General features: G+C 49.1%; 1 protein-coding gene across 1 annotated transcript; it reads right to left on the bottom strand.

The window, feature by feature from the left end:
* Nucleotides 1-7,914: 7,914 nt before the first annotated feature.
* On the bottom strand, nt 7,915-120,297 carry Ankrd11 (ankyrin repeat domain 11; the record flags this gene model as incomplete). The annotated part of the gene is given in 12 exon segments (XM_005411033.2): nt 7,915-8,905; nt 13,436-13,528; nt 15,015-15,158; nt 15,229-15,327; nt 17,572-24,050; nt 24,350-24,497; nt 26,017-26,159; nt 27,770-27,973; nt 28,119-28,289; nt 38,173-38,311; nt 47,987-48,133; nt 120,234-120,297. Coding segments are annotated over 11 exon segments (7,893 nt in total). The 3' UTR covers nt 7,915-8,719.
* Nucleotides 120,298-123,678: the final 3,381 nt, after the last annotated feature.

The raw sequence follows: 123,678 nt of genomic DNA on the forward strand, positions 1-123,678 counted from the left end.
CAAGTGTTTGACTGATTGTTCTATTTTCTTGGGAGCAACCATACACTTTAAGGCAAAAAACAAACAAACTAGCTAGCAGAGGGCAGGGAAGCAAGGACTAGGGTAAGCGGAATCTTCCCTGAAAAGAGCAAACAATTTTTTGGAACTCTGGGATGTTGAGTCCAGGTCAGTTGACTTTTCAGTCCAGAACTGGGGTCTTTCTATTTAAAGGTGAAGAGGATCTGGCTAGCAGGAGCAAACTGAAAGTAGAAGAAGGCATTCTTAGGTCCAGGCAGGTGTACCAGCAGGCTGCGGGTGGCAGAAGACTGAGGCAACGTATACGGAGGGCAATCATGGTGGCACTGGCAGCTCAGAGATGAACCGGCTTGACAGGCAGGAGAGCTGTACTGTTTGATGCAGCCGAGTTGGCATTCAGTCACCAAAGGGGCATAATTGCTAGAAAGACCCAGGGGTGAGTCCTTTGTCCATACTTCTGGAAACGAGTCTCTCAAACTTTCAGGGTTATGATTATCAGGCATTTCAGGGTGATGTAGGTGTTATTCTTCTTCCTGGGATACAGTCAGGGTCAATATCAAGTCCAGGACACTGGACCCAAGTGTGAGGGAGGCCAGTCATGTCCCAGGAGAGGTGTAGGGCACTCAAACATGTACAGGAATTCATGTTTGATAAAGTGTCCATCCATCTCACAGGATCTGATTTGGCAAAATTTCTTCTCAGTGGGGGCTCAAGTGGGTAACTTCAGTAACTTTAGACATGTTTATTGGCGTATTGCCAAAAACCTCTTTGCAGTCTCCCAGGATAGTAGTGTGGTACTGATCTAAGGCTTTATGGCCTTCTGTCACATTACAGTCCCAGTTTGGACAAGCTCAGGGGAGGGCTGTGTTCACCCAAGTGTCAGGCCCATCGACAGCGGCAGGGACTTTTGACTTTAGCCAGGCTTGGTTCCCATGTAAAATACAGCAGCGTTCTTCAGTATTAAACAGACTCAGAAGGAGTTGCTGGCAGTGGAGAAAGAGGCTGTGGTGCAGGAGACAGATCTGGGGTAGCATCGCAGCTAGCTGAGCAGCTTGGGGCTGATGAATGTAAGGAGGCAGGTCAGACTTGGGGTCCTCACGCAGAACAGGATAAAGCTGTCTGGCTCAGATGGTCTTGTTGGTTTGTTTTGATGACACAGGTACGGGGCCAAGGTGGGACAGTTTTTAACCCCTTAGGCAATTGAGTCCACATGAGCTGGCCTTTATCTCAGGACTCTCCCAGTTGAAGGGGCACCTGGGAGAAACTGCAGATGCGAGGTGATGGCTGTGTTGTTGGTGGCAGGGAGATCTTGCCCGCCGTGATTAACAGTGTGTCAGGCTGATGTGTGGCTGGAGGCCTGTTTGTGTTTCCCGTGACATCTGACAACAATGGGTGGCAGTGAGGTGCCTGGTCTGAAGGCGAGTCTTTAGTTTGTATCTCTGGGAGGAGAGTTTTTAGGATATTGGGACTGCAGTTATCTGTCTCGGGCAGGCGTAGGCATCATTTGTCTCAGGGACGGTCAGAGTTGCAAGTGCAGGGCTAAAAGAGAGGGAGGCTGACTGGCTTGGGGCAAAGATGTCCTCCCAGGCTGGCAGAAGAGGCAAGATGCAAATCCCGGTTGCCCCAGTGATGGTAGCTTTTTGACAGAGGGAACATTTGAAGGTAGAGAGTTCGGTTCTATTGTCTAACCAGGAAAGTCACCGCTTTGCCCCTGATTTTTGCAAAGACCATGGGCTTGTGGGGGCCCAATTTGATAGAGCTCAGTCTGTCCTATCTATTCAGGCCCCACAGGGCACCACTCCTTTGTCAGGGTGGACAATCCAATTTTTCCTCAGTCAAAATGTGGAACTCAGAAGGCATTGCTGACAGTCACCTCGCGTGGGTGTTAGATGACACCATCTGACCAGCACAGGTGTGTAAGCAGAAGGCTCTGGAGGGAGGACCCCTGTGGGTGAGTGCAGGCAATGGCTGGCTGGAACCAGTTCAGCTGGCTGGAAGGAGATGGGTCAGGAGTGAGGAGTGAAGCTGTGGGTGTTGGCAGCAGCTGTGACGGCTGCTGGGACCTGGGATTCTCAGGAAGAATGAGTGTCTTTTTCCTTTTTTTCTTTGTGATGCAGGGAGTAACTGGGTGTCATTTTTAACTCTGTAAAAGCCCTTTTTCCTTCGGTCAGGGACTGTGGGTTTTAACTAATTACCTCCCATTCTATTTCCCTACATGTGTGTTGTGTACCCTTGAACGATGGTGCAACAGATAAAGGGTGGGTGCCCCTCAGAGAGACCATTCCGATACCTGCCTGGCCACACCCTTCTCGGGGACTGAGGGGCAGCTTAGCTAAGGAGGGGCAGGGCCTCCGCTGCGCCATGCGTCCGTCGCCATGGAACCGCAGGTGAGGCCCAGTCACCCACAGAGACCAGGGCTTCCCAGGCTCGGTGCACGGACGGAGCAGCCTATTGCTTACACCGTCCGGTCCACTCACACAGTCACTCAGCAGCACTCGGAGGTTCAACATTCCAACCCACCCTAACTAACAAGGGTTAACCAAGCTCTTCTGCTCCAACTGAGCAGGACTGACAAATTGCATCCTCCTCCCTTTGGGGTCCGATGTGAGCCGCTCGACCAAGGAATCCTCCTCCTGTCCTCCAAGGAGACTCAAGAAATCCCAGTGCTCACCTTCCCGTTTGGACCTGGAGAGGTCCTTGCTCCATGAGGACCATGACCAGTGACCAAAGAGGTCAGCACAGTCAGTCTCCCTGGCAGCACACTAGATGCAATGGCAAGCAGAAACACCGAGAAGACACCCAGGATTTGGAGGCAGATTTATTTACATCAATAGGCACTGATCAGGATCACTTCCAAAGTATCAGACCCCAATTTCTGGTGGTCCAGGGCTTACACGGGATAAGCAGGCAGGAAGTACGGAGGCAGAAGGGCTTGTCAGCTGGATGTTGGTTTATGCAGTGTGCATCGCAGTGACCAGCCATTTCTAGGAGACAGAAGCAACTGGAACTGGAACTGTTACCTGGGCAACTAAGAAACTGAAGTACACTGGCTGGAGGCACCTTCTGTTATGGAATGAGGTTAGGGAGACGTGGGGAACTGCAGTTTTGCAGAAAAGCACTATCCAAATAAGGCTGTAGCAGTGCAACTGTTGAATTGTTTAACGACAGTCACATTTCTGCAAAACTCTCAAAAGGAGGCTAAAGCAAGTGACAGTGGGCTGGTCCCTCGTTAGGGCTGCACGGGAAGGAAGACCCCCATTGAGCCGATGGAGAGCAGCGATTCACGAGTGACAGTGACAGTCGTCCCACACAGTGACCCTCCTCTCCGTTGTCTCCCACACACCAGCCTTGAAGGTGTTCAGAGGCCAGTGCAGGTGAATCTATTTTTCTTTATATTTTGTATCATATCACACTATTGTAACCCTTTTTATGAGTATTTTTGGGATGGGAACCAATCATCTGCATTTCCATTCTTTCTTTTTTTGTCTCTTTGAGACAGGGTCTCACTATGCAGTTCAGGCTGGCCTTGAGCTCACTTTGTAGCCCAGGCTGGTCTCAAACTCGCAATGATCCTCCTGCCTCAGCCTCCCAACTACTGGGAACAGGTGTGTGCCACCACGCCCGGCTCTGTTATTTCTTATGGGGAAATTTGCTTTGTTACACAAGTACTCTGGATTATAAGCATGTTTCCAGAAAGAATGATACTCGAAACCAAGGTTTTACCATATGGCTGCTTTGACAATACTGGTTCTGCCTGTGCACGAACAGGGGATGTCTGTCCACGTTCTGATGTCCTCTTCAACCTCCTTTCTCAGGGTACTGTCATTTTTGTTGTAGAAAGCTTTCATTTCCTTGGTCACACTGGTAGAGCTTAATGTTTTTCATTAAATTTGGGCAACTTTTGACCATAATTACTTCAAATCCTGTCTGTGCCCCCGCTTCCCAGGCCCCACCAGCACCCTGGGGCTCTGCTCCTTCTCCTGGTCTGTCCTTTTGGTCTTCAAATCCGATGGTTAGAAATTAACTTTTAGTTTGCTGATTCTTCTACCAACTCAAGCTCATTATTTTACACAACAAATTTGTCATTTTGTTCTTTAAAATCACTTCTCGTTATTCCATGTGGTGAGACACTACTTTCATGTTGTCAGTTTAAAGAAGAGTGGTTTTCTTTTGGTGCTGGGGATTGAACCCAGGCCTCTCACATTGTACATGTGAACTACAACCCTAGGGCCTTTTGTTGTTATTTTGTTTTTTGGAGACGGGGGTCTTGCTACGTAGTTCAGGCTGCCTTTGTAGCCCAGGTTGGCCTTGAACTCACAGAGACTACAACCATGTAGCCCAGGTTGGCCTTGAACTCACAGAGACCCTCCTGCCTCAGCCTCCCAAAGGCTGGGATTACAGGTATGCACCACCACACCCAGACTGTTTGTTTTTTACATTTTTGAGACACACTCCTGCTAGGTTGCCCAGGCTAGATCTTCCTGCCTCAGCCACCTGAGTAGCTGCACTAATAGGCATGCTCCACCATGCTCAGCTTGTCATTTAATTCTGCAGACAGGTGTTGGAAGCCCCTGAAGCTGGAAAATGATTACATGTGCAGGATGAAGCCAGCTGAGAACACAGGAGCTCCTCGGAGTAACAAGCCCCTTGGAGTAAACAGCCTTTTAACTTGTTAACTGGTTGCTGGCCCCCTTGGAGTAAACAGCCTTTTAACTTGTTAACTGGTTGCTGGGCCCCTTGGAGTAAACAGCCTTTTAACTTGTTAACTGGTTGCTGGGCAGCGAGACAAAAATTAACCAACCTCTCCAGGGTATAAATAAACGCTCTACTGTTTTGGGGAAGCCCTCCTGCTCATCAGGCAAGAGGTAACTCCACCTGACCCCAGCTATCCTCTCTTTTCTTTATTTTCTAAATCTTCTCGCTGTTTTCTCCCGGGGACCACCAAGAGACCACCGAGAGACCACCGAGAGACCACCGAGAGACCACCGAGTCCCACAGACAGGCGTGGTAGCAGCCGGCTTTGAGTCACACCTGGTGAGCTCACACCTGTGCTGCCTTGGTGCTGCGCCTGCTGGGGCCTGTCCCGGCTTGCAGGTCCCCACAGTTCTGCTCGTTTGGTTCTGGCTCAGAGCGACACACGAGCACCACATACGGAGGCCAGCAGGGCTGGGCTCATCGCTGCTGCTGGCAGGGTTCTCCTGGGCTCATGAGCCGCGTTTGCCTTCCCTCTGGCAGGCAACAGGTGGCCTGGCGCTGGGCGCAGGCTGAATAGCTCACTTAGAGGCCCTGCCCTGCGGCCGTCTCTCTGCTCCTGGCACAGCCTCGAGGCTCCGCTGGCATCCAGCCTTTTGCTGGGCCCAAGGAGCAAGCTAGAGCATCTCATTACCTCCCGGGCACAGTTTCCCGGGAGGGTGCTGTGGTCCATGGAGGCGTCTTGTCCCGAGCTGCCTGCTGCATCTTGATTCGCCTCCTGACTGGCACCTTGGGCTGGAAGCCCTGATGTCCAGCAGTTGCTGCTGGCCATCCCTGGCCATTGCCATGGGAAAGCCCTTTCCCGGGAGCTGCAAGGTCTGATGGTGGCTGCCACGCAGGCAGCACCTGGTTCTCCAGGTGCCAGGGTGGACAGCAGAGGGTGGAGATGCAGCCACCTGTTGGCCTGGGCCTCACTGGTCATCTTGCACGGAGGCGGCCAAGGCGATCACCTCCTGTGGCCTGGATGGGTAGGGGAGTTTCTGGAGCTCTGCACTCCGCTGTTCTCAAGTCCTCCATTTCCTAATAAATAATGTGCTCCACAGTAGCTCCTCAGAGGTTTTATCTGTGGCAGAATCATTGTCTCAACTAGGGCTACTTTGAATTTGTTATTTACATCCTGTTTCTCTGTTTTGGGGACTTGAACAGGTACACACTGGCTGTCACTCTAAGTTGGAGACTGCATTAAGGTGTGAATCTTTCTGAAAAAATGGAAAACGTCTCCCACTTTTCTAAACAATAGGAACAGGGCTTTGATAACCGAAATGTAACACAAAGGAACATGAGTACATCTACTTCCTGTGTGGTCACAGGCCCAGGTCAGGGCACAGCAGTGCAGCTCTGCAGCGGCTGAGGCTCCTCCTCTTCACATGCTGCAGGCGCCACCCATGACTGGCGCGGCTGGGCCCTGCATGTGCTCCTTGCAGGGTCAGCAGCTCAGACAGGCGCTGTCCCACCTTGTGGGGCCGGCAGGTGGCTCTGCCCCAGTGACAGCACCTGGGGCTGGAAACCCTGTGGCGCTGGGCTGCAACCTCCTCCTGACACCCCCCCCCCGTCTGTGTTTCATCTGGCTCTCCAGCCTCCCCAGCCGTGCCTGTGGCTGCTCTGGTGCCAGGTGGTGACACAGGTGTGTCTCAGCCTGCACAGGTCTGGTCTCCCTGCTGGGTCCTCTGGCTGAAAGGTCACAGCCCTCGCCCAGGCCTGTCACCACCTGGACAGAAATCCTGGATGGACACACCACTGAACTGGATCCGGAAAGTTCTCTGCCATCCCACCTTCAGCATCCAGCTTTTCTTGAAAGCACTCTGCCTCCTTCAGGTTCTCTGCAGCTGGGAGACACTCATCCTTGCTGAGCCAAGGCCTCCACTAGAGCAGAGGTCCCCAGTGGCTTCCCCAAGGGCCATGTGTCACCCTTCTGCTGTCTCCTGCCTCTGTGCCTCATGGGGGCTGTGACACTGGTGAGGCGCTGAGCCTCTGAAGGCCTCAAGTCCTAGGGCGAGGCCAGCAGACAGGACAGCAGCAGGTCTGGCACCTCGGTGTCCTCACAGCCTGTGTGAGTAGGCTCAGGGCATGTGTTCTGGGTCTATGTGCACACGTGTCCAGCGGCAGTGGTGCTGTCATCTGTCTAGTGTAGCAGGCCAGTGCAGAGCTATGTGGGACCACACACACGGGTCAGAAGGCTATAACTTTTGCCATCACGGGCCCTATGCAGCTGGGCCCAGGAACCCTCCTCTGGTGTTGAAAAATTCAGGCAATGTTTGTTTTTTTTTTTCTTTTTGAGATAGCGTCTTGCTATACAGTTCAAGCTGGCCTTGAGCTCACTTTGTAGCCCAGGCTGGCCTTGAACTCTCAACGCTCCTCCTGCCTCAGCCTCCCGAGTGCTGGGATTACAGCCCGTGCCTCCACGCCCACCCAGGCAATTTTAAAAGAAGAAACTGGGCTTAAAAGCAGCGTTTGGGATGCAGTTCTGTAGCTCAGGGAAAAACTACAACTGAGGTTTAGAAAAGGACACAGGAGAGGTATAGGCTCCCACCCCGCCGTTGGGCTGAACCGAAGGGCTGCAGGGCCAGAATGAGCGTCGGTGCCCTGTGCTGGAGGAGGGGCAGCCCTGGCCAGCAAGGGGCTGGGAGGGAGCCTTGGACCTGCTTTCCCAAGGGGCCGTCTCTGAAACCCCTCCTCTCCAAAGATAAGCAAGAGAAGCAGTGAGGGTCAATGCCAGCCTGTGGCAGGCTCCTCCTGGGGCTGAGCACTGGGAAGGGCCCCACCCTGCTGCTCCCCTGCGGCCACCTGGGGACCCCCGGGGCTGGGGCCCTGTGCTCCTGGATGGTGGGCGGGCAGCCCTGGCCTCCGGGCTTGCAGCACACCACCAGCATGGGGACTGGCCTCACTGTCCTTGGGTATCCAAGGAAGCACCATTCCAGCCTTATGGAGAGAGGTTATGGTTTTTGGAAGGAAAAGTATCATTTGTTCCAAAATTAAAAGGTAACAAGTTGGAAGGAAAAAAATGGTTAAGATAGGGTTAGACACCTGCCTGGCAAGCGCAAGGTCGTGAGTTTGATTTCTGGTACCAGAAGAAAAACAAAACAAAACCAAACAAAGACAGGGTTAGAGCCTCCTGAGAGGGAGGTGCTGGCCACTGAGCTGTGCGTCTATATACAAAGAGCATTTTAATTAATTTATTTATTTCTTTACACATAACTGAAGGTGATGTTACAGTACATAAGTTATTTACAACTGTGCAGTAATGTGTTGCAAAATAAATTATCTAGAAGGCAGCAAAGTACATTGTGAAGGTGTATAAAACTGTACAGCGTCCGCGGATACACTCTGTATAGGGTTATTGGCTCTGTAGTGTTTCAAGTTACGTTCTCAGAAAGAGAAACAAAATGCCCAAGATTAAAGGAAAAAATATACAAACCACGTGGATTTGACTCCATTAAAAACACTGCTGGAGAGTCCTGGCTGCATCCCTCTGTGGCCAGGCAGGTGGCAGCCGGGCCCTCACCACACCAGGGTCCCGGCATCCCCATCGGCCCTGAGGACGGGCCAAGGTGGCGCAATCCTGCCTCTGACCTGGAGATCACTGCTGAGGGGTGACGCCTTGGTTCACGTCCTGCAGGTGATCAGAATGAACGAGGAATCTGAAGCGCTCTGTCCTGCGGCTCCTCCTGGGCGCTGTTCTCCAAGACAGAGCTGCCGTCCCCTCGCACCGCGTTCTCCTCCTCCTGCCAGGGGGCAGGGCTCTGTAGCCCGGCCTGGGGATCCCACAGCAGCTGGTAAAGAGACGGGCTCCGCCTCCCTAGCATCCGGCCAGTCTGGAAGGGGAGGCATGGGCCAGGTGCAGTCTCTCCTCCTCCCACCTGGCGGTGCGGTCCTCCCTCCTTCACTGCTGGGACTCATGGGCAGCACTGGCGGCTGAGTGGCCCTCGCCGGTCCTACGGCCTTCCTGTGGGTGTCACGCTGGCAGCAGCACAAAATCGTCGTTAACGTCAACCATGGGCACATAGAAGGAGGGCACCTCATTCACACACAGGGTCTTGTGTCCGGCAGGGTCTAGCTCCTGTGCCTTCAGCTGCCACTCCATCCTCTGCACGGCATTGAGGGCCGCCGCCTCGTGCTGCTGCCGCATCAGGAGACACGTCTGTGGGACAGAAGGGGGTGAGGAGGGTGACCTAGGCCTGGCCCACCCTGCTTCCTGGGGCCGGCAGGCTGCAGCTGGCTGGCCCAACTCCTCCACTCACCCACCCTGGTGCGGCCAGGCCCTCTGGAGCCCACAGCTGCCTGTCTGTGGCCTGGACGGCTGGGGGCTGTGTTGGGCCCATGGCCCACCTGTCACATGGCGGAGCAGGAGGCCTGGCCCCACAGGGCTCTGCAGTGCCGCCCTGGCGTCTGACTAGGATCTGACAGCACTGTGCTCTCACTGCTGCTATTCTCAGTGGTGTGTTGCTCTCTCTTTATTGCCAGGAGAAGTGCCACCACCTAGGCGTGCACACAGGTGGGGGGGGCATGCTGAGCACGGAGGGGCAGCCTCACGCAGGCACAGTCCCGCCACGTGGTGCCTGCGCCCGAGCCTCTGAGCTCAGGAAGGGCAGCCTCCTGACTCCAGCTGCTGGGTTTCCTGGTGAACATCTGTGCGCCCATCTCTGTTTTCAGTTACTAAGAAGAAAGTGCTGGGCTGGAAGGTGAAGTCAGTTTGCTGAACAAGGTTCCACTGACATTTCTTCCATCATGTAGGCCAATCACTGCCACTCTAGCCAGCACCAGTCCTTCAAATGGGACTTCGTAATAATTGCTGGTTCTGAAGCTAATCACCACACTCAACATGTTTTCATCAGCACTTGGCCATTTTCCAATCTCTTTAATGAACACAGACACCAAAAACCCTGAACAAGATACTGGCACACAGAATGCAACAAATCAAGAAGATCACACCCCATGACCAAGGGACACAATGGCCCAGCACATGCAATTCACACACAAGCGGGAAGGAAGGACAAAAATCACACGATCTCCACAACAGATGCAGAAAAAGCCTTTGACAAAATCCAACATCTATTTATGATAAAAACTCTGAAGAAAAATCTGATAAAAACTATGATAAAGCTCCTGCCACCATCATGTTAAATGGGGGAAACCTGATAGCTTTCCTCTAGAATCAGGAAGGAGACCAGGATGTCCAGGACTATATACTACTGTCGCTCGGAACACTGACCAGAGCGATGAGGCAAGACTTACTAGTTTCTAAGCGTTCTTTTCACATAATGCAATATCGTACATGGCTTTTTAAATGTATAAACTCATTATTTTAACATGCTCAGCTGGGCATGGTGGTGCACATCTATAATCCCAGCACTTGGGAGACTGAGGCAGGAGGATTGTTGTGAGTTCAAGACTCGTCTGGGTGACAAACTGAGCTCAAGGCCAGCCTGAACGGCAAGACCCTGTCTCCAAAACAAAAACAAAGCACCTCATTAAGAGAAATAAAAAGGTTACATATAAGAAGGGACGAAGTTAAAGTATCACTTGCAGCTGACATTATCATCTACATAGAAAGCCCAAAAAATTCCACCCAGACTTCTAGAATAACCAAATTCAGTAATGTAGCAGGATACAAAATCAACATGCGAAGAATCAATAGCATTACCATACACCAAAAATGAACTCACCAAAAGAGAAACTAGGAAAACAACACTATTCACAATAGCATCAAGAGGCAGGCTTGGTGGCGCATGCCTGTAATTCCAGCACTTAGGAGGCTGAGGCAAGAGGATAGCCAAGAGTTTGAGGCCAGCCTGCATTACAAAGTGAGACCCTGTCTCACAAAATACAAAAACAAAACAAAACCCAATAGCATCAAGAAAAATTAAATACTTAGGAAGTAACCTAGCCAAGGAAGTGAAAGCCATCGAAAAAAATCATAGTGTAGTAACTCCCTGACTTATGAACAAGTTCCATTCTGGCAGAACTTTTCCTAAGGTGGGTTCATCTGCAAGACAACAAGGAGTCTTACAGTACACTTATGAAAGTTCCAATGCAAATACTCTTCAGTCTAGGACCCACTTTACTCTGAAAAAGGCCAAAGAAGATCTCAGGAAATGGAAAGACACCCCATGTTCTTGGGTAGGCAGAACTAATATAATCAAATAGTGATACTTCCAAAATTGGTAAGACAGATTTAAGGCAATCCCAATGTACCAACTGCATTCTGCACAGAACTAGAGAAAACAAGCCTAAAAGTCATATGAAACTGGAAGAGACCCAGAATAACAAAAAGCAATCATGGCAACAAGAGCAAAGCAGGAGGCGTCACAATCCTGGACTGTAAATTATACTACGAGGGTGCAGGGAGAAAAAAGGTGTGGTCCTGGCACAAAAGCAGACATGTGGGTTAACGCAACAGGACAGAGTACACAGAAACAACCCCAAACACGTTCAGCCACCAGCTTTTGACAAAGGGGCCACAAAGATCCACTGGAGGAAGATGGCCTCTTTAGTAACAGAGCTGGTTCACTGGCTTTCCACATGCTGAAGATTAAATCTAGACTCTGACATTTCACCATGCACCAAACAAAATCAAAGTGGATTAAAGTCTCAAGGTTAACACAGCAATACTTTTACCCACAGGAAGGTAAAGCAGGTAAAACTCTTGAAGACACAGGTGTGGAGAAGACTTCCCGAACAGAACCCTAGTGGCACAAGACACAGCGCCAGAACCAACAGATTGGACAAGCTCCTGAAGAGACCACCTAGAGAAGAGGAAAGCCCTGCCAGCTGTCCCTCTGGACTAAGATCTAGAACATATAAGGAGCTCATTAGATACCCTGACACAATAAAAGACCCCGTCAAAAAATGGATCACTGGGGGCTGGGGATTTAGCTCAGAGGCAAAGCGCTTGCCTGGCAAGCACAAGGTCGTGAGTCCGGTTCCCGGTACCGGAGAAAAACCAAAAAAAAAAAACAAACAAAAAACAAAAAACAAAAAATGGGCCACTGAAATGAACAGACCCTGCTCAGAAGACAAATAGCCAGTAAATGTGTGAGAAATGCTCAGCTCCGCCAGCCATTATGGAAACGCAGATGAAAACAACACTGAGATTCTGTCTTACTCCAGAAAGAATGGCCATCATCAAGGAATCAAGTAATAAATGCTGGCGAGGTTAGGCTGCGGCTGGGAACACAGGTTAGTACAATCACTATGGAAATCAGTATGTAGATGCCTCAAAAAACTACAAAATAAAATTCCATTCAACCCAGCTATTCCCTCTCCAGGTACCTTCCCTGAAGAGTCAACATATCCTGTTACAGTGATACGTGTATAACCATGTACATAGCAAAAAATTCATTGTAACTAATTCTTGGGAACAGACTGTATTGTATGTCCATCGACAGATAAATAGATAAAAAAAGTGTGGTACTACACACAAAGGAGCACTACTCTGCCATAAAGAAGGATAAATATGCATCATCTGTAGGAAAATGGATGCAGCTTAAGACCACAATGTTAAGTGAAATAAATCTGACACGTAAGCTTAAATATTGCATGGTTTCTTTCACATGAGAAACCCAAAGTACAAATACAGAGCAAAATAAAAGATGGATAATAAGAAACAGGAAGACTGGTGTTTTGCAAAAGAGGAGACCAAGAGATGGAAGGAGGGGAGGAAGAGGAGGGAGGGACATGAAAAAATTAAACTGTGTCTTGTGCACGCACCAGCGCCCCGTGCGGAGTGTAATCTCAGGTATGCAACACGGGCTAATAAAATATAAAAATTTAAAAAAGAGATTTGACCATTTATTTCTTTTGTCCTAGAACGACCCTTTGTATACTTTTTTGGGGTCTACCTTTTTTCTTTCTTTCTTCCTTCTTTTTTTTTTTCGTCTTTCTGAGACAGGGTCTCACTATGCAGTTCAGGCTGGCCTTGAGCTCACTTTGTAGCCCAGGCTGGTCTCGAACTCACAACGATCCTGCCTCAGCCTCCTGAGTGCTGGGATGACAGGCGTGCGCCACCACACCGGCCCCTTTTTCTTATTTCTAAGCGTCCCTTTCACATAATGCGATACTGTACAGGGCCTTTAAATGTATAAAAGCATCATTTAACGTGCTCTTTAACGAAGCTTGCTCATCTGGTAGTCTTCCCTGGGTCTTTCACTTGGGACAGGTGCCTGGGGAGGCCCGAGGGGAGCTGCCCCTCCACAGACGCCTGGGTACTCCTCTTGCATCTTCAGGGCCACACCAGCACGTGCGCAGCGTGTGTGCTAACCGCCGGCAGCTTTGTTTAGCTGGCAGCTGTGGAGCTCGGGTGGGACCTGGACTCTGGCCGCCCCCCTCTCGAGGGGAGGAACAGCAGGCACAGGGTGACTGTGTAAGAGGAGAGACACGCTGTGTCCTTGTACCTGGCCAGCCAGTGCTTTCAGTGTCTCAGATCTTGCAGGCATCCAGGTACGCAGCCCCGGCAGCTGCGAGTGGAGCGGCTGCTTTCCTGCTGTCCTCCCCTCCTCCCCCGCCGCCCTGGCAGCACGTCCATGAAGAACAGCGCGGCTTGCTGTGACCTCTGAGGAGGGCCCAGGTCCTGTTCAACTGGCGACAGGAGCTGCACACCAGGGAAGGCACTGCAAGGAGGCAACAGGGACGGGGTGGGGTCCCTGGGTCCCGGAAAGCACACATCTCTCACCTTCATGCGGTCGTATTTGTCGTCTACGTCCTGCAGCCAGGAGATGAACTGGCGGGCATTGAAGCGATCTCGCACCGATTTGTTCTCGTCCCCCTGTGTAAAGAGCCACGAGACTGACGAGGCATGGGGCCAGGCAGAGGAAAGCAGCACACTGTCCTCTCCGGGGAGTACAGAAGCCAGGATGTCACCCCAGGAGCCATTGAGTGTAACCCCAAGGCTGAGGGGAAGGCCCTCCCCTCCACCACCCACATCAGGAGGCTGCTCCTGGCACAGGGATGGCTGAGCAATGCCCAGGAGCCCCGTCTCCTTGTCTGCAGGCTCCCACTGGCTCCTAATGGCAATTTCAATCCCTTCCCTTTTCGCAAACTGAAAATAACTACTGTTCTTTGAAAAGGGTGTGTGAGAGACCGAAGATCAGCTGCCCTGGCTGCCCTCAGCCTACAATGCCCATTTCCTTAAGCAATCTTGTCCTCACTGAGCCAGCCTGGGTGGAGACGGGGGCTGGGCTGCACGGAGTCTCCTGGAACATGCGGAGCTCAGAGCTGAAAACTGGCTACCGAGGGCTCTCGAGCTGGGGGTCACCCTGACACACCCCTGGCAGAGCGTGAACCCTGAGCCTTGACCTCAGGGGGTGCAGTGCCCAGGCCAACCCCAGAGTGCTTACAGAAGAGGCTTTGGCCTGAGATGCTCTCGTCACTGACCTTCAAAGGCAATCCAGGAAATTACTGACAACTCGTGATTTTCTTTCTCTTGGATGGAAAAAGCAAAACTTCCCAACAGCTAACCCTTAAAATAACATCTGGTGACAAATGCTTTGCTTTACTGAAAACCTGCCGTCAGGTATAGAATGTGAGACAGGCAAGTGTCCAGTCCTTTAGGGTAGAGGTCTTTACAGCAAACCCCACAACCCCAAGGCTCAGAGAACAGAAGACGACCAGAGCCACACCATGCAGAGCTGCAGATATGGGCGTGCCAAGAGGTCCTGGAAGAGCTCCTGAGGCCAGACATCCCTGGCACAAGGCGCACACGCAGGCACGGCCTGCTGGGCACGTTGCATGGACTGCAGCCTCAGGTGTCTGGGTCTTGTGGCTCTACCCTGCCACAGACCTACCCTGGTTCCTTCCCACAGGGGAGAAACCTCAGTCCACCTAGATCATGTGATCCCCTGCCCAGAAGCCACAGGCCTTGTAGCTGCTGCCACCTGCTGCCCAGGGCCACTAGTGTGCCAGCCCCACTGCTCCTCAGGAAATTTAAATAGAAAACGTAGTTGCACCTTCCCTGTGAGGCGAAGGAAGGGCAGCTGTGCTTCTCTCGGTGTGCACATGGCCCACCCTTAACCTCCACTACTCTGGCCCTTTCTGTGGCTACAGGCAGACAGACGACCCTCAGGGATGCAGTGTGTTGTGCACAGCAGTGCTGAGCCGGCTGTCACGGCTCCGGGCACAGGGTACGCAGGGATGCGGATGTGTGCGTGGGTGGCTGCTTCCTGCTGCACTGCCTGGTATGTGAGGCCTCTGGCTCTTCTTAGGAGGGAGGTCCTGGGTGAAGATGAGTGAGTGTCCCTGAGAAGGCCACCCACCTGGCTTTCCAGAGGCATGTTGTAGACCTCAGAGTCCAGCAGCATCGTGCAGGCGCTGAAGGGTACTGCCTGGTTGGCAATGGTCCGGGCTGCCCGGCAGTGGACCCGCAAGATCTCCTGCTCACAGGACACGATGAGCTTCTCCTGGGGGCAGAGGCACAGGGTGAGGGTGGGTACGCAGTGCCAGGCTCCTTGTGCCCGGGCCTTGTCTTACCCGCTCAATGCTGTGCTGCAGACGCAGCTTTCCCCGAACAGCCTCCTGCTGCTTGAAAAGCTCCTTCAGGGGCTCCGCCAGAGAGGGTGGGGGTGCAATCTGCAGGCCAAGAGGAGAGGGGTCAGCAGGGCTATGGGGTGCACCTACCCCAGGAGTCTCCAGGGACACACTTTGTTCCCAGGCTCCAAGATGGTGGTGTGAAGGGAGCAGGAGGGAACAGAGTACCTGTTTGTGGCCCCTTGTCCAGGAGAGGAGACCTGCCTGCCAAAGCAGGGTACCTGCACCACGGCAACAGCCCAGTGGGCCACTGCAGGCTCATGCACCCGAAGGGCACACAGCCAGCACCTGGGCCAGCAACCTGATGCAGGGAGGGCGACAGCCTGCCACGACCCACAGGACCTCTGGGGCTGGATAATGGCACCACCACACTCCAGTGGTGGGAGGTCGCTCTCAGGTGAGCAGGAACATCACAGGTTGGGGAGGCGGCAGGGAGATGTACCAGGTCTGCAACTGCCCTGAAGGACCCATGAGGTGATGGCAGGGCCAACCGCGGGCAGCCTGTACCCTAAACAGCAACAGAGCAGCTGGAGGGGCGGCTCCTGCTGAAGGTAGAGCTCGACGAGTCAGTGTGCAGAGAAGCACAGTGGACCCCCCATGGATGCTGCCTTTGCAGGGCACGGGTTGGAGGCACTGGGGAGGGGGGCAGTCGTATACGGGACTCGGAGTGTCTTCCCCAAGATCTGGCGAGCTGCAGTCATTTCCCTCAGAGCTGCCTGTCAGTTTCCAGGAACCACCATCTGACCTGATGTGCCCAGGACCCCATGTGGTGAGACTGGGATTCTGAACAACAGTGTGAGCCTCAGCCCCCGTGGTGCAATGCCCCGAGGCACCCCGGGAAGGGAGTGCCCACTACAGACCCTGCCCATAACGGACTCTCAACCTGCCCTGCCACCTATGGGCCCTGGGAGCCCCTACAAACTAAACTGCTGGCTCTGTACTTTGAACACTTCGGTTACTCTAAACCCAGTTCAAAATGAAAGCTCTGGCAACACGTCCAGTCTGCAAAACCCATCCACCCCAGCCGTGGTGGCAGCAGTGGTGCTGTGTGTCCCCAGCATTATGCTCCCTGAGGAAGTGTGACCTCCCAGGCTAGGGAGGTCTCTGGGTGAAGGACTTGGTGCAGGTGCATCCCACCTTCCACCAGCCCTGCAGGAGAGAAAGCATGGGGCCTGGTGCCACCACAGCCCAGGAGAAAACGTTGTGAAGCTCCTGTGCTCTCCAGCCTGCCCAGGAGGCTGGCAGTGGCTCGGGGGCCCGATGCACCAGCCTGGTCCTGCCCGTTTCACCTGTGTGTGACATGAGCACACTCGCAAGGGCTAGCTATGTGCTAAGGGTTCAGTGATTGTCTTCTCTATTTTGACAATGAGACTTTAGATAAGAGAAAGCAACAGGAAGTACAGACAGTCTTCCAGAATAGAAGTCTTAGCCAGGTTGTAAGTGCACTGGTCAAGCACATGGACCACCTGCTGGGCTCAAGCTGGGCACACTCTGGGACTTCCCATGGGGCCCATGGGAAAAGCCCACCCTCTTGTGGGTAGGGTGTCGTGGAGCTGCACTACCTGCTTAGGGAGGTACAAGCCCAGAACACCCCTCAGAAGGGACAGGGGGCAGGAGGCAGAGCAGATGCTGTAGCACCGCCCTCTTCACCCACACTCTCTACCATGTAGCCAGCAGGCAGAGGGCCCAGGCTGCCAGGTGGAACAGCCTGTTCTACTAGGCAAACTGCTGGGCAACAGGACTGAAGGCCTGCCAAGAAGCTTTGCTTCCCTTTAGGGCTGAGTCACACGTGAGCTGAGGGAAGGAGAACTCTCCCTCTGCCGGGGGCAAGGAGGAAGCTGCCTGTGGGAGAGGGCTAAGCAGGGCCTGCTGGTGGGGAATGTGATGTTGGTCAGAAGGGAATGGAGACCCACAGCAGCATCGCCAGGCTGGGTGGAGGGCAATGGCTATCCCCCTAAAAGCCCAAGGAGGGAGGCAGAAGGAGAGACTCAGGAATGCGGGCAGACCATGCTGGCCCTGGTGAAGCTGGAGGTGGGGAGCAAGCCTGCTGTAGCCCTTTGCCACAAGGGGAGTCTGGTAAGAGAGGGGGTAGTATGCAGGGGCCCTCAGGGGAGTAGTCCCAGAAACAGTCCCAAGGGGCCAGGTGTGTGGCACCAAGGGACGCGCTGCCTGGCGAGCATGCAGGTGTGACCCTGACCAATGACAGCAGAATGCCAGGGCTCCAGGGTTCTGCATTTGTCACTCAGAGTGTTCTCTTGTCCACCGACGCGAGGGGATGGCACTCACCACAGGGATGTGGAGCTTGCTGAGTGGCTTGCCGTCTAGGAGGTAGGACCCCGTGTAGGTGACGTACTCAGCATAGCACTGAGGTGCCTGTGGTGTGATGTAGCAGAGGATCTTGCGCTTCTCTTCGATCTTCTTTCTGATCTGAAGGTACTCGAAGTACGGATTGGACCTGTCGCTGTGGTAAGGTTCGATGTCGTCCAGCTTGATGGCGTCCACGATGGCAGCCAGGGTCTGTTGGATGACCTCCCGCGTCTGCTGTGTGGACGTGTGCAGCTGCTGCTGCAGCTGCTGACTGGAGCGCTGGAAGCGGCGCTTGCGTGGATGTTGAGCCTGGGCATCTTCCTCCTCGGGGACACGGGCCTTGGCACGGGAGGCTGGTGTAGGCGTGGGCTCCTTCTCTGCAGGTGGCGTGCCCTGCTTGCTCTGACTGGCCAGCATCTGGGCCCGGTTCCTGGTCATGCGCTGAGGGACTTCCTCCACCCGGGGAGCCTTGGGGGCTTCAGCTGCGGGTCGAGGCTCTGGCTCTGCAGCTTCTGGCTGCACACTGCCGGGAGGGCCCTCAGCTGGGGTGGCAGCAGGGGTGGCCTCTGAACCATCCTGGGCCTGTGGAGGGGCATCCTGGGTAGGGCCATCAGGGGCCCAGTTGGGAGCAGCTGAGGGGTCTTCAGCCTCGATCTCGTCTCCACCCTCCAGGGGACGCTGTTCTGGGGGGCCAGGCACAGGCGCTGAGCTGGAGTCCAGACCCTCAGGGCTCTGTTCCTCCACCGCTTCTGCTTCTACAGTGGCTTCCAGAACTACATCCAGCTTTGGCTCCTCTGAGGGCTCAAGCTCGGCGGGAAGTCGGGGTGTGGTCTGCTCGGTAGGTGGTGCTGGCTGATCCTCGGCCACAGCCACAGAGCCATCCCCACTGCTACTGACCCCAGGGGTAACAGGGACGGCCTCTCCTGGAGGAACAGGGCTCTCTTCTGTAGGGTCAGTTTCAACATCTGGGGCATCCTTGGGCTGGAGAGGGAGGTCCGGCAGTGAGAAGGGCCCCAGGTCCAGGTCATCCTCGGCACTGGTGAAGGCGTCATGCCAGGGCACAGGCTCCACTTGGCCAAGGGCAGCCAGGCTGTGACCACTGTCCAGGAAGCTGCTCTCTAGGGCCCCGAGGGCCTCCACCTGAGCCACCGTGGAGACACACGTGGGCTCCGGTGCCTGGTCAAGGGGCGTGTCTGGGAGTGGCTTGCAGCTGCCGAAGAAGGACTCAAGCCTGGCAGGGGCGGTATAAGGTGTGGCTCCTTCGGGGGCGACAGGGAGGGCTCCTACCCCATCATCTTTGACTTCTTCCAGGCCTGGCTCAGCAGCTGGCAGAGGGTAGGAGACAGGAGAGACAGGGTACGGGGGCTCTGCGGTGCTAAAGGGCCCTGGGGTGGCAGTGTGGAGGGCGTCCGCAGGGCAGTAATGTTTTGGGGACTCTGGGAACCTCTGAGGGGACTTCAGCAGGAGGTCGGCACCCACAGGCCAGCTGACGGGGTTTTCGGAGGCACCAGTGACCAAGGAGGAAGAAAGAGCCTGCTCAGCAGCGGGGTGCGCCCACTCCACAGGCTCCTCAGTAATGACAGTGCTGAAGGGGCCCTCATCCAAGGGCTCCAAGTAGCTGGGCTCGGGGGGGATGATGGCAGCTGTGGCCTGCTGGTCCTCTGTGGCATCCAGAGGGAGGCCCAGGTCCGGGGGAAGGGCTCCCTCTACAGCTGGGGCTAACAGCTCACCTCTGGGAGAAGAGGCTTTTGCTGGTAAACCAGAGAAGATGCCCTCAGGGGAGGGCGTGGTGCTAACGGTAGAGGCAGGGGGGCAGTGCAGAGAATCCACCTTGGGTGAGGGGATGCCGTAGTCTGGGGAGTAGTACCCTGGGGACAGGCAGGCAAACTTCTCCGTGGGGACCGATGGGAGTGGAGCCTTGTCTTCCAGCAAGTGCTGCACAGGGGAGTCGAAGCTGGAGGCCGCAGGGACACTCTGCTGCCTGAACAGCTTGTCCCCAACACTGAACTCCTCCTCGGGGGTCCTCCTGATGTCCACAGAGATAGAGCGGTAGAGGTTGGTGGAGATAGGCCTTGTGGGTGTCTGGCCCGAGTTTTCAGAAACGCCGCTGGAGGCCACAGAGAACCTGTCAAAAAACGGCGGTGAGCAGGCGCTGGCGGATGTGGCAGAGACGGGCATTGAGTGCTGGGAGTCTGCACAGTCAAACACCAGGTCAGGGTAGTCGTCGGCGCTGCAGGACGGTGTCCTGGGCGTGTGCATCACCTCCTCGTAGCTGGGGCACGACACCACCGAGGTAGGAGTGGGCACCCCAGTGGGCCTGCTCTGCTCAGGCCGGGGCGAGGCAGGCAAGACCTCCTTGAAGGGTGGCCCTGCCAACCAGTCTTTGCACTCTGCCCCGGGCCCTGGCTTGCTCTCTGTGGTGGGTGGCATGGGAGTGGAGTCCTTGAGCTTCTTCTCCTTCAAGGGAGGCTCTGGCCCCAGGGGTTTCTTAGGAGGAACGTCCAGGCTCTTCTTTCGCCCATCGTCCACGGGCTTTGTCTTGTCTTTGAGCTTGGGGTCCCCAGACCTGTGTCTCATCTTCTCCATCTGCTTCATACGCTCCTTGTGACGCTTGTGGCGCTCCTCGATCTCCAGGTCCTTCTGGGACAGCATCCTCTCAAAGCTCGTCATCATCAGGTCACCGTCTCCCAGGAGCTTCTCACGGGGCCGGGTGTCCTTCTTTCCCAGGTCTCTGGCCAGTGGTAGCTTGTCATTCCCATTGCTGATCTTCACTGAGTCGACCTTTTCTCTCTCTGTGTTCTCCTTGAACTTCTCTTTCAGCTTGGCCTCGCTGAGTTTCAGGCTCTCGTCCCTGGACTTCTCCTTGAAGGAGTTGGGAGGGTTGTCCTTGTCTTTGGCTGCGGGCTTTGGCTCATCCTTGTGGTGTTTGAGGAAGCCATCTGTGTGCTTCTCCCGGTGTTTCTCCTTCTCCTCTCTCCACTTCTCCCGGTGCTTCTCTCGCTTCTTCTTCTCCTTCAGGGTGCTGATGGTGCTAGATCCGTAAGGCTTTAGTTCCTTCTCTATTTTCTTGGAAGGTTCTCTCTCAGGATCATTTCTTTCTTTCTTTTCAGAGGAAAATATTTCAATGGTCTTATCCAACTCATCGTCAATGTCCGCCTTCACGGTGTAGGTGGCCCCATAGGCCTCTGCCTCCAGGAAGTCCTTCTCGTACTGGCTGGAGTCCTTCCTGCCGCCCCCGTCCTTGTAGTCCTCGCCTTTCTCCTTCTTCTCGGCCTTCTCCTTCTTGGCTCTCTCCCGGTCGTGGCTCTTCTTAGAGGAGGATGAAGAGTGCCTATGCCGCTCCTTCTCCCTCAGCTTCTCTGCCAGGCAGCTCTCTCTGGCTTTGTCGTCAGGCGGCTCCGAGAAGGACACCTCCAGCAGGGTGCTCAGGCCGGGCTCCTGGCCACGGTCTGTGAAGCTGTCTGACGAGACCTCGCTGACTTTGTCATTGGAGTCCTCCCGGTACTCGTGCAGTGCCTCCTCCTCCAGCTTCTCCAGCAGGCTCTTCTCCGCCTCGGCACCCCGTGAGCCCTTTCTCTCTTTGGAGTGCTCCTTCTCCGGTTTCTCCTTGTGCTTACTCTTGGTCTTGTCCTCAGTGGAGTGCTTCTTCTCCACCTTCTCAGGGAGCTTCTGTTTGCTCTTTTTTTCTTGGGCGGAGTCGACGGAAGTCCTGTCTTTCCTGTCCTTGTATCTCTCTGCACACTCTCTGTCTTTTTTCTCTCGATGCTTCTCAAAGATCTTGTCTTTTTTGTCCCGCCCGCCTTCAGGGGCAGCTCGGTCCTTCTTCTTTTCTTTGGGCTCTTTATCTCTGGGCTTCTCTAAGTGCTGCCGGTCGGAGGAGGACTTCCGGTGTCTCTCTGAGAGATGAGGCTCGCGCCCATCTTCCTTGTCCTGGAGGCCATCCCCTCTCTGTGTGTCCCCAGCTTCCCCGACCTTGAACCCGCTGGCCATGTAGTCGTCCTTCTCATCCTCACTTTCGTCTGTGAATATGTCTGCAATGTACCAGCTCTTCTCCTTCCCTTTCTTGTCGTCTTTCTTTTCGGAGAAGTCTTCCGAAAGAAGTCCAGGGAACATCTTCTCCTTCTTTTCTCTCGCTTGGTCAAGAGGTGCTTTTCTGTCTTTGCTGTGGGCCTCTTTATGCTTCTCCTTGCCATCTTTCTTTTCTTTGAAACATTTGTCAAATTCTTTGTCTTTCTGACATTTCTCAAGGAGTGATTTCTCGCTCTTGTCCCTGTCCAGAGACTTGTCTTTGTATTTTTCCGCCCGCATCTTCTCCTTCCTCTCCTTCTCCCGGGCGACATGGTGGCGTTCCCAAGGCTCCAGGCCCTTAGCCAGGTCACAGTCTGGCTTCTCCCTGAAAGCACTCTCACAGCCACAGTCCTTCAAGTCCTCGCGATGTGCCTCTTCGGGCCGGAGGCGGGCGTCCTTGCGCTCCCGGGAGCCGTCCAGGCCGTCCCTCCGCTCCCGCGCGGCCTCAACACACTCCCTCCTCCGCTTGTCTTTCTCAGAGAGGTAGCTGGAGATGCCTTTATGCTTCTCCATCTGGTCTCTTCTCTTCTCAGAGTTCTTGTCCAGATAGTCCCTGTCTTTCTTGCGGAAGAAGGAATCTCTAAAGTCCCGCTTCTCCCGGGCTCTGCTGTCTCGCTTCTTCTCCTTACTGTCCTCCTTCACTGTCTCTAAGATGAGCTTGGCCACAGAGTCACTCTTGATGTCCCTGTAGTCTGTCACCGGGGAGTCCCAGCTGTCCTCCCCTTTGAAATCAAAGGAGGAATCAGACAGGTCCGAAAACCACCTCTCCTGCTGATCATCAGAAAGGCTGAACTTGGTGTCCTCGTTCTCTAGAAACTGGGCTTTGCTGCAGTACTCGTCAAATGCAGAGTCATCCCTGTAGCCCTTTTCCTTTCTGAGCTTCTCCTTCTCCTTGCAAGTCCTGTCCTCTTTCCCGTCGTTCTTCTTCTCTAGCTTTGAGGGCCGGTCTTTGGACTTTTTTTTCCGCTCCTCTTTGTACAGCCTCAGCTTTTCCTCTTTGGGGGACTTTTCCTTCATGGTCTTCTCCCTCTCTGCTTTGCTGGAACGGTCTTTCTCTTCCCGGAAAGACCTGCCGATATCTTTGGCCCTCTTCAGCAACTTCTCATCTTTTGAGACCTTGAGCATCTCTTCTTTGAAGATCCACTCTTTGTCTTCTGACTTTAGCTTGCTGAGTTTCTCTTCTTTCTTAAAATGGTCTCGGTCATGCTTCAGCACTTTCAGCTTATTTTCTGTGGAAATGTCACTGTCTAAGAGGACGGCCTTATCTGACTTTTGCTTGGAGTCCTCGTACTCATATGTAAAGCTTTTCAGTTTAATTTCCTGGCTCACCGAACATTGCCCCTTCTCCTTGTTTTTGTGTTTGTGTTTCGTCTTGTGTTTTTTAACAACTTTTCCCTCCTTGTCCAGCTTGGGGACGGCACCATCTGTACTGGGGTGGCAGGCGCCCCTTTTCTCTGGTGGGCCACTCGGCAGACTGCCCCTCTTACGGAGCTCCTGCTTCCTCCGGGCAGGCTTCAGAGACTCCACACTGGAGCCTTCGGAAGGGCAGTCAGACTCACTCGTCAGTCCCGTGCGTGAGGAGTCTGACAGGGAGCTGACCTCGGACCAGGCCGGAGAGGAGATGGCTTTCCAGTTGTCCGTGCGCCAGTGCTTTGTGTGCTGGTCACTGTGGTTGGCGCCATGCTTTGGGGCCGCAGTGCTGCCATGGGAGGAGGTGGAGGAGGCGGACAGCGAGCTGAACAGGGAGGGGTCCTTCAGCACCAGCGGGGACCCCTTGAGGCAGCCCGTGCTCCCCACAGAGTCCCCATCGTCCTCCTCGCTCTCTGAGGACTCGCTCTCTGACTCAGAGGAGCAGAATTTGTCGCTCCTCTTCCCAAACCGGACTTCTTTGCTTTTTGCTTCTTTCTTTCGCTTTTTCTTTACTTTGCTTTTTTCTTTTTGCTGCCTGGAGTTGGTTGGCTCCCGTACCTTGCTGCTGGGCAGCATGGAGTGTGCAGACAGCCGCAGCTTCTCTCCGGTGCCGACGGTGAGGCTGGTGTCCTCCTCATCGGAAGTGTCTGACAGGATGCGATGGGCTGCTTTCTTTGGTGCAATTGCGTTGTTCTTACTGTAACTCTTCACTTCCATTTTGGGTATTGAAATGAAACTGTTGGACTTTGTCTCTTTCCTGTAATCCTTCTTCAGCAAGTGCTTGTCGTCCACCGGAGGGACCCTGTCCTGCTCATCATCCTCATCAAACTCATACTCGTCCTTGACAGGGGCAGCAGTCTTCTGCGGCTCTGGATTCTTGGCCTTGAGCTTCAGGCCTTTCTCAAACTCAGAGTCCGTGTTATTGCCATCGACTGAGCTAGACGGCGCGAATGATGGGGCGTCCTCCTCCTCAGAACTCTCTGTTGGGACAGGAAGGAAGAGGTCAGGTGGGTGCAGAATGCTCCCCCAGAAGGGGCAGGGACCTCTGCAGCTGTGGGTCCTCAGGCAGACGGGCTGGCAGCCACTGCTTCTGGAGAAGCGCTCCTCTTGACCTGGTGCCATCTGAGGCCAACTTCAGGTGGAAGGAGTCCAGAGAGGCCTAGCAAAGATGGGGCCAAGTCCCTGACAGTGCCAGGCCCCCCCAAAAAAGCTGCAGACCCTGTGGAGCCGTAGGGCTGCCATGCAGCTGTGGAGAAAACACCCACCGCACACCACTTACCAGTGGAGCTCTCCTCACTGGATGTGTAAGTGCCCTTGCCTAACAGCAGGTTCACCATGGTGGGGGAACTGGCCACTTTCAACGGGGTCTCGCCTTTCCGGTTGCTCTGCTGAGGGTTCCCTCCATACCGTAACAACAGCTTCACCACCTACAAGACATTGAGGGCCACATCAGGGAGCTGAGGAGTACAATCACTCTGCCTTCCCATACAGACGGCAGCCCAGGACCAAGGTGGGAGCAGGCCGAGCCCGCTGCTGGGGCACTCTGCCTCTCCTTGTGCAGCCCAGGAGTGTTCTCACAAAGCCCTGTGCAGTGTGGATCCTGTGAGTGGCTGTGCAGATTCTGGAAGCTTAGGGGGAGCTTTTATTGGGGGACAGCAGGGTACAGAATAGAGCAAACAAAGACCAAGTTTCTGTAAGCTGGTTTATTTATTTTCATTTACATCAGAAAAGACGGCGATCTCTTCCTTGCTTAATTTTACACTACAGGAGTCCCAAACACCCAGGTGACATTTCCGTAGCTCTGTTCAATTGCTTATAGTCAGTAACTTGTGTTTCACATGCCCAGGACAGCAACTTGCTACACAAATGTAAATACAAAGTCTCCTCGACTCCAATCCCACCTGAGAGGGGGCCTCCTGCGAATGGGCCCCTCTTCTGCTTCCCTCACAGAACCATGCTGACTGGTCACCAGCACACAGTTGTGCGTGTCTGCATCTCTGCTGCTATGACATAGTCCCATCCTAGTCCTCTGATTCTAAAGGATTCCTTATTGTTGACCAGGACCCGCTTCCCTCATCCTGTGGCTGTGAGTGAAACGTGGCTCCTCCTGTGGTAGGACCAAGGTCCCTGCTCCTTGCTGTGAGGTCACAGCCTCCCAGGTCTGTGGCCATTCCTAAGGCTAGCTATGCAGGCCATGCCCTCTCAGGCCTCAAGGCCCTTTAAAGAGCAAACAAAACCAAACCATTACGTCCATGACCTTCCCTAAACACAGAATAACCCTACCAAGTATGTACCTGGCGTTTCAGCCATCTGTCTAGTGGTCTCAGAAATCCTCCCACTCCGAGGGGCCACAAGCGAGCCCTGCTCCCTGCTGTGCTGTCAGGTCTCGGACACCTTCCCAACATGGGGGAAGCCGTGGAGGGTGCTCTGAGTGGGCAGAGGGCATCCTCACCATGCAGACTGCTTGGCCTGTGGCTGCTCAAAGGGACCGTGATGCCATGTCCTGCTCTTCAGCAGTACGAGATGGAGGGTGTGGCCTGTGTGTCTCTGCTTCTGAACTGGAGGCAGCCCTCCCTCAGGGGGCTGAGCACGAACGTGCCATGTTGTGTGCTGCCTGTGCCTCCTTCAAGGCCAGACAGGGACAGTAACAGGGACCTGGCAGTATGTGTGCAGCTGCCCTTCCTCTTGGGCACAATCATTTCCCTGCTAAGTCAAGCCAGACGCCCATGGCCGAAGGGGGACCTTGATGTGTTATAGTGGAGGTCGTCCAGGTGCCACTCAGGTGAAAGCTGGGAGCACAAGTGGTTGGCAGGGCCCTCGAGGAAAGGGAGACAAGCACTCCTCAATACTAGATTTTCGTGGAAGCCTACCAGGACAGAGAAACACAAAGGTGCGGGATGGTCCTGGCCAGAGGGCAGACCAGGCTTGGGGTGTGGAGATGCCAACCTTGTAGTGGCCGTTGTTGGCAGCATCGTGCAAGGGCGTATCATCATCCAGGCCCTTGGTGTTCACCTCCGCACCTGCGGCCAGCAGTTGCTTGGCGACATCATAGTAGCCCCGGTTACACGCCTCATGCAGCGCCGTCCAGCCTGGAAACAGACACTTAGGACATACGTTACTTAGTCCTTGAGAGCCTCACTCCTGAGGATGAGCTCCATGACAAAGACTGGGGGCAAGGGTGGCGCCTCACACCGAGGGGCATCCCCGGCAGTGCTGGAGTGCAGACAAGGCCTGTGCTGCGTGACCCCTGCTGTGGTGGCGTGTCTACACAACCAATGCCTGCAGGCCAACAACCTGCACCAACCACCCTCCAAGTGCAAGAAGCCCATGCCTGCAACCCTGCCTCACCCAGCTCACCAGCCAATCCATGCATGGCAGAGGCCTTACACTCACAACAGGGAAACCCCAGGACCTCATAGGTGCCAGGCAAGTGCTCTATCACTCAGCTGCACCCCTAGCCCTTTTTATTTTTTAATTAAAGCCTCACTAACTTGCCCATCCTGGTCTGAACATGCAATCTTCCTGCCGCAGCCTCCCGAGTGACTGGGATTGCAAGTGTGTACCACTCTGCTCTACCTGAGAACCCCTTTGCAGATTGCGCGGCTTTTAGACACGCTAGGTTCAGGCCTGGGAAGCTGGAGTACAGGGCCAGGCAGTGAGGTCCCTGCAAGAAGTTGTCAGTGCTTCGGCAAAGCCCCGTTTAGAATAACATAGGGCTGAGGGTGTGTGGAGAGACTGGAGAAAGAACTAGAGCCTTCTTATGCTCTGAACTATAGCATAAGCCTTTTTGACAAATAAAAAAGTTGTTTTTTTTTTTTTGCCCCCGAGGAATTGAACCCATGACCTCACACCTGCAAGGCAGGCACTGTGCCACTGAGCTATATCCCCAGCCCTATTTTTTCAAACAGGATTTTGCTAGGTCACTAAACTACCCAGGCTGGGCTGGAGCTTTGATCCTCCTACCTCAGCCTTCCAGAGCAAGGGTACTAGAGGTACATGCAATGGTACCTGGCTGGAAAAACTGCTTTAAAATAAAGCAGACAACTACCAGCTCGAGCAGTTTCTGTGCCTCCATCCCCACTCACTGTGAGCAGCTCGGTATGCCATGCGGTGCAATGGTGCGTATCATGTCCAAGGCAGCACGGACTCTACCCAGAGTCCCTAAAGCCAAAGTCTGGCCCATACTGATCCTGATCTGCGGACACCCCCACATCTGTCACAGCTTAAAGGGTGACACATCATTTAACTGTGCCTCCCAGAGGGGCCCTGGAGCAAGTCCTATGAGGAGTATGTGTGGGGGTCCTGCCTCCACGCAGCTGCAGGATGAAGACCCAGCTGGGCTCAGCACAGTAGTGCCCTCTGCTTGGCAAGTGCTTCTTCCTAAGCACACACAAGACCCTGCCAAGGGCCTGGGACTGCTGACACATGAAACAGCAGTGTAAATACTTACAATCCCTCACTTTTCCTAAAATTAGCAACAAAGAAAATGATTCTATTTCAGAATACATCCCCAGACTCTCTCCTCCCTTGCAGAAGCAGCTGGTAACCCCACAACACAGAGTGCCACACAGGGCACACAGGCCCCAGGGCCTTGGGAGTGGAGGGTGTAGCCCTGAGCCTGGCACCTCTGGCTGCAGCACTGTGCACAAGATCCTACACAGAAGTGGAGGCACAATCTGCTCGGGTGGCTGGTGCTTACCTGCAAAGTCCTTGACATTGACATCCGCGCCCTCGTTTATGAGCTCCTTGATACGCCGGGCGTCCCCTCGGATAGCGGCCCGGTGCAGGCGGGTCTCCCCCCGCTCGTTCCTCTTGTTCACTTTGTCTTTGGTTTTTGAGGCAGAGTTGGGCGTCCCCTTCTGACACACTGTAGACTGGGAGGGGTGCTTTGGTGTTGTGTCTACTGTGGGCCAAGGAAGGGACAGGCGGGCATTGGAGGTGGGGCTGCCTACTGGAGGCCTCCGGAACCTGCCTGTTTTCACGAGGTGGGTGAGGGGATCAAGCAGAGCCAGATCTCCACCCCCAGGGACCACCCTGTCCCTGCTTACCTGGGCTGTTGGCAGACTCCTCGGCCGTCATCTGCATGAGGAGAGCCACCTGCTGGCGCTCAGAGAGCGGGTAGCCGGCCCGGATCCCAGACAGCCCCATGCCGAAGAGCAGCCCTGATTTCCGGGCCACGGGCTCCTTCTTGATCCTCTTCCGCTCGGGACCCTGCTTCTCTGTGTGGCAGGTGAAGGACAGGGAGGGGACACTCGACACCAAGTTCTCAGGACCCAGGCCGTGCCTAGCATCACAGAGCCCCTGCATGCACTCCATAGCTCACACAGCAATGGGCAGGCCATGCAAGGGTGGGCAGGCGGCAGGCAGCAGACAGGCTGCCCAGGAGACACTGTCCAACACTGCGGGGCAGCCACTCCAACCTAACCACGCTTGCTGCGGAACCCTCCCGAGTGTCGCCTGTGCTGCACACAGTGCTGGGAGTGTGGAGGCCAGCTGAACTACTCCGACCTTAATGACATGGACAGGGTGCTGTGAGCACACCCGTGTGCATGTGACATCACCTTCCCAGCCCACTTCCAAACAGTGCAGACACGGTGTAGAAATACACACATAAATCAAGACAAACTTATTAGCTCTGTGCCTTTTTTCTCCATTCTAGGAGCCTCCACTGCACGCCCCGGTCCTTAGAGGGGAGCAACACAACACGGACTGAGCTGGAGACATCTAAAGGCATCAACACAGAGCACTAACAGATCCAGGCAACAGATTACTGTCTCCAGCTCAGTGTCTCCTGGCACTTCCACGAAGCCCCACGCAGATGGGCTGAGCTCATAGCCCTGCTGGCCTCTGTCAGAAACACTGCGCTGCTTCTCTTCTGAGAGAACACAGCTTGTGTTCCCCCTGCCTGGGCTGCAGATGCACACTGAGGGAGCAGGCAGTGGCAAGAAGGCCTTCTGTGGCATCTGCTTCCTCTTCACCCCACAGGTTCACGAAGCCCTCTGCAGAGTGGGATGTGCACTTGGTGGGCACCTGAGACTAGCGAGGAAGGTAAATGGCCCATGAGGGTCGTGTCTGTACCCCTCAGGAGGTTACTATCAGTGATTTCCTCACCCAGCTTAGGGTGGACACCCCTCTCTCCACCACTGTCCAGTCAAGGCCTTACCAGAGTTCCTATTAGACAACCAGTAACTCTGGTGAAGTACTTTAACTGCCTAAGTTGATGAGCTGCTGAGGACACTGACTTGGGTGTTTGGAGACAAGCCTATATAGATGGGCAAGCACTGAGTAACATCTCCCTGTTTTTCCCAATTTGCAGCAAGACTCCCTAAACAGCTGCCACCAACTAGTTTTTACACGAATCACACAGGTCTGAGAGAAAGAGAACTCCACAAAGAACATGAACTCTGCTCCTGGCCAGGCACACACCTCACACTTCGCCCCTGTCCCCTGTGGACTCACCAGCTGAGCCAACGGTGCCCCTTCTATACATGTTCTAGGGTGCTGTCTCTTGTGACAATGTCTGTGCAACAGCAGAAACCAGGCCAGGGGACCCCAGACCACCCTCCGCCTCCTCCTGAACCTGTCCACAATCTCATGTCCTGGACCTAGGGTGACCTAGTGTAGTGTGGGGCTGGGTGCCCACACCAAGAGGGGCCAGCACACTCAGGAGGTTCAGGACCCCCTTAACCACCAGGGGAGTTGCCTGCCCTGTCAACACATGAGCAGTGGAAGCTGATGTATGGGAGGTGGGAGGCCTGCTGAAAGCCATCCAACTTGCACACAAAGTGGCAAAGTCCGACCTTTGGAGACATATGCTAATTCCACCTCACCAGTCCAGGGGTCACCCCTGCTTCTGTGCTGTGTATGGACGGTGGGCTGTCCATCCAGCTGTCCAGAGACCCTAAGGTACAGATTATTATTAGGGTCTTGCTCTGTTGTGCAAGCTCTCTTCAAACTCCTGAGCTCAATCAATCCTCCTGCCTCAGCCTCCCAAGTAGGTGTTTTTTTAAGATACCAAAGTATATCAGGCAGAAAGAGCCTGACATACTCTGCAGAAGATCATCTAGGATAGTCAGCTGAGCCCACCCCTCTCCTTGGAGGACAGCTAAGAGTGGCTGGCAGGCAGGGACACAAGGCCTGGACATTCACCCCTGCAATGTTGCTGGCCAGCACTTCCACGAAGCCCCATGCAGATGGGCTGAGCTCACTGCTTCTGCTCAGCCAAAGGTGTGCTTGGTGACTGAGACCCATTCCTATCTCAGCCCCCTGGGGAGGGGCTTGTGCCCAGCCCCTGCATGCTTCTCACACAGCTAGCCCTGCCCTCCAACTAGATGCTTACTGTCCCAGCCCAAACCCAGCCTGGAACTGGACCCTGGCTATCTGCTCCAGGGTAGTGTTCTCTAGCACCTGCAGCACCTGCTCTGACACTATACCCACAGGCCGAGATGCTGTCTACTGGAGCTTTTGGGTGAGGGCAGGCAGCACAGAAAGCTTCCTTCTGGTCCTGGCCATGCACACAACCTACATTTCACCCCTGTCAAAGAGGGAGACCCTGAGTGCAGCTGCATCTCAGCATGTGCGACCCAACTGTGTGTGTTGCAGGCATGGTTCCCCCAGGGAAGCCAGGCCCAGAGAAGGAGGACTGTTGAGGAGGGACACTACCAAGCCTGCCCTCAACTCACCCTGCCTGTCATGTCTGTGGGAAGGAAAGCGGGTGAGGGAGTGGCAGGAACTGCCAGCCATGGCTGGGGACAACCAGTGAGTTTCCCTGGTAGCTCACTAATTTTCTGTTATTCAAAGGGAAGCAAAGTAGAATTTGTATAAATTCCAAGTGGTACCTGCTGTGAGAAACAGCGAGTCAAGTAAGTGACCCAGTGTGCACCACATGGAGTCTGAGGTGCACCCACAGGTCCCACCCATGACCAGAACCGTGGAAAGAACTGAATTCATGAACTGAGGTATGAACCCAAGGTCTTCACACTGAGCTGCACCCACAGGTCCCACCCATGACCAGAACTGTGGAAAGAACTGAATTCATGAACCGAGGTATGAACCCAAGGTTTTCACATTGAGCCATACCCCTAGCCCTTTAAAAACTTTTTAAAGTTCTAAGGCTCTTGCCAAGTTGCCCAGGCTGCTCTCCAACTTGTAAGCCTCTTGCCTCAGTCTCCTAGAATACTGGGACTGCAGGTGTGTGCCACCATGACCAGCTTCTGCGCTACTTTTTTTCACGCACACTCCCTGCCCCTGCCCAGCACTGCTGGTTGTCATCCTTGGCCTGTCCTGAGTGACTCTTGTACTCAGGAGTGTGCTTCCTGCCAGGGCATCCATTGGCGAGAAGGCCTTGCCAGGATGCAGGTGCTCTGCGCAACCCAGGGATGCACTCTGGGGTGGAGTGGGCACCTCCTGCATCCAGCTGCTGCCAGCACCTTCTCTGTGGTGTCTGGGCACTCACAAATGCAGTGCTGGGCCCTGCTCCTGGCCTCCCTCCTCGGCAGCACTCACCAGACCTAGAAACCCCCATTCTCCCCATTACCTCTCTCAGGTACTTCCTACCTTGGTTTGTCCTGTGCTGCTGTCTGGGTAATTTCTTCAGTCATAACTTCTAATTCACTAATTCCTTTTTATGTTGTATCTAATAAGCTACAGAGTCTGGCCACTGAATTTTAAATTTTAGTGATTACTATTTTCATTTTCAGATGTTTCATTTGCTACTCAAAATCTGCATGACCCTTCTGATAGCTTATTTTTTTGTTGTTTTTTTCTGGTACCAGGAACCGAACTCACGACCTTGCGCGTGCCACGCAGGCGCTGTGCTGCTGAGCTAAATCCCCAGCTCCCTGATAGCTTATTTCTCACTCCTGCTTTTAACTCACTCCTATTACATTCTGCCCATTTTCACTGGGTGCCTAACAGTTCCAGATGGCGTTCCTGAGCTAGCCCTGCACAGCCTCTTGGGATGCTTTCTGTCCATAACTCTGTGCAGGTGCCTGTACCCAGCTATGCTCTGCACGCAAAGAGGCTGTCTCTCTGGTCAGGGGCTGTGGGGAGCTCAAGGCAGCAAAACCCAAACACAGCCCTGCCCACAAAGGCAGATAGGGACGGAAGCCTCTCATCTCTCTGACACTTGCTGGAAGAGACGGAGGGTCTGAACTGGGAACACTGACTTCTATGAAAGTGTGTGCACCTCAGCTCATTTCAAAGCACTGTTCTGCATTTAGTATCTCTCATTTTAGGCTTTTCTAGCCAAAGTGTTTAGGAGACACAGTCCACCATATTGCCTAGACGGGAACATCTGTAACTGCTCTGTGCTGCTGTCACCAAGTCTGGAAGCATCAGCAGCCCCCAGATTCTGCTCTGGTAAGGAGGTTTTCAAGGCGGTGCTTTGAAATAACAGGAAGCTCTCTGCACATGTCAGGAACAGTTTCCCTGCTGTTATGCCAAGTGATAAGGAGAAGCAATAGTGCCATGAATGCTTCCTTTCTGTTTTGCTTGGCCTCTAAAGCACATCTCTGCCACATGCTTGGAGCCACGAGGAGGGTCTTCTGACCGCTGGGCCTCCATCACAGCAGTCCGCACGCTCACTGGGGCAGAAGCTGCTGAGAAGGACCATTGTTCACCTAGCCTGGACTCCTCTCTGGCACAGCCAGCCAGGGGTCAACAGAATGTGTCCTCAGCCCAGCCTGCAGTGCCACGTCACACCTGTGACAGCAGCAGTCACAGCTATCCTCCCAAATTTGTGATTTTTGTTAATTTCTATTTCTTTTTTTCTTTCATTACCATCACCAAGCATTCAGAGAAAGCCAGGACTCCGCACCTGTGTGCTGTGGCCCTAGAGGCCCCTCCCTGGCCCTCAGCTCTAACAGTAGTACAGTGAGGGTCACACATGTGCAGCCTGGCCTCCTGTCTCCAGACTGAGGGTGACAGGCCCTGACTCCGCACAGCCCCAGCCTCCTGTGAGGAGCACCCACAGGAGGTAGAAGCAGCACTGGCACAAGGGTTCGGCCACTGCCCCGACCACTGCCACCACCCCTCCCTGCACCGAGGTAGGCTAAGAACAGAAGAAACAAGCCACGGTCCAGACACACACCTGGGGCTCGCAGGCCCCAGCGCTGCCTGGCAACCCGACTCACTACATCACAGCTGAGCAGGCAAGACCATCCCATATCCACGGCGCAGAACCAGACACATGGGCTGCTTCCTGCCCTGTGCCAGCTGCCCTTCCACTGGCCCGGTGGGAGCACTGCTGCGACCACTCCCTCTCCCGAGGCTGACTGTACACCCTGCTGCACAAGTCTGAGGAAGTCCTGAACCATGGTGTGCAGCAGACCCACCCTGGCTGGTAGTGTTCAGGCCCGCTGTGAGACAAAGTCCTCTGGAGTTTGGGGAACACGCAGCTCTAAGCAGAAAGCGTTCCTTTGCTTGTCCATGCACTCCTTCATCTAGGAAGGAGCTCTTCCAGTCTGGAGAGGAAAGTGGATGAGAGATAGCAGGACCACAGACTGGCTGCAGCTCGGTCATGTAAAATGTTTTGTATGGAGGTTCTTTCTCACGAGTGACACAAGGTTCTCAGACCAAGCCCAGAACTGGCAACACACAACTCGGGCCAGCCCCCCTCCCCTGCCTCCTGGCTCGGCAGCTGGCTGCTCCTCTACAAGACTTCCAGGAGGAAGATGGCTCCCAGTGCCACTCAACGTGCGCCCTCACAGCCAGTCTCCCTCGGTGGCCCTGGCCCAGCCATGAGGAGTAAGGAAAAGCCTATCTGCCAAGGTTTCTGGGACAACAGAAGACACGGTTCTCCCTGCATGCCCAGGAGGAGCCCTGGGCATAGCCAGGCCTGGTCCCACAGACAGTGCACTCCAGAGGAACAATCCACATGTGCCAGGGATCGTGTCAGGACCCCTTCCACAGGCTGCATGTGTATGTGGGTGCCCTTCCTAGCCAGAGATCTGTCAGGTTGTAAGGCAGCATCTCCCTGACTGCACTCTCAGCCAGCAGGCCCAAAGCCTCTTCCCCTGAGCTGCCCATGGCGATGCCCATCTGGTGAGCAAGGGGGTGGAGCCTCCTCACCACCACACAAGTCACCTCTTGTCCCTAGGGAGGCAAGTACTGGGTGCCAGGACTTCTTAGAAGGCTGGAGAGGGGGTAGGGACTCCGAACAGCCCTTCCCCAAGTGGCTACGATCATACGAAACAAACACCTGGCACTGAATGTGTGGTGTCAACATGCCGAGGAAACCACACAGCGACCAGAGGTGAGAAGAAAGCAATGGAAGAAAATTTTAATTTTCTGCTTGCTCCTAAGAAGTATCTTGGTCTTGAGAATGGAAGAGGCAGCTACCCACTCTGACAGTCCCACAGGGCAGCTGTTGGAAGCTGCCTGGGGTTCTGGGAAGGAGGTTTCTATGAACCCTAGCAATACTGTCGTTTCTCTTCAGATCGTATCAATCTTTTTGCCTTTTTCTATGAACCATAGTGAGGTGAAGTGATGGTTCGACAACTCATACTTATCAATTGTATTTAATTTACTTTTCTGAGACAAGGTCGTGCTGTGTAGTACATGCTGGCCTTGAACTCACTATGTAGCCAGGTTGGTCTGAAACTCACAACCATCCTCCTGCCTCAGCTTCCCCAGTGCCAGAATTATAGATGTGCACCACGACATACTGCACTTACAGATGTTAAAAGTTAGGGGGAAATTTTTAAAAGTACATATGGAGTGGGCAGAATAGTATCATTTGAGGCAAATCCAAGACTTCATATAATTTCATCAGACCAGATCCCATTGCAAGGGACAAGGAAGCCAGGAGGATGAGGGGAGGCCAGTCCCACATGCTGTCCTGGCCTGGCTGTTCTCCTACTGCCACCCTGGCCAAAGCACTGCAAGCACCAGCCGGCCTCCAGGCAGCTGGGAACATGCCTGCCTGCCCTCTTCCTCTGCCCGAAGTCTGAGCCCATTGCCCATTTTCTGAAGAGCACAGAGACAGTCATGTCCCACACTCAGGGGTAACCCAGATGACCACAGCCTGCCCTCTGCAGGCATCCCATGGATATACAACCTCAGGGGCCTGGCTTGGTCAGGCTGTGACTCAACAGCACGACGCTGCTCTTGGCAGGCTGCCCCCAGCCCTGACTAAGCAGTGGGAGGCTGCACCTCTGTGGGCCCGGCTGAGCACACCAGGGCTGGGAAACAGCAAGCCACCCCTGCAGCAGCTTGGTGGTCTCTGAAAAGCTTGTGCCACTCGGGCACAGCGGAGATACGATCCGTCACTTGGAACCCCGACCGGAAGGCTGGTTCCCAGTGACCCCTGCACTCCTGGGATAAGCTACTTCCTCTTTGGCAGAGGATACTGGGCAGCAACTTCTCAGCAGAGGGCACTAGAGGGACAGTATGGGAAGGGGCTGGCCGACAGGACCTTGGGGGCTGGGCCTTGATCTTGAGACAGGGTTTGCTGGGTGTGGCTAAGCCACATCTCCCTCAGCCCAGAGAACCAGGAAGAGTATGTTTCACTCCTTCTTATACCAGGAGTAAAAGTCCTGCAGATGCTAGCACTTTCCCAGCTCCCAGAACTGTGATCCAAGATAAACCTCTTTTCTTTATAAATTAAAAAAAACTTTATTGCACAAATCTCCCTGCCTTGCCCACTGTGTGGCTTCTCCCTCCTGACAGAGGCAGCTAGAGGCTAGCCCAGAGCACCCTCAAGGCCAAATTTATGCCTCTTCCCAATTCTGTCCCGTTTCTGCTTTCTGGCAAGGGTGGAATTGGTGCCCAGCTCAGGGGCCCAGCACTCCAAGTGCAGAAGAAGGAATCAGGAATCAGGGACCAGGTAAGTTTGGGAGGAAGGCACTGGCAGAAGACAAAGAGGCACTTTGAGAAGATGGTGGTTAAAAATTTAGTCTTCCAAAAGAAAACTAGAAGGAGAGCACTGGCCTAACATGCTCAAAGCCCTGATTTGGTCCTCAGCACCTCAATCAATCAATCAATCAATCAAACCAAGGACAGGGAGGGCTGTACCCTGAGGTCTAGTTTCACTACATTAACAAAGCAGATTAAAAAAAAAAAAAAAAAGCAAATATATGACAAAGTTATATATCAAAATTACCTCCCCAGAGGATAGTGTATTTCGGAGCAAAAATACTACATTTCCTATGTATTCCCACAATATTAGTCATGTGTAGAAAAAAACTGTTATCAAATGTTTGTCCAGGGGCTGGGGATTTAGCTCAGCGGCAAAAGCGCTTGCCTGGCAAGCGCAAGGTCGTGAGTTCGGTTCCTGGTACCGGAGAAAAACCAAAAAAAAAAAAAAAAAAAAAAAAAACAAATGTTTGTCCAAGGAGAAAAGGGAAAAGGAAAAAGAAAATAAATAAATAAAAAATAAAAAAAAAAAAATATATATATATATATGCCTGCACACACAAAATAGTTAAAATAGTTATACTACTAATTTCTCTTAGTTCATTGAAAAGAAAGGTTTGTGCTAATATTGTTTGGACAATTAAATGCCTATATTTTGTCCTCTGAGTAACTAAAGGTAACAAGACGCACTGTTACTCTCCTACTACCTTGTTTTGAAAATTTTTTTTTATTTTTATAATTTAAAAAATTTGTCCTTCCTTCCTTCCTTCCCTCCCTCCCTTTCTTTTCTCTTTTTAAAACAATCATCCTTGATACTGGCAGATTCTTTTCTAGCAAAGGCATGTATCAGTTAATCTTTAAAAAAAAAGTTTGTCCTCTTTCCTGACATGACAGTGAGTCTTCCCAGTGCTGGCTGGGCGTTGCCTGCCAGAGAAAGGAAGAGGTGTGAACACAACTCAGTCTCGGACACCACAAGGACGCCAGGGTGAGCCTCACAGATGCTCACCAAGGACAGACAGGAACCCCTGGGAGATCCTTTCCTCACCATCATGACAAAATGGGCACTGCTGGGACAATGAACCCCTAGTTTGCAGGACTGGGCCATGCAGGGGCACAGGTTCAAGCACTGTCTTCCACAAGCTGTGCTTCTGCCACAAAGCGCAAGCAGCAGCACCTATATCAAGATTGCCTGCAGCAGCATGACCTGCCAAGAACTCGGTCCTTTCCAGTCTTCATACAACCACTACCAAAGCTACAGCTAACTGCAAATGCTCTACCCTGCTACAACAAAATCAGGATGATGCTGAAAACAGGAGCAAAGATCTTTAGGCCTACTGTTACCTTACGTGCAGTGCACCCCCAGGGAGCCACACCAGCCACCTCATTCAGGAAGAGATGAGGGGAAGGGCTGCAGGGCTCTTTCCCTCTACCTAACCACTCTTTTTCCCTGTAATGCAGGGAAGAACACCCACCCTGCCACCTTCCAGCACACTGCTGGATAACAGGAGTAGTGTGCACCACTGCTCACTACACTTCCCTTGCATGCCAGCTAGCAGGCCAGCCCTTCCTGCCAGCCTCCAGGTAACCCAGTCTTTGGCCTGCTCCTGGGAGCACACGCCCAGAGAGGCAGGAGAAGTACTTTGGCGGCCCTGCCCCACTCCCCTAGGTACATGCAGGTGCCTATTCACCCTCACATGCTCACCTCATCCCAGCATCCTCAGCCCCTGCCCTCCCATCCCGGATACACTATACTCCTGGAGTCTGAGGTTGCAGGGACAAAGCCCAAGGCCTGCAGCAACCTGTTCCATGCCACAGTGGTGCTCTGCTTCCCTGCCCCCTGCCAGGGTTGCAAAACAGAGACCAGCAGAGTGGGGCAGCCCTGGGCCTCCACTGGGACAATGGGTGCAGCCAGGGTTCCCCACCTGACAGCTCGGGAACAATCACCCTAGGGACGCACCTGCACATGCACTCCTGCGCTGCACCCTGAGGGCCACCCCACTGGCTGCCCCTCACTTGCAGGGTTCCCTCCATCCGCGCCTTTGCTCCATGTGATCCTGCAGGAGCACCATGGTGGAGGGCACTGAGGCTGAGGCCTCCTATGGGCTTCAAGCTGGCCCAATGTAGGAGAGGAGGCAATGCCCAGAGGCCAGTCTCCACCCTGCTGTGCACCCAGGGATGCTCTGGACAGGCTCCTCAGCAAGCTCAGTGAGAACCAGGACATGGCTGGGGGTAGCCTTGGGCTGGTACCTGTGTCCGAGTCCTTCTGCTCTCCATTGGCCCCCACGGTGAAGGGCAGCTTCCGCTTGGTAGTGCGCTCTCTCACCTCCTTCCCTCCATCACTGCGATCCAGCTTTGGGGTCTTGGTTAGAGAAACTTTATCTTTATCCTAAAAAAGAAAGCACTGCTTTCAGACACTCTTCCCAGATTAAATCCCAAACCAGCTCCATTTCATTTCCCAGTGTCACGAAAAATTACTCTCTCACAAGGTACTTAGTGGTCCCTCCAGGAAGGCCAAGTCCTATCCACAGCCCCACGGTGCTGCAGCACATGCTGCCTCCGAGGAGCTCTCAGAAAAGGCCACCTTTCCGGGGAGATGTGCAGCAATGAGGAAAAGCAACAGCTAGGCCTCAGGAGGAATCCACCCTCTATCCTGAGCTCACTGGAGGCCTCTGCAGGCTGCATGGACACCTGCTCTGAGCACCTGACCCCCTGGGTGACTCCAGCCATCATAGCCACCAACCTGGCCAGCATCAATTCTCTCCTTTTGCCCTTACCCTGGGCTTGCCCACCTGACTGCAGGGTAAGGATCCAAGAGGCCTGACACTAGCTAGTGACATCTGGGCAAGCCTTGAGTTTCTGCCTGCTTCAGTGGCACAACCACAGAGGAGGATGGTGCTCACTGAATGTGCACGCGCGCGCGCGCGCGCACACACACACACACACACACACACACACACACACACACAGAGTTTCCTGTGACTTCTGCAGTTTCCTGGAATGTGCTGCACTGGGGGTAGGGGTGTATACCTGAAGCTCAGAGGTCCCTAGATGCACAGAGATGGGGTAGAAGGTGGTCCATGGAGGGAGACGGGGAGGAACTGCCATAACAGAAGTGGGGGCATGGCCTTCTCCCCCACGCTGAGAAGGGAAACTCGTCCTGCCAAGCAAAGGGGAGCTCTGTGGCTACTGCAGCTGCACTGTGGAGGGACCCAGCCCTGGCTGACCTGGGCGGGGCCATGCAGTGAGGATGGTTTCCATGACACCATGGATGGATCACACACCACACAGCCAGCCTGCGGTTGATGCCAACTCCCACCCCAGCCGGGTGTCTCCCAGGGAGACATTAGCATATGCCTGTCATCTCACACGGAAAGGCACAGGGGCTAGAAACACTGACCCAACCCCTGACCCCATACCAGCTTGCTTTCTGGAATTTCCTTGACGAGCTCATGGCAAGAACTGGGCAGCCACCTGCAGGAGTTTCTGGCAGGCACAGCCCCTGGGAGACCCCTGAGCACAGTCTCAGCAGCCCCATCACCATGGATGCACATCCCGTGACCTGCTATTTCCTCTAGTGCAAGTGGGGAACCTCTGCATGACCAAGTCTGGCAGCCTAGAAGATACATTCTGCAAGTGACTGGAGGGCCCTGCCAGACACGCTGCCAGCACTATGCCAGGGCAATATGCTAGGGGACAGGGCCATGTGGGTGCACAACTCTCCTCCGGCAGTGCCACCCTCCTGTCTCTGCAGACAGAAGACATGGCCCGCCCCAGAGGAAAACCCTGCTGGGAAGGAAGGGGTGTCGCGTCCTGACACTGCATGACCCCAACGCTAGAAAGAACCAATGCATGGGGCAGGAATCCCAAGCTGCACAAACCACTTCCTACAAAGAGAACACACAGCCCAGTGCATAGATCTTACCTGTCTTTTAAGGAGAAATACTACAACTCTTATACAAATTCTTCTTGGGGACAGAGAAAGAAGAAACATTCCCAACTCATCTCGAAGGCCGCCATGGCCCTACCTCCAGAAACTGATGAAGGGCATTCCCTGAAAAGATAACTATGAACTGACAGTCCTTATGAACACAGACAGGGAAACCCTGAACAGATACCAAGAAATGTACTCCAGGTACAGAAGGAAGATCACACAAATGATAGAAATACCAATGCAAGAAATTCAAGAATGCAAGAAATTAAAAAATGGATGTGATTTATACTTTCAAAACTAAAGGAAAAAAAATAACACAATCATCTCAAGAGCTACTAAACAGCCTGTGGCAGAGTCCAGCCCTGCTCGGGGACAAGCCTGCAGCTCATCCTTAGCTGGGAGGGAGAGGGGACACCAGCCCTGCCCCCAAAGGTCCTGAGAACCTGGAAGCTGGGCTCTGGAGAAAGCAGAGGTGTGGTGTTCTCCCTAGGATGGGCCTGAAGGCAGAATGCCTACACTCATATCTACACAGGAAAAAGAAAGAAAAGCAGTATATCTAATGAGTAGAGGTCTGAAGAGGCACTTTAAAGAAGAAAATGCCACCCTTCATACCCAAAATTCATCTACAACAGTGGGGCACAGAGGTATATACCTGTCATCCCAGCCTAGCAGCTGGGAGGCTGAGATAACAGGATCTCAAGTTTGAGCCCAGGCTAGGCTACCTAGGGAGACCTGTCTACACATATGTATCAAAACATAAGCAGATGGATAGATAGGTCTGGGAACATCCTGGGAGCTCCCTGGGTTCAATCTCCAGCATCTTGGGAAAAAAAAAGGCCCCAAACCTTTCTCTGGTGACAGAGGCTGCTTCTGACACAGGGAGGTCCTGGTTAGGGACAGCACAGCAAAGCTCAGGACGTGAGGTCCCTGGGTGTCTGCCACTCAACGGTGACTGTCGTTGGAAGTGAAATACGTGCTACAACTGTGCACAATATGTCTTACACTCCAGGTCCTGGTCTAGGTAACAGATGGCCAGGACGAGACTCCCAGCCAGTAGGGGCAGCAGTGTGTCCGACCTCTCTGCACCTCCTCACGAGCAACAAAGGAGCAACTGGGCATGTCACAGTGCTGTCCTTCCCAAATGCCCCTGCTTTCAACTTCCAACTAGCCGTTACCAAGTACCACTTGCCAGCCCTGAGGCACCTGTGAAATGGCCACAGTGGCAGCAGCTGTGGCACATGGGCCACCATGGCCATCCAGGCGCTGGACCCAGTTTCTTCTCACCCCCACTCCATCCATGACTTGCCTACTGGAAGCTCAGAGAAGAAGAAGTAAGTGGCGATTGTTTGAAAAGGGGTCACAATCCGCACGACTTTTACCCCGGAAACTACCTAACGGTGGTCAGTTTCATCTATGAGTGGCCAACAGCGAAAGAATGCAGACTGATAGGAAGCCCACCGTCTATCAGCAGCACCGGTCCTCAGTCCAGCAGCTGCCTGCCCACGTGGAGAGGCTCAGCAGTGTGTGTGGGCACAAGTGCAGATGCTCTGCTTGCCAGGGTGTCTATCCTTACCAGAGCCAACCCTGGGAGCCGGGAGCAGAGAGCATATGCCTTCCAGCTGTGTTCTGCAGTTTCAAAATGGTTCTGGCTACTCCCAGTCCTTTGAATTTCCATATCAATTTCTACCAAACAGCCCGCTGGGACCCTGACTGCATTTTATTATCTATCCCTCTGCTTGGGCAGGCAACATGCCGAAATGTTTGACCAAGGAACATAGCGTAACTCCCCACTTATTTATGTCTCCTAATTTCTCTCAGCCGTTTTTGTAGCTCTCACAGTACAGGTCTTGCAGCACATCTTTCATCAGCCTTATTCTAAGATAACCCACATTACTGATGTGAATGTGCCATTAAACTCCAGTCCCCAACTGTGCTCTCACTGTGCTTAGAAACATGACTTTGTATCATGAACTCTTGCTAAACCAAGTATCATGGCTTCTGTGTAGAGCTTTTAGGCTTCGCCCCACAGATGTCTATGAATAGACGGTCTTACTCTTTCTGTCCCAACTTGTGTGTCTTTTGCTTCTTCTGTTCACTGGTGTGCTGGCCAGAACCAGTGGTGGGGTGCTGACAGCAGCAGTGGCAGGGAGTGTCCTTCTCTGACCCTGAGCCTCTGGACAAGGTGTACAGCCCTTCGCCGCTACAGCTACAGGCCCATGAACACTGCACATCAGGCCCAGGGAACCAACCCCTTACCCTCACTTCCCCAAATGGCTCTGTAATCAACGGGTGATGCCCTTTGCATCAACTGATACAATCACGTGGGTTTGTTAACACAATGAATCAAGGCTACTGATTCTGGATGTTAAATAAACCTTGAATTCTTGGTATAAACCCTGCTGAGCCAAGGTAGACATCTTTTTTACATACTGAGGAATTCCACTTGCTGAAATTCTTTTTAAAATCTCACGTTTATGTTCACGAGTGCTACTGGCCTGTTCTTTTCCTGCAGTATCTTTGGTTTTGGTTTTGGGTTTGGTGTAACATTGATGGAACAAGTGGGTATCTGTGAACTTCTACTTTACTTTTTACCTTGTACAAAACTAGAAATGGATTAAAGACCTACATCTAATAATTAAAGTGATAAACAGAGAAGAAAATACAGGGATATACTTTGTGATTTTGCCTTTGCCTACAATGGGGGACATTGAGAAAGAGAAAGGCGGGTGCAGTAGTGCACACCTATAATCCCAGTTTCTTGGGAGGCTGAAGCAGGAAAATTCTAAATGTGAGGCCAGGCTGGGTAACTCAGCAACACAGTATCTCAAAATAAGGGGTAGGGAAGAGCATCTACTCAGTGGTAGAGAATTTGTCTACAGGTTCTATCTCTCGTCCCACACCAAAAAATAATTTTTAAAATTCTGGAAGAAAAAATAAATTGACTAGATTTCCACAGAAGCCAGGGATAGCAGGTAGCCAGAGCTTCATGCTGTGTGAGGAGTCAGGCCACCAGAGGAGGACCAGATTCCAGGGAGTTCTGAGCCTGTTTTCTTCTCAAAGCAGAGGGTTCGCCTTCATATGACTAAACGTCAGGGAGAGGGAACAGAGAGTAAGCAGGGCAGGACACGACTTCCACTCCACAATCCCACAGCTTCCTGCAGGTCACACTGTCACAGAGGAGGGGACATCAGGCAGTGGGTCCCCTTTGGAGTGGCCCTTCAGCAGAGAAGACCACAGAACAGCTAGCGGAGAGCTGGAGGGTGGGGCACAGATCAGTGCAAGGGAATGGGTGGGGAAGCCACGCCAACAAGGGAACAGGAGCAGGAGCCCATGGAATTCTCATTGCCTGCCAGGCACCTGGGTCGTGTCCTCTATCAGGATTGGTGTGGGGAGGGAAGCCCAGGCTTGAAAATGTGGTCCTCTTCCCTCCTCGGCCCTTGTAACAAGGGCAGACAGATGCAACTCTCCAGAATCCTACCTGGGAACCCAAGGTCTGGTCTCTGCTACGGCCACCACCAAGACTAGCTTGGAGCTGAGGTGAGCTGGAGCCTAGAACAGGGAGCAGGCGCCACGCTCAGCCCTGTGTGGGGCCTCCTGCTCTTCCTGGGCAGGGTGGGGCTGTGCTCAGAGCTCTAGTCACGCACAGACGTCATTGAGATGTGCACGCAGACACAGCACGACACAGCATGGACTGAGCCACCTCACCGCACAGCGACCCTGGCACACCCACTTCTACAGAGGGGTTTTGCCCCAGAAAGTGCTGTTCTTGGCTTCCTGCCCAGTGAGTCTACAGCTGTGGCAGAGCAGCCCGGGACTCCACAACGCTTCCGCAGCATGGCGGCAGGGACTACAGGGTATTTATTACACCATGCGCAGTCCATGCCACAAGGACAGCTCTCAAGCTAGAGCAATCACTGCCCTCAAGGGGCTCAACAGATTGCAGAGCAGTGTCTCCCCTCACAGCCTCTTGCTCACTGGTCTGTGGGAGGTGGATCCCCCAAAGTCTGGTCTCAATACTCCGATCTCTGTGGTACTGCGGATGAAACCCAAGGACCCGCACCTGCTAGACAAGGGCTCTACCTCTGAGCTAGCCGCAGCCCCTAGAACATGTTTTGGGAATGCTGAGGTCTCCTCTAAGCCGCATGTGCTGAGCACCGTGACCAAGGTCGATGGGCTGCCTACACGGCAGCCCTGGACGTGGTCAGGAACTTTTCTCTGGGCAGCCCTCTAGCTTCTCTGGACTAGAACAACTGCCACAATGTAGGGGTTTCCTGGCTTCTAGCAGACTCCTAGTTCAGACACTCCAGGGAGCTCTTACTTAGCACTGAGCACGTCCTTCTCCAGTATACCTGCCCATGCTGCTGCAGGACCACATGGCCTATCCCTGTCACCCAGAATGCTTCCTTGCCTTTGATAACACACAACTGTATCTGAGATTGAGACTATGGTCAGAACAAGCAGAAGCCAGTCCAGGCCCCATCACAGCAAAACCTCCTCCAGTGGCCGTGTTTTGTCATTCCCGAGGAGCGGGCACAAGCACAATGCTGCCAGCACTGTGCCTTCTCAGGCCTCCACCATGTACCTCCAGGAGAGCTCCACCAGCACCAAGCACACCGAGGGACGGGACGGGACAGGACATGCATCTTCAGGTTACAGCCGTCTATCCCCAGAGGGAGACAGTCTGGCTTCATCTTGAGTAGTTAGAAACCAATAACAAAAGTAGGACAGAGCTACTTTACTGAGGAAAACTCCAAAGTCTGCACACATCTTTTCAAGGTCCAAATGTAGACACAGCAGGCACTGTAGGCACAGGACTGGCCCAGTCCCAGTGTTCTCCTCGGGTAAAAGACAACAACGCAAGCCAGCCCAGGCCTGTGGCAGCTGCTAAAGAGGAACCCTGCAAGGTGGATGTGGCCTGCAGCTCAGCAGCTTCTGTCCTGCCCTTCTGCAGCTTGGCCTTTACAGTGTGGCCCCTGCCTGAAACATTACCATCCTTCCATACCTGGCTCTTTGCATGTCAGACACCTTCAACACGGCCTCCCGCACACTGCCGAGACCTGAGCTGGGACAGCAGTCATTCTCTCCACCACCCAGTCAGCTCTGTCAGACCTGCAATCAAAGCTAACGTGGCACCGACTGTAGTGCACACCTGTAATCTGGCAACTCAGAAGGCTGAGGGAGGAGGATCACAAGTTCAAGGCTAGCCTAGGCAACTTAGACTCTATCTCAAAATTTAAAGGGATGTGTGTGTGTGCTGGGAGTGCAGCTCAGTGGTAGCACACTCCTGCATTTGGCCACCAATACCACAAAAGACAAAAACCAAAGAGAACAAAACCAAGTATGACACAGATGCCTCCCTGCTGAGGGCTGCTGTGCCACCCCTGACAGACCAGCAGAGGCCCTGCTCTCTGATATCTTATGGAAGGATGTTTCGGGGTTCCGGGGCTCCCACCTGTGTTAACCATGTGGACAAGAGATACTATGGGCCCAAAGCAGGCAGCGCAGCTCCCATCTCAGCAGGGGCTGGCCTGCTCTCTCAAGGTAAACGCACATCACACCCTCCTATTTGGGGGGCAACTCCAACACTCTCTGGGGAGTTTTCAACAGATAAAAGCAACAGTTACCCAAGATGAAGACCAGGAAAACCTGAAGCTCAAGGGCAGTGATGGGAGCCGCAGAAACAGGAAGAGAGCCCTGAGCTGCTGCATGGCTGAGCAGCCCCACACATGGTGCCCTACCTTTCAGTGCGAGGCTGTGTGTAGGGAACATAATCCCATCTGAATCCCAGGACACAGCCCAGGGAGGTAAAGGAGGTGGAGTTGGTGGTGCTCCAAACTGGGTCACTCCTCAGCTCCACAGCAGCCCACGGGAGCAGGGAAGTTGGCTCATGTGAGCGACTCAGGCCCTGAGCTGTGTGCATGCTGGGAGTAGCTGGAGCTAGAAACTGGTTGTATGTGTGGAGGTAAGACAAGGCCAAAGTGCAAGCTACCTTAGTCTTGACAAAAGCACCCTGCCTGGATGATTCAGTCATCAGTTGCTAGGCAACCTTTGTGTCTTATGATACTAACTTTGCAAAGGTACAAATACTTGCCCCTGCTGTTGTTGTTCAGGTCCTCTTACCCACTTGGGAGAGAGACCTCCACCTGACCCAGCTCTTGTCTCTTGTCTATCTTTTCCTCATTCCCACTGCTGTCCCTCCCCGGGGTACACCGGAGTACACCAAGAGACCGAGTTCCTACATGTGCACTTCGGGGCCAGACTCACAAAGCCCTCCAGCTTGGCAGTGCAGAGAAGGTAGGGAGCCATCTTCTGCCCTTCAGCTCCACAAGGGAGACCTGAAATCACAACTCTGACCAAGGTTGGCTTGACCTACTCAGTGTGAAATGGTTCCAAGCTTTGGGCTCTCAACTACTGGAACTGCCACTGCCAAGGTCCCACCTGCCCTAGGGCAGGCATACACTTCCCCTCAACAGCTCCGTCCTCTCATGATCTTGGACACCCCCACCATCAAAGCCATGTGGGAGCCTAAGGATCTGCAGGCATGTGCAGCACCCACCACTGCCTGCCTAGAAGCATACAGTGCTGGCTGAAAACAAGCCTATTCTAGCACTGTAGGACTCACCACTCCCGTGCAGGGTATAAGGTGCTCCAGATGAGCACGAGGGGAAGACAGTGGGCATGTTGCCCAGGCACCCAAAGGTCTCAAGGCTCCTCTAGTTTTTCTGTCTACATAGCATGAAGCACACCTATGTTCACACACTGCTTCACATTTACCAAAACAAAGTGAATACAGGACTCGGTTCATTAATTTTCATATGTGCAATTTCTGCTAACCTTATTATACTCTAAGACCCAAGTATTACCAGAGAGCCTGAGCTGCAGCAGGGCTGGGCAGGGCAGGAGTTCAGGCAGAAGTAAGGGGCAGCAGCCTGTGCACACTCTTTCACAGCCCAAGCACCAGCAGGAAGAGAGGAGGAAGCAGCTCAAACCAGCTGGCAACTAGGAACTGCAAAAGGTAGGTGACACAATCTGCCAGGGTGAGTGTGGATGGCCTAGCATACAGGCAGCCAAGGAGAAGCACCAAAGACAAGTCAGGATGCATGACCACAACCTGCTTTCTGTGGGCTTGTGGGGTCCCCTGCTCCAACACAGAAAGCAGGAACCTGTAACGCAGTGCAGCCAGGACTTGGTGATGGCCACAGAATAACACACTGCAAAGCCTGAGGCTGAGCCCATTTGGTCAGACTCTAAGTTCATGCTCAGAGTACCACCCTGCATTGCAGGAGCGGAAATACACACCCGACTGTCACCCCCAACTGGTACTGCAGGACAGGAAGTGCACACTCCAGAGCTGTCATTCCCCTACTCTTTAGCACTGCAGAACAGGAAGTATGCACTCTAGAACTGTGTCATCCCCTGACCCACTAGCACTGCAGGACAGAAAGTGTACAACCCAGAAATGTCACCCCTCCTCCACTCCTGACAGAAGCATGCATCCCATAACCATGTCATGCAGCATCCCCCTCCCTCCATATTCCCTGGCACTGCGGGCAGGTGTAGAACCTGGTATTAAAAACACATGATAAAAGCTGGGCTTACTGCTGTATACCTGTGATCCCAGCACTCTGGTAGGCTGAGGCAGGAGGACTGTGAGTGACTCTCACCTAGAACAACTTATACTTTTTTGAAAATCAGTCAGTCACTCTGACTGGGTATGTGGCTCAGTACAAAGGCCCTGTGCTCAATCCCTAATACTTAAAACAACAAAAGTAAGCATATAGGAAAAAATTGTAATTTAGATTTACAATCTGTCTTCCTATTCACATTCAGAAAAAACAAAACTTAAATGTGACATTCTCAGCAGCGTTTATAGGCAGGATAACTGTAAATATTATAATAGAAATCTGAAGGCCCAGGGACAGAAACAGGCAGCCAAGGCAAGACCACCTCAGAGAGCAGCCTATACCCAAACGTACTAGGAGAAGAATGGCCTCGGCAGGCATGGCTCTGCAAACACCCACCCCATGCCTACAGGACAGGCTCCCCCAGGTACTGCCAGACTGCGCATATGCGGTACCTCCAGCCCTGTCTGGGACAGGCAGGCAGGGACAGAGAGGAGCCAGGAGTTACCTTTTTCCCGGTTTGTTTCTCCACCATGTCGTTGCTGAGAGGAAAGTCTTCTTGCTGTGGTGTTTTAGAACACCCACTCTTGGGCATCGTTCTGCTTCCTCACCTGATCTTCATTTACACCGCCATCGCCTCATCGTCAACCGTCTGCTTCAAGAGAGAAGAGACATGGTCAGACACCGGGGGACACAGAGGCCACTCAACACCTGGCAACCCTCCCATGGACCCCGGTGGACAGACCACAGAGGGCACAGCAGCTCAGCACAGGGCTAGCAGCAGTCCTTCCACATGAGGGTACCCAGGCTCCAGGAAACAGCCCAGGAAATACCCCAGGAGCTGCAGGCAGGAGCAGTGGCAGGAACAAGGTGGGCAGAAAGGGCCTGTAGAATACTGGCTGCTCTGGGTGGCAGGTGCAGATGCTTCACAGCTTGGGCCCCTTTAGCACAGGCCTTGACCCAGACAGGGGTGCTGAGCAGGCCCAGGGATTCTGCCCCTGCTCAGTGCTGTGAGGAGACAGATGGAGGCCCTCTCTTCTTCCCACAGCCAAGGTCACAACACCCAGAGCAAGGGCCTGCTCTCAGGCCTGGCAGATCTCCTCTCACAGGCTCAGCTTCTACCACCCACTCACCAGCTGGACCCAGCCTTGTCCCTCACACCCCAAGCAGAAGGCTGGAGGAGAATCCCTGCTTTTCATAAAGTGCTGAGCTCAGGGGGCTAATTCCACACTTCTTTTTTTCCAGATAAAACAATCTGGCTACACGTGCAGGCATGTGACAGCTCTGACAGAGTCATGGGCTTGCCCCTTCATCTGGGCCTGAGGCTCCAGCCAGTTTCCAAAAAACTTATGGTATGTGCTATACAGAACAGGTACTTCATTTTCTGTATGTTATAACATTTCAGTGTCTTAACAGGCTTAGTGGCCAGGGACCAACGCCTAGAGAGAGCAAGGGCTGCAAGCCACTGGAGGTCTCGATATAGTACAAAGAAAGCCTGCAAGGGGTATTTAGAGTAGCAGGTCCTAAATGACCTACTCTGCTATGACTCCCCTTGCTCCTGTCCCGCTTCCTGGCCACCAACAGGTACCTTGCTCCTGTCTCCTCTGTGGACACGGCCCTCTGGTCTCTCATGGGCGGGCCATGCCTCACCTTCTGTCATGTAAGAGGGAGAGGGAGAGGTCTCCCCACACATGTGCTCTCCGCCATTGGATAGAGACCAGTTTGTGCCAACCACAAACTGGAATGTGCCTTGGTGCCATGCTGAGGTATGTTGGATGGTGACAGACCTGCTGGGTCTGCAGCCTCTATCATAGAGTGTGGCCCTGCTCCTTGGCTCTTCCTAGCTGTCATCAATCCCACACTGGCTGTTTCTGAGGTCATACTTCTTCTATATCAAATCTCAAGATCCTGCCCTTTTTTCCCTAATAACTGATAAAAGCTCACAAACTACCCTCTTGCTGTTTAACCAACCTAAGAACACATCCAGAGACCTGGCCTCCACTGCAACCCAGGACAGCGGCTATGTGGCTATGTGGCCAAGGCCTGAGATAATTTCTCAGTGGGGAACTGTGAATTCTATATTTTTCAATTTCCAACATAAAACTGGGGGCACAGTCTGCTGAAACTGTATTTTAAGCACCTGATGTAGGGACCACTAGTAGAACTTGTGGCTGTCTGTATACTCAGCAGCAATATGCAAGTAGAACTTTAAAGACCATCCAAATGTTGAGTTTTAAGAGGTCCTGCTTGCCTGTCCTCAGGAGGGCACAACCAAGCACAGCTGTCATGGGATCGCCCCACTGCAGTGAATATGCAGACACCATGCCCTGACACCCCAGCGGCTTGCAGCCAAAGAAAGTGTTGGAGCCATCCCCTCTCCAGTTCTTCACTGTTTTGCTTGATGTGCCTGGTAGAGCTCTGCCTGGTGATTGCTAGGTGAGAAGAAGTTGCTGTCTAAAGCCAGAAAGCAGGCCTCGCGGGACAGGAGTGTGCTACATCTCGCTCTTGGACACCCAATCCAGGATGTTTGACAGTCCTGCTTTTACTGCTGATAAGCGCCAGGGCCATGAGCTTTGGTGGCACCACACTGAACAGACTGGGACCCTCTTCTGCACCAGAGATGCTCCCAGAACCCAGCACTGCCCAATGCTTCTCCTTCTACCACTCCTCAGGGCAATTCTCACAGTGCTGGGGGTAAACCTAGGGTTCCTACAATTAAGGCTTTGTGGCAAATTTTTCAAACCAACCTGCTGATACACCTGGGAAGAAAGCCTGGGTGATGCCATACCCAAGAGCTATACACAGCCAACAGCCTGGTGCCCTATGACATCCATGTACACCACCAGCCAAGGATGCCCACTAGCCAGCCAGGGTACTTCATGCAACTAAGCAGTATCAAGAGAAAGGAGCAGATTTTCCTTCCCAACAGGAGGAAAATCAACTGAACAACCATATGAGGTCAGAACACAGCACAGAGACATCAGGACTTCAAGCCCCCATGACTCTGCTCAGATGCTCAGGAAGGCATGGACCAGACAAGAAGAGGGGCCACAGCCAAGCAGGACCCAGAGACAACTCCTTGTTCTTCTAGTGGACTCCAGAGAACTTCAATGAGAAAACAGAAGATTCGGACGCTGACAAATGGAAAAAAAAAAAGAAGAGTACTCGAGAGCCAACCTCTAGAAAGTTCACTGTCACAGAGAGGCAAAGACTGATGAAAGAACCAAATATCACAGGATAGCCTTCCTCCAACAGGTTGACAGGGGGATGGACATCACAGGGTGCCCCTCCTCTGATGGCTGACCAGGGGCCAGATGCCCAAGTAGGCCAACACTTTGCCTGTCCTCAGCCCACATGCTGGGAAGGGCAGAAGCAGCCAGGTCCTTGTCAGCGAGAGATCAGATCACCAGAGATACTTGTCACCAGGAATGCTAGTGACAACAGAGCTAATCAGAACAAGACTTTTCAGACTGAAATTCTCTGTTTGGCCGCATCACCACCAGCACAGGAGCAATTAAGGTGGCTTTAAGCATACAGAAGTCAGTGCAACCCTTCCAGTGCCTTTCCTAAGGAAATCAGGGGAGGCTACACTGGTTCTGGCAGATCTAGCCTGTCAGGGCCAAGCGCTAAGGATGGATTTAAAATTTAATGCTCAAGGGAATTTAAAATATCAGAAGAAGGCTAGTATTTTGTGACATCTAAAACGTATGGAATTAGCATCTCAGTGTCCATAAATAAAGCTCTACTGGGATATAGCCCAGCCATCTGAGATCCTTGCCATGGCAGCACTGGGGATAGAACCCAAGGCCTCAGGCACACAGAGCACACCCTTCCCAGACCCTCCCAGCCCACCTAGATTCTTGTGGCCTGCCTTCCCTGCAAGGGCTGTGGGGTCTCCTGCAGGTCATCTCAGGCCCTGGTGTGGGGGTTCTCGCAAGTGTTCGTGAGGTTGGGGTATTTTTATGATAGTACTAAGACGCCATGTGCCCTTCCCATAGTGTTGGTGCAAGCACTGGCAGGTGACAAGGAACAGAGATGAGGTCTTCTCAGTCACACAGGGTCACAGTCACATGACTGCAGCAGAACCTATATCATGCACAGCTATGCTTAATAAAGCAGTAAATACTGCAAATTTTATAAGATTGCAAACCTTGAGTCTTTGCCCTTCCAATATTCTGTGGCAAACAGAAAAATGCATGAAGTACTTCTGGTGGGTGTCACAGTGCACCCTGAGTCGTGAAGAAAACCATCTGTGAGTGTGAGCTGCCATTTAAACTGGCTGTGTTTTATTTTTTTAATTTTAAAGAGAGTAGTACATGAGACACAAACGAACAAAAAAATAGAACAGTAGCAGCATACCAGTATCACAAACATAAACAAATCAAAGCAAGAACATTCAAAGTGATACAGGGTCTCAAGACAAATTAATATAAATCAGCAGTGATTGTTACATTGCATATCGCTATCCTCAACTACACTGCTCAGATTATCAGATGTAAGAATGAAAGATTGCTCGAACCATTAAAGAGAATAAGAAAACAATTCTTCAATAAAACCTCAGAGATAATACAGAGTTTCACTAGACAAGATGGTAGGTAGGGGTTCACCACTGTAATTACACTGCATATTGTTACCTTCAAATCAGTGGCTCAGACCACCACACACAAGCATGCACAGTCGCTCAGAACATAAAAAATTGTGAGCATTAACTGTTCATTTCAATACACCATCAGACAACAGCAACACAATCATTGCAGCTATTCATATATATATTTATGTTTTGCCTTCCTTCTTTCTTTACCTTCTTTCCCTCATCCCAGTTGTTCCTTCCTTTGAGCAATTTCTTTCCCTTTCCTATCATCTATTGTACATTTTGAGTTTTACCTAGTCTTTCAGGTTCCTACACCAAGGAGACAATATGATGTTTACACATGTGGGTCCGATTTATTTCACTGATGAGTACGGTCTCTAGTTGCATCCATTTACCTAAAAAAGCCTCAAGGTTATCTTTTTTAATAGCTGAGTAATACTCCATTGTATAGAAATATCACAACTTTTTTATCCATTCCTCAGTGGATGGGCATCTGGGTTGTTTCCAAGATTTAGCTGTAACAAATTGTGCTGCTATAAACATGGGTGCATATATATCGCTGTGGTATGATGTCTTTAATTCTTCTGGGAAAATACCCAGAAGGGTAATAGCTGGGTTAAAGGGAACTTCTAGTCCTAGTTTTGTGAGGAATCTCCAAATTGATTTCCACAGTGGTTTCACCAATCTACACTCCCACCAGCAGTAGAGTAGGGTTTCTTTCTCCCCACAGCCTCTCCAGCATTTGTTATTGGTTGATTCCTTGATGATATAAACTGGCTGTGTTTTAATGGAACACAAGTTTTTTATTTTATTTTATTTTTGTTTTGTTTTTCTTTCTGGAACCAGGAAACAAACTCATGACCTCGCACTTGCCAGGCAGGTGCTGTGCCGCTGAGCTAAATCCCCAGCTCTGGAACACAAGTTTTAATGAAAGACCATCTCTGCAGTCCACAGATGAGTACTAAGGACTGGGAGCCTGGTAGTCACAGCCACTTCTCAGTGTCCACAGGGGCCGCTGTCCTTACATGAAATGGCATGGTGTTTGCACAAACCCACACACATCCACCTGTGCCAGACCTAGGGCAACCTAAATTATGTGTGAATAGCTGTTATAGGGGCTGGAAATTTAGCTCAGCAGCACAGTGCCTGCCTGGCAAGTGCAAGGTCGTGAGTTGGATTCCCGGTACCAGAAAAAAAAAAAAAAAAAAATAGCTGTTATACTGTATCATTCAGCTGGCTGAGTCTGCAGCCATAGAACTCACACAGATGGCCAACTGTATGTTCTCAAAGTGAATAAAGTGAGCTTACCACTTCAGGAAAACTGACAGGAGTTACTGCCAATAAAGAGCCTGAGCTTCCACAGTGAAGGGAACCCTAACTTTAGAAAACGTACAGTCACATTACCACAGCATGACGGTTCTGCACTACTTAGTGGCAGTTTAATGTGATCACTGAGTGATACACCGAAAAGGCTATGTTAATAATGTATAATGTATAATGAAACATCTGTCTCACTCCATGAACCAGTGTCACCACAGTAACTGATGTTGGGTTAAAAGCCACAAGCAATGAGAGAGGACGGGGCCGAGGTGGCAGAGCATGCAGGTGACTGGACGGTTTCAACTCCCTACAGACCAACTGAGGGAGGGAGGTCAGCCTACTCCATGTGGCCCAGCAGTGCCCACGCCCCAAGACAGTGGGGTGCAGAGCAGGTGCACGTGCCCGCCCTGTCGCCACCACCTGTAAACAATGCTCTTGTTGAGATTCTTGTTATTGGTTTCCTTTGTAAAATGGTTGTTTTTCAATAGAAATCTATTATATTAATATGAATTACTTTATTATTTTCAAATGAACTAAATATTTATAAATCTTCTCAGCCATACATTTTACACAGTAATTTAACAGAAACATCCACATCAACAAACAAAAAACTCCACAGGCCCAGAGCCCCTCGTCTATGTAAAGGAATCACAGCCCACACCCCTGAGCCTCCTTCCCAGACACAGGGAAGGGAGCCAAGCATAGAGAAGACACGCTGCCGCAAACGCCAGCAGAAGACTAAGAAGGGAAAGCGGGCGCCATCTAGGAAAAACAAACACTCACGCAGACAGTTAAAAGAAAGAAAGCCAAATACATAAATACTAATTTAAAAATTAAAATCTGTTATAAGCCGGAAGTAACAATAAAAGCAGCATGGTCCTACATGGGACCGAGAGCAGAGCAGGCAGGAAGCGCATGCCAAGCAACGCTTCCCCATGGCAGAAAAGACAGTCTGTCCCCTGAGCCACAGTACCACTGCACATCCACTTGGAAAGGGCGTAACCCAGCTCCTGCCTTCTTCTACACACAAGATCCACCCAGACAGGCTGCAGATCTACACATCAAGGGCACAGCCAGTACCAAGTGAGGATGGCACCAAAGATACCTTCCCAACATCAAAACAACTCAGCCCACATATAAGAAGTATCAATCATGAAAGACATATGAAAAATCTGAAACATCAAGACTTCTGATCACTGAAGATCACCTTCCTAACAGGAAAAAAGAATGTAACTGACAAGCTCTCCCAGAATATATATAGACCTTCTGCAAAACAATAAACATACAGACCAATACAAAAACAGACACACATTTGTTGTTTTTTTTTTTTCCCGGTACCGGGAATCGAACTCACGACCTTGCGCTTGCCAGGTAGGCGCTGTGCCGCTGAGCTAAATCCCCAGCCTGAGACACACATTTAAAGGAGCACTTCAAAAGGAGGAAATCAAGAAGGTCATTAAGTAGAAAGGCTCGCAATTTCATTGGTAATCAAGGAAAGGCAAACTGAAACAAAAATAATACCTCCAGCACTGGGGAAGATGTGGAGCAAAGGAAGATGGTTCATTCCGATGGAAGTGTAAATTGACAGGACAAATCTGGCATTATCTACCCAAACTGAACATAAGCATGAACTACAATCCAGCAATTTTATTCTGGGAATGCATGCAAATCAAGAGGGTGTATACCATGTTTACAGTAGCAGTGTCTATAACAGGCCCAGGCTCCACATAATAGGAGTGTCCAATCTGCAGTCCGTGAGCTGTTTGTGGCCCTGGACAGCTAGTACAGTGACCCCATAAGACTACAAACTTTCAAGCACACTTAAATTCTTTTTAGGGGTAGTTTTCATGACTTGATTATGTGGTGCTCGAGCACACATGGGAAAAGGCAGTCGAACTCCACCTCCTGCAACAGTCACACGCAGCCAGTCTATAGACCTGTGTGTATCAGACACTGCACACACCTGTGCAACTTGGAGCAAACACAGCACTGACAATAAACAGTACCTCAGCCTCCCTACATGTATGTGTGCCATGAAGACAGGTCTTTACTGTTACTAAGAGACATGTTAGTTTTCTTATTTAATTATCAAACTTGGACTTGTGGTTTATTTTAATGTTACAATAAAATGTTACAGAATAAAAGAAGTTTGTTACTTATATACAGTATATATATAACTATATTCTACATTTTGTATGTGGTCCAAGACAATTTCCCTTTATTCAGTGCGGCCCAGGCAAACCAAAAGGTTGGACATCCAATGACACAAATGAATTTGCAAGTAATTATCAAGGGAAAAAAAGCATACAATTTTGAGGGAGGGGGGCGGTCAGGTTCTTGCTGTAGTTCAGCCAGGCTTGGAAGTTACTTCGTAGCACAGGTTGGCCTCAAACTCATGGCAATCCCCCTGCCTCAGCATCCTGAGTACTGAGATGTGTGCCACCATGCCCGGTGCATGCAATATGTTAACATAAATTTTTGAAAACACTCAACAGCAGTGCTGAGACACGCATACTTAGGAGGTGACAAAATGTGCCTGAGCAATGGGGTCTTGAGGTGCAATGCGCGCTGGGACTGCGAGGTTAAATGGAGCTTCTGAGTGAAGGGATAGAAATGTTTGCTTTGGACTTTTGGGTGTTGTTAATTTTTACAACAAATACCATTTAAAAAGCTGAACAAGTAATATTCAAAACATGAGCCATGCTACACCCTGGCAGGGCTTCAAAAAGTGGAAGGCACTATAGTGACCTTGCCACAGGTCCTGTCCCTCTTCCAGTAGCCCTGGGTGTCATCCTACCTGTGCTGCTGAGAACAGCAGCTACACGGACAGGACGTGGGGGAGCTCCAGGCTGCTGACATTCACAGTGAACTGTATTTTCAGGAATAGCACACAGTCAGCCACTGTAACCGCAGGAGAGAACAGGAAACTTTAAACCCTGGCTAAGGCAGAGATCCAGCTCTGAAAAGACGGAGATAAAAGGAGCTGAATGCAGTATAGGAAACTACCTGTCATATACAACAAAGGCATTAAGATGCAGACTCAATGTGATGAAGAGCACAGGAATGCAGGCACGTGTTCAAGGCAGAGCAAGAGACTAAAACAGTCACTGCGGTGGAGCACCAAAAGCAGAGTGAGGGCAGCGAGTCAGCAGACATCCTCCTAGCTTAGTAGTGTAGAAACAAAGACACAGAACCGCCCAGGGAAGGCAGAAGGCTAGTGTAGGCTGCTCACACATTGCTGCAGGAACAGAAAGGCCAGCCTGTGGCCTCACAGCCCAGCCATCCATCCATCCTAGGGTTAATGTGCCCAATGCATAGAGAAGAGGACAGGACAAGATGTGCACAGAGTAGCTCACTGCAGTGCTGTCGAAAGCAGGCACCAGGGCGCAAAGCCCAGCCACTGCGGGGCTACAAATGACACTGACACTGAGCTGTGGAGCTCCAACCAGACAAATGGGAAGGAAGGCGCAAGCAGAGAAAGGCACATGTATTACAGAATCATCTCAGGCATGTGAAGGAGCACTTACATCAACAAGTAACAGAAAATAAAAGGCTGGCTTAACACTAGAAAGCCAACCAATGTAATCCACCCAGTTAAAGAAGAAAAATCACATAACCATAACAATTAGCAGAGAAAAACCATCTGACAGAGTCCAACACTCTTGATAAAATCTCTCAGCAAAGCAGGAGTAGAGGGAAACATCTCTGACACAATAAGCAGCAGCCAAAGGGCCAGAACTAGCACCTTCATGGTGAAAGTCAAGCGTGTTTCCCAAGAGCAGCAAGTCCCTGATGTCCCTGTAACCACTGCTACAGGAAGTTCTGGCCAGCACAGAAATGAAAGGAAAAGAAGTCAAAAGCATATAGATCAAAAGATGACGTGTCTACCTACAAAACCACAGGAATCTAAAATTCCTAGAAATAAGAATTTAGAAAGTCTGTAGAACACAAGATCCACACACAGAAACCCTTTGTGTTTCCACAAATGTGCCAGTATTGAACCTATGCAAACAGAAATACAGACACAATACCATTTGGACTTTCTCCAACTAAAAATGAAACAGATTCAAATCCAACAAAACTGGAAGAGCCTATAAAATTTTATGAAAAAAGGGGGAAATCTTTAGCAACTAAGGCTAGACAGAGTTCTTAGACATGGTAACAAAAGCAGAATCCTTAAAAGAAAAAAACTGATAAGCTATCAATGAAATTAATAACTTTTACTCTGTGAAAGACTGAGGTTAAAGGGTGAAAAGACAAACTACAGGCAAGGAGAATACATTTAGAAATCACAAGTCAGACAATGAACAGGTGTGCAGAATAAAACAGAACAATCAACAGTAAAAAACGGACAAAACACACAGACATTTCACTAAACAGCGGTACAGATGATAAACACAGATGTGGAGAGATGCTGGAGGGTCTTAGCCATTAGGGACTGCCAAATCAAACCACAGTAAGGGCACGCAGGGAGACGCCTGTGATCCCAGCACTCAGGAGGCTGAGACAGGACAACTGCCAAGACCCAGACCACAAAGTAAGACCCTCTCATTTTCTTAACAAAAGAAAACAGAACAGCACAATGAGCTGATAATGGTACACACCTACTAGAACAGCTACAACAAACAGGACAGTGCTGAGGGCACAGAAAAACTAGGTCTCTCCAAACTCTGGTGGGGTAGACATAAAAACAGCACATAAAAGTGAACATAAAAGTTTGAAAATAGCAAGAGCACCAACCCCAACTGTACTCCTGGGCATTTACCCCGGAACTTGAACCCTGTGTCCACACAAAGATCTCAGTGTGAGCGGTTGTGACAGAAAAGCCCTCAACAGATGACCAGACAATGCCCTTCGGCCTGTGCTCCATCCCTAACACGGCATCTGTTATTACTAGTGTGTACAAAGGGCAACATGGTCAACCTCTGGAGAATTCTGCTGGGACCAAAACCCCAGCCTCCCATGGTCACATCCTGTACGACCAAAGTTGCCAGAGCCCAGGATGTGACAGGGCAGTCAGAGCGGCTTGTGAGGACGGCATGTGATCCCTTCCACACCACACTGGCTGTGGCACCACACAGGCATGGGGGAGCGGGGAGGGGGTGTCTGTGTCCACAGTTGACTGAGCACATTAGTCTGCAGCGGGATCTCCCAGGGGCCTCAAAGAGTACCTGCATCACAGCTGCCCCCAGGGAGGCGCTAGGGGAGCTACTAGGGCTGCTACTATTTTTGTAACTTCCTGAACAGCTATAATTATTTCAAAATAAAGGGTTTTTTTTTGAAAGGAGAATACAGAGATGAAGAAAACCTCTAGGTATGTTGGCAATTCTCTGTATTCTGACTGTGGTACTAGTTTATCTTTCAACATTTTCCAAAACCCACAGAACCACGCATTTTAAATGGGTAAATTATGTGTCAATTATAATTGTTAAAAACTGTTAAAAATAATTGGTAACAAAAAATTTCAGGGGCTGGGGATTTAGCTCAGCGGCACAGAGTCTGCTTGGCAAGCACAAGGTCATGAGTTCGATTCCTGAGACCTGAAACCCCCCCCAAAAAATTTCAATTTCTAGCCACATGTGGTACCACATGCCTATAATCTCAGCATTTGGGAGGCTGAGGCAGGAGAACTACCATGTGTTCAGGCTACATAGCAAGAGCCTGTCTCAAAAAAATTTTTTTAACTTTTATGATTTTGGAGTTATGTTTATACAATTTAAAACATTAAATATAAGAAAGCAATCTCTAAAGTTGAAAAGGACAGGGAATAAACTTAGCTAGCCAGGTATCTGTTCTGTGGCAGAACACAGGAAAAGCAATCATTATTAACCAATGTGCAACAAGTGACTTCCCCAAGCATCCCGGGACCATACACAGTTCTTTTTTTTTTTTGGGGGGGGGGGGTCTTTTTGAGATAGGATCTCGCGATGCAGTTCAGGCTGGCCTTGAGCTCACTTTGTAGCCCAGGCTGGCCTTGAGCTCACTTTGTAGCCCAGACTGGCCTTGAACTCCCAACCATCCTTCTGAGTGCTGGGATTATAGGCATGCGCACCATCACGCCCAGCTCTAAAATTTTTTGTTTGTTTATGTGTGGGTTCTGGAGATTGAATCAGGGCTTTTGCCAGGAGCTACATCCTCAGCCCCCTTACTGGTGTGTTTGTTTGTTTTGTGGTGCTGGGGACTGAACCCAGGGCCTTATGCATGCAAGGCAAGAGCTCTTCCACTGAGCCACATCCCCAGCACCCCTGACCCAAGTTCTGAGGCAATGCCATGGGGCTCTCTGAATCATGCTTTTCAGATAGCTGCTCACGCACCTGGCCACGGTCAGGTTCTGGACAGGCCAAGCTCTTCCGTACGTGGCTGTGCAGTACCCTCCCCTCCTCCTGCTAATGCGTGTCCTCACAACTAGCGGTTTCCCCTAGTGGACCCTAAGTGACCACGCCTCTCTGAAAGTCCCTTTGTCTCCAGTGCAAAAGGCGGGTAATTTCTAAGCTGCTTTTTAGAATTATCTTCCACCCAGGAATATTCTTCAAAAGTAAAAAATCAAGGAGGCAGAGTCTACTAGGAGAATTACTACTGGTTCTACTCAATGTAGTTTACTGCTTCCTGAATAGTTTACAGGATAGTTTCAAAAATGAAAGCCACACTGAGTGTGGTGGCGCACGCCTGTTGTCCCAGCACTTGGGGGGTGGGGTGGCTGACTCAAGAGTTGAAGGCCTATTTCAGCTATAGTGAGTTGAAGGTTGGCCTGAACTGCATAGCAAGACCCATCTTTTAAAACAAAACAAAAACAGGCAGGAATGACATAAAAAATATATGAGAAAAGGCTTACTATGTTTAAGACAGAAATAAAATAATTCCAACTGCTGAAGGTTGGTTAGGCCCTTCACACAAGTGGCAGAAACCAGTCAGGACAGCAAAAAGCAAGCCCATGTTCCCAGATGCCAACATGGTAAATCTGTTATGCTCTCACTGGCATAAATCTGTTATGCTCTCACTGCTCAGAAATGGACATTAACGAAAACCCATTTTGCTTCATTAGTTATAGGAAACTCACACCATGTTTTTACTATCACCTTCCCAAAAAGTGCCCCCCATGAAATCAAAACCTGTTTCTTGATATCCTACTATGACAGCAACAAAGACAGGTGACAGCTTCACCCTCCTCAGCTTGTGTTTGCACCCCAGGATGCCTCTGGCCCACTGAGTCATGAGCTCCATCTCTTTCACCTGGCACAGATCCTAGACTGGCCTAGGCATCCCCGATTTTTTGAGACAGGGTCTCACTATGTAGCCTAGGCTGGCTGCCATCCACACATGCAGCACGCACCCCACACGCTGTGAAGTCCGTGGAGGAAGTGGCCAGGGCGTGGGTCAAGGTGAGAACAGTTCTGCACAGGACCGGCCCACGTTCACTGTAGGAGGCTGCTGCTGCCCTCCAAGGCTGCATCCCATTCACACTGACTCATACACAACAGCCTCAAGTTGCAAAAGGCCCAGAAGTCAGCTGGCAAGAGGAGGGACAAGTGTGGTGGTAGCCCAGAGGCAGATGCTCACCATAGCATGCTGGGCTTGAAAAACAAGACACAAACAAACCAGTGTGTTTGCGGTGGGCTTCCGAGGGTCTCAGGACCCCTGAGTCAGGTGGATGTGACCGGAGGAGGCTCTGTGTCCTCGGGGACTGGCTGCACAGGTGTGTGTGACAAAAGTCACCAAGGTGTACAGCTAAAGCACATGCATTTCCTGTGTGGATGTCACACCTCCATGAACATCAAGAATAACATCAGCTTCTACATTTCCAACAACTACTGCCCAAGATACAACCTGACACCTGGTTTGCAGCCTGTAGAGCCAACAGCTGGGATAAATGAGTTTGGCTCATGCCTGTCCCTTTGCACCAGGTCACTCTATGCGGGGTCATGGATGCAGCCTCATCTGTCCCTGTCATCATTCCCAGGAGCAAAGCAGGCTGCAGGAGGCTGCTACAGGGCTGCAAGGGCTCCAGTTCCTCCCAGCCCAGGACCAAACTTACACCAGGGCATCAACAAGCCCTGCAGCTCACAGTGAGGCGGGAGGGACTGGAAACCATTATTGCACCACCTTTGAGCTCCAGACAGTCACGTTTCACCTGCGCACAGTGGGAGTGACAACTACACCACACCAGCCCCTCACCACCCTACACAGGCTACGCAACCAACCAGAAGTCTGCCTGCGCAGCCTCGCACTGCAGGGCAGAACAGCACAGGGTACTGTGCTGGGGAAAAGCCCGCCGCTCACACAGACTTCAAACTGAAGCTAGGAGTCTGGGCCTCAAGGAAGACGAAGGGCCAGGCCACTTGGAGCCCAAAGGCCTGCAGAGCAGCACCAGGCTGCTGGTGGTGGGAGGGCATGGAGCCACTCCTCAACTCTGGGTTACTGTTTGGTTCTGAAAACACTTTTGTGCTTCCCCATGGACACGTGGACAGCTGGCTGGCTGGACATTAGCCTTTGCTGACACAGCCACTGCAAACAGGACCACACAACAGACTCAGAGTTTCCCCATGACACTCTCAGACGGACCTCTGACTAGAGGTTCTAAGTTAAGGAGTGAAGGACGACATGCCAGGAAACTTGACCTAGACACATTCCTGCCAGGCAGCTGAAACAAGCTCTACCTGTTCACTGGCTGGTGTGCTTTACAGTCACTCAGCTTCCCACCACATAGCCAACACCACCCAGGCCTCTGGCCACAATGTCAGCACATCTGGGGAACTCAGAGCTACACTGCCAGCACCTGAATGAAAGCTGCCTGGCTGAGGTCAGTGCTGAGATGCTCAGTGAACACACCCCTGGGCATGTGCACACGCACACCTTCACGACCGAAGCCCAGGATCACACCCCAGATGCCAGTGTTCTCCCAGGCACCTCCAACGTTAGGATCACTACTGCTGCCTCCTCAGCTCTGGTGGGAACCAGAGCTGAAAGAGACAAGGGGCTCGAGAGATGCCTTATGGGGAGGGAGGGAGGCCACCCGCCAGGCACCACCCACTGCTGGCCCTCCCTGACAGGAGGCCCAGGTAGGTACCCAGCCTGTCCTGTTACTCTGGGCATGACTAATGTCCCAACAAGTCATCCCCTCTTAGGATGTGTCTGTCCTAGGGGTCTGACTATATGATAGGACTACACACAGCAGAAATGATAAAAGGGTTTAATACAAGTATAACGCCTTAAATATAAAGGAACTTCTATTAGAAAATGACTTCAACTTCAAATGCTAAAACAAGCAGATACATGGAGGAAGGTATTATGCAGGACACTCACTATGAAATGTCAGAAAGCAGGAGACTGCTCCTGACCCAGACTCCTCATCGCCATGTGACCACAGCACACGGCCCTGGAGCTCAGAAGGTTGCCGCAGTTTTTCCAATTCCAACGCAACAGGCAATGGATATACACACCCCTCCTCAGTGTGGTGGCAACACAGAATCACCTCAGCCAGAGCCGCACAGTGGTACCTGAGTCAGCTGAACCCAGTGATCTCTACGCCTTGTTCTCTGATGACCAACAGCACACCCTGACCTGCACATCTGCTGTGCTCGACAGTCCTGCTCTCCCTGGCTCACAGCCATAAGGAGGACATCATAGCTCTATCCATCTCCTGCTCTGCCCTCAGTACCACCACCATGGTGTCCCAACATACTAGCCCAATGATACTCTGCCACTTGGAAGCCATACTAAGTGCCATAACTATGGCCATTGCAGGATGCCAGGCCTGGCTGGCTCCAAATATACTGCCTCAAGCACTCCTGCAGTGGCTGCCACCGCCCAGGCTGTCTCTGAGGGAGGGTCCATGCACTGCAGCAGAACCACACTGAGGTGTCCCCGGCCGAAGACTCCTGCCAGCCCCTCCCCTGCAGGGACCAGGCAGCCACCTGCTTACTGGGTGAGTGACAAAGGTCAACCCCTGCAAATTCAAAACATGGGTTTGGAAAAGGCCCATCTATAGCAGTGATTCTGTTCTGGTACACGTGCTCTGTTCTTCTAAAGCAGAAGCACACTATGGGCAAAGCCAGAAATTACCTTCTTTGTTCTTCTCCCATGTGGTGAATCAGCCGAGCAATACAATAGCTTTCTCTTATTTGCAGTTTACCAAGTGGATGGATGGAGCTACACAAGTCTCATCTGTTAACAACCAAATGTCCACAAAGAGACCATGAGCACATCCTTCCCCTCAGGCTCCCATCAAGTGGGCTGTAGGTCCCTGTGTCTCACCTGATCTGAGACTCAAGCAAAGATGATATATCCATCTGCTCATACTGCTGGCCCAAAGAGAACCAGAAACTGCTCTAAACATTGCAACAGTCATTTTTTTAAAAACTCACAAATCACAGAGATGGTGACTAAGCAAAACACCTTCCTAAAGACCTGCCAGGCTCTTGCCCAAAGTCTCCACAGTTGGAAGAGCATGGAATGAGCTCACACTGTGAGAGCAGGCAAGGTAGGCTCAGAGGGAACATGCTGGCAACACTGCCAGAGGTGCGCCCTGTGCCTTCCAAGAACTAAGTACAGCATGAGCTTAAGCTTAGCATCAAGACACAGAGGCTGACAAAATGAGTAAGTACAGAACCCACTGACAGCAATGGGCAGGTGGGTGGCAAGAGGTGTGTGCGCGCACATGCAGCCGCTCCCATTAAGAAGCCTGGCCCCCTCTTCCAGTTGTGACCAACTCTTGCAATGAGGAGATGCCAAGGGCAGCAATCCACCTTCTCACGCCTTTCTGGAGTCTCTAGCACCCTCAACTCAAGTAGTAAAAGCATACTGTCTATGGCTCTGCATCATAAAAACCTGAATTCCTTATTTCATAAGATAAACAGAATGGAAAGTGTTGTAGGAAGACTGGGGCTCACAGAGCTGTGCCACAGAAGGTGCACCCAAAAACCCAACCCCTCAAACCCTCAACCACTGCGGGGACCAAGTCAGGTAGCAGCAAAACACTGGGGCCCATACAGGAGGCTTATGGGCCCAATGTGAAGGTCCAGCCTCAGTGACCTTTACCAGGGACGTCCATGAAACCCCAGGGTCTGGAACCCAGGCTTCCCTGATCACCCATGTCCAGAATCCAGGCCTACTCAGCTTTGAAGACCAAATTAAAGTCTGCAAGGAGGCAGCAAAGCATACGAAAAATTAAAAGTTATAGTTTCCTTATGAAGGAGCATTAAAGTCAAGTGTGGTAGTGCACGCTTGTAAACTCAGTACTCTAGAAGGCTGAGAGGCAAGATAGCCAAAAGTTTCAGCCCAGCCTGGGCAATTGAGCAGCTTTGCAAGACTGTCTTCAAAAATAAAACAAGGGCTGAAGATGTAGCTCAGCATGAAGGTCCTCAGTTCAATCCCCAGTCCTGCCAAAATGAGAGAGAATTAACTGAGAAAGTAAACGTTCCTCAACTTACAATGAGGTTACATTTCAATAAACCCAATACGGGCTTTCAAAAATCCTGGGAAATGTATTTAATATGCTTAAATACCAACTATCAGAGCGTAGTAGTATGGTGCACTATCCTTTGTTTTTTGGGGTTTTTTTTTGGTTTTTTTCTGGTACCAGGAATTGAACTCACGACCTCGTGCTTGCCAGACAGGCGCTGTGCTGCTGAGCTAAATCCCCAGCCCCGGTGCACTGTCCTTTGTGACAGCAGGCTGCCCAGGAGTTGCAGCTTGCTGTCACTACCCAGCATGTCACTAGCAGAGGAAAAGATCAAAACTCCGAATCCAAACTATGACACCTACTGAATGTGTATCACTTCACACCATTGTAAAGGTGAACAACTGTATGTTGGGGACGTTCTGGATACTGAAATGCCATTTACCCAATACCGAAGTTTCTAGTAGAAAAGAGCAAAGCAGCTTTACTCCTAACTGCCATAAGCTACACACGACCCCAATGCTCACTGACAGATGAAAGCAGGGATGAATACACAGTGGTCACACTGCAGAAGACAACTTAGCATTGAGGAAGAGGAAAACATTATGCTAGTGGGATGGGTCTGAGGCAAGTGGACGATGCTGTGGTCTGCAAATGGTGTAACGCTGTTCATGCAAAGGCCTGGAACAGGCAATGCTACACTGGAGAGATGAGAATGCTGGGACAGGGCACACTGGAGAAGGTCTGTGGCCCAAACAGCAAATGTGGCCTTATTTGGAAAGAGTCTGTGCAAATATTAAATTAAAGATCTCAGGATAAGCCACTGTGGATTATCTGGGCAGACCCCAAGCCCAGTGACAAGCATTCTTACAAGAGAAAGGCAGAAGGAGACTAGGCAGGGAAGAGCAGGCCATGGAACTGCAGATGGGGCCACCTGAGGAAAGGCTCTGCCTGGAGCCCTGGTGGGCATGCAGTTGCCAGCACCTCCCTTTCAGACTTCGCCTCCACTATGCAAGGAGACACTCCGGCTTTTTAAGCTACGAAGCTTGTGGCTTATATGAAGCTTAATTGAAAGATATGGTGAATGTTTAAATTTTTTAAAAATTTTATTATAGTAAAGACATTGCCATTAATTCTCCTCAATCCTCCCTCCCCAGTCTCAAACACACTTATCTTGTTGTTCCTGCTGTGCTCTGAAGCAGTTCGGGAAGTCCTCCTTCCTGAGTGTTTTTAGTTGCACTGTTGCAGTCGCCTCAATGTCCTGACTCAATTTAAAATGCTGACCTTTTGTGGAAATTTTGACTCTGAGGAAGAGCCAGAAGTTAAACAGTGCCAGATCCAGTAAGTAAGGTGGATGAGAACACAATGCCATGATTTTACACAGCTGATTTTCTGTTGGATAGGTATTCCCTGTATTTTTGATCACACCTCTTAAAGACTCTTTTTTTTTAAAAAAAGACTCTTAAGGATGGGTGGGAGGGACCAGGACAGCTGACCAGCATGCCATGCCACAGTGCTGGAAAGAGACGTGTTCTCTCTCTCTCTCCCCAACACACAGCTGGCAAGTTGGTATTAGAGAACTGTGTATCTTTCTAAGTGCTGTCAGCACCTTTGTAACATTCTCACCTTGGCTTTGCACACTCTGAAATGCAGACAGAACAAGTCTCAGTGGAAACAGAGAAGGCTTGTGGAAATAGCTCCAAAATATACTTAAACAGAGATTGACATCATGAGGAAAAAGCAGGTTACATATTAGCATATAAGTAAGCAGAACCTAGAAATGTGACTTGCACGGGAAACAGGGTCCTGAAACCACCAACACTGGTGACGGTGGTGCGTGAGTGAGGTTTTTAGAAAGCTGCTTATTTTCATTCTGTAATTCCCCACCACAGACATATTCTCCTTAGGGTGTGATTACTGAAAATAAGCATTAGATAGAATCTCAAAATGCATTAACAATACCTTACTTGTACAAAACTTACACATACTAATCATTTTACCTACATGATCTGGCAGACATGTACTTCCCAGGGGAAGAATTAAGAGATTCCTGTGGGGAAGACAAGCATGCCCAGGGCCAGCAAGCGGGATGTGTGCAGAGCCAGGCTGGAACCTGCAGCCCTGGAAACTGCATCCAAGGTTGCTTATCAGAAGGTCCTTTTCAGTCCATGCCTTCATAAAAGGTAAATTCTATCTAGGCACAAGATGCATATTCAGTAATAAAAGAACCTAGAGACATGAATTCCTCCTTGATGCAACCAAAGGAGTGAGACGTAACGCCCTAAAGACTCTCAGCATTGCTGAGGTGTTAAGGGAAAGGTGGCTCTTTCTGAAACCTCAGAAATCGAGAGGGCCCTATGTTACGTTCTCGGTTTTTGTTTGTTTTTCCTAGTAGTAGGCACTGAGCCAGAGCCTTCATATTACCCCAGTCCCTCCACGAAGAGACAGCATCTTGTGGTGCACACCTGTAATCCCAGTACTTAGGAGGCTGAGGCAAGAGCATCATGGCGAGTTTGAGGCCAACATGGGCTACACAGTGAGACCCTGCCTCAAAAAAATCCCAAAAATAGAATAAAGGTAGGGTCTTGTTTTCTGGTTTCCATGTAAGAAATCTCTTGTGTCTTTACCATCTGATAACAAAGTATATAGTAAAGCAAACAGTGGGTGTGAAGAACAGGGTCACACACACTTACCCAGCACCCACCTCTGTCCAAGCCACCCCTGGGCTGTAGATGTCAACACGAGATGCTACACAACAGCTGCAGTCCCCAGTGGGGCCCCTTTCACTCGTTTCTCCTCTCCACTGTTACTCTAATCTTAATGCTCACTGCTCCCATAAGCCAGCAAATGCCACATTATATCTGATCCTTCTGTGGGTTATGTATTTTGTTGGTTCTCATGCTTTGGAGATTTATCCTGGTAAGCTGAACCAGGAGTTATATTGACAGATGCCGTCCTACTTTATCATAAACTGAGTATGGTATTCACTGTTGACAAGCATTCATTCTTTCACATTTTCCCCCAAGTTTTTGCTACTACAAACAACGCTACAACATTTGTCTATGTACTTCTTTAGATAACGTTTAAAATTCAACCGAAAGCCAGGCATGGTGGCACACACCTGTAATACCAGCACTTGGGAGGCTGAGGCAGGAGGATCATGGCAAATTTGAGACCAGCCTGGGCTAAAAAGTGAGTCCAAGACCAGCTTGAACTGCATAGCAAGATCCTCTCTTTAAAAAAAAAAAAAAAAAAAAAAAACCTGAAATAAACTAACTCTAAATGCTTTCTAAAATCTGATGAAGTTTCGCATTGTACAGTCATCCACAAATATGCCTCTTCCACTTCGGATTAGGATTAATATGCTGTATATACTATACAATTACAAAGAGATTCTGGCTGAGCAAGGGGAAATGGCACTCTGCATATAACATAGCCTTTTGTCGAACAAGAACAGGTTCTACAAACATAGTAATTAACAACTTTCATTAAAAAATAATAAACTCAAGGGATAACAATGAAGTTCTCCATGGCAAAATAGGCCTAAAGTTCCAAATCCCTGGGAGTCAGCAGGATATGTGAAGATGCATGTATCTTCCCAGGAGCGGACCCATAGTCTCTGGCGAGTTCATGGGGAGCCCACATTCAAAGAAAGTTTAGTCCGTCAGTTTGTCTTTCTGAACATGTGGAGCAAAGTATTAGATCACATTCAGATGAAACCCTGAAAGAACACATACGTGGCACATGCCTAGAATCTGAACACTTTGGGGGGGCCAAGGCAGGAGGAACACAAGGTAGAGCCCAAACCCCGAAACTTGGCAAGACTCAGTCACAAAACCAAACCAAACCAAACCAAACCAAACCAAACCAAACCAAACCAAACCAAACCAAACCAAACCAAACGGCTGGGGATGTAGCTTAGTATGAAAGCCCTGAGTTCAATCCTCAGTACTGTGCAAAGACAAAAATCGAATTAAAAATCTTCATTTTCCAAATCCAACTTCCAAACAGTTAAAAACTTTACCAACACACAGAAGGAACACATGACTTGGGACATCTTTCACATATACCAAGAAAAAAATATTAATTCATCACCCAAGTCATTGGATGAAACTGCTGCTCGTAAGCGGGGAGGGGTGTCCAGCAAGGTCACTGAGGAGAGTGAAGCCCACTGTTTCATTTCTTAAGACAAATGAGCCAGTGAGACCAGGTGAAGACGGTGACCCTGCTGCAGATGTGGGAGGGATTCCAGAAAACGATACCACTGTACCTGGCTCTACTTTTCTCCGCACTAAACCCATCACAGAACTCTTCTTTTTAAATTATTAGGTAAGCAGTCAAACTAAAAGAGAGCAAACAACTGAAGTGGGAACAGGGCAATCTGCAGAGTCCCACAGGTCAGAGGGATGGTGCCCTCAAGTGAACAGATGCCACTGAACAGCTTCCTAACCTTCCAGAAGGACCATGTGGGCTGCCAAGCTCGTTACCATAGCAACAGCTCTAAACATATGTGCAGTGACACCAGTTGATTTCTGAAAGCTGTAAATAGAGGATAATGGCATAAAAAAAAAAAATCACTCCCTCCTCTCACCAGCTTACTCGATCCCTAGACCCCACTGCTCCTCACAGAGTGGTGGCACACATGCAAATGCACTATGAATCGCCTCACATACCAAAGCATCTGCATAATTATGCAGCTACAGAGAGCAAAATACGGAATTTGGACTAATGATTTTTGTGCAAACATGTACAGACAAGAAATGGCCAAGAGATGGCAGAGTGGCACAGATGGTCCACTGCAGTGATTTCTGGGTCTGCGGTGACCCCTGAGTCTGCTCTGTACCCACCTCCCCACACCAGGTCCTTTCTCTCTGGGACCTTCAGGCTCTCAGCACAATGTTCAGGGCAGGTAAGTCTCCACAAACCAGCAAGAACAGGTGTGGCAGTTAGTTTGCTCAAGCAAAGGTTTCAACTGAAAGCTGAGGGTTTTGGTACTGCAAAGCAACAGCAGAAGGTCTGCAGTTCAGAACCTGTTTTTGTCTTCGAAGAACACACTTTTTCCTGGGGTGGGGGTTGGGGAACAAAAGAAAACCTGGGATTCCCTGGAGCTGGTGAAGTCCTGGAAAGAATGCATTTAGTCTAGAATAAGCCAGCAGTCTCCATGTGTGCCCGACCTGGTGTGCAAAGAGATGGCCAACATGAATGTGGCTGCACACAGGGAAACTGCACAGACGCAGCTCCCAGCATCCATGCGTCACTCAGGAGATCAACCTGTCTCCCTCTTCTTCCAGCAGATGTGGCTACAAATACGCCTTTTTCTTATTTCTTTTCTACCACATTTTTTGAAGCATCATACAGAAAACCAGGAAAATAAAATTTTAAGTATAAGCTGACATTCTTGGGAAAAAATAAACTTATTATTTCATGTTGCAAAATGTATTTATGGATCCCATAGTACTTTTGTCATTATAATCAACATTAGGTATTCAATACTCTAGGGAAACATAATTTCATGTTAAAACATTGCAAATTGGTACACAATAACCAAGCCTGTTTATTCAGAATGCTTTTCTGTAGCGATTTATTCCTAACTGGCAAAGGGATTGGGGGGGGGGGAGTAAAAGGCTAATACCAAACACCCCCGAACTCATCATTTATGTGTTCTAGAATTCAAGATGTACAACAAAAATTATACACTCATGTCTGCTCACAAATTTAACTGTGTTTTCTTTAAACAGTATGCATGTTCCCAAAAATCTAGAAAATCAACACTTTATGGTAAGCTCCAACACTTCAATTGTTTCAAAGATCTAGCTATTTAAATTTCATTTTTGGCAAATCCTTTCAAAGTAAAAATCGGCTCAGATTCATGTTTGCACGAGTAATTTATTTCTAAAACAGAACATGTGCTTTCATGTGCTAGGGGTATGTGGGAGTAAGACAGAGAGATTAAGGCCCACTGGAGGGAAGGCGAGAGGTCAGTGATGCCAAAAGAACCAGCTTGGCTTAGGGTTCTCGTCCTCACAGAGCAGCACTGCCATCTGAACAGACAGACAGACACACACACACACACAACATGGGACCACAAATCACCACTGCCAAGTGCACAGTGCACTGTGAAGGGCTGCAGTGCATGTGGTTCTGGAAGCACCTCAGACGGAGAAGGAATCCAGGCGTGATAAAAGGCCTCCATCCACTCATGTCCCGCTTACTCTGTCTCAGTCTACACTTTGCTGGCCAGGCTCCTTCCCTTGCTCCACCTGAATGTGGTCAGCTAACAGTACAGGAACCCACACATGATGGGACTGTTCCAGGTACAGGCGTCTGCACAGTCACAACATGTGACCCTGAAGTGTCCAGATGTAATCATTGGCTGGCTGAAATCGTGAGTGATTAATCTGTCTCAGTCTCTGTCTGTGAACTGGGAAAAATACTACGATGGATGACAGCGCCCCCGCCAGGTCAATGACTGGGGTTTAACGATCCACTTCAAATTATATTTGCACGGTGCTTTAACTTTCGTTTGTTATTTTATTCAAAGCATCTAACTACCCTTAGCTGAACAGATGGCATTATTTCCTCATTACAAATGAACCTGGAGCTGATAATCCAAAGATATCCCCTTACCTCCAGATAGGACCCCCCCCCCAATCTCTCCAGGGCCACCAGAGGTAATGCTAGCAGCATATTCCCTATAGCCACCAATCTATCTATCTGTCTCAATAGGCTTTATCCCTGGAGGAAGAAAACATTCCCTCTGCCAAGATGCGGCATGAATAAGTAAGCCCTCCTCTCTCAGTGTCTGAAGGCTGCCAGTGTCTTGAGGACATCACCTGGGGGCAGCAGCTGAGGACTACTTGGGCAGTATTAGGAGCTGCCTGGTGGGGCCTGCAGACAGAACGAAGGAGTACCACAAAGGGCTGACCAGGAGGGCAGTGGAGGAGCCAGAGTACCACTGCATCTGTGAAAGAAAAGGTCAGCATATGCCAAAGGGGATCTCAAAAGTTTCTATTTTCATCCTTGAGACAGTATTAAACTACATGTGCTCATTTTTTTGGTTCAATCATAAGACTCTTTAAGGAAAATACAAGTGAAAATGATGTAATTGCAGCAAGGACAGACAGTGCTGGAAGGAAAGGACCAGTTGAAGTACTCAAGGTAAGCCCAAACTCTGCAACTCCATGCTTAGGAATCGCTTCAAGGCCCCAACAGGTATGAAAATTGGGGAGCAACTACCACAAAACAGAAAAGGGTAATTTTCAAAATGACCTTGAAAAGAAATGTATACTTCCTGTGTGTATGCAGGCAAAAAGAAAAGGAGAGAGAACAAAGACAAGTCCCAACAAATGTAACAAGACAGCCTTATATACCCAGTGGGACACAGGGCACCTGCCCTTGGCTCGGGCTGCAGCCTCCAGCACCGTGAAAACAGCTTCTGTTTTTCCAGTTACCTGCTCTCAGGTACCAGTATTTTGCTACTGCACCACAAAGACAAAAAGTATTCTAAGAAATCCAGTTGAAAGACAGAGTTTATCAAACTAGAATGGAAAAGGTAAGCAGCTAGCTCAGAGTGTACGTGAACCTAAAACTTTGAATTATAGAGGCATCTAAAAATAAAGAGGAGGAACGAAAAGCCACCGTGGGGAAATACTAAGCCAACACGAGGTGGGGCTGCTGTCTCGGTTCTGGGTATGATCTGTGGCCGAACACATCCCAGGAGCCCCTGAGCCACTGTATTGCAGCACAAGGCTCCTCTTGTGAGACCTGAGACTGTTCTGAGTATTTGATGTACATGATGAGAGCCTCTGAGAAAAGAGCAAACACACAGCAATCAGAGCCACAGTCACGGGTGCAGATGTCACAATACTTTCACTACCAGATGGACCAATGAAACAACCCCGCCTCAGCTTCCCACAGGAGATAAGGAGATTCAGCAATCACCCATCAAGCATATCTACAGCCATCTGGCCAGCAGTTACATGGCACCCATTTTCGTGTTCAAGAACACAACATCATGAAAACTTGACGCCACACACACAAATGCAGACTAACTTTCAGAAACTAGGAACGCTCAGCTTCTCAAGCCACAGCCTAGAGCAGAGGAAGGTGACGAGCAAACAGGATTGTAAATCTGGGGTTTGAAATGCACTCCAAACACCCCAGCCAGCGAGGAAATCAATGAATTTTAAAATATTCAAAATCAGAAACTGGGAAAGATGCTATACAGCAAATTGGGAAATCTAGGTAAAATGGTTCTTGGAAAGATGTATTTATTTCTGTAAGGCACCCCAAGAATGAGGTTTTTAAAATGAGATCATACAGTATACCTCAAGAAAAGGAAAACATACCAAAGTAAGAACATAAAAGGCAAACACATAACAGAGGTTAAGCAAAGCCAGAGGGTTTTTTTGGGTTTTTTTTTTGGGAGGTGGGAGGGGTTCTTTTTGAGACAGAGTCTCACTATGCAGTTCAGGTTGGCCTTGAGCTCACTTTGTAGCCCAGGCTGGTGTTGAACTCACAACGATCCTCCTCCCGAGTGCTGGGATTACAGGCATGCACCACCACGCCCGGCAATGCCAGAGCTTTTAAATGGACAAACAACCAGCTCACAGGTATCACAGGAAAGCAAGAAGACAGAATCAGAGGGGGCCACTTTTTGCAGAACACCTGACCCAATCTCCACGGGGTCAGTGGCAGGAGGAGACCATGCTGCACAACGGACAGCTGGGGAGACAAGTGCAGGCTGCAGTGTGGGCCGAGGCCCGACTACCATCCCTGAGCCTCAGGGACTCTTCCCAGTCCAGGCCTCCGCAGCCACCTGTGTGAAGTGCAATGCAGAGGCAACACTTAATGAATGAGAAACAGGCAGGATTTTTAAAAACTGGTCAACCTGTGTTTTGTATTACCAGATTAGGCTCAGAGATGAGACAAGTGATATACACAGTTAAAAACTTCTCTCAAGGAACTGGCTTGTACAATTGTGGGGAGTCTGTGGGACGGGACAGGACAGGACAGGACAGGACAGGACAGGACAGGACAGGACAGGACAGGACCTTCTCAAGGGAGATTTGGGCTTCCACATCCCAGGGTGACCTAGCTCAAAATTAAACTAGCTCATTGTGGCCATCACCCCATCTGCAAAACACATTACAGTAACATGTGACTTAGCATCTGAGTGACAGTGTGCTGTAGCCTGGTCACACTAACAGAACTGATCATGGCATACGTGTGTGCACGCATGTGTGTGTGAGCTTATCTTTGTACTTCTGTGCATACACGGAGATGTGTTCTCTAGGAAATGAAAACATACTTTGTGCCTGAATTTTCCTTGTGGTTTTAAAAAGTCTTCTAAGATACAGAGTATCATTGAAGTAACAAAAGCTTATTTTAAGAGAGAACAAAAAGAAGTGAACACAAACATCCCACTGTATAATTAACATTAGCCGAAAAGTATCAAATCTCACACCATTGAGTATGACATCAGTTAGTCATAGGCATCTCTTTTTATTGTTTTCTGTATTTTTAAAATTTATCCGTACATGTTTACGGTACATAACAGTTACCTTCCTCGTGGGGAGCTGGTACACATACATTATATGTTCTAATTCCTTTCTACGTCCTCTTCCCCCCTTCTTCCTTCCTCCTACTTGCAGGCATTCCTTAAAATGTCATTTACCATGCTGAGAAAGTTCTATTCTGCCTGTAGTTTGTAGTGAGTATTTTTCTCAGGAATGGGTACAGAATTTTGGAAAATATTATTTTTTTATCTCTGGATCTTTTTAGATGACCTTACAGTGTTTAATTTAGTACCACTACAGTGTATTACATTTCCAATGTTGAATCAAACCTGAATTTCAAAGATAAACTTTGCCGGCTGCTGTTCCTTTTACAATGCCAGACCCTCGATCTGCCAGACCTTCGATCTGCCAGACCTGCACATCTCCACATGCACACCACGTGTCTGTCCCTCAGCTCCCCTGGTGTCCCCCGGGGGAGAAGCACATGCCGCCTCTGCTGCGGATAGGCTTCTGCACAGCAGCCTCACTTATTCTTTAATGCTTGAGAGACACCAGTGTGCCCTGTCATCTGCACTGAAGGCTTCTGTACTAAAAGGGTTTTAACTAAAAGTTCAATTTCTCAAAAAAATATAGGGCTGCTCAAGTTATCAGTTTCTAAGCAAGCTGAGATATTTTGTGTCTCTTAAGGACTTTGTCCATTTCATCTAAGTTGTCAAACACAGGCACGAAGTTGTTGATGAAATTCCTTTATTATCCTTTAGTTACTATATGATCATAGTGATCTCCCCTCTTTCATGCCCAATATGGACAATTTGTGTCTTCTTTCATTCCTGATGAGTTTAACTAAAGGTCTACCAGTTTTATGGAGTTGTCACAAAACCGACTTTCGGTTTCACTGATTTTTTTTTTTCTCTAAATGCTTTTGTAAAAAAATTACTCTTTTGAGCCAGGTGTGGCAGTGCATGCCACGAGGCTGAAACAGGTGGATCGCTGTGAGTTTTAAGACCAACCTGTAATATACAGCCAAGACCCTATCTCCATTAATCAATTGATCAATCTTTTGATAGACTGAGAAGGCCGAAGGGAAAAAAAAACAGCAGGCAACATACTTCACTCTGGAGGCCCTTGCCCTGGGCTGTAAAGGCAAGAATACCCACTCTCAGCACTGCAGCACTGTGCTGGCAAGGTCTAGGCAGTGCAATACGACAAGAAAAAGAGACAGAAGGTATACAAGAAAGAAAAAAGTAAAACTCCCCACTCACAGATAAAGTTTAAAATATTTTCAACCTCAATTTACAATAAATATATTAACAAAACTAAACTGTACCGGTAGTACAACACGTGCAAATCTTCCCTGGATAAACAAAAACTCATGTGGTTGAGCTAAACTGATATCCAGATTCAACACAATCTCCATCAAAAGCCCAACTAATGTTTTTATAGAAACTGACTCTGAAATGTACATGGAAATGAGGACACAGTACACCCAAGCAACATAGGAAAAGAAGGAGGTGGACAGGTATACATTATCTGATTTCCAGACTACACAAAACTACAGTAATTGAGATGTGGAGTGGACAAAAGAATAGATCAATGGAACAGAAAGCCCAGAAATAGACAACCAGAATCAACTGATACTTGTTTAAATAAAGTAAAGCAAATGAATGGAGAAATTACCTTTTCAACAAATGGTCACGGAATAATGGATATCCTTATGCAGAGAACAATTTTCAAAAATGCTCTAACCTTACAGACCTCATGTCATATGCAGAAACCTCAAAATGAAACTAAATATAATTACCTAAATTTATTTCATAAGTTCTTAATTACCTATTACTTATTGCTGCTAAATAAAAGTACCTCAATTAGGTAAGCCCTGAACTATACTAAATAAACTAAGTTCTAGCAGAAAACATAAGAGAAAAATCTGGGTGATATTGAGTTAGACAAGTATTTATTAAAGAGAAAACAAAAAGGTCGTAGTCTCCAAGAAAGCACCGTTATGCTGTACTTCACCAAAATAAAAACTTCTGTTCTTCAAAGGAGGTTATTAAGAAAATGAAAAGACAGCACACTGGAGAAATGTCCAAACGTATCTCCGGGACAGACTTATATCTAGAATATATAAAGAACTCTCAAAACTCAGTAAGATGAACTAATTTTAAAAACTGCACAAATGATACATGTTAAGGTAAAGATGATACATGGTGACCCTTTCCCACTCCCCAAAAAGGCACATGGAAGATAATCAGCATCATTGGTCTCTAGGGAAATGGGGTACTTCTAGATGCCCACTAGAAGGGTAAACGCTAAAAAGACTGATGACACTGCCCGAGGAAGGATGAGGCTGCAGAGTACACACAACTGCAATCCTCTTAGATCCATACAATGTTTTGCATAACTACTGTGTTCACATAAGGTTTACATGTAATAGCTAAAAACTGGTGTAGAGGTCTTGTTACATTTTATATCTAAAATGGCCCCCAAAGCCTCAGGTTTTTGTAAATTGACTGCATTATGGGACCCCTATGCTGCCTTGCTGTAGAGAGGTGAGGTCTGGTAGGAAGAGATGGGTCACTAGGTGTGACCAGGAAGAGTACATCTTGCTTCCCAGTTCCTCACTTGAGTCTCTGCTTCCTGTCTGTCATGATATGGGCAGCTTCCTCTGTCTAGGCCCTTGCACCATGCCCACGTAACCATACAAGGACTGAAACTCATGAAACGTGAACCAAAACAAACCTCTCCTCCTTTAAGTTGTGGGTTTTAGATATTGTGTCCTAGTGACAAGTAAAGCAACTAAGACAGGTCTATCAACTGTTCACTGCATAAACATAGGATGTATTTATCTGGTGGAATGCTGTTCAGTAATAAGCAACAAAACTGACACAGACTGCACCATGTTGCTTAAGAATCTCAGGATGGCAGTGAATCAAGGAAACCAGACACAAAAGACTACGCAGTATATGATTCCATTCCTACTGAATTCTAAAAATGGAACCATAGTGACCCAAAGCACACCCACTTCCAGGTTCCTAGCGGCAGAGGGAAGTGCTGAGACTGTGTGTGGGGGGGCAGGAGCGCATGGCTGCGTCTTGAGGTAGCGGACACGTTCTGAACTGTGTCTGGGTAAAACTCAGCCCACTGCACCACTGAAGCTGGCAAGTTCTACGGCATCCACCACACCTCCACAAAGCCCTCATGGGACTCTAGGTACAGCCGTCTTAAGAAATGGTGGGCGTTAGTGGGCAAAGTGGGCATGAGGGTTTTGTGGTAAAGGGTGCTGGACGCTGGTCATCATCTCATTCCCATCCCCCCAAATCAAGCCTGACAGTGGCAGGGCAGACCAGATTCCACAGGGGGCAGGCAGAAGCTGTTCTCATGATGGGCAGAACCTGGGCATGCCGCTCTGAGGGTTGTCATAGACTGTACTGCCCACCCTCTCCAGGGCACCAAGTTACAGGAATGATTCTCATCTCTTAAGTATACATACCCTGTCTCGATACTTAGTAAGACTATCAAACTTTCTGAACAAAGCAACAGGTACAATCTCTTTGCCATGTTGGTGAGCCATGGACATGATGGTTCTTTTTGTGTTTGGCTGATGCACACGTGCTGCCACAGGCATTCCTGACACATGCCCCATGCCCACACGCAATGTGACCTGCTGACAGGAAATGTCCAGCAATACAACTCTGAAGACAGCCTCTCGGTACGGAGCAATGACTAAAGGTGCAGGTTTCTTTCTGCTAAACACATACTAAAGCTGATAGTGTGGTTGCACATTCCTGTGAAGGACAGGACTGGCTACTGCACATGGGTGGACACTGGGGCGTTTCAACTATCCCTCAATAAGGTCATTACTGTCTTTGAAGTGCATACTGCAGGCTTCCCTGGGGCTGGCTTGCTGGACAGACAACAGGACTTGCCTGGGCCTGCGCCATACCATAGCCTTCCCTGCCTGGCAGTGCCCAAAGCCTGGAGCCTGTGCCATCTGGCCAGGGTCAGGGAAGCCAGGTGTCTGGGTCAGCCAAGCCCTTCCTCTGACTTAATGACAGCAGCATATTTCAGCATAGCCCCTGGAAGACTGTGGGGAGGGAACAGACTGGCCCTCATTCTTCAAGCCTCTTTCTCACAGTGAGACCTATGGTCAGGGCTACAGCTTCTCAGCTAAACCCAAACAATACCCACCCCGCCACACGCATACATACATGCACAAACTCTGACCAGTCTGTTCCTCAGTACCAAAGTTTTCCAGACTTGAGCCTTATCTGTCAAACTACCCAGCATGTACAAGGAGCCTCAGACAGGCAGGCTGAGCGTTTTCAGTTGCGCTAAGCAGGTTTCTTAAGCCTGTCTCCTGTGTGCTGCACCCAATGAGGCACAGTGACACTTTTCACAGTTTCCACTCCAAGCCACCACCTGCTTTCTTAAAGACTTGTTCTTTCCCTTCCACTTTTCCCTCACTGTTTCTGCTATTTAGTGGTGGGGACCATTATAACAAAGTTATCTGAAAACAAACACATTTGAAAAAAGTGTGAGGTAAACATTAAACGTATTAACTTTAGTCTATTTACTTCCCATTTCACATCTTAACAATGATGTAAATAGGAAGTTCTTACTTATCTATGCAGCAACTCTTAAAGGAACAGCTAGAAACGCTGACACTAGGACTTGCCGCAGATGAACACAAGCCAAAACAACTGGAAGGACCTGATGCCACACTTCATGTGATGTTTTCGATGACCACCGGCCTCTCTAGAGACGCATACCCATCAGCACCAAGATACCCATGATGAGACAAAGCCTTTGCAGGCTGCTGCTATGTGGTGAACTTTCACTGCCCAAGCAACAGGAGGGCCTGGCAATGCTGCAGACATTGCTGGCAGACAAAGCTCGTTTTCAAACAGGAACCAACCCAAGCTGGGCTGAGGGTCCAAAGCCTACAGATGATTGACAGGAACCCATCTACAGGGCATCCTGCCACACAGCCCCTCCCTCAGAGTCCATCAGCAAGGCACTCTCACTGCTCCTAAATAATACACTACAGGTTGAGGGAGGAGGAGTACAAGTTTGAGGCCAGCCGGGGCAAGTCAACAAGACCTTGGCTGAAAACAAAATGTTAAAAGGGGGCTGGGGATGCAGCTCAATGGGACAGCAATTGCCTGGAATGCATGCACAAGGGCCTTGGGTTCAATCTCTAGTACTGCTGAAAAAGATGTCATTACCCACTGAAATCTTCCAAGGCATGCATCTTCATAACTAAACTTTGCAGGAAGCAGGAAAATTGTCCTGTTGAAATATAGCCTCTCAACCTAGAATCTGAAAAGCCTCCCTTTTCTTCCATTCTGAATTTTATGAAAGAAAAATCTAAAAGCAGTTTGATGAATATGAAATGAGCCTCCAAAATCCAGCTGTGGAAGCTAACTTAGCAACACTGTCTACAGCCAGCTGCCTTCCAGCATGAGCAACATATCCCAGTCATAATGTGAATGGCTCTTGCTCACAAAAGTCAGAGGGCAAGAGGGCTCTTCAGGATGGGAAACTCTAGGAGCCAGGGCTGTCCACTGGCTGTGTTATGCTGTCATTGGAGTATGCCTCTAATATAAAGGCAGAGCAGGGCTCACTAAATCCAGGGTGTTCACGGAATGATGTTCTGAGGACACACTAGGTACAAAAATGAAATACAGGAATGACACATTTGTTTTAACCTCAAAACATCAGAAAAAGTCTCAAAGTTGCCAACCCCTCCCAGGCAAACGGATATAGTTGTGCATGGAGCTACCCAGTGATGTCCAGCCTGGCAAAGGACAGGACGGAAGAACAGGGGCAGTGGAGCCCCAGCACCTGGCTCACTGGTTCCCAGTGTGCTTCCAGCCAAGGCTCACTGGCCTGTGATGCTGAGAAAAAGGCAGATAGAAGCAGGTATCAAAATGGAAGAGCCAATACTTCTGTTTCCAGTAGAAACTTTTCACCAGCCAGAGCCTTTTGCTTGAAAGACAGTCCAGGTGGGTGAGGACTCAGTAAAAACATTCAAAGTTATCATCTGTGGCCTTGGCCTTGCAGTTCAGACTTATCGCCTCCAACTCCACTGCCATTAGCAGCACATTGAAAGCAACTCAGAATCCAGAACACAGTCATAGCAGCAGCACTACAAAAGCACATATTTTAAAATAAAGGTTCTGCTTCATTAATAAGAAAAACAAAAAGGGTTAAGGTACATCTCTGAACTCACCTCCAATAGGTACATGCGTGCGTGCATGCACGCACACACAAGGAAGGTCACTTCTGAAAGCAGGTGCCCACATATACTGTCCAGTGGATCCGTTAAATAACCCTATGAAATGAGGAGAACTGAAATGCAACTGTTGTTATTCCATAGCCAGAGAGACCAAGGCTCAGAAATGTCAACTGATGTGCCCAAGATCACAAGGGGGTGGTGGTGGCTATGAACAACCAAAGGCCTCTGCCTGTGATCCCACCTCTATCCCCAGCCTGAGCAAGTGCAGGAGCTGAGTACCAGCCTGAAGGGCAGAAAGGTGGGTGGGCAGGGGAGGACCCACAGGAGAGATGCACCAGCTGGTCCTGCCAAAGGACCAGCCCCAAAGTCAGACCTGGGAAGCACAGGTGCTTGTGAGGAGCCTTTAGTAATCCAAGATGATGCACACTACTGCCGCAGAAGGGCCATACAAGAGCCAGAGAGCCTTGTGACAGCACAAGCACTGGTCTTACTCTTAAATCTCTGATCCGCACCTTTGTTTAAATGGAACATTTATAGATTACAAACAGTAGAGGCATTTATTTAAAAAAAAAAACAAAAAAAAAACTTTTTAGTTCTTCTTAGTAAGTCCAGGAGAGAAACAAAACAAAACAAGTCCCGAAGACATCGTCTATGGAGGAATCTTGGGTTCTCTAGGCAGCAGGCTCTTGAGGTCCAGCTATCACTGAACTTTGAGAAGGTGGAGTCCAGGAGCCTGAAAGGAATGGAAGGTCACACAGAAGAGTATTTCCAACCGCACAGTTCCATTCAAACATGGGCTCCAAAAAGAAGGCAATGTGCAATCTGGGGCCCCCAAAGACAGTGCACACAAATGACAGCAACAGAAGCCTGCATGTGACCTCCCGAGGGGGCTGCTGTTTCTTTGCACACAGAAGCCCCCAAGGGTCCCAAGATGGTATATGCAGGACAGGTTCGAAGACTAAGGGTTCAACCCCCAGGCTCAACATCTCTGTTCCACAACTTACCACGAGTGACCACAGGGCAGAGCTGGGGATGAGGGTGTGCAGCAGAAAGGTGAGATGACAGAGCTATAGGGGCACTGCTGGTGGAGGGCTCTGCCAGACCCAAGAGTACACTCCAGGAGACAGGGTGGGTGGTGGACAAACCTTCACAGCAAGGGTTCACCTGAGAGCTGCTGCTACCAGGCCAACTTGTCAAGGAAGATGGGGAGGACAACCATGCTGTGTCCTGTGCACTGCTGGTGGGAGCTAAATACAGTGCCACTCCTACAGAAAACAGTGTGGCGGTTCCTCAATGGTTTAGAAACAGTGCCGTGTGTTTTAGGGCACCTGCTTCTGGGTACTCACTCAGATTGTATTTCTATATTCACAGCTCACCTCACAGACTTCCAACTGCTGATCCCAGTGCCTGCTGACAGACAGATAACCGGGCGCGCAAACTGTCCAACAATGGACTGGGGCTTGGTCATTCAAAAGAAGGAGATCTTGGTGCATGAATACCCTCAATGAGCCTTCAGGACCCTGTGCTAAGTGAGGCAAGCCGATCAGAGGACAAGCACAATCCTACATGTGTATGGGGGTTGTAGAGAGACAATAGCATAACAGGGAATGGTCCAAGGTGGGGCTCCTATCTGCCAGCATTTGCTGCCTCTGCTGAATGCCCCAGGTCCTGCCCCAGAGGAGGGGACCAGAGTGCTGGGCGGCTCATTCTCAAGCATCTTTCCTTTTGGCATAGAACCCTAGCATAAAAGTAATAAAAAGTACTGAACCCTTTTCAACACACATCAGACACAATTACTATGCTTGATTTCTGCGATCTTTTAAAAAGCCATGTGAGTGGTTTCCTGTTTTTCTGAACAATGGAGAAGTTGAGGTGGAAAGGCCACAGGTCAACAGTATGAGTAACCACCAGGGCTACTGAAGATGCTGCACCCAACCCAACCAGAACCACATGCAGAAGACCAGCAGCCATGGTCCCTGCCCTCCTGCTAGCTATGTCACAGGGGCACCCTCTCACGTCACCTGCAGAGAAGGGTCCACACCATCAATGTACGCATCTTCACAGTGCACCCGGAGTGAGCTGGCCTTCCTAAGCCTCTCTAGGCCCAGGCTCAGGCGAAACCAGAGAGCGGGCAAGCCTAAGCTAGAAGGGATGAAGAGAGAAGAGGAAGGGCACAATCAGTACTTGACAAAGGGCAGAGCACCGTGGGCCCGAGACCTGCTGAGCAGGTGTTCAGAAGAGGACAGGCACTAACCAGACACTTGGACTTGAACATGTTTTCTCTCTGACCACCAGGGATCTCTACAGAGCCAAGAAGGTGGCTGCCCGGAGGAGGCAGAGAGGCTCTCAGAAGGTGCCCTGGTGTTACAGGAAGTGGTAGACAACAGTGTACTCAGCAGCCTGACGTGAAAGTTCACTTTGAAAATCACAGAGATTTCAACAATCCAGGGTGTTGGTGCTGTCTGGAGTGAACTTCAGTGAGGATTCAGAGCCACCAGGCCCAACCCCTGCACTGTGGCAGATGGGCACGCTGTTGAGAACTGCTAGACTTTGTGGGGTTACTGACGCCACTTCCTCTGTGCCCCTTAAATCAGGTCTCAAAGTCTCAGTTCATTTTTTCTACCCCTAAGTAAACATTATTCATTTTTATTTTAACTTCTACTAGTTTAAAAAAAAAAAAAAAAAAGATGTTAAACTAGGAAAGACAAAGCACACCCGTTATCTCTGCTACCCAGGAGGGTAAGTAATGCAGGAGGACCACTTGCCCAGGAGTTGCAGACTGCCCTGAGAAACCAACAAGACACTTCTCCAGAGCTGCAGTGTCTCCACCCCAGGACAACACATGCTGATTTCACAGACAAAGCCAATCATCACTCCATTTTTTGGTAAAGCAGCACTGTCAATCAGCTTACAGTAGAGAAAGTGGAGTTATCAATAACCTAAAATCTTTCATTCAAAGCAAATTTCTCCCAAGGCTAAGTCAACAGCTGTAATACTTTTTTTTTTTAACAGCTGTAATACTTACTGAACAGATTTATATGTTTCAGATTTTACACTAGCAAGGACCCACACACCTGCTAGACACACTCTCTTGGCCGAGCACCATGGCTGGCACCCATGCTGCAACCACAACCACATGTGTGCAGACTGCTCTGGCTCCCCCTCACCACCAGTGTGAAGACAGGAGTACCACAGCAGCCACTCCACCCAGTCCAGCCCATGGACAACTCTTCAAACAGAAGCACCCAGTCAAATAAGCACCACCTTCTAGGCACCCCGCCTGCATACAGGGTGCCATACCCACCTTGCACAGGTGCAGATGACTGCCCAACCCCACAGTCCCAGCTGCTATGTGCTGTGGACTCATAGTCCAGCTGGTGCCCCCTTCCAAGCCATGGCTGCCAGGCAGAACTGTTGCTAAGGAGAGGACAGCTGCTCGTTCAGCTCCATCCATCAGAAGGGCACTGAATGGTTTCACCACCTCCAGCCATCTTCACATTCAAACCTCAAAGGTAGCCGTGTGACACATTTGTGTTTTGATCTACACCACCTTCTCAGTGATGCAGAAAGAAAGACACTGTTTACTTCAGTCTTGCTGCCAACCCCTAAGAAGATACTCAAATAAGCATCACATATTTTAATCAGTTGATGAATGGTATTGAAGTGCACATGGTGAAATTCTTAAGAATAATATACCATAGGCCTTGAAATGTTTGGGAGATTAACTAAGGACCACAGAAGCTACTGTCAAGAGCTTGGCTCCCACTCACCACCAGGCACATAGCTCTAAGGCCACGAGGGACAGCACTCTAGAACAGCCCCAGCAGGCTGCGTTGAAAGGCGTAGCACCTAGACTGCGGTCAACATTAAGCTGCTTCCTGTATGCATGTTCGTGCATCACAGAACTCCAGAGAAAAGCAGCAAAGAGTCAGATCCATCATAAACTCCTCTCGGTGCTCCTCTGCCTCCCAGACACCTGGCTGGTCCTGCAGGGGATCTGCATGCCTCAACTATCGCAAAGGTGTCTCCTCCTGAGCACAGTGTGTCTGGCCAGGACACTGTCAGCTCTGTGGTATGGAGCTAAAGCCACAGGCCCCTTGCACCTGCCCTGGATGGGATTCAACCTGCCCAGAGTGAACCATCAGTCCTGCTGCACAGTGACGGATCCCCACCCAGGCCACCTGGCTGCTAGGACCAGACCACTCCAGCCTCCTGACTGTTCCTCTACATCTCCAAGTACCTGCATCTGAGTGCAGACAGGGCTCTGACACCCTTGCTAAGCACCACACCTTCCTGTAGCTCCAAAACCCTGTTCCCAATGCACAGAGGGCTCTCAGTTATCTCTGCACTCTCCCCAAGAAACTCGACAAATCCCCCTTCTTTCTTCCCAGAAGCAGCATAGACAGGACATGGGGAATCCTTGGCCTCCATCAGATTTGCCAGCTGCAATCCTCAGAGGGTCAGTAAAGGCCATGTAGCAGAAAGCTGCTTGTTTGCGTCAGGGGATCATTTCCATCATAACTCAACTCTGCAACTGGTGGCTTATGCCAATTCATCTTACGTTCCACAGTTACAAGTCAGGAACACAAGCAACTGTTACCGCCTTTCGTGTGATATAATGTGAAACAGCGGACACCACAGGACAACCTCCATGCTGGGAAGAGGAGCAGCCAGCTCAGGGGAGCCACTGATATACCCATCACCAGGAGATCTCTGCCCAGAAACAGTGTTTCCAAACTCAGGAGTCACAAGGTGTAAAGACAATGGCTGAGGATTTGGGGGAAAGAAGTAAAAATACATAAATTTTTGAAAGCAATCCTATTTATTTCTTGAAACTCACTCTAGGTAAGACCTTCAAAATGCAAGCTCTGCTGGGCATGGTGGCACATGCCTGTAATCTCAGCACTGGGGAGGCTGAGGCAAGAGTTCAAGGTCAGCCTTGGCTCCCTAGTAGGTTCAAGACCAGCCTGAACTGCACAGGGAGTCCCTGTCTCAAAAATAAAAACAACAAAAAGCAAGCCCTGCAGATGGACGAGGAGCTCAGACCTCCCAGGGAAGGGAAAGGAACGGGGGGGCTGTGTCAGGGGAGCCAACAGGGTACTCACTCAGCTGTAGGAAGGGTTCAAGAGGTAAGTCCTCAAATGCCCTTCACATTTGTTTCACAAGTGCACCAAATGTTTTGTTCAAATATTCAAAGATGCAAGTTTCAACAGAAAAACTGTTTCTTTGCCTACTTTAACCTGTGGGTTAAAAAATGAGCTCTTCTCAAGTGCCAACTCCTTTGTTCTTTCTCTACTGCAGCAACTAGGAGACAAGTACAAACACCACCCCCACACTCCCTTTTCAGGACCCTGGGGCAGGGCAGCACTATACAGTAGAGGAAGGAAGACTGCTGCTTGGCCTGTCCAGGCTAACCTCAGCCCACCCACTCACCCCTACCCCCCACCCTGCATCCCGCATCCCACAGCCAGCCAGACCTGGCACCTTGGAAGCAAAGCCAAAAGTGGAGCTGGGGGAAATACTCGTGTTCTAAGAGAACTAAGCCACAGACATACAACTGCACCATCAAATAGACAACTGGAAGTCTGAATAAAACAATAAATACTTGATAACTGCAACTCAAATCCAGTGGGAAGACAAAACTATCAGTGTTTACTAAAAACTTGCAATTTTTCAGATGAAACAACCTGATCAGAACCAAGCACATTTGCATTTCAATGTTCTTTCACTCTACCAACTGAAGCAGTCTCTACATTTATCCTGTAACTTAGTGATGCACACCAATTTGCTATTTATGCTTAAATGGCAACCAACCAAAGGTTGAAACTTGGGATTATAAAGTTCTAAAATCCTTAAAGGAAAAACTCAGGAAGCTGACACATCTGCGTCCAGATTCTAAGGCAACAACCCAAATGTTCTATGCATTCTATTAAATTCCTATGAAATCTGTACAGAGCCCAGCTCACTATTACTGACTACACTAAGGGGCCTGGAGATGGCCCCAGGCTCCATGCCTTCTCCCATGGGAAGGAGGAGCCCCCAACCCCAGCCCTGCAGCCTGGGAGGCCCCTGCCCATCTCACAGGCCCCAGGCCACACCTGTGCCTTTGTGGGACACTAGGATAGCCATGTAGGAAGCCCTACTACATGAGACATTTGCTCAAACTGTTGGTTTAGAGCAGCCTCAAAAATGACCCAGAACAAAACTAACAGAAAAACCATTTAGGCAATGTAAGATTATAGGAAATCACTACTGTCCTAAACATTAAGTTTGGGGTGGTTTTGTTACACAGCAGTAGACAAGATACGCATATGCTTCAGGATAAGAACTATGTGAAATATGAAAACTATGTGAGATGTTACTTAAAACACATTTAACTCAGAACACAGTATAACCTTCACAGTGCATTTTCCTTCCCATTTTGTCCTTTAACACTGAAAAGCCGGTGTAGTGGCCCCTGCCTGCAATCCTAGCATTCTCGGAGGCTATATCAGGAGGATTCCAAGTTTGAGGCCAGCCTAGGCAACTTAGTGAGACCCAAACTAGAAATTCCACTTGACCCAGCTACTTGTTCTCTTCTAGGTATCTGCCAAAGGGCGAAAGACATATTACAGTGATCCATGCATGCCCATGTTTATAGCAGCACAACTCACAACAGCTGAACCTTAGAAATGGTCTATATGTCCATCAACAGATAAATGGGTAAAGAACATGTGGTATTATACCTAATGGACCACAACTCTGCCATAAAGGATAAACCTGAGTCATCTGTAGAAAAATGAATGCATTTTTCTTTTTCTTTTTTTTTTTTTTTTTGAGATAGGGTCTCACTCTTGTAATCCAGGCTGGCTTTAATTCACTATGTAGCCTAGGCTGGCTTCAAACTTGCAGCAATCCTTCTGCTTCAGCCTGCTGAGTACCAGGATTACAGGTGTGCACCATAACACCTGGCTAAATGGATGCACCTTGAGACCATGAATATTAAGTGAAATAAATCAGACACACAAACTTAAATACCACATAGTTTCTCTTATAGGAGACACCCAAAGTATAAAGTACTGTAAACAGGGGTTGGGGATTTAGCTCAGTGGTACAGCACCTGCCTGGCAAGCACAAGGTCCTGAGTTTGATTCCCAGTACCAAAAAAAAAAAAATTGCTTTTGAAATAAAAGTAAGGAGATAGGTCATTCTCAAATAGTGAGGGGATCAGGAGATGGAAAAAAATATTAAGATGTGTTATGTGCATGTACCAACTCTCCCCACAAGGAATACAATCAGTAATCATCTGCACTGTAAAAACATACCAATGATAGTAATAAAAGTACAACATGAGCTGTGGATGCAGCTTAGTATGAAGACCTTGGGATCAATTCCCAGTACTGCAAACAATATAAAACAAAATAGCACTGACAGCCATCAAGCTCAAGTGGCACTGTGTGTGCTGTAAGACTGAAACACACTGGGCATCACATAACCCCTACTCCGGGGGAAGTCAGACCTACTGGCTCCACCCTCTGCTCTACAGCTGCCCTGCTGCACCCAGTCTGGCAGCTGGATGCCTAGCCAGGTTTAAACAGACTCAGAGCACTACAATCAAAATGAACGGCACAACACTAGTCCTCAAAGTTTAGCATGGAATCATTTCCTAGATACAAACTTTTTAGATGAGCTGTAAAATTTGTTTTGTAAGAAACAAGTCTGGAAAGATAGATTTAAACTTAAAAAAGATTTAATAAAACAGCCTCAAAAGTGGTAAGAATCTTCTTCCCACCTTAGCCCTCTACCAATGACGGAACCTGCTGGTTTGATGGGGAGGGAAATTCTCCCCCAAGCCAGGGCCCTGAACATGCCAGGGAAGTGCTCTACCACTGAGCTAAAGATCTGACGCGTAAGGCAAAGTCCTAAGGCCCACAACTGGTTTGTGGATAACAAAACCATGTAAATGGAATTTCAGAAGCTTCAGATTCTATTTCATAAAACCTGTACTTGTGAGCCCCAGAGAATCAAAGTATTCTAAAACCTCAGACCCTAAAACATCATGCGTATACATGCACATACACATAATACGGGGGGGAGGGGCTTAATATTTCCATCATGACTCAGCAGATGTATGAAAGAATGGGGGGAAATGCAGAGCACAAAATACACAGCTATCCCTGAGACACAAGAGCAGGAACCTCTGAGTGATATCACACGGGCGTGCTGCACAGCACCCAGGTCACTCAGCAGAGTCACTGTGCTGCAGACACCAGGCCATACCATAGGAAGCAGCTCCAGGACTTTCTCAGCATGATTTCAAACTACTGCCTTGCTCTTAGTCTGTGCTGGCCTATGTGACCAAGAAGCACGCATGCTCAACAGGAAGGCAGGAGCACCCGCACCCACTGCCCGCCAGCCTGCTGCCAGGGCCCATGGAAGCAGGACCCAGCCTCAAGGTGTCACAGAAATTATCTTCCATGCCCACTGAGCCCAACAGCCTGAAAACATTTACTGAAGAAGGCAGCAGCCCTCTCTGCTCTCACCCTTGGCATCACCTGGGCTTGCCTCATGCTGAGATCTGCTCTTACTGGGGCACAGCAGCCCATGGGATACAATCCACAATACTTCCAGGGGCACCCATGGCAAGGGTCAGCAAATAGTACTAGAAAGGGCAAGATGACAAGCATTGGGCCCTTCAAGCCACATACTGTTCCTGTCCCTCATCTTTACTGCTGTGTCAACAGCCCTTTAAAATGTGGAACCGGGGCTGGGGATTTAGCTCAGCGGCAAAGCGCCTGCCTGGCAAGCACAACGTCGTGAGTTCGGTTCCTGGTACCGGAGAAAAACCAAAAAAAAAAAAAAACAAACAAATAAAATGTGGAACCGTCCTGAGCAACCTGGGTGTACAGACACAAAGCATGAGCTGGGCTGGGTCCACTGGCCCAGAGCCTGAACCTAACCAAGCAACAGGCTGAAGGCCTGGCTGCGGCCCTTCTCCACTAGGGGCCCCTCCTCCATGACAAATGCAAGAGACCCCTGCCTCACTCCCCATCCCCTGCTGCCCTGGCTCTTCGGTGCAATAGGCAATTAAATCCACCTAAGCCTGTGTGTTTCCTGGGAAGGGTCACAGCAGAATGTGTCCTAGATGCCTCACACATTGCTTCTCATTTCCTATTTGGACTAAAATCGGTTGTTTCAGGGAAATGACATTAAAACAGTAATATGAAATAAAAGATCCCTTTAAAATTCCCTCCTTTGGCTTACTAAGCACAAAAGGAAAAAGAATTGCTATGTTCTTGTTAGTCTTCATGTAACTTCTTTGCTAGAGCTGTATGTCTTCAGGATCCAACAGGAAGGTCCAAATTTAGTATTTGCTCCATAAGAAACCATATTTGCAGCAAACAAGTGCATGCATATAAGAGGCCACATGTGTACGGTTTCTAGTTTCGTTCACAATGCTTATACTGTTTGGTGGTTTGAACATTAAGTCCTAAATCAAACCAGATTCCAATAATATACTTTGTCTAAAATAAACATATTTTCAAAGCATTTTTGTGTTAGCGTTTTCTCTTACTCTGAATTTAAGGGGAGACACAGATCAATCAATTCAAAAGCCTCAGAACAAGGGGGTGGAAGGAGCTGGGCATGGTAATAAAAGGCATGGCGCACGCCTGTAATCTCAGCACTCAGGAAGCTGAGGCAGGAGGATCATTGTGAGTCGAGGCCAACCTGAGCTACAAAGTGAGCTAAAGGCCAGTCTGAACTGTATAGCGATACCTCTCCTCAAAAATAACACCGCCTCCCCCAAGGGAGGAGCAGCGTATCACATGATCACCTCAATGGCCAGATATGTGAGACTGTTAAAGACTGGCTGGGAGGGCGGACCTCAGTGGTGGAGCACTTGCCTGGCATGTGCAAGGCCCTGGGTTCAGCTCCCGGCACATAGGAAGGACAGAAGTTCATAATTCCTGTGTTTCAAGTTCATAACCACAGCAGGTAGGATCCTTGTGATGGTAAAGCTGTTAGTGCGTGGACTGTGGTGTCAAACACAGGAATTACATGTGTGACACAAAATGCACAGAACTGAACAGACACAACCCTGAGTACAAGGAAACGGGCCATCTAAATAAGATCACACCACATATCAATGCCGCTACCCTGGTTGCCAAACTATTCATTGTGCACAATACTAACCACTGCGGAAAGCAGGAAAAGTGAGCAAGGGACTTTTCTCACATCAGTGAGAGACAATCAGAGTCACAGCCCAGCAGTGCCCGCCCCCTGGGCAGACAACCTTGGCAAGCAAAATGAAGGCATGGACTTTGCAGTCTACCACTGACACACCACTGAGACACCTTCTGATAAAATGACCAGGTATCTGAGAACTACTTTAATAATCTCAAACTTTGAACATTTCATGGGAAAGAAAACTTAAAAAAAAAAAAAAACATATAAACAAGAAGTTTTTAAAAATTAGGCCAGAAAAATTCTAGTTATTGTTGAAATGGGGTACATGGGGCAGTACTCTCTCAAATTTCATGAATGTTTGGAAATATTTGAAGAAGGGAAATCCAAACAAATATTTAAACTCTCTCTGTTAGATTGCAAAGTCATCAGTTTTTGGGCCCCCTGAGGGTCATTCTGAAACAACTCCCTGTCCTCGAGCATGTGGCTGGAACTCTGCAGAAAGCCATGAAGGTCTCCCGAGTCACCTAGCCCTGTGTATGCTCAGTGCATTTGCGCCTACAGCACACAGAGGACAACTCTGGAGGCCAGGGCAACCAGCAAATAATTTCATTACAAGAAAGGCATTTTCAGGTCCTCTTGACTTTCTCCTTTTTTTTTTTTTTTTTTTTTTTCCCTTCTTTTTTGGTCTTTTTGAGACAGGGTCTCACTATGCAGTTCAGGCTGGCCTTGGACTCACTTTGTAGCCTAGGCTGGTCTCCAACTTGCAACGATCTCCCTGCCTCAGCCTCCTGAGTGCTGGAATTACAGGTGTGCACCACCACGCCTGGCCCTTTCTCCATTATTATTACCATAAGGAACTCTTCTGTTGCATCTCAGGTCACTGGGCATCAAGTAAACAGCTTCTGCAGAGTGCCATTAAGAGAGGAGTGAATTAAAAACTCCCCTTTTACTCCCTGAACTGATGTGTGAACTCTGAGGAATGAAAACCCTAAAACATAGTTTGCACAGCATAGCACTTAATAACTAGCAATTATTCCCAAAAGAAAAGGCTGAGGGCTGCCAGTCAGGATGTGCCAAGGCAGCCACGTCTCTCCTTTGCTATTCCCTGCCTCAACGCCAACTCTCCCTTTTCCGCACTTTGGGAAGAGTCAGGTGGATGGAGGTGTGTTTGGCATTCATACTTCTCTAAAACTGGAGTCGGGAAAATACATAATTGTAAGTGAATGGCAAGGAGAGGGGTTGGTACCTAAGAAACAAAATTTTAAATTTACGCCAGGCAGTTCTTTTTAAAAACATGAATATCAGACTTTAAATTCTTATAGTATTTTAACAGAAATAAATTGCATTTTTTGCTTATTGATCCTAGTAATTTTGTTCACCTAAAATGTATTCCTAGAGAAAAGATCAACCTACAGCCCATCTGTTCTTGTAAGTGAAGTTTTACTAGAACACAGCCACACTCCCCTGTTCACTTATGGGTCTGACTAGTCCCAAAAGAGACTGGGTATCCAGCTACAACACTGACCTCAGTCTTCCCTACGCTCCAGTTTCTGCCCTTCTGCCACACAATGAAGCAGGACAAAGACTGCCATACCTGCTGTGTAAAAGCCGTTCTGAACAGGGTCTGGTCCCTAGGATAGCCACTGTCTTAGGGCGTCACCTTCCCTCTTATGTCAGCAGAGTATACCATCCACGCAGTACACTCTAGAGAAATGAGTGCTGTTTTGGTCACCTGTGTCCTACGAATGAGATGGCCAAAGCTCCTGAGGAAGGGTTTAATAAAAGTACTTGAACATCTTTCTTCAGGTAAGAATTAAAACACATGAGTTCACTAACTACACAATTAACATACACGTGTGTGTAATGATTCCATAAACATGGATGTGCACATAGTGATTAACTCTGGTCATTGTTTATTTCTAATTCTCTATATTGGTTTCAAATCATAACATCAAAGCCTGACCACAATAACAACCTCCACAGAAAACAACAAAGCACTGAGCTTAAATGACATTAAACTGAGTGTCTGCATCACAGAGCTACCAATACTGAAGTCACAGTAATGGATGAAGAGTGGCTGGCTACCACGGCTTTCTTGTTGGTGTACACAGAGACTTTAGACATTAGCAAGCAAGGAAAAACACACCTAAATTCGTCCATAAGCCCAGGTTATAACCTCGTAATATGGAAAAGCAATTAGTTAAGGAATGGTGAGGTGAGGAACCCTCTGTGACAACTGGCTGTGCATCTTTTCCAGGCACCTCAATGGAACACACTCACACCCCACAGCCACAAGGGCCAGACTGGGTGCAGCACCTTCCCCACACCCACTGTGGGCCGGTTGGGCATCTCTCCTGTAAGGAGCAGGACATGGCAAGAGCAACAGAGGACAGGAGATGCAGTTATTTTAAGAGCCCCAGGAGTGAATCTTGCACTCTGGCTTTATGTCTTTTGTGCGAGTTTGGGATTTCAGGGATGTCTCTGAAAGGCTGAAGATGCTTTTGGAACACACCATTGAAGGTGCATGCCACATTAAAGAATACCAAGGTCTGTGGTGTCTGCTGTGTGCCAGACTAGGCAATGGCACTGAACCTTCCAGTGCTCACACATGGGATAAGACCTTGCCCTGGACATGTGCAGCCAGGCTGCCCGAGAAGGCTCTGTGACTGACTACAGCAAGGCACGCCTGCCCCAGCCACTTCAGGGTGTGAGCAACAAAGACAGAAGAGCCCTGGGCCATTGGGGCATACATCCAATGGAACAAGGAACATTCACACATTTTTGTCATCTATAAAATCCAAGGTTTCTGACAAAGACCTTCTCTGTTTCCACAAAAAATAAAAACTGTTTTTTAAAAACAGCTTAGTGTTTTTAGTGTTGCTGTAAGTGACATAAAAACTGACAGTAGGGGCCAGAGCTATATAGACAGGAAGCTCCACCTGAAAGGGCACGGCACACCCACAGCTGATGAGGGCATCTGAGCACCAGCTTAGGAGGGCTGCACCAAGCCACCTCAAGGTGTTGAACTGGAGCATGCAGCATCTCGCCTGCCACCAGGGGAGCCAGTGCAGCACATGGGGTAGCACGGTTTGCAGGGCATGCTCCAGCTTGCAGCTGAGCAGCCTGGATGTACAGGAGTGCAGCAAGCCATGCCTCCCTGGGGGAGGGAGACAGACACGACACGACACCACAACTCCACCTTCGATGCTCTAGTTTTTAGCAAACAGAATGTTTTCAATTTCTCAAGAAATGTTATTAATCCAAAATTTTTGAAAATACAGAAAAATAAAAACGGTTAAAAAAAAAAAAACCAACCCTGTTGCAGAAAACTGCCATTTCGGTTTCCCAATTTTTACTTCTCAAAAGTGCACACCTGTATTTGTAAGCACTACTTTCTGTACCTCCAAACCACTCAAGTTTGAACTCACACCCTGATATAAGTGGGTGCGTGTTAAAGTTTCTGTCTCTACCAAGAAACTCACTGTGGAAAGCTCTTCTTTCTGACACCCAGGTGCAAACAATACCAATGCCAGGCTAACCCCTTCCTTTTCTCAGTGCCAGAGCCCGTGAGTCTGCAGCAGACTCCTCCTGAGCACGACAACCACACAAGCGCTGTGCTGCACAGCAGAGGGGCCCTGCCTGTGAGGAGTCCAAGTTTGCTCTAAGGCCAAGCAAGTCTTTGCTGAACACAAACACCAGGAGGGGCATGGTGTATAGAACATGAAAACCCCTTTTCCTAGCAAGGAGACACATGCAGTGGAGCGGCAGCCTAGGAGTGAACCAGCATGGGCTGTGTCACCAGAACTAGGGCTCACAGGTAGGAAGACTGCAGTTCTGAAACAGAGTGATGTTTGCCTGGCAAGGTGTCCCCAAGACTAGACTCAGTGACACTGGAAGCCAGCAAACACAACAAGGATAGCTGCTCCTCAGGTGGTTCTCACAGGTCCTGGGGCCCAAGCCCCTGAGCACACAGCACAGTACTGACTACAAATGGTATGTGGGGGTAGACAAGAGAGCCCACCAAAAACTCTCAAAGGACCAACACTCATCTGCCTGGAGTACTGTACACAGGACAAGAGTTCTTCAGTGTGACAGCCCTGACCTATGTCATCAACAAAGGCCAAATTATGGTAAGAGTTCTCATTTAGAACAGTCTGTATGATTTTCCTAAGGGACATGCATGTCATCCTAAGGGATGTCATGCTTTCCAAAGGCAACAGAAACATGGAAGGTCCGCTCCCCACAGATTCTGCACAGGAACAGAAAGGTAGGAGGCCCACACACAAGGGAAGAGGACAGTCAGCATGCAAGATCATGTGCTTTGCTGACCTGTGCCTCTGGAAGGCTGGGCAACACTCCACACAGAACACCCCACCACTGTGGCCGCTACACACAGGAAAAGCCGCACAGAAGCTCTGGGTGGGCCCTCCATGAATGCCTGCTGCACCAGAACAACCTAGAAGACTGGACAACCCAGGGACCTCTACATTGTGGGCCACTGCACACCCAAGGTTGATGGTGCCACTGCTGTGGTATCTGCCTCCAGCTGGACATGTGTCCTTGCTAATCCAGGACTCTTCCAGAAGAAGCCTTGTCAGTGCAGAGGACACAACCTGCCTGAAAAGGGATCAGTCACAGGAAAAGCTGCTGTGGAAGCCAGACCCAGCAACCTCCCTTGCCAGGTTCCTTCCTGAGGGCAGCCTTTTAGCACTCAGGTTTTACAACTCTGGTGGGGACAGAAGGGCCCCAGCCACAGCCAACAAGGCTCCATGGCAGATATGGGACCCACCTTCCAGGGTCCTCCAACACACCTGGAAGGTAACCCATTCTGCAGAAACAGGGCTTCAGAATTCTCATTAAGAAATGGACGTCCTCACTGGGGACCTAGAACTGCCACCTAGAACTCCAAGACTCTGGGAGGATGAGACAGGAGGTCACCTTTCACCTTGCTGTAAGTCATTCGGAAAACCAGCACCCCTCCACTGAAAACTACGGAGAAACGATTCAAGCTCTCCTGCCCCACACAAAGTCCAGACTCTGGACTGGAGGGGCTTCCAGAAAGGAAGAACAGAGGTGGACCCTTCCTTCCTTAAATAATCATTCAATGTGAAAGCAAAAGGACAGTACTTTTATTGTAAAAAATGAAGCTAAGCCTGGAATGTAGCTCAGTGGTAGAGCCTGTGCTTAGCACGTATATGGGCCCTGGGTTCAATTCCCAGCCTTGGGCAAAGAAAAAAAAGCAAGGGAGGGATTAATACTGATACATTAAAATAAAAACAAATGCCCTACTCTCCAGAAATCTCCAGCAAAACACTGAAGCATATTTTTAGCCAAAAATGAGGTCATACTGCACCTAGTTTTGTAACTCCGCTTTTTCAATCAACGTTCTCCACTTCCCCATCTCAGATTACAAAGCGTTACACACAAGCACACTTACCCTTATCTCAACACAGAAACCCGTGATACCTAAATCTGGTGCACATGGTTCCATGCCAATTTAGAAAACTGCAATGACCCATAATCCTAACCTACTTTCCCCTACTGCTCAGTTTGCCAGCAGACAAGCAGGAATTAAGTGATCTGCCCAGGCTGCCGGACAGATCAGCCTGAGGAGAGTATGCAGATGACGTACCAGTCACCACCTCATGGGATGTGACTAACACCATTAACTTAATTAAACGCAGCCTTGAAAGACACTCCAGCATCAAGGCCCGCTGGTGAGCCACCTCCCCGCCAGGAGGGAGCTGCGGGCTGCCTCAGGCTGCTCCCCATTCTCTGCTCTTTGGGGGATGCTAAAGGAAACACCAAAGCCTCTGGCCCCTAAAGTATGGGCTCATAACCTGAAGATGGAAGATATCTGCAGCGCTTGTTAAGAGGACAAGTCACCTGAGGTAGACACAGTAGGCTCACAAAAAAAAAGTGACTAACTTGGGGATAAAAGTTACAAGATAAAGACATCTACAAGGTAAAGCAATCCCATGGGATGTAAGATTCTCAGAAAATCCAGAAGCTCCCTCCAGCTGTGACTTCTAGCTGCTCTGGGGACAACAGCAGCCCCTGCACCTTGCTTCCTGAGGGATCAAACTAGAGAAATGGCCCAAACGTCCCTCCAAACAGCAGAAGATGAGCCCTAACACAGTGCACAGACAGACACTGTGCCCACCCTTTGGGCAGGCTGGTTTCTGTGTGAGTCAAAGCCTCAGAGAACACTTGCTGCTTAACATGTGTCTATGGCAGAGGGCAAGGTCACTAGGAGCAAAAAACAGGAGGGCTGAGCCTCGCAGGGGTGGTCAGCAGGCAGGAAGGGCAAAAGGCAAGAACCTGAACCCAACTACATTGGTACCGGGTGGGTACAGACGGGATTCTGGCCTCCTACCCTCCTTTCCCATGCACCCACAGGACCCTCCACTCGGAGTCTTTCACATGAATCTACCTTAGCTCCTGAGGTTAGCTGTCCAAAAACAGCAACTGAGGAGAATCTAAAACAGCCCTCACCCTCCACTCCCTTCAGGAAAGAGAATGGTAAGACTTACGCCAAACCCAGGCTCACATCTTGGGGGAGAGGGCACAGAGGGAAGGGCTTGAGCACTCCTGTAGGAGGCTCCTGCAGAGTCAGTTCCCAACCACACCCACACAGCCAGGCGAAGTGGTGCCACCCACTAAGCCCAAATCCCAGGCAAGCACATAAGGAAGCACAAGCCTAAGCGCACCTCAGGAAGAAGCTAGACTTGTCTAGAAGGAGGGAACTTCCTCCTTCTTGCGCAGGCAGCCACTTGCTCTGAGGTTATTCTGAGCCAGTAAGACTATGATATAAGTCAAATAGTCACCTAGGTATCAAAACAGAACTGAAATCCAGAGCACAACACCTACCTGCACATACTGCTAGTAAGAGACACGTGAGAGGAGGTGAATGCGGGGGAAAAAAAGAAGAATTAAGACATAACATGTACTAGTACAAATTTCCTACGATGAATATGATCATCAAGTATATACAAATAGAAACAAAGAAAGAAAGAAAGAAAGAGACAAAGAGCCTCCCGAGCCTCCACAGCTCCACACTGAGAGGGGTCTTTTTCTTTTGGGTGGAGGGATGCTAGGGGCAAAACCCAGGGCCTTGCACATGCTAAACACGTGCCCACCACTGAGCCACACCACAGTTGAGAAGGGTGCCTGTGAATGAATAAAACAGCAAGCTGGCGAGCTCAATCAAGAAGAAGTTGTAGGTGGAAAGAGGAAAGTACTCAGGACATGAACTTTCCCTTCCTTTTGTCTCAAGCAGGTGGTCACTGTTCTTGTTGCATATCACAGCAACCTATATTTAATTCTTCAGAAAAAGCAGGACTAACAGATGGCCCAAGGGCTGTCAGAACCATGGAGGTCAGTGGGGAGCTCATGCCATACATGAGAACATGTGAGAGAACATACTAAGAAGAGGCTTTACAGAGCAATTTGTAGAGAAAAAACTTTCCAAGCTGCTAAAAAATCACATCAAATGTCCATGTCTGAATGTCCCAAAATTAATGTGCTGAAACACAATCTGTATCATGGTGGTATTAAGAGATCTGGAACAGCCCAGGAGGAACTAGCACAGACCCTTTCTGTTCCTGCCTCTGCCTGATGAGGACAACACACTGTTCTCCAAGGATGCCTGAACTACAGCATCCTTGGAGATGGACACCACGTTGTTCTCCAAGGATGCCCATCCACACCTGTGGGCACCTGATCTCAGACTTCCCAGCTTCCAGGACTAGGTAACCTCAGGCAGTTTACTACAGCAGCACAAACAAACTAAGACTCAAGAACTGTTCTTCCCTTGAAGTAAGGACCAGAGACAAAACGGGAGTAACAATTCCCAGTCAAGGACACTACGTGTATTGTTACATTTGCCTATTGAGTAGTCGTCTGGATTACAGACCGTGCCACTACTGTTTCACAAGCTGATGTCTGAAACTGTTCCAATGTTCAGTGGTGGAACTTATAATCTTCAGTCTGTGGTCTGCCTGCTCAAGGTGAAGATACAGTGCTCCAATTTAGGGCCCACAGAGGAGAAGAGGAGTTCACATACTTTGAGTTCCCTCAGCCCCTGCCTTTGTGTAGTGATATCAAAGTAGAGTTCTTCCACAGACAAAACAAGACGCTAAAAAAGGACAAGATGTTTCACTTCTGGGGAAATACATTCTTTTTTTTTTTTTTTTTGGTTTTGGTTTTTCTCCGGTACCGGGAACCGAACTCACGACCTTGCGCTTGCCAGGCAGGCGCTTTTGCCGCTGAACTAAATCCCCAGCCCCTGGGCAAATACATTCTTCACATCAGGACCAAAAGAAACTTCCAAGAAGGTAGAAAACAGAAATCTGTATAATCAAGAAACTGGTATTATTTGCAGTGTAGAACATGTAGATGATAAAGAATAGTACTTACTTTAACAAAAAATGCTCGACAAAGCAAATAAAGATAACACAAACTGGTAATTTTCTCCAAATTTTAAGGGGAAGCCGGACTTCACCAAAACAGTAGAGGAGCCATCAAAACCAAAGGCTAACAGTTCAACTTCTGTAATGCCAGATGTTAGCAACAATGAACCTCACCATAGAAGATATTCTGATACCACTGAATCTGACCCAGAGAATGACATTTTGATGAAAATCAGCACGAATTACTTAAGTCTGATTTTCTCCTATCGGGAGGGATTACAAGCCATGAAAATGTGAAGAAACCAAAAATGGACCTTTTCTTTTTAATGGCTACAGGACACTGTGTCAGATTACCAGTTATAGAAACAATTCTCTTTGCCTGACCAATCTGCTTTATGCTACACATCCACAGGGTTTGAATACTTGTCCAGCTGAAAAAAGGTGATGTAGCTGCGTACACGCATATACACTTTTATGTCAAAAAGACATTTAAAATTGAATGAGGATAAATAAAAATGCCACTTTTCAGAGGGGAGGGCAGAGATGGACAGACGGAAGGACAGTTGGTTGGTCTGTCTGTCTGTCTGTCTTCCTCTGCTTCTCCTGCTGCTGAGGCCATCTTGAGAACCTGGCTGCACAGCACCTCCCTCCAGAGGGCCCCTGGGGAGCGGATGCATTGAGGAAGAGAAAGCAAGGCTGAAAGCACCCAAAGCTATTTCCAATTCTGCCAACTACTAAGCCACAAATAAATTGTAACGTTTTAGTCTCTCCCATGTTTTCTAAACAGACCATTGTGCTCTTTGAGAAACCACCCAGATGCTTTGTACGCCTCCCTAAAGCAGCGAGTACTTTCAAGCAGCGAGTACTTTAAATCTTTTGAGATTCTTTCAATGTAACTTTTTCAGAAACAGGTTTCCAGAGAAGGTTCCAAGAAACTCCCATTCTTCATGGTAAAGAGCAGGCTTCCAGTGGTTTGCAGCTATAATCCCTACATCTACAACCTGCTTGAAACAAGAACAAAGAACTCTGACCTGCCACATTCGCTACATGAAAACAGGTGAGAGGCCCCACCTCTTGGCCACTCCACCAAACCTGCAGAGCTCTCTGCAGGTCACCCTCCAAGGCACAACAAACCTTCACCCACTTCCAAGACAAGAAAAAGCCCACTGGCCATCAGCTCCTCAGCCCACTGGGAGTAGGAATGGCAGAGGGCAGAACTGTGCCTGCTGGGTACCGGTTCTGCTGAGAGCAGGACGGTGGCTGTCCTAGGCAGCCACAATGCTGTTTTCCTATTTCACTCAAACACTTTCAAAAACTTGTAGGTACAATCTATCATCCACACTCTTTATTGAAAATCCCTCTGGCACAATCTCCACCACTGGTAACAGAAAGCAGAAGTGGCAAGACCACTCAAGTCTGTGCCTGTCTCAGCTCTGATGCTGGGCCTCAGGATGCAGAAGGAGCAATCGGAATCACACAGGCTAGGCCTCAGGAGCTCCCAAGAGTCCGGCTCATTCCAAGGCAGCTGTCCAATTCTCATCTGCTACCTGCTCCATGGCGACCCCACAACCTTTACAACAAACCACAGAGGGTTCAGCTGTAATATTTTGGCTCATTTTATTGAAGGACAGAAGTAATTCTACCTTCTCTCAATTAACTTTAAAAAGTTAAGGAACAAATGGTAGGGGTATAGCTCACCCCTGAGAGTAAGGGGCTACTCAGCCCAGCCAAGTCTCTGAGGAGGCACAGCGACAGTTGCCTTGGAAGGATCACTGCCACTTGAGGGGCAAAGAGGATTCAGGATTACTACTACAGCTCAGTAGTCTTTTTTCCTGAAAGATACCAGTGGAATGGTATTTCAAAAACAAGCCTACAGGACATAAGCAGAGGCAAAATCACAAACTGACTGGTTAGCTTACCCCTTACCTTTTCGTAGGTAGAAGACACCTATACAAGGCACTACATTTTTTACAGAAAACAACAGCTGCAGATCATATTGTGCCAACATTATGGGATCTTTTAAGTAGCATCTTCATAAAATGGAAGCTGAGGACTCAGTTCCACGCTTGCCACGGCTATGTACAAGTGCAATTTAGTTCCTGGGGCACGAACAAGTATAACACCTGATGAGCTCACTGCACTACCAACATAGGTCAAGGGGCAAGATGCGATCCATGATGAAGCAAATAGCAGGCTGCATCCAGGACACACACGCACACACACACAGCTTGCTGTGTGGGAACTGAGGCTACCTGGGGCTAAGCCGGGGCTGTCTCAGACATTCCTGGACAGAAGAAGACTGTCTGCCCTCAGATACAAGGAGCTGTCACCTTACCAAGAGCCACAGACAGGGTCAGACTGACAGGTACTACTACCTGCCTCCACCAGAACAATAAAGGAATGAGACAGCAGGGCCAGCTGAGAAGCACTGCCCACCAACTACAGACACAGAGGGACCTCTGAGGCATGGCACCAAGCAAACAACAAACTAACCTTAGAGGTGGCCCAGCATGACTCCACCCACACAAGAAGGCAGGGCTAGGCGTACGTATGTATGTATGTATGTATGTATAAAATACAATCTCAGGCTTTACATTCTACACCAGTGAGAAATTTCTGGAAGATTGCACCGATATATGTTAGGCTCTTTTAAAACATTTTTTAGCTAGATGTGGTGGCACCCACCTGTAATCTCAGCACTTGGGAGGCTAAGGCAGAAAGATCACCAGGAATTCAAGGCCAGCCTAAACTACATAGCAAAGCCCTGAATCAATCAACCAACCAACCAACCAACCAACCAATCAACCTTTTGACTTTAAAATATTTTAGGTTTACAACAACACTGCAAAAGTAGTTCACAGTTCCTGTACACCCTTACCCTAATGCTAACATACATACAACCACAGTAAAATTTCCTAATTCCAAAAAGCAGCATGGACAGCAGATTATGCACACCCACAACTGGATTCCCATACAGCCATCTGCGCCAGTCCAGAGCTGCACAGTCTCAAGGGTATCCTCCCTTCTCCTGTTAACCAGACTATTTTTAATGTTATGAAGTGAAAGTATACTTTAAAATCTGCATAAAACCAGGTGTCATGGCATACATCTGTAACCCTAGCACTTGGGAGGCTGAGGCAGGAGGATCATTGATTTGAGGCCAGCCTGAGTTACACAGCAAGACCTTACCTACAAAAACAAAAAAAAGCAACATAAAGCATAATGGCAGCAGTTTCTGCCATTGCTTGTAGCTCAAACATGATGAGCATACAGGAAAGTCACAAGATTATTACAAAGTCAGAGAACTCTGTGTTTGTCCCAGGCTGTATGTACATTAGAGAAGACAGAGGTAAAGGAAACTACCCAAAGCAAGAGCCCTGGCAACATGCAGAGGGTCCCCTCCAGGACATCACTCACATACCTATTCTAGCTCACTGTTCTGGTCAGATCTGGGTGCAAGAGCCTGGACCATTTGCCCAAACTGAGCCTTAGCATATCCCACAAATCTTAAAAGCAAGAGCTAAAAAGGAACAAACTTTTGGGACCTGTCCAGGTCCCAAAACAAAGCTCAAAAAATACTCTAGGAATACAACCCAGCCTACAACAAAGTAAAATTGACAATGTTTGGCATTGGATCAAATATTATCAGGCATACAATCAATCAAACCAAATCAAATCTATCTTATGCCACTACATTACAACCAAAGTATTTAAAAAAAACAGCTGTTGAGCACACGGAGACATAATTTAATGTCAGACCTTGTGGGACACCAGATAGGAAGATTAAAGCCTAACTGGCCTCTTCTGTGAAAGGCAGCATGAGTGCGTGTTGACACGCTAGGGGGAAAAAAAGTAAAAAAAGGCTGAGATCCTGTTGTTTACCCAGAGTAGTACCATAAATGGTAAGAGACAGATGAATCCTTTTTACTGCTTATCTGGGCCCATGTCTGAGTAAATAAAGCCAAGGTGTGCTAGTCACCAGTCCCCACATTTTAACCATTCTGTGTCTCTGTGTATTTCACCTTCATTACCCCTTGGTCAGGTACAAACTTGTAGGCTGGCACCCCTACAGGACCTGCCTCACAGGTCCTCCCCTTGCACTAGGCTGGGGGTAGCAGAGTGTGAAAGAGGAAACAGTGGCTTCATGCAGGAGCCCAATACACAGGTCTCACTCAGGTAAGCAAGGCTGGCAACACCCCAGCGCCTCCTGTCAACAGCACGGACCCCGACACCACCTCCCCCAAACCAAACCCCAGCCTAGAAAACTCTAGGCAAATGCAAACGGAGGGACAGCCTAGCAATACCTGGCAGATGCTCCTTACAACTGTCACAAAAGACAAAGAAAAACTGAGAACTGTCCAGGTAGGGGACAGTGAGGATGTGGTGACCAAATGCACAGAGTATGCTAACACAGTGCTGGGGAGAAAAGGGGTGTAGGTGAGAACTGAGGCACTCTGAATAAAGGCTGCAGCTTAGTAAAGAGGAATCCATGCACGCTGGTTTCTCAGCTGTTACCAATGGACCACGGTAATGTGCAATGTCAGCAATTACTGCATGTTGGGTGAGAGGGACCATCAATTATCTGCTATTTTTACAATTTTTCTGTAAATCTGTAATTTTTCCAAAATAAGAACTATATTTAAAATTCCCAGGCATATAAATAAAATATGATCCTTAATGAGAAAAACCAACCAAATGGAACCAACCAACCCAGAACTGACAAAAACATCAGAACTTGCAGATGCTGACTTTCAGGGGTCCAAATCTGCTCTCACACTGAACACTTAATGGGAGACTAACGACAGGAGAAGACAGAAACCAGCCCCAATTGCACTGCAGGGAAGCAAGCGCACTGGCTGCAGCTCACAGCTAAACAGACTTCCTGCAGCAAAGACTGTGGGTTCCTGCTGCACCCCAGGAGCATCACTGCGACAGAAAATCGGAGCACCAGGGGACTGAGGGGATCTCCAAGCACCCTAACAGGTAACTGGAGTCCCAAGGAGGTAAAGACACAGGGAGAGCAACTGAGAAAAAAAAAGCCCAGACATTTTTCTATTTTGATGAGAACTACAAACTCAGCAATCCAAACTGCTCAACACTCCACAAGCACAATGAACATGGAGTCTACACCATCGTGTATTAATGGGGTAAACATAAACCCACAGCACCATCAGAGGGGAGAGGCCAGGGAGACAAGGACACGGGTGATGACAGGTCCCTGGGAAGCAATGCAAGCACAAAGCCAGGAGGAATGTCTGCAAAGTCCTGAAGAAAAACAAGACAATCTTCCACAAGGAAATGCAATGAGAACACTTTCCCAATTCTGCAAATAAAATAAAAACTCCATATTTGGGGTTTTATTTACCAGGCTGTTAAGATGAATCCCTCACTAAATGAGGAACTGTATATAGCATGTACATTAGGTCAAGAGAAAACTCCAACTTGATGTCTTTGCTTTTATTTGCATAACTCCCACATGCAGTACTGTAACAGAACACAAAACTATATATAGTACTGTACAGTATATAGTACAATCAGGAAAAATTACAGTACTGTATAAACAAGGTGTATACAAAAAAAGACGCTGATGCTGAACTGTTAAAAAAAAAAAAAAGATAGGTCATAAGTCCAAGCAGCAGATAGTAGGTCCAAACAGTGCACCTCAGTCCTAAGTCTGAGCAGTCATAAATGGGTGCGTCATTAAGTGAGGGGTATCTGTAGCTTGAGGGAGAGTTATGCCATGTGCAGTACCTCAAAAAAACAAGACACACTCATGCACTTGTGTGCAGGAGCACACACCCATTCCAAGGGAAGACTTCACGTGGGTTTTGTTTTGTTTGTGGTGCTGGGGATGGAACTCAGGGCCTTGCATATGCTAGAAGAGCCCTCTCTACCATACTGAGCTACACCCCCAGGCCCAAGTTAAGTATTTTTTAATACACAATACCCAACTCCAGACTGCCAATAAGGAACTCACTTTAATACAGACACAGACCTGGGTGTGTAGGTTGCCTCTGACAGTTGAGCATTCAGTAGGGCACTCGCCTAGTATGTACAATTGCTACTGCCCTCTCCCAAAAGAAAATTTTAACAACTCAAAGAGTTCAAATTTAAAAAGCTGGAAGAGGACACAGTATGCTCACACTTGTCAGAAAGATAGAGCGGCTGTTTTATACTAAACAAGATATTTTGAGAAAGACACTGGTGGGATGATGGTCATCTCTCCATGATAAGCAGACCTCCCTGTCAAGAGGCCTAACTGATTCAAGCATTTATGTCCAGCAACTGAGCGTCTAACAAAGCTGCACATGCATGCACAGAACCATAAGCCCTGCCCTCAATAACCAACAGGACAGTTAAACAAAATCAGTAAGGATACTGACTGGTCATATCTGGGTTGCTCTGAGAGTCATTTTTTGAAAACTTCAACACGGGACTTCACCCTTTTCCAGGTGAGAGAAGACACAAAGCACCACAGGACAGTTCTGGAAGCAACCTATGGGTCAAAACCAAGCCTGCTGTGCCCATGCCTCAGGCTCCAGCTACAGAGGTCCTCTACTGATGCAGTGGCCAGGACGGTCCATGTGCCATGGACAGCAGGCTGAGCTGCCCCCTCCTAGGTCTCTACAGCCCAGGGCTGTGCTTCTTAGCCTCCACACTCCTAGCAAACCCCAGGGCTGCTGTCCTCTAACTACACCAGAAGTAACAATTAAATAAGTAAATATATAAATAAGCAAGTGGGGACAAGTTTTAACCTGTTCCTGCATCTAGGGAAGAAAACACCCTTGAGAAAGATCTTGGCTCTCACTCCCACCCATGACCCACCCCCATCTGAACCTTCACCCAAAATTCCCTTTCTAAACTCCAGGGTTATTTCTTCACATTTTACTTATTATTCAAAGCTCACCCAAAATGCTACCAGGGGTACAGTCTCAGACAATCCCAGGAAATGCAGCCTCCCTCATTCCCCATCACATGGGAGCCTGGCAGCCTTTGTGCACCTACACCTTCTTGATGGACACCAGCCCCATCCACCTGTGTCATGGTCCACACCACAGCCTCTGGCATAAGCACACACCTGGGCTGAGAACATCCCCTGTACACACTTAACTTGAGTCTCTCAATGTCAGTGGAGTAACAAAGCCCACCCCAGCAGATCTCTAGGGACTGAAGGGTAAGGGAAGACAGCAGCCCATGCTGATGCTAACAGTCTCAGCTGACTGCTGACAGGTAGAGCTAGTACCCTCCTTCTGGAAACCCTGCAGAGCTGTGCTGGGCATCTTACACACAACAGAGGCTAACGGCTTACACAACAGAATGAAACACTTCAGACAGAACTGCCATTTTGATTTCATGAGGATCAAAAGATAGGTGCTCCCCCAAATCACAAAGTTCCTGTAATAGAGACTGATCTACCACTAAGAGGTACAGAGCTACTAATAAGAAAACTAGCGTTTATCAAACATCAGAATGGGTTCCTGAACCACCCTAAGTCACATAAAGGATGCACAGGAACATTACTGCCATTGTCTCAGAATCTATCTACTACGGCCCTTGCAGGACAAGCTTCTAAAGGCCACTTTTTAACTCAAAGGCACTATTTAACCCCTAAGCTCTGTCTCCTGTACTCTCTGGGACTTGGGCCCATCCTAAGACTGCAATCCGCCTCTCGGGTCACTCATTACTGAAAAACAGGTGGCCTGGTCTCTCCCAAGCCTGTGACACCATTCTCAAAAATCAACACTTCTCTTAACCTAAAGCCACCTCTTACAGAACTGAAGTTTTTCTCATCATCATCTCTTTAAATCTGAAGTTCCTATTTTAGGGTAAGGAGCCGATAATGTTGCACACAATCTTTCCATAACAGCCTAAGGAGGGTATTGGAACCCTCATTTCAAATTAGAGCCTGGCAGGTTCCAGCACTGCCAAAACTCTCAAGGTCAATGCCGCCTCACAGCCAATTCAGACACAGTACTTAGTGCTGGGTTTAGAGAACACCCTAACTGCAAAATGACCTCCCTACCACAAATGCATAATGTTATATTTTAAGCCACTACAATCCATATCTTAAAAGAGCTGCAAAATTTGGAAAAGCAAAGACAAGTCAGTGAAGCAACTGACCAGGATGAAATAGAGGGCATGATTAGAGTAAGTCAAGGAGGTAACACCACTGAAATAACCAGAGATCCTTGGTCTAGAAAATTAGAAACATACTCATTTGGGGGCTGCTTCTGACAGAAAGAATACAACTAAAAGTGAATTGGATGTGCCCCAGGGAAGGGCAGTATGCTGCAGGAGGAATGGACGAGTCACTTCCAACTCTACATCCTGGGAGCTGAGTTCAGATAAAAAGAACCCTGACACAGGCTGTTACATAAAAAAATCTATCACGGCCTGTGAGGATACCAACAAACCACCAGCTCAGAGGAAAGAGAAACAGCCTGGATGCCCACATGGTAAGTTCATATGCAGCCTGTGAGCACTGATCTACTCTAACAGTGAACCAATAACTACACTTCCAGGAAAGCTCCAGGAGGGACTCAAAAGCCAAGTCCCACCAAATCAGGGCCCTTAGAAACTGCACAGAGTCCTCAGTCTATGTACTGGGGAGAAGTAGTAAATACAAGCAGATTTCCCTGAAGGTACAAAAATTTTTTAAAGTTGTCAGTAAGCATTTAGTCTCCCTTAACTTATTCAGCTGTAGTTTCTTGGACAGACTGAATCATTCAGCACAGCTACTTCCAAAGCCTAGTCTGAGGACCCATGGGAGTCCACAGATTTGAAACTACCTTCACAATACTGCTTCTTGCTGAGGGTGACACCAACCCTGATGTCCAAGTCATACACACAGCTCTACAATGGAACAGGGACTGAATCCCAAGAACTGAGGACCTGCCTTGTGCATACCTGCCTGGCAAGAACCATTTCTGCACAAGAGATATGCTGCCTCTTCCTGGGGAAATGCCATTCTTGCATGGCAGAGTGACTGACTACACACTCCGGTTGTTCAGACATGGCACTGGCAGATCCTTCCCAGGAAATGAACAAAAGGAGATGGCTACTTCAAGGAACTACAGGACCAGTGTTTGGTCAATGCTAAAATTCAAACTTGCAGTCAAAGACTAGAATTTCGAGATCTCTGCACCCACTCTCAGGAGTAGACAGCTTCCGATGCCTCAAAGGTCTTGAGAAGATACGTAGGCACCTTCTGGTGTGCCAAAATAAAGCAGCCCAACATGCCTAACTTCACAAACATTGTCCTCAGTGACCCACGGGAGTACAACACATGTGGTCAAAGACCCAGGCATGGGCACAAGACTACACAGTGAGGCCCTGAAACACAAGCATGACACAAACAATTGCCAGGTTTTGGTGTTCTATCAATAAACATCTCCAAAATTATACCCAAAAACTACTGAAATACTCTTCCATTTCCAACAAGACACTGTCTTTGTAGACTTCAAACAAAACACATCGCAACAGACTGCAGAAGCAGATGTGGGAATACAGCTGCGGTCTATTTAGCTACACGTCCATGGCATTTGTAAAATGTTAAAACAATGACCCCCTAATCACTAAATTTTTGTTTTGAAAAATAAGCATTTTTAGTAAGAATGATCTACTTATACTAACACACAATGAATTTCTTACCCTTATTTGTAAGTGAAATTATTATGTAAACATTTTCTAGATCTTTCACGTATAACTTGGTAAACATCGACATACCTATGTCCCCAAAGGTTCTCTGGGCTCCTTCACATGTAGCATATAAAAAGGTCCTGAGTACAGCAAATTCCAAGACCTCGCTCACAACAGAAACTTTTTGTATCCAACTTCTTGGATTCCACCATACATGCTGCGCACTAGATGAGAAAAGATGAGTTTTTCTCCCCAAACAGCTGCAGCTTTCTGACTGGCAGGCTATCCTGTTCTTAGCAGCCCAGAGAGGCAGGACCAGAAGGCCCACAGGGGCACCTTCTGCACCCTGAAGAAGGGCCTGACTGGCCCTGGCACAGGGACAGGAGCACAGACGGCATGGGGCGTAGGCTGCAGGGAGGTACACCGCAAACTGGTCTTTCAGGCAGTAAGAAAACACTATTTCACATCTTCATCCTCCTTCAGGCCCTGACCAGAACCGTTTCGAACTGCAACAAAGAGCCGCACGCGGAAAGGAAGGGGAGCCCAGGGAGAACAGATCTGTTCCAGGGCTTCTGAGCTGTCATCGAGCAGACTGAGCCCCCTTTTTGGGATCAGGCTCTGCACACCCAATCAAAGCAGTGACCTCAGACTGCAACCAGAACTCTAAGTGCAATCACCTGCTTTTGAGCAGCTTGCACTGTCCACCCATAATAAATAACCAAAGAGGACCATGAAGCACTCTATGTATTAATAAGTAAAATTGTGTTTGAGGATTTGGTGAAAATGCCAATACACTGCTGGTATTCTAAACCCAGGATACGAGTTACTATCTAGTCTCTAAGAGATTTTAGTGACACAAGTAGGAACGCTGGGCCCAGTTGCACACATCAATCAGCAGGCTGCACCACCATGAGGAGTGGCTCTAAATGAGGTGTTCAAGTGCTTCCTGATCAGATGGCCACATGCTTCTCAAACAGTGTTCTTGGCCAGAGTCCATAACCCCAGCCAGGGGCATAATGACATAGCAAATGTCTGTGTAGGAAAACCCCTTCTTCAAGACAGTTCACACAGGGATCAAAACAGAGCTCCAAGCCAAGCGTGGTGATGTACACCTGTAATCCCAGCACTCAAGAGGCTCAGGAAGGAGGGTCGCCTCAGGAGAGGCCAGCCTGGGCTATACAGTGAGTTCAAGCCTAGCCTGAACTACAAAGTGAGACCCTGTCTCAAAAAAACAAAAAGCAGAAAACAAGAGTTCAGAGTCCATGGCCAACTTTGCTTACTGTTTACTTGTTCAAAGAAGACCAGAGAGAAAATTAATACTGATCCAAGAGGCCCTGCAATAGGCTAATGGTATGTCTAGACAGCAGAACATCATTAAGGCCCTAAAGGGCAACAAGTTGCAGGCCATGAAAAGACACAAAGGAACTTTCAAAAAGCCCATGTAAGAGGCTGTGTGCTGTGATTTAACTCTGTGACAGTCTGCAGAAGATAAATCTGTGTCGACAGTAAAATGCTCTGCGCTGGTCTGGTGTTGGGGTGCAGGGAGGGGTGACAGGTGGAGCACCAGGGATTTTCAGGGCAATGAAATACTCCATGACACTGTAACGGGGAATACGTGTCACTGTTCATCTGTCCACATCCACAGAACGCATAACACCCAAAGAGAAACCTGATGTAAGTGTGGACTCTTACAGTCATGTGTCAGTGTGGCTCACGGTGACAGATGGACCACTCATGTACGCTGCTGAGGTGTGGGAGGATATGCATGTGGGAACACTCTGGACTTCACGCTGGTTTGCCTGTGAACCCCAAACTGCTATAAAACCTTGTCTTTTTTTTTTTTTTAAATTCCATGATGAGGGTCAAACTCAGGACTTAATATATGCTAGGTAAGCACTCTGCCCCTGAGCTACATTCCCAGCCCCAGCCTATTAAAAAAAAAAGTAACTCTCCTACCACAAAGACACAGTGCATATCAAGAGGGGGCTTGAACTTGCAAGACTCACAATACTGGGCCCCAGAGAATAGAAGGGCCCATTTGGTTTACATATTAAAGGGTAGGGGGGCTGGGGATTTAGCTCAGCGGCAAAAGCGCCTGCCTGGCAAGCGCAAGGTCGTGAGTTTGGTTCCCGGTACCGGAGAAAAACAAACAAAAAAAAAAAGGGTAGGTCTCACGACCTGAGGCAGGAACCCATGGCCTGGCCTTCACCATCATCTGGAATTCAGTCCCAACACAGCATCAATATTGCATCTCTGAATGCCCCTGCAATCTCCATACACCCCTGTTCACAGGCCTCTGATCTCCTTCAGTTACAAACAAGCTAATACACCCACTCCTCACAGTACTGATGTGAACAGTGACCTCCATCCAGGTGGAAAGGGATACCCAACTACACACGGACAAATGCCCTCTCCAGAACTGTAACTCAAGTCTTAGCAGTCATAAAATTCTGCACATTCTGCAGCCATTAAATATCATATCTGGGAATTGGGAACAGTGGCATCTTGAGGCAGGACATTTGTAAAAGTTCAGGCCAGCCTGAACAAAGTATTGAGACACTGTTTCTAAATAAGGGAAGGGGGTGTTGCTCAGGGGTGAAACACTTCCCTAGCAATGCACCAGGCCCTGGGTTCAATCCCCAGAACCACCAAGAAAGAAAAATCTTATTTAAACTTGGGGTGCAGCTCAGTGGTAAGAGCACTTGCCCTGGCTTGATCCCCAGCCTGCAATAATTAATTAATTAATTATTCTCACATTTGGGCTGTGGCACATGCCATTCTGAGCTACCTGGGAGACTGAGACAGGAAGAGTACTTGAACTCAAGGCCAGCCTGGGCAACATAGCAAGGTTCCGCATTAGTCATAAAATATCATAGTTAGATCATGGAAAACTAATGATAAATTTTAAAACAAAATATAAAACTTTAAATACAATGTGTTGTTTATTTTGTTAAAAGCATACAACATATTCAAAATTTTTACGTTTTATTTTAGATGGTAGGATTACATACGATTTTTACTTTCTTCTCTAAACTTACATTTACTAGTATTACAAGTTCTACTGTGTCCCTCAAAAGGACACACAGAGGTTAGCACGTAATACTTTGCAAACTGGTCTTTGCAAACATGGTTAGGTTGAGCTCCCAGAGTGGACCCAAACCAGCACAGCTGCTTCCTTTACCAAAGGTAAAATGTGAACGGAGACACAGACCAGGAGAAGGCTTTGTGAAGACAGAAGCAGAGATCAGGTGCTACAATTAAAACCAAAGAACACCAGAGATTCCAACGGATCCCAGCAGCTGGGAGAGGTCGGTGTGAGGATCCTGCTGAGTCCGCAGGCACCTGGGTCTTGTACCTCTGGCCTCCAGACTGAGGGGAATACATCTGCATTGGCCAGGCCCCTGGTATGTGGTACTGTCAGGAAGGCAGCCAAGCAAAGAAATATACTCAGTTTTGTGCAAGGTCTGTGAACAGTTTTAATGATAGGAAAGCCTCAATTTTCCTGTAAGACAGAGAATCAACATAATTCTTAAAGATAAGATCTCAATTCACTGCATGAAAAATCTGACCTTTCAACAAAAGAAATAACATTTGGATTCCTATGTTTCATTTTAACTGGCTCTTTGTAGAAAGAACAGAAATTACCTTAGAGACATTAATTTATACTTAACCAAGACTCTTGACCAATCCACAAGAAGGTACCTGAGACTGACTGCTACTTAAGCTTCTCGGCAGATGTCTGAGCTGATCCTATCAACACTTCAGGGTGAACAGACAAAGCTCATTCCTGGTACTAGTTCTGGTCCCAGCTAATCCCTAATCCTATACTTGCCCCAGACTGGCCACCCACAACTTCCGAATAATAACCAACAGGCTGTTTCTGATTTGTTTGATATTTACTGTAACTTGGAACCAGCAGATTTAGCAATCTCTGAAGGCATCAAGCACCAATCAGCATGACTGGAACAGGTCTCAAGAGCTGTGCTACAGGGGACAATGAAGGGATGGAATGGGAGGGGGCCTCTCGCCTATCAGGTGCCCTGGAGAGGTGACACATCCAACCTGAGAGAGAAGAAAGCATGCATCAAACAAGGGCATGACCACCAGGCATGCAGCCGAGTCGTGAATCCAAGGTTAGCCTGGGCAACATGACCTTGTCTCAAAAAAGAAACAAATGGACTCAGTCATTCCCAGCTCTTCATATGTAGCACTACAATTGTAGTGAAATGTTCCTCTTAACTGAGTTTTCCTCTGCTAGGCCTGAGATCCCCAAGCCCAGCATCTCCACAGAAGTACACCTGGGTACTGTCCATGAGAAACAGAAACTTAAAAAGTGGTCCATTTTCAGGATTAGTCTTTAACTCACAGTAGAAAGCAACTTGTACACAAAATTTCCTACTTGCCTGGAGACGTGACGGAGGGCATATGTGTGAAAGGTCCCGAAACAAAGGAAAAGGGGTAGATAGTCAATAAAATATGGCTTCACTATGCCAATTCTGATTAGAAAAGTACTGACACCCACCAGTGGCTTAATCATTTGCCTTGAAACCCACAAAATGTTTGCAGAGGGAGCAAGCCAAAGATATATCCTAATAAAATTTATGCAGCATCTGGAAGATTGTACCCCTCAGAGTACTTAAGCCAGTGAGAAACTGGGGTAGGGACCTGCAGGCTAGAGAGAAACTGCTCGCTGTGCCTGCCTATATGCCTGTTAGGTTGGGACCCACTCTTGTAAGATGGAGAACAAGTCTCACTTTCATTATACTTCCAGTACTTAGTCTGATCTGGCCACAATCAAAGGTGAGGGGCGCTTGTCCCTCACACACTGCCTAGGGGTGCCCCACCACTGCCAAAATGAGCCTGCACTTAGGCTACGTGACCTAGAAGCACATTTCCATATTGAATCTACATAACACACATGTAATGCGCCTGAACTTTCTAGGTAAAATGTTTCAAAGAGGTATCTTTTAACAAGACTCCACATCTCTTCTACTTTAAGAATGCTGATAAAAACACTTGGTGCATGCCAACTCAGACCATTTGCAAAGGGATTTTAAAACAGAGTAGAGCCAGGTGGTGCACGCCTGTAATCCCAGCACCTAGGGAGGCTGGGGCAGAAAGACTGCAAATTAGATCCCAGCCTGGGCAACTTAGTAAGACCCTATCTCAAATTAAAAAATAACACAGCACTTGCCTGGCAAGTGCAAGGTCCTAAGTTTGATTCCCATACAGTGCCCCGGTTTCAAACCCTGTTACTGCAGGGGGGCGGAAGGGAGGGGAAGGAGAGTGCGGGGCAGGGCAGACTGCAGGGCAGGCAGGCAGGTAGGTAGGGAGACAGGGTGCACATACTGCTGGTCTAAGGCAGGCCACTAGAACACAAAGAAGCCAGACAGTCCTGGGGTCTGTACACACACAGCTGCTGGCCATACTTCCTGGAGGACCCCACTACTCAAGGACAGCAAGGGCTCTCTGTATAGATGAGGTAGCTACAGAGAGAGGCTGAGCTCTGATAGATAATCCCAGGAAATCCTCAGATAAAGTGACTTAACATGTGTCTAACCAGAATTAGACAACAACAGTTTTATCTCCAAAACTGACAGACTCAAGAAGTGCTTATTAAGAACCCCGCTGCCTCCTTGGGCAGTTTAAGAGCAGCAAGATGATACAGCCAACATAAGGCAAAGAAATGTGGCCAACCCAAGGGACACTACACTTGTGACTAAAATCCCAAACTGAAGAATTGCAGAGTAAACAGCAGGCATGCCGCTGGCCAGGCACTGATGAGTGCCAGTACCACCCCAGCCAGGAGCCATGCTGCAGAAAATGAGTCCCCTTGGATGTCAGCACCTATAGACAGGCCAGCCGAGGCAGGGACACTATGACAAGTTACAGGGCAAGTGGGACTGACTGTTCAGGAGTACAGGGAGAGGGGCAGCCCAATGAGGGTGACTCAGGCCCTGGTTTGGAATTTCTCCTCCCCCACAAAGCACTAAATCACAAGCAAACGCCTCAGAGAGCAGCAACATTTGTGTGACCACAGCAAACACAGCAATGGGAAGGAAGTCAGCTCTCTGGCTTTCACCTTCACTGAAAGCACTTGAAATCTAGAAACCCACTGTGCATCCCACGCACAATCGTTCCCTACATGTGAGGAGTAATAGCCACCAAGTATTACTCTGTCACTCCACTACCCTTCAGAAATGAGGCACCAGTATAGCAGGTTCGATGAAGGCATGGAAATCTGCTGTGCAGACGCTGCCAACACTCCAAGGGCTGCTGCCTGAGATCTGCCCTTCCTGGACCTGACTCCAGCTGGGATACAGGCCAACACCACTCTGCACAAACACTAAGTAGCAGCACCTCTGTACTACAGCATGCTGTGTTTTTATCAAAATCTGAAGAAAATCAGCACTCACAAGTATGCAGGGCCATTAGCTCCCTCTACCTACATGGCTGTTCTGAGGACCAAAACAGTAGGAAGCCAGTGTCACTTTGATCTCCCAAGCACTACCGATATGAAAGCACCACACACTGCTAGCTTCTGCGTGACGTTTTCTCTAGATGGGTATGTAAGCAAATTTAGCAAGAGTGGTACCCACAGTCCTCTGCAAACACAAACTTTTATTTAAAATCGACTTCCACAAAGAAACATATGATGGCTTCTATGATGCACGGCTGCAACACCCCACCCACCCACTCACCCACATCACAATCAAGCCTGGTCCACTCTGGCAAGCTCAGTGCAGCTCCCACTAAGCTCACAAGGTGACGCTGAGAGCACAAAGGGTGGGGAAGCCCATCAGCTCTCTCCTTCACACCCCCTCACAGTCCTGAGTGAGTGACGGTGTCATTCCTCTCCGGACCTGTGCACAAGTAACATTTCCTGGCTCCTAACAGATGTCCTCCTTAGGCAAAGAGAAGAAAGGAAAGCAGGCAGTGCTGACAGAGCCTCTTCATACAAGGGACTTTCTATCAGCCACCTCACCAGGCTGCAGTCACTTACCAAAAAAGGTGCCACCAGGGTGCAATGCCCTTAAGATGACCCACCTAGACCCTCCTCCCACCTAGACTCCACATTTGGGGTTCCAGGTCCTCCCTCCTCAGCCACCGCAGGCTCCTAGGCAGGGCAGATATGTCACAGATTTCAGAGTGGTATCATGGTCCTGACTCGCGTTAAACCTTCTGTCTTGTACTTCTTACTTATGAAAACACAGCCACAGCACTTCTAGGTATTTTGTTCTAAACTGAACACAGGCATGGCAATCTGCAGAACACACGTGTTATGCCAGCAACTCTGACCACAACACAGACATTTCCTCTTGTCCAATCAGGCTTCACCCCATCGCTCTCCAAGATACTTGGGGCTGGGACAGTGGTGAGGGGCAAACGTGTCACTGTGACTCCGGCAGGGTAACAACTCACCCATAGGGAAGCACCTTGTGTCTCACACACACTGGCAAGACACAGCCAGGACAGCCCCAGGCAGACCAGCGCTTGGATCTGAGGGACAAAACACTGACGAGGACAACACAGCAGAAGGCCAGAGCTCACCAGCACCTGCCTGGACCAAGTGGAGGACACAACCCACTAGAAAGGAGCCTCCTGGGGCTGACAAGCAGTATCCCACAGCACAGGGTGCAGCCGTTCTCCCAGGCCTCACTCCCTTAGGATGTGGGTGCCTCCCAGAAGCAGACGGAAAGCCCTCAGGGAACTCAGGGAAGAAGCTGAGGTACTTGGAAGCAAATCCTGACACTTACAGAACAGGCAGCCTGAGAGAGGGGCCAGCCGGAGCAACTTGGCACACCCTGCGTCAAAATACAAAAACAACATAGCAGGGCCGGGGATAAAGCTCAGTGGTACAGCACCCCTGGGTTTACTCACCAATGTACGCCACCACCCAAAAATAAGGGCAGCAGCAAGGGGTGGGAAAGCTCTTAAGAAAACTGAACACATTTCACATTAACAAATCTAACCCAAATGACATCTAATATTCTGTAAGTTATCTGTAGTTTCAGGGAGCCTCACCACAGAAAATTCCCCACAACTCTGAAATTATAAGAACTGATTATACTAAAGATTATACTACCCGGTAATTTATACTGGCATAATCAGCTATGCATATTTCTTTAATAATGAACCAAAGTGTGCTTTGTTATCTATTTTTAAATCCTAACAAAAAACTTTCTACATTAAAAATGGAAGAGAATTAGCATTAGGACCTACAAGTTTCTCACAAGTCTACTAAGCCAATTCAGCATCATACTTAAGTCTTCCACCACCCTGGGGGAGCAACCCAGCAACCACAACCATGGCCAGTAGCCTGGGAGCCTCGGGGATCACATTTAGGGACACTATGCACATCATTTTTTCACATGCCTTGCAAGTTCAACGTTTCTAGTCAAAAGTGATCACTTTTCTTTTTATTTTTGGCAATGTCCTGCTGAGAATCAAACCCAGCGTCTCTTGCACACCAGACAAGCGATCCACCACTCATCTATACCCTACCCCCAGCCCTCAGCTTAAATATTCATTTAAAAATATAAAACATGAAGCTGGGCATTTCAGTGTACACCTGTTACCACAGAACTCTGGGAGGCAGATACAAGAGGATCCTAAGTTTGAGCCAAGCCTGGACAACTCAGAGGGATGCTGTCTCAATATTTTAAAAACAGGGGGTGAAAAAAAAAGGGCTGGGAACATTGCTCTGTGCAAATGCCCTGGGTTCAACTGCCAGTACCACCAAAATAATGAGAAAGAGAGAATCCATTCAACTTTCCAGTCATATAAATAACACTGCTTTTAGTATGATGGCATACCACTTTAAAAAAAAAAAATGCTGCCAGTCGTGGTGGTATAGGCCTGCAATTTCAGCACCTTGGAAGCTGAGCCAGGAAGAATGTGAGTTCAAGGCCAGCCTGGACTTCACAGCAAGACTCTGTTTCAGAAAAAAAGAAAAGAAAAAAAAGATTTTGGAAACATTCATACCCAGATGGGTGTGGTGGTGCCCACCTATAATCCCAGCACTCTGGAGGCTGAGGCAGGAGGATCAGTGCAAGTTTAAGAACAGCCTGGGCTACAAAGTGAGCTCAAGACCAGCCTGAACTGCAGAGAGACCCTATCTGAAAAAAAAAAAAGAAACAAACAAACAAACAAACACTCATCCCCATTTCTTAAGTAGTATAATTTAGTATTCTCATGCAGCTCAGGTCAGTCATGGACACAGTTCTGTCTGAATGCCAAACTTGCTCCGTCAGCAACTGTGCAGACAAACTCAAGGTGAGCCAGCAGCATGTGCCATCAGGGGCCACCTTGATCTTTTCACTTCCCTGGAAAGTCGCAAGACCTGGAGCCTTGGGACTCATCAGGAGAGATACTAATGAAAAGAGAGATGCACCAGTGGACAGTCTAAGCCAGAATTGTATAAAGGTTTTTTTAAAAACACACTAGATCTGATTATTTTAAACATGTATCTATAGTCTTACTTCCACTAGAAGAAATTTGTGATGCGAGTGACCATCACCAGTTCCCAGGAGGAAATGGAGATGAGGAGAGCTGAAGATATGTGTCATTCACACAGCAACACAGCTTGTCCTGTCCCTGGCAATGCCCCAGGCAGGACAAGCCCAGCGTCTGTCCACACCTCAGGGTACTGCAGCACACAGCAGTGCACACCATTAGGCCTGCTGCCAGGAATAATGGCCTTGTATCTCGACCATTCAAACTCTACTTTAAGTCACCAAAATCAAAATAATAAAAAAGAACAAGTGATGTTAAAAGAATGAAAGCTTACTGGAGAGCCTGCAGAACTCTGTTTCTAACACTCTGCATTTTAAGGAAAGACCTTGGAGAGCACCCCTCAGGAGAAGGCTCGAGCTGCTCATGGGTCCCGACACCCTGTTACACACTGTTCCCCACTCATGGCCAGGAGGCCTCCCTGCTATGCAGGAAGATGCTTTCCTGAGCAGGAATATCAAAGACATAAAAAGTCATAATCAATACCAAACATTTACAGATCACAGAAACAAATGGAAACAAGCACTTTGGACTGTCACCATAGTGTGCCCAAAAGACCACCATTTCTGTAGCCTGATACCTTCCAAATTTACATGATCTCTGGCTCAGCCTCCACTGGGGTGCAGGCCAAGGAGGCCAATCTCTGATTCTGAGGACAGAGTCCTGATATGGTTTCCTTTTGTTTTGTTTTGTTTAGACAGGGTCTCACTGTAGTGCAGGCCGGCCTCGAACTCATGGTGATCCTCCTGCCTCAGCCTCCCGAGTGCTGGAATTACAGACATGCACCACCATGCCTGGCTCCTATTTGGAAAATGTGTTTTGAGTCACTAAATGCTTATTAATAATCAAATTTTCACACAAAGACAAGCAGTATTCTGCTGTTCCTTATTACTCATTGAGGCCCTCTTTCTACAGAGGTGTGGGAGGATGGCTGGCCTTCCTCCAAAGCACCTTGACCCCTGACAGTTCCCTCTGATGACAACCAAGCCAGACCCACCTTCAAGCCTGACAAACCTCACCTGACCACCAACACCTCCCCCTGCCATCTGGCTTCTTCCTAACTGCTCCCTGCCCTGAGTATAACCACACGCCTATCACCAGAGATGTCTTGCCCTTGTGGCCAAGCAAACACCCTGGTCTCGAGACTGGACCAGTCAGGCCAGTTTCAAAGTGGCTGGCCTGGCTTTGCAGTGACTGAATAAAGGGTAATACGTCTGATCATGTCTTCTAGGGATAACAACATAAAACAGATCGCGTACATTTGGACTGTTTTACTTTAAAACAATGATTGTTACACGGGCAAGGTATAAAACACTAAAGCAATGCATCCTCCAAGGGAGGACTTCATCCTCGGTCAGACGCAAAGCCAATGGAGCCTTTACAGAAGTAGATGCCCCTCCTCTCACAGCACATGCCAGGCGCACTGGGGGAGGCGAGAAATCAGGAAAACAAGCTAGGACGCTCTTTGTTTGCCTGACCACACCATGGCCCCCAGCTTCTAGGGACAGCCTGAGTAGCAACAGCCGTGCCCCAGTGGTCCCTCCAGGTAGTGCAGCACAGCCATACCAGAGCCCCCAGCCTGCTCTGCTTCCTCCCAAAGCTGTTTCTCAGGTAAAATTACTGCAACACACACAAAGTGCCAGAAAACTGTACCTGCAGAGTCTCCAGACTATCTAGGGCTGGTGAAACCTGAAAAAAAGTTGCTTTTCTGAGTGAAGCTAAAGACCCATTTGATTTTTCAGTTGAGTTCCTCGTCACAGTGAAGTTACTACTTATCTGCCCCCACAGAACTCACAGCTACCCTGTGAGCCATCCTGAGTGAAAGCCAGGACAAAAATCAAACACTGAGCAAAATTCCACCAAGCCCAAGAACCCAGCATGGAAGCCCTGTATATCCTGCTGCTCACAGTCATGAGCCAAGGTCAGTACCACCAACTGTGGAGAGAATGTAGCCAGCACTCACCGATTCCATGGCGGAAGTCAGCGGGGCTGGGGACTGTGTGTCAAATCCAGCAGGGCCGTGAGTTCTGAAACGAGAGTAAAACTGGACCGTCAGCGCCAATCTCAACCTCAGCCCTCTCCGTCTCAATTAGCCACGGCAGGACTACAGGAAGCTGTAAAGATGCACTTGGGCTGGTCACAGGTGTATGCTCTCAACTCTCCGTCCTAGCACACAAGGCCCACAGGCCAGGCTGTGAGAAGACGCGTCCTGGCTGTCCTCTACAGATGGGCCCTTCCACTTTCCATCCACGATGTAAATGGAATTAGGCAGCAATCTCGGCAAGAATCAAAACTTTGTCAAGGGTATGCGTGCTGCATCCTCTACACCTCGTGGCCACTCACAGCTCCTTCCCGCTGAGCACCGCCCCCATCCACTCAGGCTATGCCTGAGGTTCCTGCCTGGCCAATGCCCTGTGGAGACCAGCCCCTCCACACTGTCTAGGAATCCATTCACAAAGACACAAGATGGCAACACAGATCAATTATGCTTCACGTGATTGCAACTCGGAATCATGATTCCAGTATCCCGCCACCATGAGTTTGTTTTCTTCCCAATGCCCCACATTTTAGATTACTCATCAAACTACATTTATCACTATTTGATTCTTGACCATTTTTACCAACTAAATGCAATAGCTACTAATCACAGTTTCTCAAGATCACTAAGCCTTTTTTAATTTTGAAACAAGGTCTCTTGCTATGTAGCCCAGACTGGCCTTGAACTTACGGCAATCTTCCTGCCTCAGCCTCCTGGGTGCTGGGATTATAGGTGTGCCACCGTACCTTGCTTTTAAAATGATCAATTCAGCCAGGCATGGTGGCACACGCCTGAATCCCAGCACTCAGGAGGCTGAGGCAGGAGGATGTTGTGAGTCTGAGGCCAGCCTGTACTACAAAGTGAGTTCAAGGCCAGCCTGAACTGCACAGTAAAACCCTGTCTCAAAAAAAAAAAAAAAAAAAAAAAAATAGGCAACAGGCCTCAGTCCCACGTCTGTAACCACTGTCAGCCACAGAGCTACTTTTCTATCACTTGTAGTTCTTTGGTAGAACCACAATTCTCACTACTGTGAATTGGGCTGATTGGGTAAGTTCTTATTAAAACCCATGAACCACTATGAGAGGCCAGTACAGGGGGCACTACACATGCACTGGCCGAGCGAGCCAGTGCATGGTTCCACAACCATGGAACCCTGGGTTCTGGGGGGCAGTCACACCCGAACAGCCTCAGGACTGAGTCTCTTCTTGTCTCTTCCCAATGAACTACTGAACAGCAGCAGCAGACTATAGGTATCACGAGGCCAGTGTGGCACGATGGCTTTCCTGGCAATTTTCAAAAAAGTTTATTAGAACAGTATAATGGTAGTATTCACAGTGGCTAGGTGGTACATGTACAAAACACATCTTTTTACTCCCTCTCCTCCTCCCTCCCTTCATCTCTTGATCCCCTTCCCATCTACAACAGATTTACCTCCCTATTTCCTATTGTACATGTCCACACAGGTGGTTGAGACGTGTATCAGGGTTCATCCAGCAACACAAGATGATGCCCACTCAACAGGACAGAGACCATCACTCACAGCAGCAATGTGCTCAGAGCCTGACCCAAGAAGTTAGACCACTCAAGACTGCTGTTTCTATAGGTCCAAAGGGGTCCAATCATCTCCTCAAGTATTTTTATGGCAGGTGTATCTTTTGGCTTTTTTTTTTTTTTTTGGCAGGGGGATCTTTTTGAGATAGGGTCTCGCTATGCAGTTCAGGCTGGCCTTGAACTCACTTTGTAGCCCAGGCTGGCCTTGAATTTGCAGCGATCCTCCTGTTTGGCCTCCCAAGTGCTGGGATTACAGACGTCTGCCACCATGCCCAGCCTGGCAGTTATATTTATATAACTGCCCAAAAAGTGGATCAGCCTAGATGTCCCTCAATGGCTGAAAGTTAAACAAACTGGTATAACCACACCATGGAACACAGCTCAGCACAAGATGGAACTGGAGATACAGGCACCACTTGATATACACTGGCTAAGATACAGGGGTTCAAGTCAATCCCAAAGGGTTACGTTTCTATGATTCCATTTATATGACATCCTTCAATAGCAAAATTTTAGAAATGGAGAACAAATTAGTGGTTTCCAAGGGTTAAAGAGAAGATGGTCAGGGAGGTGGGTGTGCTAGAGGGCAGCAGATCCTCCTATGGTGACAAATGCCACAGAAGCAAATCTTCTTCCTCACAGACCTGAGTGTCAGGAAAACTGGGACAATCTGAGTAAGACTAATGAATCTCATCATCGCCAATATCTGAGTTATCACATACTACAGTTTTGCAAAATACAACCACTGGGAGAAACAACAAACTACATACAGGAGCTCCTTGAATTGTTTCTTACCAAAAAAAAACATGATTCCATATGGTTTTACCTACCCTTTGGGGGCGGGGTGGGCATGCAGAGTCTCAACAAGCAGTTGAGGCTGGCTCTGAACTGACTATGCAGCCCAGGCCAGTCTCAAACGCAGAGATCCTCCTGCTTGGCCTCCCAAGTGCTGGGATTACAGGTGTGAACCGCCACCCCCAGCTAGTTTAACCTAGTACTAACTGTTTAACCCTCACAGTTACCACAAAAGGTAAGAGTCAGGGTTATTTCCAACTTGACAGATGAGAAAACAGGCCACAGGAGTGTGACACTCAGCCAGGGACTCAGCCAGGGTTGCACAGGGAATGGCTGGAGCCAGTACTCAAACCCAGCTGGCTCCAGATCCCACAGGCCATCACCACCTCTAGAAATGACTGGCAGCAAGTGTGCACGTGCATGGCACACCTTAAATTAACCTCTGAGAATGCACAAAAAGGAGGCACTGCTTGAAGACCACAGCTCTAGCCTTGCCTCACTTCCTTGTGAGTGAGGCCAAATGTCACAGGCCAAATATCCCAGGCAGACTGACTACAGACCATGGAGCCCAGGATGCTGGGGGTGGGGTGCCCACCTGTGCTCTGGAGATCCTCTGCCTGACCTTAGCCTCCTCCCAGGAAAACAAGACTCCCTGTCTTTCTTGCTCTCTTTCTTGTATACCCTTATAAGCGGGGAAAGGAATGGGATGAATGGGATACTACTTGTTACTGTTTCCTTTGATTCCGAATGAGAGAGACAGCTTACACATGAATAAAGACAACTAAGCACTTAGAATTGAGGTATAGGCCTGGTGGCACACGCCTATAATCCCAGCACTCAAGAGGCTGAGGCAGGAGGATTGTCAGAAGACCAGCCTGGCTACAAAGTGCGCTTAAGGCCAGCCTGAACTGCATAGCAAGACCCTGTCTCAAAAAATAAAAAATAAAAAAAGAGAGAGGGAGGGAGGGAAGGAAGGAAGGAAGGAAGGAAGGAAGGAAGGAAGGAAGGAAGGAAGGAAAGAAGG

This window comes from Chinchilla lanigera, unplaced genomic scaffold, assembly GCF_000276665.1.
Source record: "Chinchilla lanigera isolate Chin_1 unplaced genomic scaffold, ChiLan1.0 scaffold00140, whole genome shotgun sequence".
Taxonomy (NCBI): domain Eukaryota; kingdom Metazoa; phylum Chordata; class Mammalia; order Rodentia; family Chinchillidae; genus Chinchilla; species Chinchilla lanigera.